The sequence below is a fragment of the Python bivittatus genome, unplaced genomic scaffold (assembly GCF_059951505.1).
Source record: "Python bivittatus isolate LINGU-HERP-01145 unplaced genomic scaffold, Pbiv_v1 ctg000700_np1212, whole genome shotgun sequence".
Lineage (NCBI taxonomy): Eukaryota > Metazoa > Chordata > Lepidosauria > Squamata > Pythonidae > Python > Python bivittatus.
The window spans coordinates 70,148,393-70,292,571 of NW_028277098.1; the positions used below are offsets into that span (position 1 = coordinate 70,148,393).

The 144,179-nt window shown below is 38.2% G+C and overlaps 1 protein-coding gene across 1 annotated transcript; it reads right to left on the reverse strand.

Moving 5' to 3' along the window:
* Nucleotides 1-260: 260 nt before the first annotated feature.
* Nucleotides 261-56,041, reverse strand: TSPAN2 (tetraspanin 2). The gene is made up of 8 exons (XM_007428923.4): nt 55,560-56,041; nt 37,153-37,255; nt 14,612-14,709; nt 13,638-13,712; nt 12,925-13,020; nt 9,772-9,843; nt 7,405-7,488; nt 261-6,533 (listed from the first exon to the last, which is right to left on the reverse strand). The coding sequence occupies exons 1-8, from the start codon at nt 55,626-55,628 to the stop codon at nt 6,468-6,470; spliced, it is 663 nt and encodes a 220-aa protein (XP_007428985.1). The 5' UTR covers nt 55,629-56,041; the 3' UTR covers nt 261-6,467.
* Nucleotides 56,042-144,179: the final 88,138 nt, after the last annotated feature.

The following is a 144,179-nucleotide window of genomic DNA, read 5'->3' on the forward strand; positions in this document are numbered from 1 at the left end:
ATAGTATAATGTATGTTGACAAACCACTCATTTGAAAAAGAGGCAGCCTGCTTGACTTCTTAAATAATTAGTGCTGCAATATTTGAGGGGAAATTGTGCCACAGTTTTCTTAAGAAAATGGGTAAGCAAAACTATGTAGTAATTTATGTTGAAAGAATAAACAAATGTAGGACACCTACACCTTAACTAGTCTAAAACAATGTTGCCCAAATACTGTGAGGAAAAACAATCAGTTTGCTATCGTTTTGAATTTACAGGAGAGCAATCAAAATGAAACTCAGAATAAAAAATGAAATGCATGTGGGGATCTTGCACAGCTCTGTGATATCTACTATAACATATGTGCTCTACCATAACATGTCTTAGCACAGTCTTCTTTCATCCCCAAAACATTATCTTTTATTGCAAAACACAATGAGTATATCTGAGAAAGGAAACTGGTACATGCAATACATCTTATAAAGTTAGCTAACAAAAAACCCCTGCCGTTACATTTATTTCAAATTATTTTTATTAGACTTTTGCATCAACTTCAGTAGAGAAACAATGATAAAAATGCATTAAGAAAACAGACCAAACTAAATATGTTTCAATAACATCAACTGCTAATAACATTTACACAATGACTACATGGGAAAGTTACTTAATTCCCCATGAAAACAGCTTGATCCATCGTGCTGCTAGATAGCAGAAACATTGGAAAGGAGTACTATATTTACATTTTTATCAACATTTGAAGAATTAATGAAGTCTTTTGCACAAACTCTAAAATACACATTTCAAGGGGTGAAAATACTAGTTATGTACAACTACTGCAATAGACAGTAATGTATTCTTAAATAAAAGAATGGATTCCACAAAGGGAATCTGCAAAGTAAGCATACAGCTATTTTTGGATGCTGTATCTTTCTGGTCTTGCTTGATCCATGCAGATTTCCTGGGAAGAACGAAGCCCAGTTCTCCAGCAGATACAATGCACTACTCCCGAAAGACAGTGAAGGGTCTGGAACTCAGTATAATCATCCCCATGGTTACTGAGAATTTGTATTAAGCAGGACAGAGCATCTATTAGATGCATAATGTGCCCATGGCTTTCCAAAGGACAAAACTAGGAGAAGCTGCTCTTCAAAATAAGGTTTAATAAGTGCTTTTTAAAGGCTCCTCAATTTATTTGCTCCTTCTCCTATAATAAGGCACTGCTTTACAAGTTTGCAGTGTCATAGTGCTGAGGTAGCCCATATATCTCTGTGTGTTTTAATAAGTGCTGTTTCTTCCTGAAGGCTTTTGGGAGAATCTCACCCTACAGCCTCCACATCTTTCTAAAACTGCTGCCTCTAGTATCTTCATAATGATAATTTGTTAGTATTAAGAAAGGCTGCATTCCTTAACACAGTTGAGAAATTAAGTGAGGATGTCAAATTTCAGTCAATGAGGCAATAGCACAATTCAAAGAGCGTATACCTCACAAACATCAAAATGTCACCCATGTATCCCTGCAGTGTATCATCAGGAACATCTCATACTAAGTATCACATAATTGCTGATTCAGTGAACATGAAAGAGAAGCTGTGGGCTGGTTCTCATGGATTTGGGGGCAAGCTTTGGGCCATTCTCAGCATGTCTGACTTGGTCCTCTCAGTGAATCAACTCAGAAAATGTGTATGCCAATAGTATACATATATAATTTACATACTATAGAAAAATGTAGTCCAAGAATTAATCCTGTCCAACATTCAAGGTACAATGTTCCTGAGATATAATTCAGTGCAAGGGACTCCCCACCAAAATGACACTGGAAATGCTGAGATCAGGAGGATAGAGCTGTGGTGTTCTTAAAGGCACTGGTAAGTTTTTGTACACATCATCAATATATTTAATTCCGACCTGCATTTCAAACACACATTCTTTTATTATTTTTAAGGAGCAGATGACCTTAGGACAGGTGTAACGATTACATTCATAAAAATAAATACAGTGGGATGCAAGGAAATAGGAACTCACTAAAAATGAATAATCTTCACGTCTGATTTTAATTTCAAAGCTCTACTTACAGAACTGGCATTCTGCCCTGTTCCCCAAAAGGCACTTAAAGATAAAGAAGCAGCCAAGCAATAGTAGATAACATTTTGGAAGCAAGACTTCCAATAGGTTTTTCCAATAGCAAGAAGGCAACAGCAAAAAGTTGCCAGCCCTCCAATACAAAATTTTTAAAAAGCAATGGCATAGATGTATAGATGTATGGCTCTGCTGCTCTGCTTTTCCAGGACCAGACAGTGTGTGCATCTTCCAATCCATCTTCATAGCTACCATATCCTCCCACCCACCCTTCATCCTGGTGTTAAAGCCACAATTTATTTATTAGTGTTGTTCAGCAAGGAGATCCGAGGTCTGCAAAGGACAGCCATTTCATAAAAATCGCAAATGGCGATCAGCAGACAGTTTGGAACCATTTCTGGCCTGGTACTTGTTTGATATTATCATTTTTGGGCTAGCACAGGGAGTTGGTGTCCTTTTCCAGCATAAAAATGCAACTACCAGAATGAAGTAAAATAGAGCTCTCCTTTCAACCTATTATTTACATAATACAGCTCACCTGTTTCTTCTACAACCCAGATAAGGAGAGAAAAACAATAAAAATGAGAAAGCAGGAGCACAAGTTAAGCAGGATTTGTCTTCTGCTCCTGATTGGGAAAACTTGGAACACAGAAGATTTTCCAGTCTTTCCCAAAGATTTTCCCAAACTTATCGATACTAGTCTCTGCCAGTTACATGGACTGACATGAAGCAGCTTCACGAAGTACTCTGAAAAGCTGGAATACAGAATAGGGAAGCAGCGCAACAGCATTGCCATATGCTTATGTGTGATCTAGCTGAATGAGCCCTGAGTCTGCATGAAACACAGGATGACAAATGCAAAAGACAGGGAACAAACCAGAGCTGAGGACAATAGGACAGGCTGATCTCTACAAAGACTCAGAAATTACTGATTTTTCTAATGTCTATTTCACATCCTGCTGTTTCCATTTTTAAATTGCTTCTGGTCTCATTTGAGAATGGCTAGCATTATAATGGAAGAGATAGTCTATTCTTAAGGAGATATTATTTAAAAAGAAAAACTAACAAATATGGGGAAATCATTAAAGCAGGTTCCGTTCTAAGTCCTTCCATCTTCTTTTTCCTCTGGAATAGAAATTCCAAGAAGACATCGTTTTCAAAACAGAAAATTAGCAGAAATTCCTCTTTAAGTCCAGAGTCGCAATATTATGATAGTTCATACCAATGACATTTTTTAAAATAAAGGTGACTACATCTTTATTTCTGTTTCTGTTAAACTGCAAATTCCTGGCAAGAACTACTTGCAGAGCTGATGAAACTGCTTCCCAAATAACATGGTAGACCACTTAGGTACTCGGATTTCTAGTGATGTCTTCTCCATGATGAGGCCCTCACCTGAACTTCAGGAGCTGCCAGCACCCAATGGGCCTCTAGCACAGGTAGGTGAATTGTGCATTTGATACATTTCCTTAGCTATATTCCCTATCACTTCAGCTATGTTCTAATGGGTCCAAATATTTTACCTGGGCCAAGTAGTAGAAACAGTCAACTGAAATTTGTTGGAGAGATGGGGTATACACATAATATATGTTTGAGAGAAAAAAGGGAATAACTCATGTAACTTGGGGCTTCTCTCTCTCTCCCTTTCTCTCTCTCATATACATATACATACACACACTTGAGTGCACACTGAACTTCAAATGAAGGCCCTGATAAGACAGGCTTCCCCTGAAATCATACGTTTTGAATATATTTTGATGAAAAATGTGCATGGAGCACATAATTAAGACAGTTTTTTAAATTAACATTTGAAAATTTCCTAACTTTTTTTAGATAGCCTATTTCTGTTTAAAAGAAAATAAAACTACTGAATAAAAAGAGACAGAAAGACTGAATAATTGCTTGAGTTCTAATTCCTAAAACTATAGCTTGTCAGAAAATGGGCCAGGTATTTAAAAGTTCCCACAATGCACTTCCCATTCAAGTAAGTGGTAAACCCCATTGATTGTAATATATTAAAACTGCACCACAGTGATTTTCCTCTGGCTAGCTAAATTAATTCTGCCAGGTTATTTTTCAATACACAACTTAGTAGAAATAAATATAAACAATACAAAGCACAGTTATAAGCTGTAAACTCTCCCCTGAGGTATTTTAAGAATATTGATCATTTCTACATTTATCCAGTTTTAGACAGCTAAGCCATGACTAGATAATAGCTTGATGTAGTTAAAATAACATGCAGTAATTTGATTTTCAGAGACAATAAACAAAAACAGACTGTAGTAAAGTACATCTGCCCACCTCTCAATGCTTTAACTGAAGTTCTGTAGCCAGAACACCAGGGCAGGGTCTTAATTTTGAACCCTCTGGTTTTGGCATGCGCTTTCTGGCAGGAACAAATTTCTAGCAGAACAAATAGCTTCTCTTTGAGCACTACGTGTCTGCATTGACTTCTAGTGGTCCGAGAACAAAGATAAAGCAAAAGGTAAACAGTCCGAAATTGACTTTCAAACTGCATTGAATTCTGAAGGTTAGTTTGGCTGACACCACATTCTCAGCTACAGGATGTAGGGCAACTTTAAACAAGTAGAGCTTCTCATCTTTCAGTCTAATCTTTCTGCTCCTTCCCAAACAAATATATTGCTGCACACAGTTCAAACATCTACAGTGAAGCTTAGTATGAATTCTGTGTATGAAATGGTTGCACAACTGTCACAATCACTGGTTATTGTTCTTGACATTAATGACAACTACCCTTCCTCCTTATCTTTAAATGTAATGCTGAACATTTGTTCATGGTCTTTAGGGGCTGTGTGCTCCTATACACATAATCCTATTCTGAAGCGCTCGTCTCATGCTTTTAAAGTTTGATTTGAACTTCAAAACGCAGCATAGCTGCCTTGCTTATTTGTGGATGGGCACATTATTTCAAGAACATTTTAAAAAAATATGCATATATGCATACACAGATTGAGTTAAGTTTTACCTAAAGTTAAGAAATTTTGACAAGTATTGATTTCAATGAAAGAATGAAGCACATGGTTAACTTTGACTGGAACATGAAAATAATAAATATTATTTCTATATTAGGTATGTACTCCTCCATTGTGTGAAGTCAGCATGCAATTGCTGGAATGTATAAAAGGTTGCAAACAGCAGAATATTATTATGATCTCTGCAGCAAATAATTAAGCTGCAGTCCTAAGTGCACCAATGAGAGAGTAAGTCCCAGTGAACAGGTATTGCTTTTGCATCAACATACTTCAAGGGATATGCTACAATGGCATGAGAGGATATGGTGTGCATTTGGGGATTGAGTGTTCATCATAGTAACTGTATAAAATAGTTTGGGCATCAGTTTTAGATTATGCTGAAGCAATTTTTGGGGCCCAGATTAAAAATAATTAGGACAATATTAGATTGATGCTAAAAGATAGCATTTGGAAAAAAAACCCAAGCAAGAAACAGTTTTTTGAGTGGAATTAAGTTCCTCATCAAGGATGACCTGTGCATGTTTTAACCCTATTTAAAAACATGACTACCACAGGATGCCTCAGCCCCGATAAAACTTTATATTGAACCTATAGCTTTAACTGATCTCTGCTGGTTTGATACTACCTCTTGGTCTTTGCTCTGCTTTTCTTTAAAAAGCCCAGAGAGCTCCCTATCAATCTCTATCATATAAACCATTCTGCATATAAATAAATATATAAATAGAACACAGACAGACAGATAGAATCTTCCAAGGGGACAGCTGGCTAGGAGCAAAACACATTTTTTTAAATATAGTTTTTTTAAAATGAGACATTCCAAAAGACTGAATGAAGATAGGACGAGATATTTACTTTTCAATATCATTTTCCTAGAGGAATTTGCTTCTCCAAAAATGATCAGTAAAGAGAACCCCATTTTGAAAAACCTTTAACCTGGATACGCACCCAAGTGTGTGTATGTGCGTGCATAATATATATATTGCAGAAATATGCATGCAGATATAGACACTCACAAAACATACATATGGTCAAGGGAACTGTATATACAACTACAGTATATGTGCATCTGCACCAAAACAAGCAGACATTCTTGAATACAGAGATACAGGACCTATTCTTCCATACCTGTGCAAAGTCATACTTCAAATAAATTTTAGTTTTAGATGTCACTGTTGGCCTTGAAAAAGGCATTGTTAGCCTATCCTACTTGCTCACCTCAGAATTGTTTTAAACTTTTAAATGCAACCACAGGAAACTCTTGAACTCACCAAACATCCCCTTTTTCTGTCAGTTGATTAACACTCTAATTAAAAATGGATTACAATTGTTAAGCTGAGTGGGCAAGCACTTCTTCAGAACTGTGTTGAAGCCTTTGTTTCAGTCCTGGGTTGAAAATAACGTGATGCAGGAGGAGTTCTAAAGCATGTCTCTTGTGTTTCGGATTGCACAGCAAAGGACCATGCTGAAGACCATGCCAAAGATCTGGAAGATGAGAGCATTATTTTAAAGAATGCACCATTTGCCGCTATGGGTAACCTTTCAGAGAATTTGAGTGGTTGTTCTCAGGACAGAACAGAAGATGTTCACTAGCCATCTTCTTCAAGATCACAGTAGGATGGTACAAGTTTTTTGTAAGTTTTTTCCCCTACTTTTCAGAAAAAAATGTGGAATACCCAGATACTGTATCTACCTGATTCTATTTTATTCCTGTTTATTCTTATTTTATTCCTGTTATTTATATTATGCCCCCAGCCAGGCCCATGCTGAATTATTCTGAGTGGTACATAAAACTCCATCTGGACTTTGCTTTGATTCCTGATCTAATGCCCCTATCCCAGAATCTTACTATGTAATGTAATGAAGCAGTATATGGAAGATTACAGTTTGAAGGAAATCCTCACATATCCAAGATTCTGCTCTTGGTTGCATGGGAGCAATTAACATGCATGGTTTTTTTTCTAAAACGAACAACCACTGCCATTTACAGAGAAGGAGCAGGATTGTGACTACAGTTGGCTCACTGAATATCTTGCATCACTTCTAGAGCAGTGTTTCTCAACCTTGGCAACTTTAAGATGTGTGGACTTCAGCTCCCAGAATTCCCCCAGCCAGCATGCCAGTTGAAGTCCACACATCTTAATGTTGCTGAGGCTGAGAAATACTGTCCTAGAGAAGACTTTGCTAAATAGCAATGTGTTGAGCCATCTGAGGTCCATGCAAGGGACGCTTAAAGTGATTCTTAGTTCTCTTTAGCCACCTGCTATAATCTCAATGGCTTGGAAAGATTTCACGTTTGTGTAAATACATTGATGATGATGACGACAATAGTCAATGCAATCAGAGAATTACTTACTGTGATTCCAGCAATTCCAATCCCAACAATGCCAAGTAAATGAAGATTGAAATTAACAAGAGTCTCTATTTCAGTCAGACAGTTCTGTTAAAGACATGAAAGACATTAAAGTCTTCAATCCTTTCCTAAATCTACTAAGTATGAATTCTCACAACCATCTCTACCTGGGGCAGATACGTTTTTATCCAGCACCTTGTTACCACCTTTTCCTCTTTGCAGCTCCTTTCTCTGGTTCTAAGCGATGCTGGAACATACTTCCTACCCCAGTTTCTTCTGTGTTATGCTAAGAATAATAACTTCAGCAGTGCCCCCGGAACAGCCAACACTGTCTCTGGCTGTATCCTCTGCTCCATTCTTCCTTTTGTTGCTTTTGCTGTAGCTGGAATGCAAACCCTGAGCTGCCAAATATATGAGGTGGGATTCATTTGAAAGATGCAGGCTTCCCAAAACACAACTGCAAAACACTTGAACTTGTGTAGTATCTTAAGTATTTGGCAGTTTTGTCCAATCAAGATCTCATGTCCCTCTCCTACTATAGAAACACTTGGCCCTCATGCCATATATAATTTCATTTAAATTATATACCCTCCATTTAAATCAATTCAGTTTGTGAAAATTATATTCAAAAGCTGATTTAATGCAAGGATTTTTTTCCCCAATGAAAAAGGATTGACAACATTATGTACAAAGATGGAAAAATACTGAAATACTGACAATGGAGGAGGGGATTGTGAAGATGATGGAATTTGGGGAAATGGCAAAATTGACCTGTTTGATCAGTGATAAGACAATGAGTTCTTTTATTAAAGACTGGAAACCTCAGACTTTTTGCTGAAAATGGAAAGAAGGGAATTATGTAATTTTAATGAGGGAGGAAAGAGACTAAGTTTGTTTGTAACTGCTGTAAAGAAGATCGGACATCGCTTCTTTATGTATCTTTTCTATTTGTATTTTCACACTTTTTGTATCTTTTTTTTTTTACTGTTTACTCTTTAATCTTACTGTTTATTATTTCACTTTTTTTTACTTTTGTGAAAATCTTTAATAATTTTTTTTTTTAATTGATTAACAACAAAGTGGCCTTTCTTAACTTTGCTGCTGTTCCCTCTTATCTATATAGCAAAACAGCCTTAGTTCATTGAGACGGTTATATACATTGGCATCTGCAGAATACGACGGTTTCATTGGGATGGTACAAGTGTCACAATGTCAGGATGCAAGCTGTGCCCCTTAGGTATTGGATGCAAGCTTCCTCATTTGCCTCCGCTGCAGATGCCTGTGACTTCATTCTCTTCCTTCCCTGCTACAGCTTCTGCCTCTCCAAGTCATACAAGTGAGATCTTCCAGGTCTATACGCAATTTGTGTATGAATAAAAATACTGGACTAGAGAATTGCACTGTATCACGTAGTGGTGAGGCATGCATGCATGAGCTATTTCTGCAAACAGGAAGATCAGTGAAAAGGAACTGAACTATATGGCACACATTATCCATGACATTCACGTAACTTATTTTCATTGAAAATAAAATTAGACTGTCAACTATGTGTTTGTCTGGTTTATCTTGTTTGAACTGGCTATGAAAGTTCAGGTACTGTATCCAAAATTGGTTAGGTCTGCTATCTAATTCTATTTGGCCCCAGCTCTAAGTGGCCTCTAAAGAGGAAGACAGCCAGAAGCTGTGGCTCAAGAACACAGATCAGACTAAGCCAACTCTCTCAAGAAGCCATTTAATAAGGGTGAGGAAACCAACATGGTCTGTATATACTGCAAGCTGCATGCATAATCTAGGCATCCTCACATATACATGGTTTGTATTAACCTATACGTCAGCCAACAATAGAATGTACGTAATTCATTTCTTTTTTTAAAAAATTAAACAGCAAACTATGGACATGATTGTACTGTGGACTTTAACCTTCTCTTCTGCTTTATGATCTTGATGAAGATCACTCACAGACACTGGTACTCACTATGGAAGCAAAGTTTCATTGGCATGAAAAGTAGATTAAAAAAAAAAATTCTGCTGAGATTTTTCATTCGTTGAAAACCAGGAAATTGTAATGACCAGTTCTGATATCCTGGGAGGTTGCACACAACTAGGAAGGGCAGAGGAAGCAAGCTGGCTGCAATAAATACTGCTTACTTTATTTTGCAGTCTTGTTCAGATATATGAACGTGTATATAATTTGCAAAGCAAACAAATTGCTTTAAAGTCATCCTACTGGCATCCTATTTTGGTGCCAAATGGCTCCTGTCCAGACCATCTCATCTGGGTCCAGACACGATATTCCCACCATGTCTCACCCCATTCCTAGGCTATTTTTGGCTTTGCTGTCAGAATGACATGACAGTTAGAGTCACTTACTTTGGGCGACTCAAGGTCTTTTGGACAGGTGGGCTTGACTTGAGCGTCACTGTCTTTTCCACAGCATTGAAGCTGGGAGGAGAGAGATAACACATTACAAATCTTCCAAAAATAATCATTTTCAAATCTACAGCATACCATACAAACCCAGAAAACCCAAAATATGTTTACTCCAATTATATCATTCAAAGTTTATACTTGATTACAAAGCATAACATGTATTAATAATTTCAATCCAATTTGTGGATGTGGAGGAACCATCTCCAATTCAAACTTACCAGATTTGAGTACTATGGATGTGAGGGCCACTTAGGTCTGGGGTTATTCTATCTTTAACCTTGGGTAGGGTAGCAATTCTCCGTTCAAGAGCTGTGTGCAATCTGGGGGCCTTCCTGGACTTTTAACTCTTGCCTGATGAGCAAGTGGCAGCTGTGGCCAGGAAAGCCTTTGCACAGCTTCATCTGGTGTGCCAGTTGTGCCTTTTCTAGATTAGGAGGCCCTTCCAACAGTCACATTTGCCCTAGTCACCTCACGGCTTGATTTCTGTGACATGTCGTATATGAGGCTAACTTTAAAGACCGCTTGGAAGCTTCATCAGATCCAGAATGCAGCAAATGAGCTCTATGTTTGTAGTGCTATTGTGATAGTTTATTGTAAGGGTGAAGAGAAATAAACAATGTGCCCAATTTCCTCTCTGCTTTCCTGTATAAAATAGCCTCTTTTCTGTATTCTTGGGTATCTCATGGCTTGGTAAGGCCTCAGATTTTTAAAAGTGAGCTTATGATCTTCCCCCTTCAATCCCCCTGCCTCCAGCTGTTTCTCATTTCTGATGTAGCCTGGCTCAAGAGGGATATCTCTTCCTTTTAGAAAAGCTTTGCTAACTCCAGGGCCAGCCACTTCTGGCAGGGAGGGTTTGAGGTATGAGCTACCACTGTCTTACATAAACTATTGATAACCAACAGACAAGAGGTATAAACAATCAAAGACTTTTAGAAGTACAAGGATGAGCTTCAACACAGGCTTGCCCAGGAAATATGCTGTGCACTAGCCAGCATAATCAGAGGAACATTCAGCATCGTCTGTGATAAGGACGGGGCTCCTGACAGCTGAAAGAACATGAGTTTCTGTTCTGTATTCACATTCCTCTATTGAATGTTGCTGTTTCTTGGTTTTTGCTTTATCTGTGAATATGTCCTGTAAATTAAACTTTGCAGTTAAAGTTATTCTTTCAGTCTATTTTGTCCAAAAAATCATCTCAGCTTCTATTGCATTTGCGGGTTTGTCCATTTTGAATCCATGAACCTGCTACCCACATTTTTTGTGGCAAAGCAACATGCTGTTTGGAATCTTACAGCATTGGAAACAAAGGAATTAGTGGTTCTTCCTGAATATTAGCTGCGGAGTGGCAGTACAGTATTATATGGTAGAATCAGGTTGGATTGGATTAAGTTCAGTTTCCAACAAAGTCTCTTAAGCTAAATGAACTCAAGGTCAGCCAAGCACACAAAAGAAACAACCACAGCCAGGATTATGGACTGTTCCACTCCAAATATGAATGGGCTGTCTTGGGCCTTCCCTCAGTCTTGCCCTATGCCATGGATTTACTTACCACAACTATTTAAAAAGGAACAATAAATGGTCACATGTGTGGTAAGAGTTTATTTTAAACTTGGCATTATGGTTGCTTCTGTGGTTAATAAAACTGAAAGCCTGCCAAAGGAATGAGGCAGAGGTCAACTGACAGGCTAAATGAGGCTTGCCACTGTAGTGTGAAGGAATCCACATATTTAAGAGTCAAATAAATACTTAGGTCATGTGAGTTCTACGCATGTCAATCCTGGCTTCAATGCAGACTTGAAAATGGTGGACTAAGACTGGAGAGGCCCACTTATTTTATATAACTGAAAACAAAATAAACATTTACTTACTTACTCACTTTACAATTTTATATGCTTCCCGCTCTCATTTTCTGGCTCAAGGAAACTTCCAAATTGCCATATATATATATATATATATATATATATATATAATATATATTATATAATATATATATAATAATATTATATATAAATATAATTTATAATTATATATATTAAATTATATAATTTATATATTTATAAATATAAATATATAATATATAATATTATATATAAATATAATAAATAAATAAATAAATGAAAGTCTGGGAGCCAATTCATTGCAGTGTTGTTTGTCTGCAGCCTATTTTTTTTTCTATTGCTTTATATGTGCAAAATGGAAGATAGACTTTTGCACATGGTGAAGTGAGGTTTTTAATACTTAGGTCTTTGACTTACCAGCACTCTGGTTAGAAACTTCAGAGAAAAGCCTTCCACTTTCCCTTTCAGTCAGTGTTTGGGAGACTGCACCCAGCACTTTAGTCAGAGGGGAAAGAGTGACTATTTGCATAATTTCTAAGGACTAGGGTTTCTTTTTCTTTTCTTTTACAAGAAATGGTTCTGAGCCACAGACCACACTTTGGGAAACATTGATCTAGGCCCTGCTAAGGAAAAAGTAGACATAGCTATTGATGACAGAAATAAACATGGAGGACTTGTAAAACATATCTCACCATAGATATGAGTAAAACAGACTATACAGGCAGTCTTGCAAATACCAAGAGAATTATAATAAATATTTTTTAAAGGAATGGTGGTGGAAATAGTTTATATTTGCTATCATGACTTTCTTTGAGAATGACTATAATAAATCAATATGGTCTCCATCCCAAGACACTCATTATCCCTTCCTGCCAATGATGCCCACAGTCCTTCCAAGATATTGCATGTGATTTAATAAGACTTCAGCTCTTTACTAGGGTCTTCCAGTAGGAATCTCATGAAATATTGCCATATTTCCAAATTTAGGGAGATTTAGAAGGATGTGTATACCAAGGCCTGGAAAGGTTGCTGACAATTATAGCAAATTAAGAAATCACAGAAAACTAACTTTAAAAGACTTTGAAATCAGGTGTCACATAGAATCTTGCCTGGATTCAGTAGGAAGAAAAATTCCAGAAAGGGAAAGACAAACATTACACAAATTGAATCCTAGGATTCATTACCAAATAGTGGTATTCTGAAACCATCTAAAAGCAACATTGGTGAGCAAAATATCTGAATTCATATTACTCACTGCATCATGAAATGTGATGAGTGTTTTGTTTTTGCTTTGATCATTGATGTAGTTTTCATAAGCTTCCTCATAGATAGCTTGGACTTCACTGACTGCCTGCAGAAATAACAACCACAACAACAGACATCCTAATTAGATATGAAGGGTAGTGGGGAAACCAGCAGAGGTTCAGTTACAGGAAACCAGCAGAGGTTCAGTTACAGGAAATTCAGGGCTTCTCTCCAGTCCTCTGGTTGTTCTACCACTTGAGAATATACAGAAGATGGATGGAGGTAAGAATGAAGCAACAAAGAGGGCTACAGTCAAACTTAGGGTAGAAAGCTTTAGCTATTTACAGACAGACATGTCAAAGATCGAACCCACAGCACTTTGGGGGCACAAGAAAGCAAGCTCTAGGCTTTGGCTGTGGTGCAGCATGACTGGTGAATGGGGCATGGCTGATAGGATGCAAAAGGAAATTGCCTGGGCAGGTTGGGCCATTTCATACAAAACATTGCTACACAAATGACAGAGTATGCTGTTGGGAAATATCAGATCTTAGCCTAGGAAGCAAAAAAAAGTTCTCCAAAAAAGGCAACAGAAAACCTTTTCTATATATTTGCCAAGACACATCCATGAAGTCACCAGGACTTAACTCTAAGGAGATTTTACCCTTTTAAACTATCTTTCAGTTAAAGATATTTAGGACAGCACACAACAAGCATTTCACTTACCGTCTTCTTGCCCAGAAAAGCAAAAACCCCTGCAGTGATTTCAGCGGCAAAAATCACCAACAAGCAAGTAAAAAACTACAACAGAATGGAGATAAGATTAGAGGTTAAACTTTTATGGAATCTTGAAAGCAACATGTAAATCCTTTCTCTGAGGTTGAGAAATAGTGGTTTTAATAACAGAAATACCTTATATAGGCCAAGGATAAAGGGGCAAAGGGGAGGTTCTAGTTCAACTCCTTAAATCAGGATAATTTCACACTTCAAGGAAAGGGTGGAACAAAGAAATTATCAAAGAGGTGCTTCTAACACTGCAATATATCCAGAGCCTTTGCGACAGAATTCTCTGTATACTTTGCTCAAGCAGTAAGTCCCACAACATTCAAAGAGGATGCATTCTGGTAAGTGAATATAGAATTGCAAATTAATGCTTCATGAAATCCTATACCCACTTAAATAGAAGTAGGCCCTGTCAAACTGAATGTCAGTTACTTCTGACTATGACTTCTGGGGCATTACGGGAAGATAATAAAGGGACTTCTAAGTTATTGCATTTATATGAAAGCTTTACATGCTCCACCTTCCTCTTTTCTCCAATGTACAGCAAATTGGTTTCAATATAGGTGTCCTGGCTTAATAAACTATAATTTATTCAGCTGGGGATGATGTCAGATCCACCCACTCTTTTTAAAAAATCTCTCTTCCTTTTATGCCAACTTTGATCTGCTTTCTGTTATGTCAAAAATAGTTTTGTTTTAATGCCAGTTGGCTAACCATGATCTTAAATTACAGTTTGATATTTGTATTTAAAAACAGATTTCCCTGTTTTGGACTTGGAATGAAACAAAATACAAATACTTTAGCAAAGGGAGAACCTGGGACCTTATACTAATGTTTGGCTTAATGAACAATGATTGACTAAATTTTGCATTTGAGAGGGGCCTGACGTCACCTTGTTGTACATGTCCATTACTTACTGCTCCAAGCAGGCACTGAGACTCCCGTGCTGCTCCGCAGCACCCAAAAAATCCTACTATCATCATCAGCACTCCTGCACCCACCAGCACATACAGTCCTGTAAGGAAAGACAGAATTACCACGTTATTTCCAAACTCCTATCTGTTATTTTTGTCACCAGGGAGACCCACAAGTCAGTTAATTACTAGAGTCCTGGTTTCTTGTAAAGGAATCATTCTAAGCTATCCAGTTACACTGACTACCAGGAAGCACCATGGGACTGGTTTCATCCTCACTGGGACTCTTCAGATGCAGGTTATTGTATGTGGTTCATATCCTCTATTGGGAACTGAACGCATGAACCTTTGCACTTTAGATGACTATATGCAGTGCACTGACTATATGCAGTCCTGGTGCTCAGTGGTAGCAAGAGGGGATATCTAGAAGCTCTCAGAAAGTATATACAATCTACCTACCTAGAGCAGAGAGGTACGTGGGGGCATTTTATAATGTAACATTTGTATCTAAAACTGTTATCATCTTCAGCCAACAGAGCTGGGAAAGGCTATTACAGGTAGCCTTCCTTTAGTGAGTGCCTCATTTAGCTACCATTCGCAGTTACAACGGTGATGAAAAAGTAACTTTATAACCAATTTATGATCTTCACAGGTCTGTAAAGCAAAGGAAAGCTGAAGTAAAATCATAAGCACAGTAGTGGTTTCACTTAGTGACTGCTTCATGTAACAACCAAGTTGCTGACTCCAACTGTAATCAAAATAAATAAGACTGCACTGTGAAAAAGTTCACAAAACTTTCTCTGCCCAATGCTAGCCTGAGCTGAATGTGGAGGTCTCTGAATGTAGGCTGGGACTACATGTGCTGTAGGGGTGCAAGCTTCCCAACACAACCTCCCAGGACACAGCTGAATTCTTGATGCCTGGTTGTAGGCCAATTTCCTTGCAATTCAATGAAGATTTGAAATATAGCTCTGTTCTGATTGGGTAGCAGGGCCTCTGTAACTTTACACTGACCCAAAGGCTTGAGAGAGAAAAGGTTGGAAAATGATTGTGTGGTGTGTCACATACTACCATGTGGCGAAAATAAACTGGGGAACTAAGTATTGCATTGGCAGCCAGCTCTGTATTGCTCCTTCCTGCACCTCAAAAAAATATGGCTGTGAACAAAGCCAAGGGATATTTTTCATGTTCCTGCTCTGCACATATAAAATACAGCTAAGAACAACCCACTTTGTAGTTTTTCTTTGTAGTTCTGCTGGCTTCCATCTTTACACATTTTCTTAATGCTCTCACTGAATGGAACGGCGCATCTCAAACATTTCTCCAGCATCTTTTACCAAAGACTGTGTTACCCAGATTATTTAGGTGTGTCTCTTCAAAAACAAAATAAAACAAAAATAAAATGCCAAACCACTCTTCAGAGACAGAAAAGATGACAAGTTGGAAAGAAAAAGATAAAAAGTGAAATATTCAGGATAACTCAGAAATTATATAAACTAAATAAAGGCGCAAAATCTGTCTTGCAATAAAAAGTCAGCAAGATTCTTCTGAATAGAGCATGTGATTCCCTTTAAATTGGTTCTGAATATTCAAAGTGAGTTAATGGGTGGCCCAAACACTTCTTCCTAATAAGCAACAGCTCTAGTACTAAATGTTTCCGAAGCATAAAAGCATCAGGGGCTCACCAGAATACAATTTATGGACTTGGAAATGCATGATTATTAATAATTAACTGGTTTGAAATGAACAACTTCATGCACAATTTTAGGAATCGAATGGTTCAGCAACCCGCTTTAGGAAATACAGTAACCATCTTCCAAAATTATACAACTTGGTCAAGAAACAGCTGCTGTCAAGCTAATGGCAAATCTTGTTTGCACTCATCAAACTTCTGAGAGCCCATTTCAACTTTCAATTTGCAATTATTCTGAATGTCACCGCACAAAGGTTCATATTTTCCTGCTGTTAATCACACTGAATGGAAATATGAAGACAGTTGACTTGAGAGTCCACAAGGTAGAAATGTGGGTGATTATCCAAAAAGACCTTTTGAGGCTGGGGGTAAAAGAGATACAAGGCTCAACTGCTCCACAAGAGGGCACAATATGTCCACTCTTTAAGAGGTTGTTTTCAAGCTTTTTATTTTGTAAAGGAGTTTGTTAAAAATATGTCATTCTTTCAAGGACTAAAGCTGCTGCCATAATACAGAGAATTTATTTTGATCCTTCAAAATAATTTTTTGTTCTATCCACATTATGCATAAGAATTATGCATGTTATTCACATTATGAATAAGAATTACTTTGAAAATGTCATGTAGAGACCTTTCTTAGCTAAATGCTTGCAACCTGAGTTTTGAAGCCAGTTCTAAAGCATGTGCTTGCTCTACTAGATATCTTTGGGTCTATGTACACCTTGCTATTTTCCAGAAAGTTCTGATCTTTGCAGGATAGACCACTTTTCTTTATATGGTTTTACCTCTTATCCTCTCTTTTCCTCCCAATTCCTCTGTGGAGTCAATGGCACAAGCTTCTTAATCACATATTCTCTCCCCCAGCTCCCCTTCTTTTTGTGTGCAATTGAAGACTATCAGGGACAAAACCCTGAGATGTGATAATTTGGCCAGATTTTTAAAAATATAACTTAGATATTATTTAAAATGTGATGAATCTTGGATAGCAGTTGTGGGTGCCATTTTTGAAGGTAACAGACATTTTCATGCAGGCATTGTACTGCCCTGGACCCTCGCTCTGATAAAGAATGCATTTTAAGTATTCTAAAATATACTCTGCCTTTTGCATGCTATAAACCAGGGAACCCAAACTATCAGCAATTTTATTTAACTCCAAGTACCTCTTTAAAGACAACTATGTAGCATGGCACTCCTTATATGGGAAGATTGGGTCAGTTTGAAAAATCTTGCTCCTCAGCCCTTCATTGTGGCCTCTGAGAATACATAAGTTCACCATCTGTGGTTTGAACACACTGTGAATGATGAAAACAAAATGTAGGGGTCCAAAAAGACTTTATCTTGTTTGAGTAATTTCTCTCATTCATATTTTCCAGATGATGTCACCATGGATGGAGGGAGGGATGCAATTCAGTACCAGGCTCTATTAGAACTTTGCAAGGCAGGGTCAAACCTCTTCAAGAGGGCTAATTTCTCCACTCTTTTTATTCTCTGGAGGCAGCCCTCCACACAGCATCAGACCCCTGGTCTTCCAGGAGAGAATGTGTTCAGCAAGGTCAGTGGGATTCCTGTTGCTTCCTGTTAGCAAGCCTTAACAGGAAGCTTTGCCTAAAGAGGACAGTTTGGCTCAGTGACTCACACAAGTGAAATGCTAACAGCTCTACCAGCGAAGGACAGCCTGGTAACTCTTTTGAGTGGACAGAGCAGGGAATCCTGCATTAAAACATCATCCAAGGGAAGAAAACAACCCCCAGTGTAGGGAAACTAAGGCAAGGCCAAGAGGTTTGCAGGGGCTGCCTTAAACAAGGAGAAAGACACAGGCCATTGAGCTATCAGGGGCTACAACTTCTGTTCACTGTTTCATAGGTTCAACAGGCCAGCAACAATTTTCTTAGCTACCTCTGTTCTGTGGCCATTGTTATTAAGGCAAAAATACACAATCTGGGCCAAGACATTGCAGCCTAACTATAATTTTTAATGAGACTGAAGTAAAAAATTATCTGACACATAAGAATCACATTATCTGTATTTAATAAGTTTAATTTTATTTAGATTTTTATTTTATCTAAATAGAATCAAATTTAATTTTTTTTTGTTTGCCCACCTCCCCATTTTTTTGCCCTGGTCCCACTTTGCTTGAATGTGGCTCCTCTCATGCTACTCAAGAGCTGAGAGTCCTTAAGTAGGTAGCTATGGTGAAGATGCACACCACCTGTGTGACAGACAAACATCCTTGGAAGAGCCTCTAGGGGCATATAAAACTGCTTTATGATCATCTCAGCTCTATCTCTTGTTCAGTCCTTGCAAAAAAAAAAAAGCGTCTTTCTTCTTACATGAGGTCAAAGCTTTTTCCCCTCTGATTTGCTCTTAGCAATAAGAGAGTTCCATCTGAGTATGGCAGGGACATCAGTTGCCTTGCAACAAGGCTAAACATCTAGCAAGAAAGAAAAAGAGTACTTTGTGTGATAATCAAGGATGAAGACAGTCTTTGTCTTAAGTGGTGAATGCAGAATTCCATCTCACTGCACTGCTTATGGGGTGGTTGGAGAGGACTCTGCAGCTGCGCAGAGAGTGGAGTAATGGCATTGTTAGAGATATGGACTACTATATTCCAGACAGGCAAGCTGTGCATTCTTTGTTTCTTCTCTGCTTCAGAGCCCTGTCTCTAAGGTGACATGCAAACTTTCAGCTAGTGTTTCCACACATAATTAACCTCAGAGGAAGTTTGCTTGTTTATGCAGCTGATATCTAATTTACTAGAAATCCCACAGCACCAATTATACCATGTCTAATGATGTAAGTCCTTCCTAGCAAAGCTAGTAACCACTACCATTATTAAGAGCCCAGACAACAGACAACTAGATAAGGAGCTCTGGTTAGTTTATATACAAGCTGATTTAAAGCAAAGCAAAAGAAAATATAAGATATACAATATCTATTGTAACATCTTTACGGATACTTGGAGAGAAACACCAAAATCAACACTTGTAGTGTTTATGTTCCATCAATAGGACATAAATTGGGATATGAAAGGAACCATTTGTCTCTGTAATTTGGAGACATTGGAGACACATTACTCAGAGGTGGGCATTATGAGTCATTGGCTTCCTGTGGCCCCCAACCCATCATCATTATCATCAATTACTATTATTAGTGTTTCAGTACCTGAAGTCTCCAGAGTTTTCAGCAGCATAAACCACTAAATAAAAGAGGTACATTTTCCGGCCAGTTTTTGACTTGAATGAAGAATGATGCTTTAAGCCTCAAAACTTCCCCTGAACCAACACACCAAAAGATCTCAAGTTCCACCTTAGTCTCTCTAATGACATCATTATGCCACTGTCCTTCTCACCATGGCCCTTGCTCTCAAAATGATGTATTAGACATATGGAAAAATCTTTCCAGATCTGAAATGTTTCAGGGAGCTCTAGAACATTCAATTTTTCTTGTTAGACCAGCTATTCTGGTTGTGAAACAAACGCTTTCCAGAAGTAAATCCTCTTGAACAGGAAGTAATTCATGGTGTTCCAGATATGTGGCACATAATTATAGGTGTGGATGTAGTTCCCAACTATGCAAAGTTGTCCACTACTATCCTAATAGCCAGTCTGTAAGGTCAAATTGGGTAGAAAGTAAATTGCTCCAAGTTACCCAGTAAAAGGCTGACTAATAATAGCATCCAGACTTGGAAATGAAAACTCACAACATAAAAAAATCTCTGTTTCACCTGCCCAAAACACATAATAAAACAGATCCAAATCCCACAGATGTTTGGGACTTGTTCACAATAGGTTTTTCTCTACTAGAAAATTCCACTAGAATGAGGTTGATTAACAGAATTGAAGCTAGAGGCATATTGCCTTGCTTATGCTGAGGTGCTGACGTCGGAACATCTCAAGCGTCAAGAACCACGGAAATATAATTTCCAGGTTTTTTCTCAAAACAGTGCCTGGGCTTCTCTTCAGTAAAACGGTCATGGCATGTGCAATAGAATATAATAAGACTATTAGACGAGGCATGGAACAATCAAATCAACAGAAAAAAATCGGGGGAATCTCCATTGTTTTATGTTTGCTTCAGTTGTGACTTTGCATGCTCATGTTTGATCATGGCAGTGTTATGAAGCTGAGGTTTGCTAGTAGCATAATACAAAGAAAGAACTGGAACTAGCATCTTAAAATATTGGTTTCAGCAATTATTTTCTCCTTAGTGAATACTTTTCCAAGTTTATTGTCAAGAATTCTAAATAGGTTTGTAGAGCATAAACATAGCTCCCACAGATGCAATTGAATACAAGAGGCAGATATTAAAAGGAAATTAAGATTTCCTCATTTTGAATGAGAATCTGGAGAGTTAACGGCTCAAGATAATTAGAAACAATATTTAGATAATTATATTTCTTTCCTCTCTCCCCTCACAATTCTGCCAGTGAATTAGAATATTTTCTACATTTATTTATTTATTTGATTGATTGATTGATTGATTGATTACAGCAGGATTTGAAAGCATTTTACAGGATCAGATCACAAATGTAGAAAAATACTGTACACATACTATATCAAATACTTCTCTATGTCTGCTAAAAATGTCTCCTATCATGATTAAGGATTTGGAATATAGGGCTCTAGTACTTGGTATATATACCATGTTGCACTGCATTGTAGTGCCACAAATTTTTATTTGGGGATAGTTGAAATGATTTGGTGGGGATGAAATTGCCTGATTTCTCTGCTTAGCCATTTCTAGGGCAGCCAGATTTGTTTTACAAAAAATTGGATGGCCCCTAGAGAACAGTTGAGAAATTTCTGTATCTCTGTGCTCCGATCTAGTGATGCTCTAGATTTCTGCAGCCCACAAAATCTGGTAGTCTTAGCCTTTCCATAAGAAAACTTTACTACCCTAAAAACTGCATTACAAAATGGCCTCATAGTAGTAGCTTTAAATGATTAATTAACTCTTACTGTAATTCTTTCATTATGGAAAAGAAAGAGAACAGACTGGGGCAAACATAATGGTGTTTCATGTCTTTGTACACCAGATATCAGAACATTCAATCCACCTTTTCAAGCAGGCACTCTGAGCCAAATGGCAATGTTACATACATTGTTTGAAATGACATCATTTCTTTAAAAATTGTTGAAGTATTACAAGGAAGTATGAGGTCCCCAATCAAGTGGGGGGCACCCCTGCCACAATCTGGGGGGAAAAAAGTCACCCTTTCCCACATGGTTCCCACATGCCAAATAGTTGGAGCAAAAAATGCTGCTATTGGTTATCAATAATTGGAGGGGCCAGCTAAATCCTTTGTATTGCCATATGAGTTATATACTGTAAGGTTTTTCTTCAGGATTGTGGAAGGAAAGAAAAGGGGGAAATTGCATCTTCTTGGGCACTGAGGTCCTGGTCTAGATCAGGGATTCTTGCACTCAGTTTTAATTTCAAAAAGCAAGCAATGACATTGAAGAACACACGTAATGAAGTGCTAAATCCAGGGTCAACTCATAAACAGTTATGGATTTAATGATGGGAATACTGTAACTATTAAAAATGATACAGTAGAGCAAAGGAGCAGGATTTAATATTGCGGGGTGCACAGAACATAATTATAACAATGAATATTATTATGTTTAACTTTTAAAAATATTCTGTGTAACATGCTCTATGACTATCATACACATCTTTTTAAGAGACTGGAGATACTAGAATTACTTTATTTCATCTTTGCATAACTGTACAAAGTATTAGGAAGAATCATACAATTGGAAGAGGGCATTTAGGTCACTGATTCCAACTTACTGCCCAGTGTAAGAATCCACATTAATGGATTACTGGACAAATAATTTTCTAGCCTTTGTTTGAATCAATCTATATTGGAAATAATTTTTGCCCACATACTCAGTTTGATACTTTAGTTTTTTGTGAAATGTAATGTTTTGCACCCCACTATAGCACATAGTTGGTGGGATATGAGCAACAGTATGTTTCCCTCCAAGACAATCCCTAGATTAGCAATCCTAGCTTGCAATGAGTAAAGAAAGCATGCTTGGGACAAAACTGGGCTTTGGCTAAGCTTGTAGCACATTGGCTAAAATGTGCCAAAACTGACTGGTACTGCCTTTACTGTTAGCCAGCAACACTGCATATAGTGTAGATATGACTAAGGCAGGTAATCTAGTCTACATTTACTTTATCTTACTAAAAGAATTATGTGAAAGCATTAATTAACAAAAGCTCTGATGGGTGGTAGAGTTCATCTGGTGGCTCTATGAATTCATTTAGTGATGATCATGGCATGTGAAAGACTGTGGTTTGAAATGAAAGAGAAGTAAATGATAGGGTACAAAATAATGGGTGAAATGAAAGAAAAATAAATATATCGTGTGACTGAAACTAAGAGAAAGTAAAAGGATGTAATAAATCTGAATGAAGATAGTGGGATCTTGTGTAGTGGAGTTGATGAATGGATTCAGGCAAAGTTTAATTATAGGTTTAATTACAAATGAAAGGGCTAAAATGTATTCTCTATTTTCATCTAGGTTATTATAGGTCTATATGACATTAGGAATCTGTAAACTTGTGATAATTGCATATTATATGAAGGATGATAACGGAAGAGTCAGATAAAGGTTTGGGGGAAAAATTGTGCAATATTCTGAATCAACGTGATCCAGGGGAAAATATTATTCTGAATCCTTTATGAAAAAATATTAGAAGATAATTAGTCTCCCAACAAAGTGAATGAAAGAAAATGTAGAAGCTATCTGGAACAGAGTAAAACAAATTATGATACAATGGGAAGGATGCTTGGTGAAATGATGAAGTGAAAGAGGCTGAGGATGAGAAAAAAGAGATATAAGACAATAATTGCTGCAAAAAGTGAGAATGAAAGAACAATATTGTATGTATATATAGAGAAAAAGGTAGTTGTAAAGAATAGCCCAAAATAGCAAGGAATAATTAAAGAGGCAAAGAACATACTGATCAATTTTGTTGGAAATAAAAAGATCTTTTGGAAGGGGCTGAGAGGGCTAAAAAAGAAGCCTTCAGTAGAGGTCCATTAGTTAAAAATGAAAATGATGAAAATTATTTGGGATGAAAACGAATGGAGAAATTCTTGAAATAAGTATTTCAGTATGGGAATGAAAGGGATACTGTAAAAGAGCTGAATTGAAACAAATGTTATAAATGATAATGTCCAAGAAAAAAAAAATAGAATCAAAGGGTCAAAAGGTACCTTGGAGGTCAGCTAGTCCATTCCCATGCTGAGGGCAGGAATCTTCATACCATTCTGGACAAATGGCTGTCCAATTTTTCTTGAAAACCTCCAGTGATGGAGCACCCGTGACTTCAGGAGGAACTACTTAATAGCTCTTATAGTCGAGAAATTCTTTCTTATTTTAAGTTTGGAGCTCCCTCTATAAAACTTCTGTCCATTGGTTCTGGTCTTACCCATGAGTGCTATGGAGAATAAATCCATACCCTCTGCCTTGCATTGGAATGCACTGAAAGACTGGACTTATGTCTCCCCTTGCCCTTCTCTTCAGGCTAAAGATACCAAGTTCTTTTAACTGGTCTTCATAGGATTTGGCCTCCAAATGATGAAAAGGAAGTCATAAGTGCTCCAAGAAGGTTGAAAAATTGTGAATCTGCAGCTGTAAATGGTATAGCTACAGAGCTATTAAAATATGGGTGTAGTTTGCTTATGCAGTAGGCTGCATGGCTTGTTTTAATGGGTACGTGAAGATTTCATCTGTGCCTCAAGACTGAAAGAATGCCTTTATTGTCCCCCTCTACAAAGAAAAAGGAATGCAAAAACTACAAGAGAATTAGTTTAAGTGTGCTGTGCAGAATTCTGACTAAAAGGAAAAAAATAAGTGACAACAAGCAAAATTTGGAAAGTTCAGTGTGCCTTTCTGCAAGCCAAAGATGTGCAGACCAGAGTTTTGCTCTTTAGCAGGTCATTGAGAAATATAAGAATGTGAGAAACAAAGTTTATAGTATGTTTGTTGACTTAAAGGATTTTTTAATAAAGTTAATAGGCTTGAAAAATGGCCTGTTCAGTGCAAATAAGGAACTGAAAGTTGATGGCTAAATATGAGAAGAACAGTATATGTGTGGAAGTAAAGAAAATAGATTGAATGCTTGGCAAATGGTTCAACACTGAGCAGAGAACACGATAAGGATGCATGATAATTCTTCGTTTAATGTATTAATGGATGTATAAGTCATGCTTGTAATGGATGTATAAGTCATGCTTGAAGTGTCGGTTGAGAATATGAACGTATATGTACTTGTATATACAGGTGATACCTTATTATTGGCTGAGAACCTGAATCTAACTTGCAACAAATGTTAGATGGAATCTAATTATGAATACTGTATGGATCCAAAAAGTAATGTATCAAAGACCAAAGACAAAGGTAGTGTTTGATAGGAAAAATGGAGTTGCAAGTTACACATAAATAGCAAAAATCTAGAGATAGTAAATGAATTTATGTACTTTAGCAGAATGTTGTCTAAAAATGGGGAAATAGAAACATTTCAAGATGTGCAAAGGCTTGTAAAAAGTAATGGATATTATGTGCTCTGCTGTGAAGAATTAATGCTTGTTGAAAGAAGAGAAAATGGCTGTGTATAATAATATGCTTCTGCCCACATTTTATATGGAAATGACAGTTGGGTATGTGAGGACGAATAAATATAAATTGGAAGTAGTGGGAGTCCACGTGCTGAAGCAAGAAGATATAGGATCAAGAATGAATGGGTGTTTAACGACTGCAGACTGATGATGTGGTGATGATGTGATGATGTGGTGCTTTGGTCATATAAAGACAATTAAAATGATGACTGATTTGCAAAATAAATATATGAAGTAAGGGTATTTAGATAGAGAAAAGGTTAAGCATAATGTTGTGATTGGATTGAGTTAATGAGACCCTGATTGAGAAAAAGATGAGAGGTTTAAAGAACAAAAGGCAATATATGAAATGGTAGAAGGGCATGGTAGAAGAAGGATGATTTGTGAGAATAGAAAGTTATGGATAGAGTGAATAGTGTTGGTGTAAACTAATTTTAGTTATGTTTACTTATCTTATGCTTTTAATTTCCTTAGCTTACTATCTTTTATTTCTTTTCAGTGCTCTGCATAACACTACTTATGCATAGTTCAATGCAATGAGATAATTTTGAGTCTACTGCATCCCAACATTATACAGATCTGCAAATCTAATTGACTGTTAGATTTGATACCTTCCTCCACTCTCTGTCCCCTGCCCCTATACCTGGGGTGGGCAATATCTGAGGGATTTGAAATTTATAGAGGACCATGAGAAGCAGTGATGATATCACAGGAAGGGGTGGGCTATTTTTTTATCCATTTTTCACATTTTCATGGGTTAAGAATGAAGATAGGTGTAAGAAAGAACAACTCTTTTTTTCTGCATGAATTCCTACAAATGTGCATGCTGTGGGTTCCATCTGTTAAATTATGCTGTTGATCGGGATCCAGGAAGTGTGCCTTCTCTATTATGGCAACTGAAATTTGGAACAGCATCCTCCCAGAAATCCATGTGGCTCCCACCCTGATGATATTTTGAAAGATAAATCATTTTTATTCCAACTCCCCCACCACACACCCACACACAAGCCTAGATCAAAAACATACTGCAAATTTTCAGTAGCAAAATGGCTGAATTTTGTGTGCAGTTTTCATGGTTTTTTGGGGAGGGGGCTTAATGATGGGAAAGGAAATGGTTTGTTTCTCAGAAGCCTCCTTTTATTCTCACTCTTAATTTGGCGAAACCAGCCTACAACTGGAGCTGCTCACAACTCACTGCCATGTTCTGGCTTTTATAGAATTTGTATGGTTTGATAAGTGAGGAAACTTATGCAAGGTTCAAAAGGAACAGAAGCCTTATGATCTGATACTCAACACAACACATGCTCAAGTTGTAACTAGCAGTGGTACAGAGGTACTTACAGAGCCTGGGCTAAATCTAAAATGAAACCTAGGTCCCCACCAAATATCCTGTCTCTTTTCAGAATACTCCTGCTAGAATACTAGACGTGTTCCTTATTATCTAAAGTAGAAAGTTACTAAATTAAACATATGCCTGCAGGAATTACCTTCCACTCCAAATCTCTGTTAAAGCTGATTAAATGTGCTATGTAAAAAAGTATGACAGGTGGGAGATCTGAAAGTAAATAATACTTATGGCCAGATTTCCACATTGTGCTAAGCTGTTGAATCCTGCCACATCACAAGCCAGTGGATTTACAAGCTGTACACAAAACAGAGTAAACCAAGCCTGCTTGTCCTCCATGCCATTCTCACTTGCTGCACTTTGCAATCTGTAGGGACATGAGGGGGGAATATCCTCTTTTATGAAAAAGCAGAAGGAGGGAGACAAACATGTTTTTTTTCTGAAGCAGAGACACATTAGCTGAAAAAGTTCTGCTTTCTGGTGGACACTTTTCCTTCTTTCAAAATGCTACCACTGTATGGTAGGTGACAGCTAAAAGTGCTGGGAGTGTCCCTAGAAGTAGATACTGGTTTTTCCTGCTTATGATAATACTGTATTATGATTTGGTTTGGTTGTTGCTTAATGCAATATATGAAACAAGCCTACCAAACCACAGTGCATGGCTTGGTGTTGTATGTACCCAAACTTAACTTCTCTTAGATTTCATCCTTTTGTACTCCAGTACTATATACCCTTTTCTTACTGTAATATTCTCCCTCCTTTGTAAATTCTTATCACAGAATTGATATAATTTGCATTCTGGCTAGCAGGAGAGTTGTTTCCTCTTTCCCCTGCTGATTTTATGTGTAACTTGTTGGCATCATATAAGAAGTAATTCTGTTTTTTTTCCCCTTAGTGTCAGATTTCATTTGGCTTTCACAGTTTGCAAAGTCAATACGCAGGGTTTAATCAAATGTAGTAACACAGAGAATATAATTTTAACCTGCCAAGAGAAGGAAAGCTGCAGCAGGACTAGACGAAACAAGATGAAATCTGCCCTTATTTTAGCTACACTTTTTATGTAGGCACCCACTTCCAAGGAGGAAATCTGCTAGCATGCTTTGAGGGCAGACATGACTTCACATCCTAAAAGCACAAGCTGTCTCATTAAAGGTTTTTCTAAAACAAACAGCAGCAGCAGAGCTTCAGAAAAGGAAGGGTAGCCACTCCCTACGTAAGATTTTAGCCAGAGCAAATCTGGCATCAAGAAATAATAAGAATAAAGGTGGCAGAGAATGGTGGGCATTCTTCCCAAATAAACCCAGCAGAGGAGGTAAGAGATGCTAACAAGACTAGGAGGAACTGCCATTTCTATTCAGGCATTCCCAAATGTTGTTTATAAACTAAAAGTTCAAAATTAAAGATGTATCTCTGATTTGTACATGTTTCTATCTGATGACAAAATCATTGCTTTTTGCCCTGTCATTTAGATACTGTAGATCCTTGTAAAGAAATAAAGACGACCACCACCAAAGGTCTTTAGCCCACATCAATACTGGTCCTGATCTTCTACCCAAATGGTTCCTAGAGTTGCCAAATTATGAATAACACTGTCTCTGTTTCTTGAACTGGCAGTCAGTATTCTACTCCAACTAAGGTTAACATATTTGGACTGCAAACCTTTGGAGTTTTCTGTGTCTCTTTGCTGCCATTTCATGGATGTCCAGATTTTTGCAGCCCAGATACATTAGCTCTTATTCCAACACCTATTTCAGGTAGAACAAAATGAGAAGCAAGACAAAGGTGGAGTCTGAACCCTAACTGGTTTCTAGAAAGCCAATTCATGCTGCCATAATAAAGGTTTGATTTGATTTGAAGTCAGGCTGCTGCTGCTGCTGCTAAAAAACAGCTTGAAATAGGAGCCATGTGCAAAATGGGGGAGCCAATTCTCCGCTGTGTCCTGTGATTCATACACTGGAATGGCAATATGTGCAAATTCAAATGTACAGCTTATTATTATAGTTCTATCAGTGGTTGCCCCCTGGATCAGAAAGGAGAAACAAATGTTCAGAAACAATAGCAGGAAAGAACTATTGCAAGCTTTCCTGAGGTTGGCTATTGTGGGCTCTAGGAAGTTGGACTAGTAAGACTAACATGGGATTAACAATGAGTGTTAGTGAGAGTAGCATGTTGAAAAATACAAACTTTCCTCCAGCCCCCTACACTCTCCAAAGGTCCTGGCCTCACCCCCATGCATGACACTATCCTATCTTTCAAAAAAGCATTAAGCATGGCCCCCTAGACACCAAAAAGTTGTTCTTCTCTGAAACAGACCCAGCAGTTCTTTTAAAAACTGTCTGATCTATCATGACTTTTCCTACAGTATGTCCAATCTATTATGAAGGATAGAATGTCCCTTAATAGCAATATTTGCAATGTGTTTTAAAACTCGATTTTTATCTAGAAGCAGGAAGATGCCTTGTACACAACTGTCAATCAACCTAGCACAGTACTACCCCCTCTGACCAGTGTCAGATCTTCAGTGTCTTAGGGATAAATCTTTTTAATCCTACCCTGTGAGATCTATTTAGCTGTTAAATCATAAGATCCTTTGATGTTTTTGAAAGACTAACAGCTCAGTAGAATCGTGGTGGATGGTTAATTTATTTATACCCTTCTTTCAGAAGTATTTTCAGGCTGTAAAATAATGTATAAGCATTGCGGCTCTGTAAGCCCACATGACAATCCTAAAGCATTGATTGTAGATAGCCGGTTCAGCATAAGTTGAAATTCTGTCATTTATGCTCGTTTGTAGTCTCTGAGATCTTGACTCACACTCGGTTGGCAGATGGATAGATTATGCAGAGATCAAATAGCGGGAGCTCCATATTGCCTGACAGCCTAGCCCATGGAATTTAACTGAAGTCAATAAGGAATTTTATTCCACCTGGCATGGCCCAGCCCCTATACTGCAGTGCACGTTTGAGCTATTAGCACAGCTGGCTGCCTGTTTCCAAGGGGACGGAGCCAGTGGATGGAAAAGATGAGCAGAGACCAGGCTTTGAGAATAAGGCCAGGAAAGAGATCCAGCCAAGAGGGCAGCAAAAGCCTATTTTGTGGGCAGAGATGGGACTCTGCACAGCAGGCATGTGCCAAGTCAATGGAAAGAACAGGACTATAATTGTAAATTATTGTAAAGTTAAAAATACTGCACTCCTAGCAAGACCTGTTCATAAATACACAAGAGACAGAAAGAAGAGAACTCCAGACATTTTCCAACAGTTCTAACCAGTCTTCTGGATATTAGCAAGACTGACCTGAGCAGCAGGAGAAACTAGTAACTTTTTGAATCCCGCATGCCTACATCTCATTTCACATTTTTTTCTGGTGGTGACATGTTTTTCTCTGTTCTTCAGCCATAGGGGTTGCCTTAGTAGCTGACCAAGAAAAACAGGTAAATCTGCTTATTTAAATAAAGGGCAGGAAATCAATAGCCCTCAATGCCAGCATTCCTCAATTACTGGAGCTTCTGGGAGCTAGAGTTCAGCAACCTCAAACTGGCCACAGCTTTCCCATTCCTGTACTAAACAAACAAAGCAGAGGTTCACAAGATTTTGCAAATGTAGAACTACATTCATGGCAAATATCAAAATACAATTCACAACCATTTGTAAAATTCAGCCTCAATCTAACCTGGACCACATTTCTTAATGAAATAGTGTTTTTGTTGATTTATTACTTTACTTATTTCTTGACAGCCCAGAGGACAAAGATGCAGGTCTCCTCTCTTTTTATTCCCACAACAATACTGTAGAGTGGGTTGAAAGAAAATGATTGTCCCAAAGTCACCCAATGAGCTCTGTGGTCATGTCTCTGTGGGAGATTCAAACTTGGGTCTTCCTGTTCAAGTCCAATCACTTAAACATTACACCTAGCTTGAAGCAAAGTAGCTGGGCAGGCAAAGCAGTTGGAGACAGCAGGAGGAAGCTTTCAAAACAGCCGTGTGAGCCCAGAAGAAGATACAGCTGCTTTAATGATTTGGAGAAAGATGTTTTCCATATTGTACATTGCAAAGCATTTATTTCAAAGGATTTGCACAGCCCTACTTTACTAAAATAGCTACTGGCTATGAGAAAGTTCAGATGGAAGATAAATTAGTCTGGATACTTAGTCTTCATTTGGTTGATAAAACCAGGTACCTGACAAATTCTGCAATTTATTGACCACTTCTGAAGTTTTTAACATATTGGTTTTTATGGATAATGAACTAGAACCAAAACCCTCAATACACTACAGCTTGTCTAATGGGACACTTTTCATGCAAAAAGGTGGGGACAAATGCAGATTATCCAGGGCTTAATTCCCCATTTCTGGAGTTTGCTTCAGGAAAGTCACACCATAGCAAAGAGGATCCCCCCCAAAAGCAAACTGCTGCATCCTTAGTAAAAAGACAAAGTCTATGAATCTTGAAAACATGTATCTGATCAAAAAAGATGCCCAAAGAAGGAAATGGAACATTGTCTTGGACTGATTTCATTGGAGGTGCTTGGCTATGCAAAGCCAGTGAATGTCTGTAAAGCTGCCAATGTAAACATCCAGGAAGAAAGATATTTAATGTAACTGAGCAGATTTACCTCTCCCTGTCACATGGATTGCCTGTTTTCCTTTCTTTCACCAAACTCTTGAGTAGCTGCCCAGCAGAAATGAAACCACAAAGAACTCTTACAACACATAAAGGCTGTGTCAGTTGTAATGAGCCAGAGAATGTGAAAGAGCTCTGCCATTAACAGTGGTAAAATAGTAATCTTGCCATGTTCCCCAGCTCCCTGCCATCAGATGATGAATAGGGCTGTTGAGCCCTGTAAAAAAAAGGAGCAACAGTAGCGATAGAACGTTGCACAGGTGGCCTCAAGGCATTGAATGCAGCCAGGTTGCCTAACCCTTGTGCAGCTGGATTATGGCAGCCATCTTTGCAGGCATCCTTATAGACATTTTCTGCTGATTCCTATGATGTGGCAGCTCTAGAAGAGGGAGACATTATCAGTGACAGCATGATATTCTTCATCCAATTGAGCCTAACTGGTTTGGATAATTGTATAAAGTCCTGCTGTTGCTATGTTGAGGAACTACAATATACAGTTGTGTGAAAAAGAAAGTACACCCTCTTTGAGTTCTATGGTTTTACGTATCAGGACATAATAAAAATCATCTGGTTGTTAGCAGTTCTCAAAAGTAGGTAAATACAACCTCAGATGAACAACAGCACATGACCTATTATACCATGTCATCATTTATTTTACAGAAAGAACGCCAAAATGGAGAAGCCATGTGTGAAAAACTAAGTACACCTTATGATTCAACAGCTTGTAGAACCACCTTTAGCAGCAATAACTTGAAGTAATCCTTTTCTGTATGACTTTATCAGTCTCTCACATCGTTGTGGAGGAATTTTGGTCCACTCTTCTTTACAACATTGCTTCAGTTCATTGAGGTTTGCAGGCATTTGTTTATGCACAGCTCTCTTGAGGTCCCGCCACAGCATTTCAATCAGGTTGAGGTCTGGACTTTGACTGGGCCACTGCAACACCTTGATTCTTTTCTTTTTCAGCCATTCTGTTGTAGATTTGCTGGTGTGCTTGGGTTCATTGTCCTGTTGCATGACCCAATGTCGGCCAAGCTTTAGTTGTCGGACAGATGGCCTCACATTTGATTCTAGAATACTTTGGTATACAGAGGAGTTCATGGTCAACTCAATGACTGCAAGGTGCCCAGGTCCTGTGGCTGCAACACAAGCCCAAATCATCACCCCTCCACCACCATGCTTGGTGGTTAGTATGAGAGGTTTGTGCTGATATGCTGTGTTTGGTTTTCGCCAAATGTGGCGCTGTGCATTATGGCCAAACATCTCCACTTTGGTCTCGTCTGTCCAAAGGACAGTGTTCCCGAAGTCTTGTGATTTGTTCAGATGCAACTTTGCAAATCTAAGCTGTGCTGCCATGTTCTTTTTAGAGAGAAGAGGCTTTCTCCTGGCAACCCTTCCAAACAAACCATACTTGTTCAGTCTTTTTCTAATTGTACTGTCATGAACTTTAACATTTAACATGCTAATTGAGGCCTGTAGAGTCTGAGATGTAACTCTTGGATTTTTTGCAATTTCTCTGAGCATTGCATGGTCTGACCTTGGGTGAATTTGCTGGGACATCCACTCCTGGGAAGATTGGCAACTGCCTTGAATGTTTTCCACTTGTGAATAATCTTCCTCACTGTAGAATGATGGACTTTAAATTGTTTGGAAATGGCCTTATAACACTTCCCAGATTGATGGACAGCAACAATTGCTTCTCTAAGATCATTACTGATGTCTTTACTGTTTAGCATTGTGTTAACACACACCTCAATGCTCAAGACCAGCAAACTCCTAAAACTTTGGCTGTTATAGAGGTAGTCACACTTGCTGATGATCAATTGATCAAGGGCATTTGATTAGCAGCACCTGGCTGCTACTTAGTCTCTTCATACCTATGGAAGCAGTAAGGGTGTACTTAGTTTTTCACACATGGCTTCTCTATTTTGGCTTTCTTTTTGCAAAATAAATGCTGACATGGTGTAATAGGTCATGTGTTGTTGTTCATCTGAGGTTGTATTTACCTACTTTTGAGAATTGCTAAGGACCAGATGATTTTTATTATGTCCTGATATGTAAAACCATAGAACTCAAAGAGGGTGTACTTTTTTTTTCACATGACTCTCTGTAGCATGATATTACTGCTGAATGTCAAGGGCCAATTTCTACAATTGCTGTTGATGGAGAAAAGGTCAGGAGCTGACTTTGACTTCTAATTATGCTTTCTTCCAAATTTTCAATGTTGATGCATTATTTAATACAATTTTCCTCCAGGGCATCATTAAATAGCAGTCTCGCTACATGGATCACTGTGACCAAAAAGAGACAATGCAGGGAATAAATTATTCTCTTGAACCTAGACACTCTAAAGCCATTTAAAAGAACCCATTTACTCAATGGGTACTGAGTACATTTACTTCACTTTATCTCAGTGAATTGAACGCTATCAAGTTATTGACTCCTTTACAAAAGTAGTCTGCCACCCTACAATTACAAATTATGCCTTTCATTCAAACTTTGCAGGCTAATCCATTTTCCTCTTAGTTAATATCAAAGCTATTAAAGGAGACACAAATCTGCTTGGAGATTCTCTACACCTCACCTTCCACTCTTAAAAAATCCTAGATCTCACTATCTAATTTGTAAGACACTATTTTTAATAGAATCTCATTTTATAGTTTTATCCTGTTTTAATTTTTTATTACGTTATTCTGTTTATTGTTTTAATATCTTCTTAGCTATCTCAAGTGTCTCTCGCTGAAAGTAAGGAGAAAAATATTTTAATAATTAAATACTATTGGGAAGAAGTGCAGTTACACTGTGATCCCCAAAGTATTCAGCTATAGTCCACAATAGCCCAGCTGTCTCTTCCTGATCCTGGATGACTTAACCCACTTAAGAACAAAGCATTTCTCAAGCTAATATCTTTATTTTTGTCAGGAGTGTCAAGATACTGAAACAATCTGCTGCACTGAGACTTCTTTCTGCTATAGTGTAACCTGGAGAATGAGCTTCTGGGCTCTGACATGCCTGTGAAGAAATCAGGCATTGTTTCTGATTTTGATCAATCATAGTTTAGTATTACATCTGAACATGAACTGTATCTATAATATCAGCTATAATTGGTTGGAACAAGCCCACTTCACAAATCTTGCTTCAGAAGGATGGAGCGATGAGGAACACCTGTACTGTAGCTATATAGTCAAACCAGGCCAATGTCTGTTACTCCCCTTTCTTTATTCTCAGGTTTTTCTAGTGAATTTCCCTTGAAACAAGGAGTAAGATAAGGCTTTCAGTCTATAGTTCCCTGAAAGTAGGATCCTGACAATAGAACAAATAGTCTGTACTGTCTGAGTAGATTTCACAGTTCCTAAAGAAGATATGGCCAGAAAAAAGTATGTTATTAGAAATTGTTAAAATTGTGGAATCTCAAATTTAAAGTACTTTATTTTGGAATTTCTTTGGGACTGCACTTAAGAAGACCTATCTATGCGTGTGTGGGGGGTCAGTTTGATAAAGCATAAATATCTCTAAAAATATTTAGACATATTCTGTAAATAAAGTGATATATTTATATACAGGGAACAGATTATCTTGTGCAGCATAACTGCTTACAGATAACCAAGTACAGGTACTTTCTAGAATCACAATTTTGCTAGTAAAGTAGGTCTCCAGGTGTACTGGGCTACAATTTACATTATTGCTGGCCAAGATGGTCATAGATGACACAGAACAGGACCAAGCTGGCGCATCTGTTTTTAATCTGAGGATCAAACAATCTGCATCCAAATCTAATGTACATGAGGAATTTTTTCTGAGGGAGTTTTTATTCAAAATATCTTTGTCAGCAGTGTAACTCTCTGTATTAATCAGGCAGGCTGCAAAATAAAGCAAGTAAGCAAACAGGAAAAAAAATGGGTGAAATACAGGAGGAAAAAAAAAGGCAATCCTCAGAGTGCCTGAATGCTAGCAACTATTAATATAGTCTGACTCAGAGTCCCACAGCAGTTGGAACTTTATACATTTTTTCCCTGCCAGAAGGTTTATAGTTGGATTTGGAAAGATAATGGAAGATTGAAAGAGATGTAGATTAACGGTGCAAGCCTTTATATGGCTATTTAAGTCCCACTGAGTTCAGTGAAGCTTGATCTCTAGTATACAGTATGTGTATGGGATTATAACTTCAGACTCAGATAACTTCAGGTGCTGTATGAAGGAAAATCTATACAATGCTTAATTGTACATGGACTTCAAGGACTCTGTAATAAAAATCCCCAAATTAAACAATGCATATCTTAGGCTGCCATGCTGATTTCAGAAAAAATAAATATGTGCACTAGGAAAGATATTCTAAAACAATTCGGTTCAGTATCTCCCTAGAAATCGAAGTATGTTGAGAAACTAGTCCTAAGGGCATACATTAGAGAGGTACCAATTACTGGATATTTTGGTTTGTATACTGTGTCACATTTGATGATCCTTTATCCCTGGAAGGCTGGGCTCTGAGCCAGTTACCTCACTCTGTAACAAACACGTAAGCTCTCTCAACAGTAGTTAGACCTAGGCAAGAGTGAGAAAGGCTCTGTCACAAATTAAGCTTTAGCATATTTCACCCCCTCACTTACATCAGCCTATCCAGAGCTCACTGGCCAACTCTGACCTGGTAGGAATGCTGGCTTATACATTTTCTTCAGTTCAAGATTGGATTAGACAAGTGCAATAACATTTTTGCAAGATTTCACATCAAATGAAAAATCCTTAAATGCCTAGATTCTAGTGCTCATTGACAGCCTTTAGATTATTATTTGCCATTATTTCAGGATGCATCATTTTGAAATCCTAGTTTCCCTTTATTCTGCATTGATCAGAGTTGATCTCCAGCAGACTGTCCAATTCTGGACACCACATTTTAAGAAGGAATTAGGCATGTTCAGAAAAAGAGTAACAAGGGTAATCAGGGGACTAGAAACTAAGTCCTATGGAAAAAGGCTGAAGGTTTTGAGAAAAATAGGGGAGATAGAAGTATGACAGTATTTTTTAAATCCTGACAAAAAAGTTCTCTCAAAGAAGGTCAAGACCTTTTCTCCATTACCCCAGAGGACAGGATATGGAATAATGGATGTAAATTACAGAAAAAACCTGCCTAAAAGAAGAGTAATTCAACAATGAAACCGATTACCCAGGAAGGTGATGACTTGAGCTCCTGACTGATGGATGTATTCAAGCAGAGCCTCCTGTCATAGAGGTTTTAATCTGGATTCCTGCACTGAGGAAGGGATTGAATTTAGCAGTTTAAAGGATACCTCCCACCTCTATGAGCTTCCATTGGTGGTGAGAATCTCTATACATTAATTTCATTACCTTAGGTAGAACCAATGACCATAACAATGTTTTGATTTGATGCAGGGACTTTATGTAAGGACGTATAAGTCCATAGTTTTGTTTGTCTGCTCAGTGTTCAAGAGGACGTCTCTTATTAACTTATAAAACATATTCTTTGAATGCATTTATAAAACAAGTGAAATACAAAAACTATAAACTTTTCAAAAGTGAAAATTAATTAATCCTAGAAGGGAGGACAGATGTTTCACATCATCACAGGGTCATCTAACTGGGGGTGGTGGTGGTAAGAGAAGTTATTTCCCCCAAGAATGATCCTTTGAGAATGTTATAGGCTTGTTTAAAAAAATAAGGCTGGTGTTGATATCTTTTGCCTTGTGAAAGGAAAAACATATGACTTGTCTATGGAAGAAATTTTCAGTGAAAAACATGTGTGAAGGACAGGAATTAATCTCTCCCCATGAAGTATATAGTGGCTTCATATCCAACTGCAGCCTACATGACTGAATTTATTAAAACAAAATAAATTACAAAAAGAATTAAGGAAAGACAAATTGCCGAATGATGAGATTTCTAGTAATAAAATTTGGGTTTTCTTGCCGCCAATGCAGCAATGACGTCCAGTGTTGGACGTCAAACATTGTTTGACGTCCAACCTTGGCAGCAAGAAAATGGACATCCAACATTGTTTCTGTTATGTTGTTCTTGATATTGTGCAGATGTGGATTTCTTAACTCTAGAGAGCCAATATACCCAGCCAAAGCTTCCAGCCTTCACACTTCATACATTTCCTACTGGCTGTTTCTGAGCATACAAAGATGAGAGAGTTGCCAGAGAATGTGGAAGTTTATGGGATGGTGCCAGTGATGGTTGTTGTTGTTATCGAAGAAAAATTATTTTTATACAGTAATACTTGACATGGAACTTACCCATATAAAAATATTCTGGGGAGTCCTCATCAGTTGCTAAATCTCTTATTATGTTTCCAAACCGCAGCCATAGCCCAAATGCGACAACAGCTGAACCTGCCAACTGTAAAAGCAAAACAAAACCCCAAAGGTTAAGTGCTAAAGAAAGATGGGTGATGAGCACAGAAAAAGCTGCAAACAGTTCCTTGTTCTTCCTGGAAACTCCCGCAGCCACTATTCCAGGGCCCCATCAGCCCCCTACAGAATACAGACGGTGAATGCCATTCACACACCAGGATCATGCTTTTGCCTACACCAGGGTTTTTTAACCTTTTTGGGCCAAAGACCCCTTTGAGAGTTTGATGAAACTTATGGACCCTTTCTCATAAAAATGTACTCACTGTATATACTCGCGGATAAGCCCATCTGCGGATAAGCCAACCCTCAAAATGTTCATATGTTTTAATTTTCACAATTGGCTTATCTGCAGGTAATCCACAGATTATCCATTTTTCATGGCATTTGGGTTAAAAATTTGAGGGTCAGTTTATCCGTGGATGGGGTTCTACCTGAATATATACGGGATATATGGGTACTTTTAAAATGTATTACCATATACACTTGTAGATAAACCAACCTGTGGATAAGCCAAACCACTTTCTGGGGTGCATTTTGGCACCTAAAATTCTTGGTTTATTTGCAAGTATATATGGTAAATGCATAAAATAAAGTTCATAGTTTAAGATTATATTACAAAGGAAACCAATTATGCTCAAACTATTAAAATATTTTTAAAAATGACAAATATGTAATACAATAGTGTGTCTGCTTCTTTATTAATCCATTTACTGAATACCAAGACAATACCCTTTCCAAGGGATAACAGTTTTAGGTAATGAGATTTATTGAAGTTAACAAACATTTTTGGAGTGTAGAGGCCATAAATTACTTTCATTCACCCATTATTGAATGAAAAACTAGATTTCAGTTACAGCTTAGTGAACATAAAGCTGTAATTTTTTCCCCAAGTTCAAAGACCCCCTGAAATCTTTCCACAGATCCCCAAGTTACGAACCCCTGGTCTATGCCCCAAATTATTGATCCATATAACTAAACTCATTGTTCCCTTTAGCTATATAATCTGTTCTCACAGAAATTCACACAAACTCAGGGGAAGACAATTATGCAGAAACTACTGTGTTCACTTCTCATTGGATAAAAACAGGTGACAACTACCCCTCTGTTGCCCCTATCCTCAAACAGATTTTCTGTATTTTTCTTTTAAAACAGTGAAGCATATATGCATTTAATAGGATAAAAGTATGTGCTGCAAAATGAAAAATGGCAACCAATCCACCTCAAACTGTTTAAGCATATTGTAAAAGTGAGAAGAACCTCGGCTAATGCTGCTGCTGCTGCTATTATTATGATTATTATGAAGAGGAGGAGGAAGATACGGAGTTCTGATTTGCAAATTTATACACATCTCAAGGCCATCTGCACCTGAAAAATATTCTGGCATTTGTTAAGTGACGCTAGAACCTGTGACAAGCAGTGTACAAAACTCTTGAATGATTTTCTCTCTCTATTATGTTCCAAAATTCTTTACCACATTTTCATTCTGCTTCATAAGCAGTCTTATCCAGTTTGGGGAGGCTGAGATTTAATCTAAGGCTTCTGGAGAGCATCACTTTCTTTGGGCAAAGTCTCGCTATCTAAATCTTGCTTCTTCCAAGAAAGGTGCTTCTTTCCTGGGCCAGAAACTGTTACAGTTACCTCGCCTTCTACAAAGTGAGAAGACCAGATGTCAAGCTCATTACTAGCAGGAAAAAGCCATAAACACATTTTTAAAGACAGGTAACATTCTTACATTAAAAACCCTGTCACGCTCAGTTTGGAATAACAACAATTGGTTTTACTAACTGGGGGAAGCTAAATTGTATCTTGGAAATGGTAGCATTGTAAAAATTGGATATTCAACTGGTCATTCTTCTGCTGTTAGGGGGAAAACGCTAATAAGTCTTAACAGTTTGTTCTTGTGTGGAAGATGATTATTTTGGTCTGTCCCACTCCCCCCGCCAGGCCTGGCCCACTTTGCCTGGATAAAGAAGAAACTCAACATCTTGCAATGATTTTAAGCAACTTCAGCTAGTTTAATAATTTTGTTTATTTACAGTCCAAGACCAAGTCACAGAATTTAAAAATACAGCACACCATTAATACATGCATAAGTAACAGCACATACATATAGAAAAGGAAGAAACCTATAAAGTTAATAATTCATTGAAGGCACCAAATGGTTTCTTTAAGCTAAGGCTATAAATACAAATTTTGCTCCAACACAGAGGTTGAGTCTGTTTCAAACATCCTTTTAAAGTGCCCACTGTACTTGCACTGGCGATCAGAGCTAATACCCCCGCTCTTGAGTCTGATACACTCCACTCATGAAGAGGAGATTGAAGTATTCTTAGTAAATGATCAATATCAGGTGTTTCAAAGTTTAATAAAGGTATTGCCTTTATGGGTTTTTCTTTCTCATGATCAACATGGCTAGCTTTGCTTTTTTTATTTTGCTAGGAAAGCCCAGGCAATCCTTTGATTATCCTAAAGACTTGAGACAGAGAACATGCCTCTTCCAATCAAATGGAAGGGGGGTGGGGGGCGAGAGAGAGAGAGAGAGAGAGAGAGAGGGGGGGGGAAAAGGCAATCCCATTTTCCCTCATGGCACAGGGTGACTGAACAAGAAACAATGGCTCGTGCTTTTGCAAGGCCAAACAACACACCGCTTTGTGCTGCTACTGGAGTCCCAGCTGCAGCTGAGTGACACCACCTTCACAAATCTGTACTTCTTATGTACAATTAACAGAAAGGTTTAAAGTGGATAATAAAAGATTTTATGGTTTTGAACAAAATAAGACTGAGTTTAAAATAGTATTATGTACTAATGATGAACATGTTATTGCTAAAATGTATAAACTTTTGCTGAAATATGAGACAGAAGAACAAGTGAAAGAACTATGATAACATGGGCTAAAAATGTTGGCTATAATATACAAATGGGGACCAATGGGAAAATATGTGGTTGAAAGGATTGAAATTTACATTATGTTCTAGCCCTAAAGAGAATTTTTATAAAATGATATCTTATTAGTATCTGTCACCAGAGAAATTGTCTAGAAAGTATAAAGGTGCTTTGAATCTTTGCTGGAAATGTGAACATGGAGGGATATTATATAATGTTTGGTGGGTGTGTAAAAAAGCCCCCGCAAATTGGATACAAATACATGCATTAATTCAGAAGATTTTAAAGGTTAAAGTACAACTGAAATCAGAGACTTTTTTGGGGGGACTAATGGACAAGCGATTAGAAAAAAGTCATGGAACTTTGTTTTTATATATGACACCTGCAGCGAGACTATTATATACTTAAAAGTGGAAAGGTTTGATGCTACCTACAATGGAGGATTGGTTGGTGAAGATGACGGAACTTGAGGAGATGGCTAAATTAATCTCATTCATCAGGAAAAAAACCCAATATATTTATGGTTGACTGGAAATCTCTTACAGACTTTTTGTATAAAATGGAAAAAATGCACTTATGATTTGTGGTTTTGATGATTAGAGAAAAATGGATAATAGAAAAAAGTGAGCTTTTTTTGAAATCATAGAGTAAGAGATAATTTTGTAATTGTACTTATACTTGCTGCAAGGGAAATTGGAAGCTTCTTTTTTCTATTTTTTCTGTTTTACTTTTTTTCTGTACTTTTGCTTTTTTTTCTCTCTTCTTTCCTTCCTTTCCTGTTTCTACTCTCTGTTACTTTGTGTTAGTTTTTACGTGCTTTGTAAAACTTTTAATAAAAAAATCTATAAAGAAAACCAAATCTATACTTCTTTACATTGCAGTAGAGTTAGTTGTGTCTCACCCCTTTGAGAGAGGATGGCACTACTCTCTGAGGTAGGGATGGGCCTATATCAAGCTTGGAATATGCCCTTTTATTTTTACTGGGTTGATAGAGGTACAGGATCACTGGCTCTATCTGGAGGCCAGGAACACATGATGTCATCCTCCAGAGCCCACCGGGAGATGGCCTCTACCAGATTTTTCCTTCTATGCATCAAAAGTAGTGTTTTCTGACTTGTGCCAGCAAAGCAGTGCAGTCTGGCTCGCCCACTGCACTTCGTTCCATTATAGGCAAATGCTACCACTCCAGTTGACTGTTATGTGCTGTGGCAGGAAATCCCTTGCCTCCCACTGCTGTCCCCCAAGGCCATTTTATTGTGGATTGCTGGATTGCCTGACCCCTCTTGGATGGACCCAACTGGTGAGCCTTTTTTTTCTTCCTTGTTTCATTTCACCTCAAGCTTTTTGTGCAAGCTGGTGACTGGTGGACAACTTGATACAACTTGTACAATCTGGTTCAAGCTGTAGAATGGTGAAAGGGTATACTTAAAAAAAAAAAAAGTTCAGAGTTGGATAATGAAAGACTGACTTCTCTTTTCTTACAAGATCACTGATGGAACAGTGAAAATGTGGTCCTTCCTCCTCCCTCCCCTTTTAGCCCAAATGACCAGAAGAAAGGTAAAACAGTGGTTTTCTATTTCTTTTTCACAGATCTACTAGTAGACATACCAGACAGGAAAGCATCAAGCATGAGGGGGAGTCAGTGGATAGGGGCTTATACAACAGGTGTATCAATGAAAACACATGTCCTTAAAGCCCCTCCACAGGGAAAAAAGTGATTAGGGCCTGCTTCCTTGGCACAGGTGGGGGATGGAGCAAAGAAGCAGGAGAATCCACTGATTGGGGGCCATGATAAGAGCAGTCTGGACAGAACACGTAGTCATCACTGTGGCTAAAGTGGAGAAAGGAGATGAAATCTGAAAAGCAATTTCTTAAGCTGGCTTCATTTCCGGCTGGTTTATGAATGGTTTGCACCTCTTTCGCATATGAAACCATTCCTGATTTTCCCTAAGGTTTCTTCATTTCAGCAGTCCAATTTATAGGTTTATACATTTTTATAGTTTTTGTTTTACAATATTTGATTAGGCATCACAAATCCTTGTTGATCCAGATCTACCAGTACTTCATGATCTTCTTTCTGCCCACTAAAGTATAGGGACCTCATTTTTTCCACACAAACCAGAGCACTTTAATTGCATCAAGTACATTGTTTGAATTGTAGTTATTCCTTGAGAAACAATATATAATTTTCCAAAATATCCAAAACAGAAATGTGTGCTACCCTCTATAAAGCTTACCCTCAAAAGGACACAATGCTAATGGAACAATATATGTTTGAATCTGAAATAGGCTTGTTGGCCTATTCAGGCAGAACTCTGTTTTGGAGAGCTAAGCTTTTCTAATGCCTTCAAAAGAGACTTCTACTTTTCCCCAGTGATGTGATTACTAATTCCCGGAGTGCAGTCAAAAAAATCCCAAATCCCTCAACTGCAACTTAATATGTTTATTTTGTTTGTAAGAACAGAACCCCTTGGTGGCTAGACACCCAAACATACCTGTTTTACAAGCAGCAAAGTTGCCTAAATGAATTATTATAACTTCTCACACAACACTATGGTTCTTTCACACTCTGCTGCACTGAGGAATTACTAAGCTCTAAAGGCAACTAGAGCTTCCCTACTGTGCAAGTCATTTTGTCTGGCACAGGGAGGTTTTGATAGTAAATCATATCTGAGGGAATCCTTGTCATGGAAAACTGCAAGCAAGTTGCTGAGAATATATCTGTAACAGAATCAACCTTTGCCAAGCACTACATTGAAAGTACTGACTTTCAGATTTCACAGGAAAATGAGTGGTTTATTCATTTAATGATTCCAATCACCACAATTCTCACAGGACCCTACCAAGGCAAATATGTGGTCCATTTAAGTGCAGCAGACTATTAAACCTCATCTCTTAAGGCAGTGTTTTTCAACCTTGGCAACTTTAAGATGTGTGGATTTCAACTCCCAGAATTCCCTAGCCAGCATGTCTTAAGATCTGAGATGTGAAGATTCTCCTTCTTTCAATACAGGCCTTTCCTTACAAACACCCTCAAGCAGATTTTTGCTTCAGTCTTCCCATTAATACAGTGAAATAGAGATCAAAATAGTTAGATTAGTAGAAAAGAGCTCATTTCCCTCACACAGTCCAATTATTCCTCTTTGTGATAGGCAACCTATATATTTTTGTTTCTTTTTAAACTAGCCAAATCTCTCACCCAAAGCCCTGTTTTCTATTAAAGGTTTAGGCACAATCTCTTCACTCTCATTCCACCACTCCCAGCATCCTGCACACCAACTGCAACTAACTTTATGTGTAATGCCTTTTCTTCAAGTTTCCCAGTGCAACATGCAAGGGTTCCCTCCCCCTCATATTTTATCCCCACAAAAAGCTGATGTAAAGTGAGATATTGGCTTATCCAAGGGAACCCAGGTGATGTACTGAAATTGGTATTTCCAATCTTAGCCAATTATTCTAACCATTGTGCCCCCTCTCTCCCCCTCTCTTTCTCATCCCCCCCTACACACACGCACAGAACAGCTGTGAAGCTAACTAAGTAGTACACTTAGAGAAGTCAAATTTGGCCCTGCAAAGGCCTTCTGTTACAAATATCCCTATTCATACATTTGGAACATTTTTAAAAATCATACAGCAATATTTTTTCTAGACCTTTATTACTTATTTTATAGAAACTATTTTGCTACATCCTATTTAGAACAATTTGTCCTGCCTGCCTCTCAGCTAATTTGCACAATTAACCTACTTAATCTAAGAACATGCTTGGAAGAGAAAGAATTTGCAAATAGCGAAGGATTCCCTTCACATCATCACAGATCCAACAAAAAACAAACATCCCCTACAGCAGTTTCATTAGTGTATTCTTAGAGAACCTGAGGAATCAGCAGGGGCTAAACTCCCTTTTCTGGTAGGCTTTTCTACAAACTCAGTCAGTGTACAAGTGCTCTGGGCATGCATTAAGGGAGGCTGGTTACATGTCCAGGCATGTCCAGAGCAATTACTCTAGCATGTGCAGACATGTAATTAACCTTCTTCACATGTGTGCAATCCTTATGAAGGCGTATCTCTGCTCAGTTGCAGACATGTAGTTAAACAGGAGTTGAAAACTTTTACTAGCTTTAATTTTTCTTCAGAAAGGCTCAAAAGAGGGAATGTTGCTATGTTCATTTTTTTCATTTAAGGCAGAGTGTGTGTGTGTGTGTATGTGTGTTTCTAATTACAGTTTGTAAAATATGTCTTTAACTTTCAGAAAAGGAAAAAAGCAGTCTGTAGTTTAAAACATCTTCCCCCCTGTATTTAAAGTAGTGTGTGTGCCTGTGTTTCCAGTTAAATTTTGCAAAAACATGTGTCTTTAACTTTCAGAAAAGAGTAGATTGAAATGTTCTTTTCCCCTTCTTTTAAGGCACTGATTTTAAAACAGTATAACTTTAAAATATAACTTTGTTAGGGCTTTATTTCAAAAGAGCACAAAACAGGGTTAATATTACCTGTGGATGACATATTCAAGGGGAGAGTTATGTTTATCATTAACTTTAGGGCAGCTTTAATGAGATTAATTAGGGTTCAAGACCTAGCCAAAAAAGAATCAAGGCTGTAGCTTAAATTTTTTTTCATGCATTTCAGACACTAATTTTAAAAACTCAACAAGAATAAAACTTTATTAGAGCCTTATTTATTATAAAAGTACATAAAGTAGGGCTTGCTTAAAAATATAAGCTTTCAATACAGTCAAGCCCTAAGGTTACTAGAGGAGTAATCCAGTGGAGAGTTAGCTTAATCATTAATTTTAGGGCTGGCAAACAGCCTTTTCTTGATGGGATTAGGCAACATGTCATATCCAGTAGGGCATATGACCTGGTGAAATCGTCATCACGTGGACTTTATTTTGATGATGTCACTGCTCAAACAAACAGATAAGCTCTGTACATTAAAAACTACTCAGGAATATAGTTTTAGAGAGGAAAAGTAAATTATATCTCAGCCCTATTAGTATCTCTTGATTGAGAGATGGGCGGCTATATAAATATGATAAATAAATAAATAATCTCTCTTGGTGTATTATTAATTTTATTATTTGCCATCAAGTTGTTGTGGACTCTTAGCAAACATACAGATAGATTTTCTCCATGATGATCTATCCCTAACCTGGTCTTCAGGTCTTCCAATTGTGCACTCATTGCCGCTGCAGCCTAGTCCATCCCCTTGCTGCTGGTCATCCTCTTCTCCTTCTTTCCACCTTTCCCAGCATTATGGAGTTCTCCAGAGAGCTAGGTCTTCACATAATGTGTCTGAAGTAGGATAATCTGAGCCTGGTCATTTGTGCGTCAAGTGAGAAATCTGGGTTGATTTGTTTAATGATCCATTGGTTTGTTTTCTTGGTGTCCATGGTGTTCTCAGGAGTCTTTTCGAACACCAAAGCTCAAAAGCATCAATATTCTTCCTATCCTGTCTCTTCAATTACCAACTTTCACTTCCATAGAGTGTTACAGGGAATACCATGGCTTGCACGATTCTGATCTTTTGGTGCAACCTCAGGCTAATTAAAAGCAAACATTTGAAAAAACAATCCTTGTGTGCCAGGCAGAGACAAAGGGGGCATGCCAAGTCATACACACTCAAAAGCAGCACTTTGGATCTGGAGGCAAAAAGATTCTTTGGAGCACATGGGGATATAAATGTAGAACCTGTCTGCAGCTCCTTAAATAAGATGCATCTTTTCCTGGAATCATATGGCTGCTGCAGTGTTATCCTGGGAAAGGAAATGGTCAATATAAGGAGTTACACATTGGTGCTATGTGTGGGCTCCCACACACTCCAGGGTAACTTTTTTGCTTTTGAATCCAAATACAACACAACAACAATATGAAGAGGGAGTATATTAAAAAGAAATAATAATGTTTAGTTAAAAACCACAGTTCAGGTTTGTCTCAGTGGAGAGAGAAAAGGCACTGTAGAAGAATGTACTTCATTAGATCATAAGCCAACAGGATGCAGGCATCCTACCATTCAGACATAACTCTAAGGCATACTGTAACTTTCTAACAGCAAAAATAGGAACAATAAATTTACACAATCATATACTTTGGAATATGCAAAACATTCCAAACCCTAGTCCTGATAATTTGGACCAGTATAGTCATGCCTAACACAATTGCATTGAAGGGCAGCTGAACCCAAGAGAGAATGATTTGTCTAACACTGCATCGTGGTTATTAAAAAGCAATTGTACAGATAGTCCTTGCTTAACAACCTTAATTGGGACTGGAATTTCCATAGTTAAGTGATATAGTTGTTAGGCGAAACATGTGACCACACCACTTAGCAATGGCAGTTTTGGTAGTCCTGGTTGTGATCATTAGGCCAGGACCATGCTGTTGTTAAGCAAGGACCTCATGCTTTTCCTGCCCTGCCACACTCGCCTCCACTTCAACTCCCCCACCCGCCTATCTCCTCCCACCTCTGCCCTTTTGGCCGCCCTGCGCTCTGTTGCCCCTACTGCCCTGTGCTCCGCTCTGTACCCCACCGCCCTGTGCTCTGCCGCCCCTAGTGGTGGTAGTCTAATTACCAACCCTGAGTAGAACTTCTTCCAATGACACCGCTCTATCACCAAATGCTCTCCTGCAGCCTTGCAGAAGGTCAGGAGGGAGAGTTATGGCACCAATCCTAAAATGCTGCCCACTTTTTTGAATACACCACATGAACCAGGCCATCACATGAAGATATCATATAATCTTTTTGTCTGGACATAACATGTGATGTTAGCACAGCAACTGTGTTTTGTTAACCCTGGTTTAGTAAGTTGTGTGACGCCCTCCCCCCCAGAATAAGGGGCTCAATGGTTATGGTTATGTTTATATGCGAAAGGTTCAACACTTCTGGTTTTAAAAAAAAGAATTTGCCATTGTCTCACAGATGGCCTACGGTGCTTACGTATAACACCCCACCCCAAAACAACTATCAGGGTACATGTAGCATGGAGAAAAAGTGCATAAGGGCAAAAACATTACTATCTATCTTACATCTATATCATTATGTAATTATAATGATAAATAATATGCATGTGTCTGATGCTCTAGGTCCGTCACAGTTTTAAATAAACTGGCAGATATTAAAATGCTGTATCATATACAATACTGACATCAAGATAACATATTCTAAGAATTGAATATTGATTCCTATAAAATAAGGAATAACAAACTGCCAAGAAACAGCTGCTGTCTTTGTGGTTTTGCTACTCCACCCAATCCTGTATAAACCCAATCTTCACTCTTTGCCCATGGATACAACTCTAATACTAAAAGCAGTTTAACCCAGCCTTTTCTGCAAAGAAAAGGCATATAAGCCCTGACAATGGGCTAGGAAAGTATTTGGATATCTTTTCCTTCAGGTCTTCAGGTATAAGAAAACAATAAAAAATATCTTCTCCCTTGGTGATGTGCTAGAAATCTTTGGGCATCAAAACAATAGCTCATTCGTTCATTCATTTCCCAGAGTCTTAAATGTTTTTGTTAGGAAGCTATGGGTGGCCCATTCTGATAACAGGCCAAGCAGAAAGTATGAATCTGCCCTTACAATTTTTTTCTCAAAAACAAAACAAACTTGACTTGTCTAAACCTTCTTACCCCCTAGGCTTCTGAATATCACATACTGTACATCAAACAGATGCAACTTCAGCTGAGTACCCACTTCTGAAAGCCTTGCAGTTCTTCATGCACTTAAATGGGTTAAAGTCATTATTTGAAGGAGATGAAGCTGTTTTTAAAGTGATGTAATTAAAAGTTCCTTTGCCACCAAATATGTAAAGCAGATTGCTTTCAAGAACATAAGAAGAGCCCTGTTGAATTAGGTCAAGGGGTCCATCCAGTCTAACCATCCGTGTCACATTGGCTATCTACCTGCCTTTAGCAGTAACATCCCTTTTCCATAGTCACTTTCCAGCAAATAGAATTTAAAGAATGCTGCCTAAGATCAAAGCTAATAATCTTCCAGGACAGGTATGAAGATTCCAAAGCATGAGGAGATCCTCATCTCTTTCACAAATAACTCATTAATAAGCCTAATAAATGATTTGATTTACAGTAGTTTGCGGAGAGGCTCATGCAGACTGGTAATGATCTTCTCAGCACGTGTTTTGAGGTAAACAGTAGAAGCATTTGTGAGACTTCTTTTTAGAGTCAAATTCTTGTTTACCACCTACCCAGCAAGTTCACTTTTCCTACAAGCATTAATCTTGGTGGAAGAGCTCTAAGACTTAGGGTGTCTCCAGATGATGCCTGGAAATCTTCCTTGGAACTAAAATAACTTTAACCAATGCTTAAAAGGCAGAGGTGGGACTTATTCTGAATCCTAGTGTGTGATTTGTATTACTCTGCTGTTTCATAACAATTCTTGCTGAGACTTTTCTTAGGAATCCTGTTTTGAGGCGTGGTCTTTTTTTCTTTTCTACAAGAAGCAAACCTGTTCTAATAGATCTGGCTATTCTGTGGGAGGTTTTGCAGAAGTTAATGTAGAGGACAAAGGGAATGGCCTTGAAGGACAGGAGGAAGAGCTGCTACAAAGGCAACAATCAGACAAGCACAGCTTGAGTTCATTCAAAAAAATTAATTTGAGTAAACATCTCAGACAAGCCCCTCCCTAGTTCACACAAAAATAAAGTGAGGAAGTGGGGAAGCACAATCAGACTTGCAAGATTCTGTTAGTACCTGTATATCTGTTCCAATAAAAGTAAATTTAGATCTCTACGGCATTAATTTCTTAGTCTGGTCTACCTCATATGGCTACCTCTGATGCTAAGGCATTCTGGTCTAATAAGGACTGGAATCAGTGCACCAGCTGAAGCTGAACAAAAGCCCACTGACCAAGGTCTCTATCTACTTCTCAGAAGGTTGTGAGTCTAGAAAGACCCCCAGACCATGGAGCGATTATTTTGGGGGGGGTATGATTTTATCAAGAATATCCATTGAGGCTGATGTTACAAAATAACCCTGATGTTTACAGACAAAACAGCATCTCCATCTTGTCAGGAATTAGACAGTACTTGTTTCTCCCCATTTAGTCTCATTTAGTCATTTAGCTTCCAGGTTCAAGCCTTTCACTGTATCATGGCACGGACTGACAATGTACAATTGGATATCAAAATTTGGATGTCCCCAAAATTACTTGTTAGCCATGCTAACAGTTTCATTTTCCAGAAGGCTGAAGAAGAGACAAGGGGATTTCTCCTAAATTTGATCCTAATAAATAGGAAAGAGCTGGTGGAACAGGTTAAAGTAGTGGGAACATGGAGAGGAAGTCAACATTCCATCTTTAGTTGAAGATACTACAGAAAAAAAAATGGAGCTTAACCATATAGGCACAGCTAATTTAAATTTAGAGAAGTACTAGGCAGGATGCCACTGACTGAAATCCGCAGATCAAAAGGAGCACAGAAGGTTTGGGAATTCCTTAAACAGATTACTATTTATACAATGAAAAAAATAAGAGGAACAGCTTAGGAAACATTGTGAATGCATAAGGAGTTTTCAATTAAACTAAGAATTTAAAGGAGCATGCATAGGAAATAAAGATAGGTGTAATCACAAAGATGTATGAGCAAGTAACAAAGATCCGCAGAAATAAAATCAGGAAGGCTAAATCACTAAAGGATCTTGTATGGAAAACTAAACAGAACAAAGAAGGCTTTTTTGGTTATGCCAGTGGAAAAAGGAAAGAAAGGGAAGAGGTGGGCCGGCTGCTACAAGAAGGTGACAAAAAGAGGGCAGAGCTCCTCAACTTTTATTTTGAACAGTCCAAAAGTTGCTCCTTTGAAGGTATGGACACATTGCAGATTTTTTTTTTTCTTCATAAGGGGGACTTCTGATTGTAAAGTCATCAGATAGTCCCTCATGCCCTGGTCACCTCACACTTGCCTACTGCAATGCACTCTACATGGGCCTGCCCCAGAAAACCACCCGGATGCTTCAACTGGTCCAGAATGCAGTGGTGCTGGCAGCGATCTTCACAAGCTGCACTGGTTGCCAGTTAGATTCCAGATATGATTCAAGGTGCTGGTCACTACCTGTAAAGCCCTACATGGCAAAGGGCCTGCTTACTTGAGGGACCGCCTGTCTCCCTAGTATGTGCCTGGCCGACTCAATTTGGCAAGGGTGGCATGCTCTGGGTTCCACTGTTTAAACAATGCCATCTCTCAGGACACAGGAAGTGTGCCTTTTCTGTAGCAGTCCTGCCCTCTGGAATGAGGTTCCCCCTGAGATTCAAACAGCCCCCATGGTATCAGGGGTTTCAAAGGGCCGTGAAGACGTGAATCTTTGCCCAGACCTTTGGCGAGCGTGATTGAAGCCCCGTTTCCTTCTTTTTCTTTACACCCATCTTGGTTTGTTATCTCTGCTATCTTTGTTCCTTTTTGTTTTGTGTGTGTGTGTGTGTGTTTAAATGTTTTAACAATTTGCAAACTGCCCAGGGAGTTGGGTGGCATATACATTTTAATAATAATCGTCATCGTCGTCATCATCTCCCAGAATTTGCAGTAATAATCATACTGGCTGGAGAATTGAGGGAATTAAAGTCCACACATCTGAAAGTTGTCCAGGCTGGGAAACAATGAATGACAGACTTTTTAACAGAAATAGGCACATTAACCCTTTTGGTGCATGCTTCTGATCTGTTTCTATACATGCAGCCAAATCAAGTAGCATATTATTTTAGCGTTTCTCCATTCTTAGAATTCCTTGCTGCTAGAAAACAAGCCCACTACAGAAAAATTCTACAGTAGCTCTTTCCTTCCTGTATTAGTATGCTACATGAAGTGAATTGGTTTGACTTGGTTTTGAGAATAAAAGGAAAACAAAAATGAAAAACAAACTGAAAAAAAACAAAAGGGATTATAGAGCAAATCATTCATCCCAACTTTAAGCACATAATTAAACCTTGACCATATGAAATAATTGATTACAGAGCCAGTTCATAAAAGGAAAAGGAAAACACATTGTCGATTCAAGGTTTTTCCAACATTGAAGAGTTACTTTGTTGAATTAATCCCTTTTTAATAACATAACATTTAATGACCCTTGGCCGCTGATCGATTAATCTGGGATTTTCCAACTTTTTATTTTGAAGTTCTTGCAAATAACTAATACCCATGTTAGCAGTACTTTCATTGTTTATTTGAAAAATACTGTATGCTTAGAATGATCCAAAACATGTTCTACCCATTTTGCAACCGTAAGCAATCAAAATTCCTCTTGCATTAATTCAGATGTTTTAAAAGCTCAACTGGCAATAAGCTGATATAAAGTATTAATGCCTCTGCTTGGCCACAGCTTCCAAGAAAACACAAAGGGGGGGAAAAAACTGTGATTTTCAAATTAGGAGCCGAGCCCCTGCCATGTTATCAGATTGGCCACAGAATAAGTTTCTGATTGTTTTCATAGTACAAAGTTCTTCTCCATGCTATTACAACAGTCTTACTGTAACACAATGTCAACCACAATTCAATGGTATGTTTTCCTCCTGTCCACACTGCTGTGATGTAATAAGATCAAGCTGAGCAGTCATTTTCCATGTGCTTGTTTAATGGGGTATCACATCCCACCTACCACTCACAGTTTGAACTTAAGAGTCTTCTTGCATTGAGCAAGGCTTTTCAAAGAATGAAGGAAATGACCAATTCCTTGCTTTACTCCCATATTTCCTCTCTGCAGACACTTATTTCAAAGGAGATGTTAAAAAGGAAAGCACTGGGTTTTCAGAGGGACAGCACTGTTTGTCTCTAAAAGCAGAAACAACATAGTGTCTTGGGTACCTTAATGATAAACAAACTGATGATGGTGTAAGGCAGTGTTGTCCAAACTTGGCCACTTTAAGATGAGTGGACTTCAACTCCCAGAATTCCCCAGCCAGCCATGCTGGCTGGGGAATTCTGGGAGTTGAAGTCCACTCATCTTAAAGTGGCCAAGTTTGGACAACACTGGTGTAAGGGTTTGTGATTGACATTCCACTTCATCAGATAAATGAAGCAGTTGGTGAACAGGAGAGAGGATGAATGCAAGAGCTATTGCCAAGCTTCTGAAGGGTCAAAGGAAAGAGTTTTTATTAAGAGGTAGGAAGAAATGGTACAGACTATTAGCAATTCTGCAATGAGCAAAGGATGTAATTCTGTATACGGCAGTAGCATGCAGAGCATTGGAAGACTTCACATTCTTATTTCAAAACATCAGCTTTCTGGGCCTTTTGGGTAGGACTGTAAGTTCAAAAAAATATGGAAAAGATTTGGTAAAGAACTGCAAGCCAGGAGTGCCATGCAGGATTCCCACTTGTGAGGTGCAGGATTTGGTCTATTTTTCCCTCTGCAGCAGAATAAACTCTGTATTACCTTAATTTGTACAACTAGCTGCACAAATTTAAGTCTTTGTTTAGCTTTCTACATTTGGGATGCTGTAAATGTGTGTGGGTGTGGGTGTGTATCTCTATCAAAATGAACTTTGGATAACTCCTGTTTAAGACGTAGATGCAATTGCAGCTGTCAGCTAATCTCTCCATCACAAGCCCATTTTCAAGAGGGGAAAGAAAATACAATGTATAGAGTGTATCAAAAGTCAGGCCCCATTATGTTTTATCAATTATTTTTTTCAGAGAAAACATTACTATTTTTAGGAATGTTCAAAGGCCACGCATCAAATGAGTAAGGAAGTATTTAGAAGAAAATGGCAGCCAATTTGAACATGTAATGTTCAACCATTATGTAATAAATGGTTTATGGGGCCTGACTTTTGGTATACCCTGTATATGCTCATGTAGTATTTCCTTTGAGATATTAGGAAGAAGGTTTGCATGAACATTCAGGGCGCCCTTCTTTGTTGAATCAAATCTAATTATCTACTTTTTGAAGGATAAGAAGGTAACGAAGGTAATGCAGGCTTGCATTAGTTTACCTGTGACAAAATTCAGATTTTTTTCTGGATATGGATGTTTGCTTTTAATCAGATACCTAGCTTTACAAGTACATGAATATTAAGGCTGCAGTCCTATGTAAATGAAAGTGTCCCTTTGAATTAAGCAGGGCGTATATTTGAGTAGACATGCACAACAATACTCCGTCAGCCTCCAATTTCCCTATTTACTGCACTGAACACTGACATGATGCAAAGAACCAAAATCAGTGCCCCCAAATCTAAGTATATAATAGAAGAGTCACGCTGGGCAAGTGCATATTTATGAAATCCATGTTTATGTAACCACGAATGTGAGCCCAGATTTATGAATTCAATAGTGCCTTATGAATAGTTTGTTTTTGTTTCTCTTTAAATTAGTGATTAGCTGCACTGTTTAAGCACAGAAAGCCACATAGCTGAGACCATGTTGATAGGAAAGAGTGCCAAGGATTAACAAATGCGCCCCATTGTGGTTGTTTATTTCCTTTGTTGTTTCTATGGTTTCAGTGAAGAGGGTTTTTTTTTTCTATTGATGGTTGATACTAGTGTGAGATAAGTTCAACGAATACACAAGTTATAGAGTACTAGCAATTAAAGTGATGTTCATTTTCTCTTCTATTGATGTTCCTTTCTTCAGAATTGGGGACAAAAAGAAGGATGTCTCTTTATTAATGGAAACAGTCTGATGAGATACATCAAAGCACTGGATTCTTTCAGCTCATTAGAACATTTCAGAAGCTTAATTCCAACACTTAACGAGATTAAAAGCAAATGTATGTTAATTATATAGCTTAAAATGAACTCAGCCTCTATGATTATTCCTCTACTCTGTGAATACAGCTGCTGAAATTAACAGCTACTTATAAGAAATATGATCGCAAAGCTGGAGGCAGAATATTAGTCCACAGAACACATGATTCTTGAAAAAGACTGTTGCTATCCCCCAAAGCAAATCAGTGATAACAGAACTTGATTGCAGATTATAAATTAAAGATGTTATCTAGGGACTGAATAAAGACTATCAGCTGACATCAGTCAAGGAAAGAACCTTGCATGCTTATTCCCTTCCTTCACATCAGAAACCTTTTTCAATTTCAAAAAAGAAAGCCACTCGACAAAAACAATCTGAAATTTCAGTTGAAAAAATGCTGAAATCTTAGCTAATATGGGTGGGTCAAAAAAGTCAAGATGGTGGCCACATGATCAAAGCCCTACCCCCCCCCTTTTTACTGCATTGCATTTGATGTATATCAACAAGAGGCATGACTTTGATTGTGCAGTTGTGGCTGCCATTTTGACTTTTCTGACCCCTTACATATATCCTTGTTTAACAGAGATGTCCTGGACAAGAAAGTATAGTAGTAAAAGGCAAAATATAATCTTTACAATAAATCATTGTGTACTAGGACAGCCTTCCATTCCTGCCCATCCCTGAAGTTTTAAACCATAACTCCCATCATTCCCATAGAGCACTGCCTTAGAATAAGGCTACCAGCCTGGGTTAGTATCATTTAAGGAAAAAGCAGATCACAGAAAGAACCACTAAGCTGATATATTGTGGTTTGGTTTCCTTGCAGTGTTTTAACCAACACTTAGATGCAACATTTAAAACTTGTAATGTGGTTTTTGACCAACTTCAAATAAGAGGAAGAGGAATCCTCTACTTCAGTACTTTGGGAGCACACGGTTATTGGGAGAAGGTCTTGGCAGGGTGATATACGCATCCTGGGGCTGCGAGGATGAAACTACTGTTAATGCACCCAGATTCCTGGCAGTCACCTCTTCCGAACTGGTAACCACTCCAGCGCCCAGCATCCTAGGCAGCCTCTTCCTGTCCTGGCTGAGGAGGGTTGGAGATGTCACCAAAGACATCGGGAGGACATCAGATGAAAGAAGGTGACTTTTGGCATCACACGGGACACTGTATGTGATCCCGGGTGTCGCTAGTCGCTGAGGAAGGCCACTGCACACCTCAGCTTCATCATACATGCACGCTCATTTCCTGGTAGCCCTATAGCTTGCATGCGCAACAGCTACCGCAGAGAGAGAGACCACCGAAGTGGGGCTCCAACACGACAACACGCCTGCCTCTCCCAACGGACACACGTCCACTCATTTATTCCGTCCTGAACCCCCAGGCGTCTCGGGGCGACCCAGAGAAGCGGCCGAGGGATGCTCCGAGGCTCCCACATCGCTCGCCTTTGTTTTTCTCGTTTCGGACTAGCCACCCAAAGGCGTCGCGCCGTGGGACTATCGCGCGGGAAAGGACGCTGGCGGCAGGGAGGAGCGGGAATTCGCGGGATGGGACGGCGCGCGGTACCGGCGCACGGACAGCGCCGAGCAGGTAAGCCCGATCAGCAAGCGCCCCTACGCGGAGGAAGAGCCCGGCAAGAGATCGTCGCCTCCAACCACCACCCACCCGGCATCCTGATCCCTCAGCCCTCGATCGCCTTCTGCTCCTCCGTCCCCGCACTGACCCAGAAGATGAAGTTGAAAAGGAAGAGCAGGAACTTGACGCAGCGCATCCCTCCTTGCACTCTCCCCATGGCAGCGGCGGGTCTTGCTCGCCTGCTCTCTTCCTCCTCCTGCAGCAGCAAGAGGAGCAGCACCACCGATTCTTCTCGCCGAGAAGCCGCGGGCAGCCGCCTTTACCGCTTGCCGCTTTCCAGCCGGGAGGGCGCAGGGGCGGAGCCTGCGGGGAGGAGCTGCGTTTGTTTGGGGCCCTTTCACCTTCCGCTCCCAACGGAGACTCCGCCGGGACTCGGCTTTTAGTGTAAGAAGGGCTCGAGGGTGCCGAAGGACGTGCCAGCCTTTTTCTTTTGTCCTAACTGAGACGGGACGAGACGAGACGAGACGAGACGAGATGCTCTTTGGCGGGATTCTTATCCACGCTGAGGCATAATTCTGCTCTTGGAAACCGCTTCCAAGATTACATTTTGGCACCAGTTTCCTTCCTTCACATCACACCTCCTTTGCTGTCTTCAGGATCCGCTTCAGTCCATTGATGCTTGTCCGGGACGTATTTCTGAATAAATATGGATACCCCCGTGTCTGATAACCAGGCTGGGAATAAAAGCTACCCTGTCCACATAGCAGCTGTGTTCCCACGCAGCTGGGCCACAAGAAAGCCAACCGAGCAAAACAAATGCACCAGGTTCGTCTAGGCTGACACTCGGCAGTCTATTCAGTTCAGGGAGTCGTGCAACTCCAGAAAACCGGATTATTTAAGCAGACTGTTCACCTGTCGTGGGAACATAGACAGTAGAAGAAAGTTTGCAGCTGCAAACACGATGCTGTTCTAAGGTGCTTTTCCCGTATTAAAAATAGAAGCTCACAAAACTTCCTGCAAACAGATTTTATTTTCCTAGGGAGAAAAATTGGCTTGCAGCATTATGCACAGCATAAGAACAAGTTTTCAAGTTTTCATTTTGCACTCTAATGCTGGATAGCACTAAAAAGAAGTCACTGCCTTTACTGAGTATATTTTTTGAAAGGGGAAATGGTCTCAGCATGCAGCTGAAAATGGATTTGTATGCCTACTTGCCAAGATAATGTATTGAAGTCTGGGGCCTGATATCTAAATTAAGGCAACCATTGGAACAATCTGTTGATTTATTTAGTTCTTATAGTTAACTTTTTTTTTTTTTTTGGTGCCTTTGAGTCAGTGTTGATTCCTGGCGACTGCCTAGACAAGTCCCTGCAGTTTTTACTCTTTTGGAAGTGATTTGCCATTGCCTCCTTCCTAGGACTGAGAGAGGGTGACTGGCCCAAGGTCACCCAGCTGGCTTCATGCCCAAGGCGGGACTAGATCCCACTGTCTCCCAGGTTCTAGCCTGGTGCCTTAACCACTACACCAAATTAGCTCTTACAGTAACATACTAACCACATATTCCCTAACTTAATAGAAGCTTGACCCTTGAAGGCCTGTTTTGATCACTATATCACAGAAGGAGCTAAATAGGACTGCTGAATCAGCCTATTCTCACCTCTGCTGCTTTTAAACCATGAATTTGGAAGGCAGGGAGCAATGGGTTGGATTTCCTCTCAAAAGGGAAACACAGAGCAGGAGAAAAGATTCTTATCCTTCCATCAACAAGGGAGAAGAAAAGGGAGAAGAAGAAAAAATCTCCATGGTGGCTGCACAGTTGGATATTTGGGTTTGCCAGATTCCTGGTGGAATGTGATACATCAGGTGTGACATTTCCCTCATTTCTGAGGACAAGCAATTCCCAGTTTAAGAATCATTAGCTGTACTAAAGTATTCTCATGCTCATATCCCTGTTCATCAGTCCTGCAACAAAATAAAGGCCTGTAGCATGGAGTTTGTTGGTCTAAATTTGTAGGGAGTCTATACATTTAGAACAGATTATTTTAATAGATACTTCAGATTGTTATCCTTCAAGGTTGTAGAAGGCATTGGAAATGGCCAATGAGAATATGAGATGAAATGAACAAATGCAGGAGGACTAGAATGCCTAAAAGGATCTATAGCAGCCAACCTGGGCATTTTCAAGAAGTGTGAACTTCAGTCCCTTGAATTCTTAGTAATGTCCATGTGGGCTAGGAAATTCTAGGAATTAAAATTATATACTGTATCTGGAGGGTGCTCAGGTTAGATAAATCTGATCTATGTCACAATGGAATTGAAAGGGACAGTGGAGATAATTAATCCTTTCCTCCCAGTTTACAACAGCAGGAATCAAGCTTTACACTGAAGTCATCTGATCTAGCTCAATATAGTTTAACTTGCAGCCCTATCTCAAAAAGCTGGGAATCAAGCAGGTGAACTAAAATTCCTAGCATGCGGAATTTTTTAATGTATAAGGTATAATGATTTGGGGTCCACACGTAGAAATGACAGAACATAATCTGCAGTGGTTTATATAGGACACCTTTTTGTGCTATAACAATCCTATGTGGGTTGCTTCTAAGAAAATATTTTTAGTAACCTAAATGTTACTAAATGTTTTCAAATTGTAACCTGTACTCCTAAAAGAGTGACTCAGTCCCACTCTGGTTACAGATGACATTCTCTTCTGTAAGAAGCACCTCCTGAGAAATCCCCGGGGAATCCTTGATGGCTGCTTGTGTTTACTTGTGGCTGGGGAACCTCCCCCAGTTCCCAGCCTGACTTGTCTGCACTCATGAAGGCAAGATGCTTGCCACGAGCTGTTTATTTCTATTGTGATTTGTTTTCCAGGCGTTGTCAAGGGAGCTGAGGATCTGGGACAAACCCCCCTTTGAAAAGTTACTCCCTAGGGTTCCCTGGCAGAAAAAGTAAAAAGACACAGGAAGGTTGTTGGGCATGCTCTGGGCTACAGAATTCAACCTCAGCAGCTATGGAATTCCATGGCAATGCCTTTCAGCAGGCATCAGGGAAATCCAACCCACTGGCCAAGGAAGGTGGAAATCAGGTACCACATAATAAGAGAATGCCTGAAAGCTAAACATCTGAGCATAATAAATAGAAAGGCAAATAGAGCCTTGAAATGATGCTTCTTTTTTCCCTTTAAGTTGGATTCCTGCATGGAGCAAGGGCTTGGATTTGATGCCCCCTTCATCACTCTGATTCTGTCTGTGTCAGCTAATGGGATGCAGTGGTTAGATTACATCTGAGGGAACCCAGATTCAAATCCTGGTTCAGGCATGTGCTAATCAGGCAGTCGTTCCATGGAGGAAAAGCATTACAGGAATGCTATAGATAGTAATTTGCCTTTTTTTTCCCCTAGCATATCACTTAAGTCAAGAAGACATTCAGTAGAATTAGATAAGTGTTCACATCCACTTGCATACGAATACAGAAATTTTAGGATCTTTTGAAGGCTGCAAAGAAGGGCAAGGAGTGCCATAAAATTCCTCGGAGAAGGAAATCTGCAAGTGTGTGATCATCACTGAAAACACCTTGCCACTTTTTCCTTCCAGCCTGATCAACTTTAGTGGTATTGGAAAATTACTATGGGTAACTTCCAATTTAGATTGCATCTAGCACATTCTCTGTCAACCCCTATGTCCAAATCCAATATACATGCCACTAAGTTCAGCTAGCAAAAATATAACTTGATGTTTGTTTATTAAACATCAGGAAACAAAAAAAAAACAGTTAATGGGCAAAGTGGGATTAAAAGGAGAGAAAAGCAAATAGAAACACAAACAGGCAAGAATTATATGTTTATAGCTGTATTTCAGAAGGCACACAAGTTTTCAGAGCTGCTGAAAACAATACTGTGGGTAATTAGCATGGACAGTCCCCAAGGTTATTCTAGCTTTAACCCATTTATATACATGGCAGTAGTAGAATAGAGATGAATGTAAGACACCAGGCGATCCTTCTTTTATTTTGCATCATTAAGGAAAGAATATATTGGATGGGATGATGTGTCCAACAAGTGGGATCCTAGAAAGCAAGACCTGTGCAATCTGTGTTAAACCATGGGTTTTGGGATTTTCCCCTCACGGGCTCATGATCTGCTGTTTGGAAAGCCTGACCCTGAAGATGAGGACCACTGAGTGATCTCATGGGAAATGCAAATCCAGGTTTCTTCCAGTCAAGCTGAATTCTTCAAGCACAGGAATAAAACATCTTCCCTAATGCAATCATATGCAAACTTGTGTAGTTGTATTTCCAGCTAAATGTGCATAGAATGTCATCTCAGCACTCCCTTTGGTTTCTAATTATTTAGTTACTGAAACTCCCGGTGTACATTTAGTCTCATAATATTGCTAAGATGCAATAAATGTATCTGCTTTGGCTTGAGAATCACACAGAATAAAAGATACATAAAAATCTGGGTTCAAGACTTGCAAAAATATGGTGATTTTCTATTACAATTTGTTTTATGTAGAGATGGAAAAAAATCATACATACATAAGAAACTGCAAATCTAAGCTTGGAATTTACTAATTTACTTACATGCATATTAAATTATTTGTGTAATTTACAAGTACGCATCTCTCTGTGTTGCATAGACTATGGCAGATTTGCTCTCTCTGCAGTGTGAAAAAGATGCTCCATTTTCCTTTTCTAGTTCTCATTCTATCCTCTGAAAAAGCATGACTGAAATGCTTTAGATGTTGGGTGGGAAAGAGGCAGAGCTGAAGCACATACTTTGGAACACACTTCCAAAATATTAAGTAGGTTTCAAAGGTTTTTTTTTAAATTAATGAGACATTAAAATAATGACATTAAAATAATGACTTAGCTGACCTTAAGATTGCAACATTTGTGCTAGAGTTTGAATCAGCACCTTTTTGGGGCTGGTTCTCCCTGGCATTTTGCAACATGCAGTTTCTTCTGCTAAAGAGATGTGGGTATTATGTTCATTTGGGGAACAACCCATCAATCAAGGGAGAGCCACTGAAAGATTTTCTTCCATACCGTATAATTTAGAGAGAGCACAAAAGAGATTACAATTAGAGGAATCTTTTTACTTTTAAAGGCAGAATATTTGAATAGAGTTTACTAACAGGTAAAATGAAATGTCCATTTCCAAGAAGGCAAATTAAGGTCGTTAAGGATATGACTAAGTGGGAGGCAAGAAATGATTCTGAGTTATGAGGCTAACCCTTAGGGCTTTTCCACAATTGCATTTATTGGTCTGACTACATATTTTTTTTCTGCCCAAACCTTATGAAGGTGCCTTCATCTCATCCCCAGCCCATGAATGAGACAGGCTTAGTTGTGTTAGTATTAAAATAGTGCTTTCCCTCTTCTCAGACACTGTTCAAGGACAGCCTCACTGTGTGTAAATGTGTTAGACTCTGGCAGATGTCTGCAGAGAGAGAGATCAGGACTGGCAATGGGACAGCACATTTCAGCCCCGCAGAATTTTTTGTCAACTCAAGAATGGGTGGAGAGCACTTCAACTCAGTAGTGGGGAAAGCTTTCATTTCCACTTGCCTGGCACGTGGAAATTAAGCAGGTAAGGCTATTTTGGGGGCACAGATGGGAAACCTCCACCTTTAAAATATCTGTCAGGAATTCTTAAAGGAACAAGGGCCATTAAAAGAAAGACATTTCTGAGGCAATTGATGCGGCTCAGAGTAAGCACACAATATTGCTTCTAAAAAATCTAGCAATGAATAAATAGCAGACTTGGTTGACAATACATTCATATTTTATTTAGCATGCTGTCCAGAATGTACTTTGGCTACATCCTCTTGGACAAAATCAAAGAAAGGGACATCTGCAGGGGTGTGTCAAAAGAGCCAAGATGGTGGGCATGACCAGATAATTGAATCCTTGCCCCATTTTTACATGTATTGCACGTACAGCACACATAAAAAGTGGCAGGGCTTCAATTGCACAATCATGGTTGCCATCTTGATGTTTTTGATTCTCATTACGTAGATGTCCCTGATATAACAATTTAAGAATATAATATTATTATATTTTTATTATGGATTATCCATAGTAAAAAGACAATTTTAAAAGCATAATAAAAAGACAATTTTAAAAGCACACCACTTTCCTCATTTACAGTCTAAGTCTAAACTAAAAAAAATTATGACCATAATTTTTTTCTTCTCCAATCTACATTTAGTAATTCCTTGCTTAACAAAGAGGTATGGAGGACATGAACAACTGTGCATCATTTAGTGGTATTTAATTGGACCCTAATAAATACTGCTTAACAATGGATTTTGGTGGATAACTTCTATAACCTTTCCCACATGATGAAAACATTAAAATCCACCTACTGAACTCCATTCAAATTAAGAAAATAATCCAAGATTCTGAAGCAACCCCCCCCCACAAAAGTTGACAATGAATTAAGATTATTTTTATTCAATTATGCTAAAACTTTTAAACCATTTGCTATATAGTTATGTTATTACTTTGTTTGAGTCTTTACACAAATGCTTATCCAACATAAAGGAAAAAAAAGGAAATTCAATTTAAGAGCAGGACATTTCATAATTATGAAGCAAAATCTCCCTTTGTACTTATAGCACCCCAAAAGCTTATTCAGAGGGTCAGTTCTGGAAGTGATGGAAGATACTCCATTTCTTTCTATTAATACAAGTCCTGAGTCTTAGCATAATAAGGTGAAGGTAGGTTTCTTGTTGCATAAAAAGACAGTGTTTGAGTCATTTCAGCAGAAAGTTGAAAAAAACCAAGCTGAATATGAACATTTCTTGTCAATCAATGTGGTGGGACTCTTCAGCCCTTTTAATTTGCACAATCTATCAATTACCTTTTGAGAGAGATCTCTGTAGCTTTCCTGAGGACTAGAAGTAAATAGCTTAGTGCGGGAAGACCTGAGTAAAACTTTGCGGTCTGTGCACGTGGGATGCCAGCTGCTTTGGCCAGACCGTTCTCTTCATGCCTGAGATGGAAACAGAATTGTTCCTCCCTTAAAAGCAGGTGATACACCTACTGAAGTATAGCACTTCAGTATTGGTACTGTATACCTATTGAATGGTACCTTTCCTGTTCCCTGTTATCCGATTATATCTTTTCAGTCTGCTAAATCTGTTTTAATCCGATCAAAATTTTAAATATTTGTGCTTATTTTAATATTGTGCACTGCTTTGTTGTTATTGTGCACTGCTTTGATAATTCATATACCTGAAATAATATGCAGACATTGCAAGTTTAGATTCAGTTGAACAGGTCTGACAATTCAATTGTAGTTGTTTTATTTCATTTTTGTCTTACGGTTCCTTCAGCAAATGCTGAAGGGAATGTATGTGTTTCCCTCCCCCGTAGCTGATACCCATTAACAATTAACGTGTTCATTAAGAGAACACAATTGCTGCATTCTCATAGCATGCTATGTCCACGTCCATAAACCATGCTATGACTTAAGAGAAGAGCCTGATGCACATAAAGGGCTAAATCAATTGCCCAGCATGCACTATCCAGCCCTATTTTAGCCTGGTTGAGCGCATAGCATGAGTCTGAGCACGTGTGCTTTTTTCCTTACAGGAGTCCTATGAGATGGTAAGGTGGAGTTGGAGAGAGTTATTCCTAGGTTTACCTAGTGAGTCTAATATCGTGGCTGACTAGATGTTGGTTCTGGATCTGGATCTGGTTCTTGCCAATCCTAGTCCAGTATTTCAGTCACCACTGTCTGCATGCAATTAGCTCAGGATCCTTCTCTTACAGCGGATGGGATGCAAGACTGTTGTGAGAAAAAGTATATGAAGATGCTAGTCTCTTAATGTGGTGTTTTCCAGCTCTGTGGTGGTCTTGCCGCTCTGAATCTTTCTACATGTGACACATTGTAATGTAGACAATGTAGACACATCTGTTAAGGACAAGTATATAAAGCAGACATTTTCAAATTGTGTTCTGGGAATTCCTAGAGTTCTTCATGAAAAGGACCAAGATAGCAAAAATATTTTCCTGAAATAAGGTTTCTCCTATTACCTTGTTTCCTTGGTAATGCACAAGGGAAGAAAAATTGGGGTGTTTTTGAAGAAATTCTGTTAGGTTTTGGGAAACTGTAAGCACTCCCTATCAGCATCCACTTTTTTGATTCCTTCCAGAAATTCTTTGTGAAATAGGATTTTTGGCAGATACACTAATGTAGAAAGGGCTTCCTGAAATCTACTGGTTTAGTAGAATTAAAGCTACTGAATATCGGCTGCAAACATCCAGATGACCATTAGATGGCAGAAGGAGATGCAGAACACTTTTAATTTCTTGCTAGTATCAAATGTACTATCCATCAATCCTAGAGCTTGCAGAAATATATGCTGGTATGAACTTTGCTGCTTTGACTGTTGGTCTAGTGCTGTCCTTTCTATTTTAATGTGGGACAAATTAAGAAAAGCAACTAATGGATTGCCCTGGCTATGTTTCCCTCATACCAAGCATTGCCTGCTGGCAGGAAAAGAATAACCAATCACTTCCCTAATGGGTAAGTGCTTGGAATGACATGTCTCATCCTCACTAAATTGTCCTAATAACAGGGGGCTGTAGTCCGTACCTGTGACCAATCAGGCTGTTTTTGAACACAGGTAAACTCTTGTCCCAAAATAGCCTGGCTGACAGGTTGCAGAGTTGGAAGACAAACGAAGAATGAAATAGGGATGAGCTATCCCTAAAGAACAAGTTGGGCATCAGCTTTGCTGCAAAGGAAGGGCAGCAAGAGTGCTGTCTGTGTAGCTGGCAGCCCATAAAGAATTGTGGAGCTGGAATGGAATAGGAAAATGGTGCTGTCTCCAGTGCCAAAATAATAAAACTAGTAAAAGCTATGGGCTTATTTGCAGAAGCTACAGAAAAAATGTAATCTGCTCAGCGATGAAAGAACCAGATCCCAGCTCCACTTCCCACTTTAAACTGTCCTTTGTGCAGCACAGGATTTTAATGTTCTTTTAAATTTATGTCTAGTGCTCTTTTAAAAGAGCACTAAACCTGAGTATATAGGGAACCTGTGTAAGAAGCCAAAATGGTCAAGGAGAGCAAAGTCCAGCAACTGGCAAAAATTGCCTTGTGAGAAGAGGAAAAACTGGAATAAAGTGAGATGGGCTGGGATGAGGCAAAGACCATGTCCTGTGGACAGTGCATAAAAGAAGGGTTTCCAAGACATATTTGCGCCATAATTATGCAGATGTACGGATGAGTTCTCAGACAGCTTTTCATCTTTGTAGAGTTGTAAAGGATGTAAACATAGATGATAAGCAAGGAGTTATTCTTGGGCAAGTAAGATACAAAATGAAGGAGTCATGAGCAATCTTCTTTGGCTCATTCTATATATGACTCTGCATGTGAGGGCCCTCTGATTAAATCCTCCCAGAGGATAGGGAATTGAGGAGAACACTGTCTCAGTGGGTGATCTCTCACTGGAAAGATCAGATCTAAGCACCAGAACCTGCAATTTGGGCACCTGACCCTGAAGACATGCCATAGCCCCCAAACCTATGACAATGGTGTCATTGCTGAGTGGTAGAGCAATGCACTGAATGGCATGAAAGCACAAGCAAGAAGCCTAGGCTCCTCAAGAGTAAAGGGATTGCTCCAGAGTGGATCACTCTCTCTTAAGAGGTAAAAAGCACCAGCTGTGGTGCCTCTGCATAAAAGACTTGGGCAGAAGGCAAGTGACAGAAATCATGTTAGGTGTACTAACTACTGTTCCTTCTGCTTATGTAGGTGCCTTATGTTTGGTTTGCTTTTTCACTCTTCTTTACGTTTGTTCCCATTTCCATTCTGGTGTCTGCTGTTTTAAATCCTGAGTTGGACTTGGACCACCGCTGCTGCTTTCTCTACATTCTAAGTGCCCTTTGCAGCCTTGGTTTTAGCTTTTCCTTGCATCCCTTAAAATCTTTATAGGCCTGGGCATATCTTGTAATTGTATATTCTGAGGACAGAGCTACAGATACATGTTTGCATTTACTGACTGTATATATCCATCATCCATTAAATAACAAAGACATGAAGTTTTATGTATGTATGTATATGTATATGTATATATTTGCATGTCTTTCTTATTTAATGGATTATGTGATTATGGATATATACAGACACACACTTATTTCATTTCTGAGTCATCTGAGCTTTGGGATGAGGTGGCTAAAACATTTTCACAGGCCTTTGGGAGTTTCCTAAGACCTGGGCATCATGCCCATTGTGTCCAATGAATAATGCAGTCTTGTCCCTTGGACAGGACAAAGACCACCTTATTCTTTCAGTTTGTCTTGGCTTAAATTAATGAATATATTGTGATCTAAATGCATGGAAAATTAAAGCTTTGGCTTTTCTTCCTAAACATAAATAAGAATTTGATATACTTCTAGGCCTGTTTTCAGTCATATATGGCTGTGCCTCTGACCAAATGTGCTTTGTGCTTTTTTTTTTTTTAAATATCTCACTAAATCTATAGCTATAAGTTGCCACAATCATTGTTACTAAGCCAAGAGGATTGTGCTTTTAGTTTCCATTCTTGAAAGACAGGCCAACCAGATTATTTCTAAGAAATACCTGTTTTTGAAGCCTGCCTATCCACGTATGCCATACCTTACTATGCTTCCTAAAAGCATATAGGCTTAGGAATTTGGGGAAGGGTGCCTGCCTGCCTGCCTGCCTTATTTATTTATTTAGTAGATTCCAAAGAACAGATGTTGTCTGAGCATACAAAGGACTATATAGAAATTGGTGGTGGGGGGGGGGGATGTCAAAATTCTATGATTTAATTTTCTAAAACTATGAAGAGTTCAGTGCAGCTTTAATTAAGGAAAATTCAAAGCCACCACTTAAATAAGCAATTGAAGGTTCTGTCCTATTATAGATGAGCCTCTCTACAAATGGTATCTATATAAGATATCACCCACATTTAGATTCGATTTATAGCAAATGTTGCTCATTTGAGCAGCATGGAAGAATTAAACTATGTTTCACCCAGCGGAGAGACTGACTTGTTTTCCTAGAAGAATATATAAATGAATATACATAGCTATATGAAATTTTCCATGAGCACCCTCCTTGCACTTGACCTGAATGAGACTAGATGCTGGGGTAGCTGCCATCAAATAAACAGAGCTTTCAGGGTAATATGAGAAACTCGCAGCCAATGAATAATGACCGAAATGATGCCAGGAGCTTATAGACAAGCTTGCTTGTCAGAGATATGCCCTAGGAATGGCTACAAAAGACATCAGGGCAGTCCAACTCAAACACTGGATATGGGGAAGACAGGAGCCAAATTGTGAAAGACAAAACCTGGAGGGAAAAAAAGATTCCCTTCTTGGTCTAGACTATTTACTGTTAGCACGTTCTTAGATAAATCCCTCTGCCTGCTATTTATAGACAATATTTCATTGAAGTCTGATCTCTTGGTTTAATTTTAAGCATTACTGGGTGATCATTCCAGAACAACATTCTTTGTTACAGAAGTCCAAATCACAGTTTTGATTGTAATAGATAATGTTCCTTTTTTCTTTTAGTGGGTAAAGCCTTTGTTTTGGATAACTGCTATTAGGAATCTGGGCTCATCCCCTCATCATACTAACCAAGACATACATGTGCCCCAGTAATGCTTTTATATGCCGTGTTCTTGTGTTGTTGCCTTTATCTCATCCTAAGCCTGCGCAGAGGCAGGTTAAAGTCATCTTTAGCTGCTCAGTTTTAATGTAGTGTTTCCATCTTCTCTTGACACAGTTTTTGCCAGCAACCCAGCCTGGGGTGTTTCACCTACTCTGTGGTTGATGATGTATCAAGGCAGCAGCCCACAATAATTCCTGGCAAATACTCTTTATATTAGGAGATTAAGCACTCTTTGGAAAGGGCAATTTTTAAAATACAGGTTTATCATTCTTTTGAAAGAAAATAATACTCCTGTTCTTGCACAGAAGGGAGACACTCTCCATCACCAGGCTGAAAATGTTCAACATGCAAAAAACAAGACAAAAATCCCACCCTCAAAGAGGCTTCTCATGCTGTAAGGCAGGGTTCCTCAACCTTGGCAACTTTAAGACGGGTGGACTTCAACTCCCAGAATACCCCAGCCAGCCTTGCTGGCTAGGGAATTCTGGGAGTTGAAGTTCACCCGTCTTAAAGTTGCCAAGATTGAGGAACCCTGCTCTAAGGTGTTGGTTTCTTCTCATAATCCCTCCAACCCTTTGCTGAAATTTAAGATTGCAAAGGAAATAGCTAATAGAAAAACATAAATCCTGCAGTACTGTTTTCTCAGGGACTTTTGTTTTGTTTAAGCATAATAAAGAAATAAATATAGATCAAAGGGTGATTCATTGAAGGATATTGAGATGCTTGAAATATACCATTTTCAGCTTAGAGTCCCCTGTCATTAAGAAAATACAGTGTTATCTCGTTAACAAAATGATTATCATTCTGAAGGTAATTGAGCAAATACTGCAGTTACTGGCTAGCACCTGAGTTGTGATAAGCAATTCCTCCTACAGGTACCATATTTAGGAATTTTAAGATGGGAGGGAACCTGCAGAAGTATTAGGTGAGCTGCAGTCTTAAGATAATAGTGTTTTGTAGAATCACAGTCTGTATGGACAGGGAAAGAAAGAATACTTTGCAACTGCAGTTATCTATAGCAGTTCCAGTTAAAAGAATTGTTTACTGAAGTAGTCACATCTCTACAAATTGCTCTGTGCGTGGTCATATCACCACTTTAACAAAAAGCATGTGACCTTTTCAGCATTAATTCTTCTTCCTTGTTCACTTCTGTGCAGTGTTGCTGGGAAATGGACAATAAGAGATATTCATATCTGACAAAAGTTTCAAAGATCTCTGTGTGTGGGGAGGGGGTGAATTTAATGTTCAGGAAAATAAGGGGTTTAGGCTGGTGGACAGCATGAGCCACAATCAATTTTAAATTAATATACCTGCATTAAAACTGATTTACGGTCTGTGTCCAAAAGGTCTCTGCTTCCAGAATGCTTAATACTGGAGATCAGGACTTTTTTACAGATGATCACCTATGGCAGGACATTTTAACTGCAATAATCCTGGATACTGTCTAAGTACGAGCACTTCATAACCATTGCTGAAAATTCTGGAGCCTGAAATCCACACATCTGAAGGGTCCCCAGATTGAAGAAGGCTGACTGTACCTATTGGTGGGGCAGTGCTAAGAGTTGCTTTAAAATTATTTAGTAGCATTGGCTAAGTGGCTCAGTATCTTTACATTAAAAATACTTCGAACTGTTCAAAGTTAGTCTCATCATTAAACAACTAATTTAATTATTTTTTTTACAGAGGAAATGCATAGCATTTTCCTGCCCTTAATCTTCATGTATTCATATTTCTAAAGTGCAAATCATTGGTTTTGTTTGCTTCTGTTTCATAATATTCTTCATCTTCTTTGTACTGTAACTAAATAGTGCAAGAACCCACTCTCCATCCCTAAGGATTTCTCTGAAATAATCTTCTCTTTTTAAAGAGTTTGTAAATGAAATTCTCTTTTATCTAACAAATGAGGAATAGTAGAAAAAACACAGGACTCATTTTATTTTACTTGTGTTATGAAATAGCATGAGGAGAAAGTGATTGACCCAAGGTAGACCTGAGAACTTCCTAGCAAGATGGAGATTTGAATGTGGCTCATCTGAAATTTAGCTCAATAGTTCTCTGCACTAGTAATATGTAAGTCTTCACATTTTCAAGGCCTAAAAATTTGATTAAAAAAAAAAGATACTCTATAAGAATTTGGTCAGGACAAATGCACTTTTAGTAATGTTTTTTTAGTAACGTTTTTAAATTGATGTTTTATGTATTTATATATATTTATGGTTTTAATGTTTTGTGTGAGCTGCCCAGAGTTCCCCCATTGGGGGGAGATGGGCAGGGGAGAAATTTAATAAATAAATAAATAAATAAATAAATAAAATTGTTAATAATAACAATACATTAGATGAGACACACTTGCTAAGGAATACATTTCTTACTGCTTTGGAATTAAGCCTTCCCTGCTAGATACCAAAGTATAAAGACAAATGTTTGAATGTAGGAACAATTTCAGGTGATTTTGGACTATGCTTGGTCATGTAAAAAAGAGGTCACTGGGGGTCCATTCTGTAATCCCTGGAGTTGTCACAAGATTAAACCTGTTTTGTGGAAGAAAACAAAATTTTATGGGATTACTTGTCAACGAGATCAATGTTGGTTAATTTAAAAACAGAACAGTGCAATTTTTAAGTTTATCTGGTATTTCTTAGAATATAAGGATTGGAGAATATCTTGGAGTTCATCCAGTTCAACTTCCTTCCCATTATGGGAATCTTCTACTATAGCATCCCCAACTAGTGGCCATCAAGCCTCCATTTAAAACAAAAGGAAGTCCCCTTCTTTCCAAGGTAGTCTTTTCCAGTATTGAACAGTTCTTACTGCTAGGACTTTTTCCTGATGTCCAACTGAAATCATAATTTAAATCTATTGTTTCTTGTCCAGTCTTTTGGAACAATTCTGAACAGTTCTGCCCCAGCTTTTATATGACAGCCCTTGAGCTATCTCCCTGCAGTCTTCTACAGGCCAAACCATACCCAATACTTCCAGCTGTTTCTCATAGGTTTTTCCTTCCAGGTTCCTTATCATTTTGGTTGCTCCAATAAGTCAAGAACTTTCCTAAAATGTGGTGCCAGGAACTGGACAAAAGATTCTAAGAGTCATCTGACTGCATGAAAATAGAGAGGAGTGTACAGTGTACTTCTGTTGACACAGACTAGAACTGCATTTACTTTTTTGCAGCTGCCTCATTGTTGGGTCGTAAACAGTTTGTGATCCATGAAGAGACCCAAACCCATTTTGAAAGAACTGTTCAGTAAGGACCCCCTCATCCAGTATGCAAGTCTTTGTTCTCCCCTCCTCAGAAGTAGGGCCCTGGTTGTGAGTGTAAAGTCTATAATAAACACATTTTTGGATTCTCTTTACTTGAGAAATCCCACTGTAGCTATTTTTGCAGATATGTTTGCTGTTTTCAGTGCTAGGAAACATCAAAATCACTCACAAAGCTTCCCAGTTCAGTTTGATTTTTTTTTAAGGATTATACTTCACCTCATACAGTTCCAGACAGGGTTGAAAATGCCTCCCTTCAGATCATGTTGGGAGGTACAGCCAATGTAAAACTCTATGAGAATAACAGCAACATAAATAAAACTGCAATGGTATTCCTTCTAATAATAATTTAACCCCCCCCCTTCCTAGTTCTCCAAAAATGATTTATAGCATCAGCCAGCCAGCATCTGTTCAAATTGTTATATCAGCACAGTGATACTTGGATGCTTCTAGAAGGCATTATGAGTCACCACTGGGTTTCTGTTTTAGATGGACTAAGGAAAACCTGAATCTTTGGCTTTATTCACCCAAGCATAAAACTGCTAATTGGCCTTTTACTTGTTCTGTCAAGATGGACATGTTTGTTATGTAGCAAAGACAAAAGGCTAATTAGATAACAGTAACTATTTTAGATAATTTCTCCAAAAATGTGAGTATGATGCACTGAATATTTATTTACAAGATATATACCATCAGGTTGAAACTGTCCTGGAGCTGTCATATCAACAAGGATGAGAAAATTAACAGTGGGTTATCCATGTCTTTCAGGTGATGGCACAAAGGTCCAAGAGTGATCTCACAACAAAAGAAATCCTTCTCACTGGAAGGGATCAGAGAGAGATAAGCCTTCCTTGGCTTCATTCACATTGGGGCTGACCTTGACTGACCCATTGTGGAGTCCTTCTTTCCTTCCTAAAAAGTCTTTAAAGGATATAATACCCTCCTAGTGGTCTTTGCAGTGGCTGGGAAGACATAAAAATTGTCTGTTTCCTGTCTGATGAGAATCAGGCACTGCCAGCATGATTGCCACTGCAGGTGACAATTTTCCAGCTGTATCATCCAAACACAGCCAATGTGTGTAGAATTTCTTTCGGAAAAGAGGGTGTGAGCCTTAGCAGAGAATGAAGTACTAGGGCTATATTTGTGGGAATTTGAGACAAAATATAGCTTGAATGAATAGTGAGATAATGAGTATTTAGCCCCATTTCTGTATTGGTTTGTAAATTTAGCTGAAAAAAGACTGCTAAATTCATATGTATTTTGTGGAGCACTTTTCTTAAGATAGAGTAATATATAATCATATGGTTGAGGCTGCAGTGTTAAGCATACTTAGTAAAACATAACAACTATTCTATATGAAGCAGTTCAAATATCTAGGTATAAGATTGAAAGTAATACAGGCTGCACATGAGATCTAGTAATGTACAGCAGCAAAACAAAGGGGAAAAAACAATAATAATTAAAATTGGAATTTCAGGAATAGTGGCAGCCAGAATATATGTCAGTAACGTAAATGCATTTCACAAGTGGCATCCTAGATCCCAGTTTAGGAATAGTATCCATAAAACAGTTGTTACTTGCCTGTTACTGATCTGCATAAGTGCTGCAGGGCTAAATCAGGCTAGAAAACCAAGATGGACAATAGAAAGAAACATTAATTTAAACTGCTAAAAAATAAGAATCCATTTCCTTCAAAACAAAGGATTTGGGGTGACAAGAAGGTCTGTATACTGGAACCTGAATGTTTCTGCCAGAAAGAAAATGTGAAAGAAGCAAATGATTGTGACAGGTGATTAACGAGAATATATATGAAAACTTGAAAATGGGTCCTTGTTAAGGGATCCAAATCCAGGTCAGTTGAAGATCTCTACTTCTGGCTTATAATCTTTTCTTCTGTGGCTGTTTCTCTGGGCACGTGTGTTAAGAAAGTATTTTGTGTTAATGTTCTTATCCTGAGTGAGTGTAAACAGCCTTGGCGAAAGCAGCACATTATCTTCACACAACATCAGCAGGGTGTATTAGAGATAATTTGATGCTGATTTATTATGACCCTTTACATTTTTTTTCAAAAGCATGTTATGAACATTAATATTCTGTCTTAAAGGATATTTACAGTAATGCATAAAGAAGTCATTGAACAGCCAGTGGTGAGAAAAATTAATCCAGACATTTCAACATAAAAGAAGTACGTTTTCTCACAAGCCTGAACGTCTTTCTAACTTCGCAGTGCAGCTTAACTGAGATTTGAATTTTTCTGTGGCAATCCACACTTTATGTGCAGTGATCTGGATATATAAGGAAGAGTTGAAAGAGATAATATTACATTCTTACACCTTTCTGTCTGTTCTTCACTGTATTTGCAGTATTTGTTTATGTGCAAATTAAGCTAGAAATATTTCTGTGTGTCTATGGGTGTTCTTTTTGCCACCTAATTATACATCAGAGACTCAGTAGGTGTTTGTTACAATCCCATGCTAAATTTATCTGAAAGTAATCTTCATTTATGTTGAACTTTTTGTCTAGTGTTTCTAAAAATGCAATCTCAGGGTATAGATGTTTACTTAGTAGTAAGCCCATTATATTCAGTGAGCATATTTGGTAATCATGTGCTTATTGTATCAGTCATATAAAAATGAAGGTATAATTTACTAAAGCTAGATGTTAACTTTGAGAAGCAGATGCTTCTTAAAGTACAGTAAAACTGAGTGGATAAGCATGTCAGTGGGATAACCACAATCTACACCTCTAAACCTTCTATTTGTCATGATTTCCTAAGGGCAAAAATATAGGGAGGATTAGTTAACTGCAAGATGCTAAAAGCACAGAAGAAAAAGTCACATTTGCTCTGTTATAGCCCCCCTACCCACATTTCAACAATAGGTTTGATCAGGTTCTGCATATAACTGATACAATATTTTTTCTTTGTGAAGTCTGATATCATGCTAGGGTTAGTAATGGGTAAGTAATGCTGAAAGACAGTAATTTGTCCAACGGCATGTACTGACACGGTTCTGTCAAGCTTTGTGCCAGACCTTGGCAGTATGTCTTGCCTCAATAGCAGTGTTTCTCAGCCTTGGCATGCTGGCTGGGGAATTCTGGGAGTTGAAGTCCACACAAGTTGCCAAGGTTGAGAATCATGGCTCTACAAATATTCTTGTTCAAGAATCAGTTTATTCAAGAGAAGATTTTCAGATGTAATTTGACTTTACAGATTAGACTTTAGTGCAGACTAGAATGAAGCCCTATATGCACAATTTTGCCCTCTGAGTTTAACTCTGAGCTTTTGCCTTTTGTCTTCTGCCTTTCTGAATTAGTACAGTAGATACTTGCCATTCCCTTGATGGTTGTGAAGGACCTGACCCGTGTTGATAAAAGAGCTGTCTCTAGCCTAGGAACTGCTGGTTCCTGCTGTCCCTGGAACCGCAGCTTCATTTCATACAATACACATATTTTTAGAATTGTTTTAATTTGTTGGTGATTTTTTGACCATCTGATGTCTGGGAATTTCTGAAAGTACACATTAGCAATGAAATAAACATCTGTGTTGTTATCCTTATGGGAGATTTCCACGCATTCTAAAATAGCTTTCTATACAAAGCAGCCCTAGATGTGCCATCTATTTGCACTCCTAAATTATGAAATAACTTCTGAAACTCCTTAAGGGATGTGTAAGGAGCTGAAAAGCATGATGACTGATTGCTTTTTCCTAATCAGGTTGCTTCTGATTCGCCATTGTTCTGCCTAAGATTATATGGGATAGATATCATAGTTTTTAATTTGTAAATCATTCACTTGCTGAAGGACCCTCCAGCTTGGCAAAACCTTCAAAACTTTCTTAACACTCACTATAAGGCAGTGTTTCTCAACCTGGGCAACTTTAAGATGAGTGGACTTCAATTCCCAGAAATCCTCAGCCAGAATGGCTGGCTAGGGAATTCTGGGAGTTGAAGTCCACCCATTTTAAAGTTGCCCAGGTTGAGAAACACTGCTATAAGGTCATGGATGCAGCCTGTTCCTGGGTCACAGAAAAGAACGGCTAACCCTTGGGAGAAGCTGAAAACATTTTTCTGCCTTTTTAAAATTACTTTAAAAAAACCCACTGTGTTATAATGGAAAGACTATAGAAACAGGAAACAAAACAAAGGCAGGGCGGAAAGAGTTGTACTTTGGTGCATAGCCCTCCCTTTGTTTCAAAACAAGCTTTGGCCACAGAACCAGCCTCCTATTTCCCATGGGTGTGTATGGAAGCTTTCACTCCCTTGGTGACATGTGATTCTGTAAAACAGGACTCTTCCACTTAGTCCTAATAAGGCCAGCCCTTGCATCTTGTTTTATGTGCTGGTGGTGCCTCCTAGTGTTAAAACCTGTCAGTGCCACAGGCCAAAATAAATTTAATATCTGGCAATTTGTGGTTCTTTGGCATAATCATATTCTCAAAACTTTGTAAAGCAAGCCAACAAAAACAGAGGAAGAACTATTATTATATAAAAGTTCAATGAGTAGAGACACAATGTCTGCCATGGATTAAAACGATCACACTTATTTTAGGACTTGTGGTAGGAGCAATTTAGGAGTACAGTGTAGTAATTCAGGAGCACACAGTAGGGTGCTTGGGGGTGCCAGCATAGCCTTCATCATTTCTCTTGCTGCCTGCCTGGCTCTCTGCCCACCAAGATTCTTCCAATTAAAAAAATCAAATAAGATGCTGTGGTATGCCAAAGCTCTAGTATCCCACATAATTGTTTGCAACAATGCTGCTTTGCCCTGTGCCAGAGCTGCCTTGATTCCTCTATAGACTCCTGCTATAGAGGAACTACTTTGAGGCATAGAAACTACCAACTGAGGGAAATGTGAGCAACAAGAACAGACATTTTATCATGTGTGGTGGCTGTGTAAAAAAGTTAGAAAATTGTGGATTCAAATACATTGATTCAGACAATTTTAAAGATGAATATACAACTGAGACCAGAGGTCTTTCTTTTGGGATTGATGGACAGTTGAAAAAAAGTCATAGAACTTGTTTTTGTACACGATAACTGCAGCAAGATTATTGTATGCACAAAGATGGAAAGATTTGGCACTACCTACAATGGCAGAATGGTTGGTGAAGATGATGAAACTTGCTGAGATGGCCAAACTGACTTCTTTGATCAGAGAAAAGGCAGTATCTACGTTTATTGCTGACTGGAAACCGCTTATGGACTTTTTGTGTAAAAGAGAAAAAAATGAACTTATGATTTATGGTTTTGATGATTAGATAGAATAGATTATAGAAAGAATAGAGCCATATTGTAACCATGGAATAAGAGGTAAATTTATAATTGTACTTATAACTGCTGCAAAGACGATTGGAAGCTACTTGTTTGTATTTTTTCTTTCTTTTCTATTTTCCTTTTACTTTTTCCCCCCTTTCTTACACTTACACTTCACACCAATTGAACTGTGAAGGTGGGCACTTTGGTTTGCCTGGCCCCTTCACTCTGATGAAAATGTTTTCTGTGTGCATACAATCCTGATTGTGCATAGACATAAAGGAGATTGTGCATAGATGCATAGCACTCCTGTGAGGGTTCACATAGGTTTATTGCCTCTTCCTCCCATAATTACCTTGGAAAAAAATCTACAAGATAAATTTTCAATCAGAGAACCCGAAGTGCAACTATAGATGCCAGCCAAGCCTGCATAGATGTAATGATCCTTAAGTATGAGCCTCAAGGGTCTAGTACTGCTGATTTAGAAAAAGAGGCTGAGGATGAGTAGTGTATGATCAGATAGTCAAGAGGCCGGTTCAATCTAAAGCTAAGCTTATAATGATAAAGAAAACAGATCAAGGGGGAGTTTCAGCCTCCCATTCTGGTCAAGGTGTTAGATTTTATGAATGGGATCATGAGACGAATCTCCAGAAATCTAAAGGTACTGCAAATGCAGGACTATTAACAGTTATTGCTTTAGGCTGTGTGTGTGTGTGCGCACGCGCGCACATGTGCATGCATCTTGTAACACTCTGGATATGGCCATGGCTGGGAGCTGTAGTCGTAATTCATCCACCCTTGAAAGCAGCACAATTAATGCTAGTGGGCACAAAATGTAGCAGGGCTAACACATTGTGAGGGTTTTGTAGCGTGGAAAAGTGGAAACTTTGCAAGGAAGTAATACAGCTACTGGATTCCCTTCATCATTATTTGCAAGAAATGAAAGTTCTTCTAGACAGTTTTTAGTGGAAGAAGGATCTCTATCTGAAGACTTTGGACAGCTCCTTTTCCAAGAATATGGTACAGATGGATGGAAGACAGGACTTTCCAAGACGCTTTCAGGTTTTGGACATCCTCAGTGCAAGTCTGCTTAAGGTCAGATCACCTGATGAGCGTGAAGGAACTGTAAATGGGCTGCTGTTTCTTCTCCATAGCAGTTTGTATGCTGAAATTATTCTAGGAGAGATGCAGATCACCTGAGAGAAAGTTTCACATTCCATGTTCCTGTGATTAAAAACAATGGCACTGTTGTTATCGGCTGTTTTTAGTTAGGGTTTCTTTTTTGTGAAATGCTGTTTGACCTCACTTTCTGCTGGCAGGGATTAAGGACTGTCACAGTGTTCCTGTGTACAGAAACAGTGGATATGTTTACGTCATTTTCTGCTGATCTAGCAAGGATTGCTTCAAGAAATCTGAAAATGGTGAGAACGAGTATAAGCAGAATTAGCTGTTTTTGCAGTCAAGGGACATGAGTGCAATATGGTCATCTATGAGGTACTTCCTGATTCAGCTGTGGTGGCTGCATGATCTTAAACCCACTAAGCTGGATCCTCATGCTAGTATGGAGCTGAAATAAAGCAGTGGACTGCCTGCCTGTGACTTATTCTGCTGCACTGTCTTTTGTTTCCATTTTTTATCTGTAGAGGGAGCCATCAGGCAAGGGAAAACTTTTGGTGAGCATGTGAATTTACTTAATATAGCACAAGAATTTTCAAGTAACCTTACCTAATCTGGTACCTTCTAGAGGTGTTGAGCTACAGCTCTCAACTAGCATGGCCAATGAAGAGCAGTCTTCTCCAATACCATGTCCTTCTCATGTATTCAATTTTAGCTCCATGCAAGTATGATGGGGAGTTGAAATACTGTACAGCACCAGGATAGCCAATGGTGAGATGTGATTGGAATTGTATCACAGCAACATCTGGATAGTCATAGGTTTCTCAGCCCAGTCTGACTGAACACTGAGCCACCCCCTTCTCTTCCCCAGTGGAGCACTCTGCAACAGGTCCCCATTCCTGGCAATACTTCAGGTCCGCATAAGTACCCTTTGTCCAACACAGTCTCTCAGAGTTCTTGGTAATATAAGGATTTTTAAGGCTATAATCTCACTTCATCTGGCTCTAAGGTGAGAAGCAATTCCAAGTAGCTTGCCTCTTTGTGTTGTAAGTCAACAAGAGTGGTGTGTATCAACAGAAGCCATGGAAATAAACTGTGCCTTTAAAATTACTCTACTCACTCTACCACCCAAAGGCTTCGAAGCTGAAAGCCTGGAACATTTTCTGAAGCCAGAGTGGGAAGAAGGGAAGCAAAGATGCCTATTCTTATTGCTGTCAGAACAATTTTTCAAAATACACCTTTCTTTCATCCAGCTTCCATATGGTGGGAGCAGCAAAAGGAGGCCACAGACAATGCTTCCTTTTCCCTTGAAGTGCTGATTAGGAACAGTTCCTAGAAGGAACCTAAGCAGCTACAGGCAGATATGCTGCTGCTGGGTAGCAAGGAGCAGGTACCCACCCATCCAGTGGAATCTCACATTCCTTGGATTGCTATCCGTGTGTCTTTCTGATTGCCAGACTCGAGCCCTTGGACACTAAAGCCAGCAACTGTCTGCTTAACCAGCTGAAGAATAGGTAGCACCACAATGGCCCTGCAACCTCTGCCTTCTCAATTACTAACCATGATGGGGAGCGGATGACCCCACAGTATCCATACAAATAGGCTGCCCTGCAGAACATGGTGGATCAAGAAGTAATGAGCTACACAGCCCAGCATAAACCAATACAAGGAACCTCCTTATAAGTGGGACACCATCAGGCAAGGAGAAAGAGACCACTGTATCTTTGGGGACAACTTGCCACGGCATTTTGGGAAGTAGATTCCATAGGCAGGATTGCCCAAGGTATCTTGCTGTCTGAAGCAGAGCAGCCAGTGGTATCCCTCACATCCTAAGTCAGTACCCCCAGATTGGCAAGTTATTTTGTCATTTGCAGCAGAAAAATCCACAGATACTTCCCTTCCCCCCAAACTAGAAAATAAATGAAATTTTAATAATTTGCTGTCTACTCAAAAACAAAAAAGAACCAAATCAGCTACTTTGTTCTGCCTAAACTTTAGCACTTTTTACAATGGTATCCCAGGAGATCTGCAGTGGAAATGCCATCTCAGTTGTCAATTTCCATTATACTGCTGCCTCTGTGAGAAGCGAAGGGGATATATTTACAAATAGGAGTAGAGAGTGTTTTGTGTCTTCATTCTGGGATACCTTTGGATGTGCTTGGAAATGCATCCCTGAGTATGAATCTATTTCCTTTCTGCCTTTCATCTGAAAATCTGTTAGAAGGAAGCATTGGCTCCAAACAGTTATGGAAAAATATACCATAGAATGGAAGATGAGGGCTTTGCTGAAACATCTTTTATGCAACTGAAAAAAGAAAACCTACAACCTACCATTAGTAGAGAAGGTCAGTTAAAGAGAAGCAGGACATACGAAGTAATGTTGATGATTCTCATGCTATACATCCATTGCATTTCCAGGGTTATGACTTTTTATCTTATATTGCTTCAAAGTGAGATTTTAGATTTGCCAGTTCCTTTAAAAATATTTTTTGTGGGTAACACGATGTTGCATTTAATTGGGTCTCTTCATTGCACAGACTCTCCTGGGTTCCTGTTTTGATAGGTAGTGTTACTTACTAATTTTGATCTTCCAAAATTATTCCCTTCTCTAAAGGAAAAGAAAACAAAATAAAATCTAGTTTCCCATCTCAAATGAGCAATTTTCTTGGAATTGCAGGGTAATCTCAAATTCCAGGCAATCATGTGGAAGCCTTTGGCTCCTGATTTAACTCTCTGCTCAAATCACCTCATTGGCCCTCTTCCTCTGTTTTTTTTGGGTAGTGGCTCAATTATTGGTTGGATCTGTCAGTCTGCTGTCCTTATACTGACTGTACTTTGCACACACAAACACATACAAATTCGTCAGGAATATTGGCTGCTGAACCGGTGGTGGTGCTGTCTCCCAGCCTGATTCTGAAACTTACATTCAGGCCACTCAATCCCCTTGGGTCCTTAGAATCCTCTCCTCTCCTCCTGGAATGGCCTCAACTCAGCTTTGTAATTCCTGGCTCATGAATTGAACAACCATCCGAGCTGAACACAGTTAACCCAATCCATTGTACTATGATCTGATTCCAGACTAAGGTAAGGAGGACTGAAAGTTCAAACACAATGAAAGCAGCAACATGCCCAGAAGTTAGAAATGACAGTTTGAGAAAGTAGTCACCCTCACTGGCTTATGTATTATACTAAGTCATTATTTCTTTTTGCCATGATGTGTTAGTCAAACCACAAATGGGCAGGCTCACCCATCATTTAAAGACACAACATAAACAAACCAGACTTTGGCTTATGTGATGTATGAGCCCTACCTCTGTCTGTGAAATCAAGCATTTATATTTTTAAGGTGATGATAGCCAGATTGATGGACTTAGTATGTGGAAAATAGCTGAGAGAGAGAGAAACCTGAAAAGAAATACTTAAAGCAGAAAAGAAAAGTTAGTGGGAGAGTGGGCTTTTCTGAACAGTCAGAACTCCTACCTCTGTCTTAACTTTTGCACGGTAACTTAACATTTACAGATTGTAGTATACTTCTAAGCCATACATAATAGAGGGGGAATTGTAAAAGGAAATAAAGCAAATATTTGTAGAGTTGTATTTTGTGTTCTTGAATATTATTTTGAATGGAAAAACAGCAAGGGGAAGAACTGATGATGTGGTGCTTAATCTTCTGTCTGCCAGCTGTTTTCCTGATCTAAATGATCTTAGCTGCTTTCCAGATAAACACATCTGGATTTGTGTATGGTAAAAAAATTTATAATAGCAATTTGAATTTTAAAAACTAAGAAAGAATTAAAGCCCATTCTCTTTCCCTCTTCATTCTTCTGCACCCAGTTGGCTGATGTTGCTGCTAGTTGAAAAATAAATCTTGGATTTTTTTAAAAAAAATATTCATCTTTCTGTCTGCCCGTCTCTTTCTCTCTCTCTCTCTCTCCTTCCTGATTTTTCAGTCAGAAAACAGTGGGAATGGTTATGTAGCATCTTAAAGAGACACTAGGAAGGAGAAAAGTAAGAAATCACTTTGTTTTCACAATTTCCAAGCAAATATACTGGGGAGAATTAGAAACTCCTTTGACATTGATGCTTAAGAGGACGCTCCCAATATGCAATATTCTGCACTGGAGAAAGGTTTTAATTCCTTGGCAGTTATTATCACATACAGACTGCTTTTGCTCTTCAAACATGTAAGCAGAGATATTGCCAGTGTAATATTTATATTCTGGATAAGGAAAAGAAACTAAAATCAAAATTGTATGTGACATAAATGTATGTCCACTCACCTTCAAGTTGCCAAGGTTGAGAAACGCTACCTTAGATCTTTGATAATCAGTTTTCAAGATTTTTTTTTTTTTTTTAAAAAAAACACTTTTGGGGTCTCTGAGTTGGTCTGAGTCAGCAAAGGGATGCTGAAGAAGGGCAGAGAGAGACAGAGAGAGAGGTATTAATTTGAATATTGACACTGCCTACCATTTACTTTGACCACCACCCATTCCTAGTAAGTGGGGCCAGGCAAAGGGAGGGAACTTTTTGACAATGTGGCATTGGCTGAAAATCCTGAAATTGGCCCAACGCCTTATTTCGCTGAAGTTTTTGTATTTTGAGAAGGGCGTTTCCAGACAATGCTGACAGTATATGTAGATAGCAGATACACACTAAATACACACAGAGGATTAAGCACCACATCATCAGTTCTTCCCCTTGCTGCTTTTCTATTCAAAATAATATTCGAGAACACAAAACACAACTCTACAAATATTTGCTCTATTTCCTTTTACAATTCCCCCTCCATTATGGATGGCTTAGAAGTATACTACAATGTGACCAAAGACAAAACATGGAAGATTTCCTCCTTTATGCTTATTGTCTGCCTGCTATATAAAGTTCCATGGGAAAGACTCCTTACCAGGCTGATGAGTAGCATTATTTTTCTGCCTGATTTTGGGTTGCCTGATTGGGGAAATCTGTATCTTGATATGACCATGATGTTTTCAAAAGCTGCTGAAAACACCCATAAATGGGACGTTGGATTAATCTTTCACTGTACTGTATTGAGTAATTATTTCATAGGACAGCATATGATTCTGTTCGTTTTGAGATTTTCTGTTGTTCACTACAATGTTTATAGTTTTGTGCTCTCCTTGTTTTTAAGTAAATAAATGTTTTAACTGCCCAACTGAACTGTTTTCATATTGCTTTAACTTCTTGTATTCATTCAGACAGCTTGATCTAGAATGGTTTCTTAAAAATATAGATGGATAAATCTGACAGTTTGGGTATTTCTCAATTTTTAGATTTCTCATGCTGTATTCATGTGCAACTTCTAAAAAAGCCACATGAAAAATGATACGCTTTTTGGTGTACATGTTTCCTAAATGCCCATTTTTATATTTGTTGATATTCTATTTCTTTGATCATTTTTATTTTTTTCATTAATACATTCATTTTTGCATATATATTTTCCAAATACATGTTTTTGTATGGTTTTTTTTTAATGTCCTCAGTTTGTATGATAACATTCTGAGAAATGTGAATAGATATAATAATAATAGAATAGAATAAGATGTTCTGATTTGTTTGCTGATTCAGGAATTGTAGATTTTGTAAATTCTTACCAAAATGCAAACAGGTTATCCTTAATTATATAATTCAATTTATATAGCCACCCATTTCAAATATATGTCTCTGGGTGGCTCACAGCAATTAAAAACAATATAAAAAACAAAAGCAATACAAAAAACCTAGATATAAAAACAATAGAAAAAACCATACAACAGTTCCTGTTGAGATAACATAGAACGAGACAAGTATTGTCTTAAAGACTGTGTAACAATCAAAGTTTCAAAAAGCATCACACAAGAGCAGAAATTGCTGAATTTGGGATCCAAAGCCAGTCTGATTATTTCTTCCCTCCCACAGATGGACAGCTTTCTTGTGACAGGAGGGGACATAGTTTTTGATTTATTTATTTTTTTTAAAATCTGTAAGAGTGTCAAGTTGCATGGAAGATGATACTGCAGGAGTTGGTGCAGGCAAATCCTTTGGCTCATTTTAGGAATTCAGAGAAGTTAAGTAGTAAAATGGGAGATTCCAGAAGGAAAAATGGCCAAATTGCGGGAATGCTTTTAGGGTTTCTAAGTGGTAAAATTTTACCCTCCCGCAGATAAAATTATGCCCTTCAGAACTGGGGGTTCTGCCTATACTAGGCGTGCTGTGGGACATCAGCAGGAGTGTTCTCATGGCTGGCTATGGGCTGTGGGTTATCTACCCGTGCTTTAAAGGAAGAAAAATAAATGGAAGAAAGATATTTCAAGCCCTCAGTATTGTGACAACACTTTTGGAATCTCCAGCTGGATGTGCAGTTAGAGCAGATCTTTGAATCTTAGACTACTAATTTTCTCTCTATCACTTCCACTTAACAAATAGTATCCACTGAGCTCCTTCTGTTGTGCATGGAGAGAATGGCTTATTACTACACAATTTTTCTGTTAAAACTTACTCTTGCATCAGCCTCAGGTTGGGACTTTTGCTAAGTGCTCCTGTCATTGCATCTGCTATTATGGACCATTTGCTTAGTTTTATCTCCAGAAATCAATCTTTACTAGTGCCCAGGACTGAACAAAGTACTCTTACCACTGCCTATGTGTTCAGAGGGGGCTGTTGCACAGACAGCAACAGTGATGAAGAGGAAACGGGATGAGAAATTCCGATTCAGTACAGAATTACTACCCAGATGCTTATCCAATTCAGAATGTTCTGTTGTATCTGGCAGAAGCTCTCTATGATTCAAGAAAGGTTCTTCCCAGTATAAGATATGGTCAACAGGAGATGCTAGAGAATGAACCTCAGACAATTTTCTTTAAATGCATCCTGTCATAGGATCATTGACTTACCATTTGTTTAAAGTTGACCCTGCTTGAATCAGATGTGTAGACCAAGTGGAGAATGGTGATTGTGGGATTGTGTCAGACATTGTAGGGCTGACAGACACTTGGATTTGGGTGAGCTTCATAGCCCTTCTTTCTGCTAGGACACCACACTAAGCCATAATATAGCTTATTGGTTCACAACTTAGTGTGTTGTATAAACCCAATTTGGCTTGTAAACCATGTTTTATAATTTGATGCAATGTGTGAAACCAAGCTTTTGCAGCTTTATTCCACAAAGCATAGCTAAGCAAACAGAGGCTTGGTAGGTTTCATGGCAGGAAGGGGAGAGGGGATGTAGAAAGCCAAGCAGTGGGCAAAAGGTAGATGTAAATACGCTTCATGCTATTTGGGTTCTGAGTTCCTCTCTTCCCAAATCAGTCAACACTCTCAGGGAAGCACCAGATGCCTCGCATGGAGAAGATTAGACAATGCTGGGCTGGTCAGAAAAATGGACTGACTCAATATAGAGCAGTTTCATTTGTTCCAGTGAGTCAGTGCTGAATCTGATTGTCTAGATATTTTCAGTAACTGATGTGTCCAGGAGATATGGAACACTATAAACCCGATGTTATAAAACACCAAATGAGAGAGTGGCTTGGAGCCAGTTTGGAAGGACAGACCATCCCCAATTTATATTTTTCTGATATATCATTACAAATATAAATGCTGTCTTATGCCATGTCTGCCTAGCATATTGTGTCTTTGTGTTTTCAAGATAATAGAATTATACATACAAAATTATCAGACTGAATCAATCCACTGCAGGATGAAGGTCTTTTCACTGAAGGTTATGTACCATAATGTACCATGTTGGTCCAATACAGATTGATAGATAGATGTTTTTCAACTTCCTAGTCTAGAGTTGAGAGTGAATAACTTCCAGAATCATGCAACTGGCTTCAGTGCCTAAAGGAAGGCTAGAACCTGGCTCTTCCCGCTTCTAGTCCAGCACCTTAACCATTATACTACATTGTAATGGTTTCTCTGTTTCTCTCTTTCTTAATGAACACTTTTAGCACCTTCTTTTTTAAAGAGGTGGGAAAGATTAGAGGAATATTGAAACAAAACGTATTTTACAATAAACTTAATTTTTTCCCCTTACATTTAATACATCAGTTGCATATCTTAATGGGAGATTAAAACTTGCATAAAATGGCCTATTTTATCAATTCCATGAGTGAAATATTTTTTTAAAAGTTTAGAGTTTAGGCATACAATTCAATTTATGTTGATATTTGGTCTTGGATGTAGCAAATATTTGTGAAAAAATTTACAAATATATTATGAAGATAAAGGTGGTAGGATTGTCAGTGTCTTTTCACTTGAAAGGTTACATCCTCTGTGTACTTTCATCTAGAAGTCTTTTAGCATTTTTTTTTTTTTTACGGTTTTATGTGACTCTATCAGAATACTATCTGTGATGAGTGACTTTAGACAATATTTTTCTTAAAGGCCTCCTGAAAAGTCAGCAATAGGACCTGGAACTTCCATACCTTTTTTCAGAATACTCCATTTCATCAATTTCCTCTCAGCTCTCAGTTTTGGTCAATATCAGTCATGTCCTCGTTGACCATTGTTAGAAAAATATATTCTTTATGGTTGTTGAAAAATTGCTGTTGAAGGCACCAGTTTGGAAAAGGCCCATAGAACAGGGCTACATGCAAAACAGATTATTTTGTGGACTGCACATAGCTTTCCAGACCCTTTTTGGTGCCCTACAAACCCACTAATACAGCTTCAGCTTGGAAAAGCCTTGCCATAGAACAACTTCCAACTAAGCCATCCACAAACTAGAAGGACCCAAAAATAGCCCAAAGAGGATTGATTCTTTAGTCATGAGGTACTAGAGGCATTTGCCTTGTCTCACATTGGGCATAACTTTTGTTGGCAGGAGAATGAGGTATGTCTAGTCCTGAAGATTAATCATCTCAATATACAATGTGTTCTAGATTCTCCCTGATAGCTGATAGGCCAAGGGAAACAATAGATCATAAAACAGAAGAAAGCTTCGTGAAATGTTAAGTTTGGCTTCAGTTATTTATTTGGGATTAATACAGTCCTAGAGATGTTTTGTTTCCAAGAAAGCTTTGGAGCCAGAGGGCACCAGAAGGACCTGGCAAATGCCCAGAAAAAACAGGTATCAAAGCTAGTGTTTAGGGTTTATCCTGAGCCAGGATAAACCTGGCTTTAAACTTTAAACTTTATCCTGAGCCAGTTGTGTGCAGCTTAAGGGAACAGGGAAGTTTTCTTTTTATTTTCTCAAAGGTGTTATGACAAGCTCAGGACCCCTAAATGATTTAGTTCATCTAACTCCTCTGCTAAAATTCTAGGCACACAGAAAGTTATGAGACAAGATGGACATGGTTATGGATGGCTCTGCTGACATTGGTGTTATCCTTATCCCATGCCAAGCTAAGCACTTTATCTTTGATGAATAACTAAAAGATAGAGCAGTGTTAATGCTGGTAGTAAAGAGAATGTATATATTTTGTTCTCTTTATTTCTCTTTAGATCACATTCAATAATTGGTTGTACAACATCATATTTAACTACTATACATACATGCAGATTGTGATTGGACCATTGCTGATGGGAATTAGATCCTACTTTGGATATTGATTTGGTCTGGATCCCAGATCAACTTAAGCTCAGAAATAAGATAGTAATTGTGGATATTCTGGAAGAGTCCAGGGTTTGTCTGGTCAGTGGTTTGTTCAGAATAAAAACTAAGCTAGATGAACCCAGAAGCTACAAGATGAAACTGATGGTTAACTCTTATTTGTCCCCAGAATCCAGTGTTTTCAGGAATAGTGCCTTAAATATAGAGATTTCAAATAGATGGATAATAAGTCATCTCACAAGTTAATTGTGCACTGTGTGATGAAGGGCCATGCAGTTAACCTTTCTTGATGCATATGAGCATACTGTAAGGCAACAGGGAGGTTACCATTTTTTGCTGATTCTTCTTTGCTGCTGGGAGACCATGCAGCCTTGAACCGAGAACACATGACATTGCCACCCATAGTTTGCCTTGCCTCTTTTTTTTTTTCACTTGGCTTGGAAGTATTTATCATAATGTGAAGTCTATATTCATATAAAAGAAGGTAAATAAAGGCCCACAAGCTGCATGTGGTCCCCATTATTAAGATCATTAGCGTCTGATCATCATCATCATCATCATCATCATCATCATCATCATCATCATCATCCCCCTGCTTTGTGGAACTGCCACATGATGTACCTTAGGGTAGTTCATGGTAGAATATATACCCAATGATCCTTACTTTTTTTTCTTTTTAGTGGGCATTTAGTGGGGACCAGTCATTCAGATCATCAATTTATCAAAGCTTTATCTCCTTCCAGTTTCTTCTTCTGTGATGACTACCCCTGCACATTCTAGAATGATTTCACAGCCTGAACAGTTCTTTGTGGCAAACCAATATGTTATTTAGGCCATAGAAAGGGAACATCTGAACAATAAGAGTGACATATTTGTCATCCTCTGGATTGTTACAAGCTGACTCACAGTTGTTGTCTCCTAAGATAAAAAAGACATCATATTTCTTGAAGAGACAGAAACAATGAAATGCCTTTTCTGTACACTCTAAAGGTTGTTGTTTTAACATACTGGTGGCATCTACATCTTCAGTGATGCTTGATTGGGTAAGGATCCCTCTTGCAATCCCATCCTTCCCTCTCTGGAGGCAGGGGTTGGCTATAATTTCCATACACTAAGTAGGAAGTCTATAAGTGGAAAATTGGACCCTTGTGACTCATTTATACTTTACTATAAATCAACAGCAGAACGGCATTTGCCTTCATCCCAAGAGTAATTCCTGCAGCCAGTTAAACTTCATTTCATCCTGTCAGCACCATGGTCCCAGAAGAACTCGACTTGCTGCCTGCTCCCTAGAGCAGCACGTGGTGGGGCTGCTGTCCATCTCTCATTGAACCAGGGGAGGTTGGGAAGCCATTCCAAAGAGCAGAGAGACTGGTTCCAAAGTGTATGCCTCAATGTCAAGGAAGTTTACTAGACAGGTTTTAAAGTATGCATTTCTGTGGTCCTCCAAAAATATGCTGAGGCTGGAATGTGTAATGGGAGACCTCAGCAGGGAAAGGGGACTGCATACTTGCCTGGGTTTCTTTTTATTTATGTAACAGAATAGGGTGATTGGTGATGTGGTGAGAAAAAAATGATATGCTGGAAGATTGCTTTCCTAGGCAATACCCATAACTTGCCACCCAGCTACACTGGCTTCTTTGCAACAGGCTGAGTCTTTAAGGTTAGACATGAGATTTCAGTGGGCATGATTTTTTTTTAACAAAAATGAGCCTCCGGGATTCATTTGCAACATCATAGCTGGGTGAACACAGGATTGGTCCTTGGTGAATTGATAAAATTGGGCTGGATCTTGGGTCTCTGCTGTTCTTTAGTCCACTTCATCTTGTAATAGCTCAGCTGGATTAACCACAGGCACACAGTTCCACAAACAAGCCAAATTATCATTTCAGGTGCAAGATATTTAGGTTATAATCTAGGCATAGTGCTCCAGAGAAATGTTTGCTGCTTGGAACAGCAAACTCTGTACTAGGCTAGACCAGCTCAGCCCTATACCCACCATTTCATAGCTTTGTTATCTAATTGGTTTCTGAGAGAGAACATAGCAATAGCCACCACTGATCAGATCAAAGGCCCATCTTGTTTCCTGCAGTGGATCGTCAGCTGCTTATTGGAAGTCCATTAAGGCAATACATTTCCTGCTAGTGCTCCTATCAATGGTAATTATTGGCCTGCAGACACAAGATAACGAGGTTTTTATTTAGCTATGACAACTCAGCTTTTCACAGCCCAATAGGACAACAATGGGAAGCAGGGGTGTGTCAGCTACTTGATGAGAGAGACCCTTGCCTGACCATATATGCTCAAATGACCACGAAACCCTTAAGCTTTTCCTTCCCATTTTCTTCTCCCCTGATATCACCTTTTACTTGGCCTTTCTTGTCTATCATTTTTGGTTATCTTCTGATCACCTCTTCGTTTTTCTGAGGAATAAATGTGTGTATACATTCATTGCGGGGGGTGGGGGGCAGGGAATCTGTGTACAGTGATTATGACTACAAAATGCTACCAAGGGCTGGCCCTGGCTGAAAGAGAGGTGGCAGGAGGGAGTTGGGGCAGTGGGAGCAAAGTTGGGCCAAGGGACTTGTTGTTGACTGGAGCCCTGCAGCTGCTCAGCTGTTTTGCCCTGGCCTGGGCTCCTGTTCTCTGGAGATGGCTCACTGGACCTTCCTTGTGTGCAAACTAGGATTGCTGGTAGGCTTGTTTATGTGGTGTGATCTGTTGGACTGTGTTTGAGGCGAGTGACCATGGCAGTATAGCAGCCCTTAGGCAAGGGCAATCAAGGAAAGTTGTTGGGGTTGTAATAGAGGATGAGTGGGCGGGGGGCTGAGTATGATTGATGGATACCATAGACTGAGAGGTGGAGTGGAGCAGGCGGGTGGGGAGGGGGAAGAGGACAGGTGATGGGCAGAGGATGGGCAGAGGAAGATATGGTGAGAATCTGAGAACAGGATGCACACAGGGACAGTGAGGCTGGTGTGATTATGCTAAAGTTCATTTGTAAAACCCTTAGGATTGCTTGGTGTGTCAAGGATTTCCAAAATAAGCAAAGAATATCCATAGCACAATTCTGTGTATGTGTACTCACAGAATTTAGTAGGTCTTACTATCATGTAATCATATATAACATTGTATCTTTAGTAGTTTTCTTGTTTATTTAACCACAAGAGCAATCGTGGGCATACATAGTAGCTAATGCAGTTATACAAATGGTTCTTAAAAGGATTTGGGGACACTGGTTGCTTTTAGAAATTGTTGAGGGTCTGGAAAACTTATGTTATGTTATTTATTTTATGTAATTCAGAACAGGGTTGGATTTCAGAGTTTGTCCAAGGCAGGAGATTAAATGCAAAAGGGATTTAGAAGAGCTGAAAAACAAGAGGAAGGAGAGAAGCCAACAACTGGGAGGTAGGATTACGTAGATTCAGAGCAGAAGTATAAACAGAACCCAAGCAAAACCTTAGGATGCCAATTATGAAGAAGGAAGTGTGCTAAGCCTACACATAATTTAAATGAAACTCTCCAAGTTATTGTCCCTGCAGATGTGTTGGAATTACAATTCTCAGAACATCCAGGTAGGCTGATCTAAATGCTAGCATAGCTCATTAAGCTGAACTAGTAATTTTAGTTGTTGGGGATAAAGCTGAGTTTAAATTTGATACAATTAGATAGGATTGCCTTGATAATGATATTTTCTAGTTAGTATTCATTAGCAACTTCTTCCTTTCTAAGCAGCTCTCTTAATAGGAGGGGGCCGAAACATTCTTTTGAGGTAACTTTTCAGATAAAGTGTTCCTCGTTTGGCAGCTCCCATTGCTAGTGCAGATAAGGCAGCTTCTTTTACACAATGGAAACAAAAACCCAGGTCTGATAATATATCTCTGACTAGCCTGACCCTTCATTCATATCCATTCTTGCTTCTGCAATGTTCTGTGTATTTCCCCTGTATTTTCAGTTGCAAGATAATATTGTTCCCACTGGTGGACTTTCAGTGACATTAGAACATGAGTTTAAAGGCGTATGGCAAAAGTTAAGATGTTGGTGCATCCCTAGAAGATAAAGTTTGTAGGAGAAAGAGACAACTGAAATGAACAGTTACATGATCAACTATGAAACTGGCTGCTTCAGAATTCCAGTATCCATCAAGGCAGATAACTCAGGAGCTGGAACTTACCTGAGCTCCCTTCCTCTGCTTGCTACTGTCCATAGGGACAGTTTGCTTTTTAGAACCTTGGGTTTTTTTCACCTTTTTGTTGTTTTATGAATTTTTTGCTGCAAAAAGTGGGAATTCCTGTTGGAGGATCTATATCAGCGACCTTTTATAATACCACAGCGATGCTGGGGACATTACTGTACATACAAACAGATGTAAGCTTTGGTAGCATAAAGAGCCCATCTCATCAGCAGTATGAAATTTGCAGAGTGCTTAGGGAGGAAAAAAAAAAAAAAACACTGGGAAGAAGTGAGATCAGAGGGAAATGAAATATTAAGGATGTTTGTGTATGTGTGAATGAAAGCCAGCTTTTAAAGTCTGGTTTCATGAGTTTACAGTAAGTACCTTATTTTCTTAATTGGAAAAAAACTTGTTCTGGTAAGTCAAGCACTGTCATCTTGAATCACAAAACAACTGTTCCACTGTGGGGACTCTGACTCAACACCACTGACCGTTTCCATTAGCAGGACACATCCCTTGAACAAAGGCTGCAGGAGCACTGCCAGGAAAGCTTTAGACAGGAAGACCTAGCATAGCTTTCTTCAACCTGATGCCCTCAGGTATGTTGAGACTAGTGTTCCTGGAATTTCCAGTCAACCTTTTGGGAATTGTAGTCCCAAGACTTCAGGAGGCCATTGAACTGGGGAAGGCTTACCTAGAAACTGTAGGCAAGATCCAAAACATTTCTTTCCCTCCAAATAACTCTCACTAAAATTTTACAGGAATGAAAGCTAATGTTCTGAAAGAAAAAGAGCCTGCATTTTGCATGAAATATTCACATGTAAAGGAGCAGTGAAGGAATGTAAAAGCACAGTTGCCACTGCATGAAGCTTTCGTGAAACAGCAAAGCAGCTAAGGTTGTAAGTAGGTCTAGCAGCAAATTAAAAAGCTTGCCGTGTATCTGCTCTTAAGATGACGGCATGCTACTGACTTCAAGAGATGATACAAGGCTCCCTTATAGGATGTCTGAAGACCCCATGGCAGATTGATCAGCCAGAAGTATTAGAAATGCAAAGTATCATTTTTCAGGTTTGAATTCATATGAAGCTAGAGCAGCTGCCTTCACAAACAAGAAGGAAAAAAACTTGTTCCTTTGCAGAAATACCAAAATTCTGATGTGTGGAAAAACTTTCCAAATATGTATGTATGTATGTATGTATGTATGTATGTACAGAGGAAGGAAACTCAAACTGCTCAGTGGGTACTGACAATTGTTGGGGCTAAAGAGATGGAATGGAGTGCAAAAACTCTTAGAAAGTGTTTTGCGCAAAATCAGATGCAAGAAAGATGTAGGGGAATAAGCTTTCTCTGCAATTCTGTAGGCAGAAAGTACTTCTGGGACTCTTTGCAACATGTAAGCTTATTATTCTTATTGTTTGGCATGTTTTAAAAAAATAATCAGCAGAGGGGGAGCTTTTATTTCTATGTCAGTTTATAAAATTCCTGGCTGATTGTCTGAGTTTAGGTTCTACATATAAACATTCATTGAACAAAGGTCATATAAGAGAGAAGAGAGAAGTTGATCGATTTAACTGCAAGATTCAAAGGGAAGACTTTTGGAAGAAAGATGCCTCCGAAAGGGACAGAAGTGTCCAAAATTGCATTTCAAAATGGAAATGCTGTCGTTTACATATTAGTAAAGATACTTAAAGATCTGCTAGCAGGATAGGGGGGAGAGAATGGAAAAAGAAGGTGTTTTTCTTGGATTCTGTTATGCCAGTATGCCAACGCATACTGCATTTGTATTCCTGATTAAGAAGTGAGGATTACAAATGATGAGTCCAACTCCGTGATCTTTTAAGCACCAATGCCTCATTTAGTATATTTATATGAAAATTTCCTTGGATTTAAGCAACATATTTCCATGACTTCTCTTTAGTATTAAGTCTTCTAATTTGTTTTTAGAACCCTAAATGCTTCCTTCATAAAAGCTGCCTTGTTTTGTGGTTTTTATGGTGACATATGGGTTAGATGGTTTTTGTCTGTTTGTTTAGCATAGTCTGAATTCTTGCATGACTGTCAGCATTGGCACCATTTACCATAAAAGCCAATTTTACGTCAAGAATCATTCAGTATAGCTGTTTCTGTCCATGTTTCAAACACCCCATCTTTGGAGCCTTTGTGCTCAGTCTCACGACATTTCAAATTTTGTACCCCTCCTCTTCCTAACTGTCTTATTATCTTTTTCATGGACTAAAAGTATATGGAATAATCCAAGTGATTCTATGGGTATGTGTACATATAATGTTAACTTAGCTACTGTGTTCATAGTATGTAGAATTTAATTTTAATTAAATCAGAGCACACAACCAATTTGTCAGCATAAACCGTGGAAGAAAAAATGTAAATTAAGCCCTTGCCAGTGGCCATGAAAATTATTTCCTAAGCTCTAGTACTGGTTTCTTTCACTGTAAGATCCTAGAGGCAGAGTATAAATAATCTTACAATACAAATATCAAGTAATGCTTCCTCCAGAGAAAGATAGGAACATTAATTTCATCTGCTTATTCAATTTCCAGAATTAGAAAATGCTTCACTGAAAAGATGTCCAGAAGATACTTACATGATGTCCCACTAGAGGGCACTTGAGCTGTATTCAACTAGAATAGTGGAATTTGCAGAATAGTCAGAAAATATTTGTTATTAACATTTGACATTCAGTAATATTTGCAGACAAATAACCAGTGAAATCAATGCACAATATCTGACAGCTGGAGCAGTTGGTGGCTGATATACAATGACACGACTGGCTTGTGAGAAATAACATGTTTTCTTGCATTTGATTGTGGTAGTGCAGTGATACTTTTTATTTAAATGCTTTTGATGCATAAAGGTATATAATACTGAATAGTATTTTGCATACACAACAAACAATTCCTATCTGATGTCTGAAAAATCAGTATAGGGCAAAACCTACTCATATTTTATGGCTAAATTTACACACTCACATACACCATCACTACCAGTCCAGCTACCATAAGGATCACTGGGACAAACCACATGTTGAGATGGTCCAGAGGCAGTGCTGTTTACTGTCTTTCATTCCCAGTACTGAATTCTGACCTTGCTTTGCATCTCCAGTCTCCTTAAGAAATGCTGTTTAAAATATTCCCTTGTATTCATTTGTTCTAACGAGTTGCTAACCATTTACATGCTCTAAAAGCTCAATATCCAGCTATCAAGGACCCTTATCCCAATTTAGAAATGTTCCACAATTTCTCTCAAATTAGCAGCTGATAGTCATTTGGATTGTTAAGCAAGGCTAGGATGAGGTGAGACAATTGTAGATTTTAGGAGGGTAGTAGTAGAGTTGGATAAACATACTGTGAATGCTTCCAGAGGAAGTGAATTTTTCCTTTGTGAATTCAAAAGCCAGAAACTTAAAATAGCTTACAAATATTAACATGTTTGTACCGTAAGCAATAGATAATAAAATAAGATAATAACATAAAATCAGTAGAACTTTATTTGCTGCCGCTCTTGGGAGAGCTGCATTACCCGTGTTGCTCATTTCTGTTGCCTCACATTACCTGCAGTCTTTGCAGATTATTATCGTTTAATATTACCATTCAAAACAGGGGTGTGAAACTCATGGCTCAGGGGCTCCATGCAGCCCCCTGAGTCATTTTCTGCAGCTCACAAGCATACATAATTAGTCAGCATTGCAGGAGTGTTATCTAGCCAGTTCAACCTCTCTTGTATGACTTGGTTGTTAAATTTCTCTTGGGAAAAACAGAATCGGAGGAGGCTTAATCTCTCTCTCTCTCCACCCTCTCTCTTCCACACAAACTCCCCCCTCCCCAATTATTTCCCAGTGTGTTAGCAGTCCCTAATTGGTAAGACAGCTGCTTTTTAAATCCCTTTCTTAGTCTTAAAAGCATAAAGAAAATCTGTCATTTTTTGCTGCTCCCACAGCACTGCTGCCCAGTAACTGAAGTGGCCTGTCGTTCTGCAGCATAAGAAGCCCTCCAGCCAAGTGAAAGAGAATCCCAAGCAACTCCAAGCCCTCAGACATCCCTCAGCTACTGCAGTGCCATCCATTTGTGATGACTCTACTACCACATCAAATGTAGTACAGAAGCATCTGGACTCAGAAAGGAGGTCTTTCTGCCTTGGAATGCAGTTTATTCCTTCCTTTAATATTTGTTTTGATATCATTCCAGAAGAACTAGTTATTTTTCAGGAAGCGTAGGTAAAGAATACTTCTGTGGATATTGGGTGACTCTGTAGAGCAGTGTTTCTCAGCCTTGGCACCTTGAAGATGTTGGACTTCAACTCCCAAAATTCAAGTCCAACATCTTCAAGGTGCCAAGGTTGAGAAACACTGCTGTAGAGGAATGGGGTACTTTTCTCTGTTACAGGCTAATAAGAATAAGGAAATCCGTCAGAAATAAAGGATACCTTTTCCTAATAATGTTCCTTAAAATTACTTGATAAAAAGCCAAGATGGGAGTGGAAAATGATGCAGCTTATCTTCGCTCATACATGCAGTCAAAACATGTGCATAGTTTGGTACCTTAAATGTACTGTTTCAAAATGTGATAGTCAAGAGGTGAAATTTAAAGGAAGATGGGGTGGGGTAATTCCCTATCTGGTTCTGATCTGGATTTCATATAGAGGATTGATGACTAGCAGGGTGGGTTAGGGTTTTTTTATTTAACACATTTATGATTAATGTAATACCATAGTGTGTTTCACTTTCTTTATTTTTGACTCACCAGAGACTTTTTCATCAATGCATAAGAGGCCTAAAAGGTTGTGATCCTCATGCTGCTCTTATGCTAATTTGAAGCTGAAACCCCTGATCCAAGGGCATGTTGATTTGTTCACATATGTATTTAGTTTTCTTGGCCACTTCAGTTGTAGCTGACTCTAAGTAGCCAAAAAAGATTGAAACAATACACAGTAATATTAATAACAAACAGTTTAATGTGCTGCAAAATCAATCTCCCATGTAAACCATCACCTCCTTCATTCCTCAAAGTCTTCCTGGATGAGGCAGGTCTTGATGGTTTTCCTAAATTCCAAAAGAGTTGGGTCAACCAGAATAGCAGGGGGAATGCGGTTCCATAGGAGAGGGAAGGGTAGCAACAGAGAAAGCCTCTTTCCTCCCTCCATAATAAAATTATGTAAATTAGACAGAATGATACACAACAGAAGCCTTGTCTGGAAAAACTTTGGATTTGGATTCAGGCACAACATTTCTATCTAAAATTTCCTTGGTTTATGCCAGTCTTCCTTAACCTTTGCCCTCCAGATGTGTTGGTATTAACAGTTCCAGAATTGCAAGCCTGTTCAGCTGGATGAAATGCTGCCAGTTCTAGTCTGCAATACAGAAGCCATCAGATCGGGGAAGGTTAGTGGATACACTTCTGCAAATACATGGCATCCTTTAAAACATGTTAATGATCATGGGTCCTATTCAGAGGACCACTCAATCTTTCCACAATACCCAGAACAATTAAAATATCCACTCTATATATCATCAATAAAACAACCACTGTAAGAAGATTTCAGTAAGTTAATGTACTAAATTGCAATCCATTCTAATCATTATAATTTTACATTCACTTAAATTGATGGAGCTGTCATTGCAAGTTCATCGAAGAGTGGGGCATCTTTAGGGTAGGCACTTGGACTTCCTTCTTGGATCTGATGGAATCTTGGAGTGGGTTTCAGCAATGAAGTAGCTGCTTGGCTTTCCTTGTGCCATGCTTCTTTCTGGAACATGTGGTTATGGGGTAGTTGAAGCCAGATGTAATCATGGAGTGCAATTCCAAATTCATTTTAAATAAATGATTCTAATACAATTGGTAAAACAAATTTAATAGGCAAATGCACCCGACCTGGAGGCAGCCAACCCAGGATCGGCTTTCCAACCCCACTCTCCTTCCTGCAACGGCAGTTGTAAATCTGTGCTTTGCAGCTCTTTCTAATTCACTCTCTCCTTTGCCTGCCAGTTGGAAGATGAGGCTTTCACGTAACCATTTTAGACTTCTTGGACTCCTGCTTTAGAAAGAAAGGCCTTATTTTGTTTGAGCTGCCCAGCTACTGCCACATTTTCCAGGAGACAAACCCAAGAAAAACAGCTTTCTTAAACTGTTCAGAACATTATCCATCTCTAACCCAATATAATCTACTCTGACTGATAACAATTGCCCATCCTGGGCAGAGATCTTCTGCATCACTTGCTCGGTGATTTTTTTCCTCAGTTGGAGTGGCAGAAGTTGAAACTTCAGCCTCCTGCATTCAAAGCATGTGCTCTACCACTGCACTGTGGGACGAAGGAAGTTCTTTAAATTATTCTGTCATATTCAATGCAATGTGGGTGAAGAATACAGGAATAAATGTCTGTTTTGCCATGACCCTTATGGGAAAGCCAGGCATCTTCCCCCTGTCTCTATAAAATGAAAAGGCAAGTCTGGGAAGTTCTTTTTAGAATTAATAAAGCAGCCTTGTTGACTGGCAAATTCTCTGCCTCCTCCTGATTTTCTACAGTTCACCTTATGTTCCCAGGTTGGTTCTGTAATAAGCATGAGTTGCCAGCAATTTTGGCATTGAGTGAAGTGAGTTTCAGGTTGAGGAATGATGTTTCAGCTGAATTTTTTACCCTTTGGAGTACCTTGTACTTAGAGATCAAACTCTGAACAGGTTCACTTGTGGTTCTTTCTCGGCCTACAAGAATTATAAACGGCTCACACCTGGCTCTTTCATAGGCCTTGCTCTTGAAAGTGTCAGACTTCTGCTTTATCAGGACATAGTATTCCTGCCAATCAAGATAATATAATTTGGAATTCAGCATAGCTGTCCAAATTTATTTATTTATTTATTTATTTAGCATATGGCATACAATGCCAGGGAGTCTACAATGTTTTTTATACATGGTAGATGTTCTGGCGCCAGCGATTGCTAGTTCTTTTATTGTACTGGTGTACCACAAGAGGGCGAGCTAGCTTTGTACAGCTGGCCAGCAGCATTCCTAGAGAGGTTGGCTCATCCGGGACTTTTCTTTCTCCACCAATCTTTCCACTGATCATGTCCAGGCAGATCCAGTGCCAGTTCTTGTTCCCCTTGCTGCCGGTGTTTCCCCTAGCCAAAATGGGGATGCCTATTTATCTACTCGTAGATGATATACTTTCGAACTGCTAGGTGGGCAGGAGCTAGGGATGAAATGACGGGAGCTCACTTCTGTCACGCAGAGCTGGGCCAGCAAACTCCAGCGTCATTAAGCCACTGTGCCACTGTATTCCCTAGCTGTCCAAAGTTTTGCTTGGATAAAAAAAAAAAACCTTATAAAGCAATTGGTATAGGACACAGAGCATCACGCTACTTTGTGGTCAGGTTTTAGTCACATCTAATCAACATTACACTACACTAAGAAATTCTATTAATCAGACCAGCTTATCTCAAAAGCTGAATAATACTGAATAGTGCAAAATATGCCTTAGCAGCAGAGCAGGAGAGTAGATATACACTAAATAAAGAGCAGAGAAGTGATGGGAGCGGCAAGTTGGAGTCTTCTGCAAGTAGAGGGGGCTCGGTTTCATCTTCTTTGAAGAGTAGAGTTGGAAATGGCCATTTAGGCTATCAGGTTCAGTCCCCTGCTCATTGCAGGGATTCAGTGTAAAGCATCACTGACAGAGATTGCTGTCAAAAGAACATCAGCAGTTCCCTGCTGGATCAGACCCCTGGTCCACCGAGTCCAGCAGCATGTCCTCACAGTGCCCAACCAACTGCACAAAGAAGCCCACTGGTCTCCCAGCAGATGGCCTTCAGCAGCAGGTACCAAGAGCTAATAGCCATTGATCCCCATCCAGTTTCTACCTGAACCCAATATTCAGTAAAGGAGCATTGTTGATATTACTCTATCTAGCTTTTGTCATCTGCAAGTTATATAAAAACTTGACATAAAAAGGTGAAGTTTGATGAATTTTGAAAGATGTGAAATAGGAGTAACTTTTACTAATTCCAGGATCCTAGGGTCTTTGCAAATCAAGTAGCCTCTGAAGAAGAAAGCATGGAATATTTATTTTCATGATGTGTAAATCTGGAAACAACAGGGAAAAGCCCTCCAGGCCACAGAGGTCGATGAACTCATGAAATTGCATGAGTTCTCTGGCAGTGAAATTTATTATCATGCTAAAAGAATGTAAATGTACAAATGGATCTGAGCTATCACCCCCCCCCCAAGCCACAGCTGGATTGCACAGCAGGGACAACTCAGGCAAAGCAATGAGCTGGCACTGATTGGAGAGAGGGAATTACAAGTGGAAGCACGTTATGGGCAGACTTTCAGAGCAGCTGAGGTGAAAGTGCAAGTTGGAGGCCATAGGCAGACTAAAAAACTGCTTCAGGAGAGAAGCTGGGATAATAAGCAGATATTCCCACATTCTTTCTAAGACCCTATAAACCAATTAAGCAAAGTGGGAAGGAGCGGGAAGAGAGATAGTTGGATATTTTTAAGTTGCCATATTTTTCCTGACATACTGGGGCTCAGCTGTAGGAACACTATTTATCTGCCAATACTCCTAACATGATCAAAGTAACTAACAATGAAACAACTATATAAAACAAACACTTGACTTGAAAATTAAATACTTTTCTCTTAATGCTTTTCTCTCACATTTTGCTGCCCCCATCTCTGTCTCTTCTTTCTGAGTAGGAATGTAATATGATGTTGCCCAGTGTGATTAGCAGGTCAATTAAGGATATGAAGAAGGAGAGTCAGGGTAGATGAAGGAAGTGGGCAGAAAGTCAGGGAATTAATGCACAGAATTAGAAGGGCACATGAAATTACATTGCAGCCTTGGATCACAAGTACTTGGCTATGTCCCATACTTCCAGTTCATACTGTATCTAAAATCTTTTTCTATGTTTTGGTGGTGAGAGGCTTAAAGAGAAACTTACACCTGGTATTACTAAGTGAACCTGTTAGGGTTTGGGTATTTTTTCTCAACATGACATAACTACTGAGATCCTTGGTGCAAATAACTCTTCAATCTATAATTTTGGGATTGGATGTTGGTAACTGCAGAGTTGATCAACCTTGGTGTTGGTAAGGGCTAAAGTAGAACTGATACTAATTTCATAGATGCAGAAGGACATTTTGTTATGTTGACATGGATGATCCTAAACTGAATTAGGAGAGGAGAGAAAGTTTAAACCTGCCTTCTGCTATGGTGCCATAAAAATCATGCTCTTTTGGTGTTAAAGAAGGCTTTCATCCTGATACAAATATTAACTATGGTCTTATGCACAAATTTTCCCTTAAAAAACCCTATACAATCAGATGGTTGCTAGACTTCTGGGTGAGGAAATGGCAAACTAGATGTCTCTGAAAGAGTGGAGATGATGCCATGGTGACAACCGATGGACTGGTAGTAAGCTTGGTCCAATGGAACCTCTCTGGATGAGAGGATGAGAGAACTCCCACTTGTACTCCAGATGGCCGCTCCTTGTGAGGAGACTGCAGAAAGCAGTTGTCCTGTAGGTCTAACTGCTGGGAGATGAGGGAAACCATCAAGCTCTCAACCATGGCAGAGCCTTTAAGGACACTGGGTTCATCTAGCCTCATTTTTTTTAATATAATTTTTATTAAGAAGTTTAATTACAATAGTACAAACTAATACAAACTAAACTTAGGGAAAGAGAAGAGAATAGGAAGGAAGAATAAAAAGTGCAGAAAAAAATAAAAAGAAGAAAAAGAATTAAAAGTGCAGGAAAAAAGAAAAAGAAAGAAAGAAGAAAAAGAAAAGAAATATATAAAGAAGTGACTTCCAACCTTCATCACAAGTATAAACAAATTTAATAACTGTTCACCCCCTATAAGGTTACAAACAGATATCGCTTTATTCCATATCCCATCTCTTATCTATAAGCAAATCCATAAAACATCAACTTTTCAATCCTGGTGTCAGCAAAAAGTCCATAAAGGGTTGCCAGAACATTGCAAAAAGAAAATAAAAGAAAAAAAAAACCCTCTTATTTTAACCTTGATCAAATAAACCAATTTTATATTCCTTCCTTTTACTTCTAAGAGTCTTAATCTTTAATTCAATCAAAGATTGTCATAGGATTTGATTTCTCTTCAATTATTTATCCCATTGCACAGATTTATTTGAGGCTTTAACAAGCCTCTTTGCAAATTCAATAAGAAAACATTTTCCAGGTCATTCTCTTGGTTTAACATTTGTATTTCCCTTTTAATTTTTAAAACCAGCCAGTTTCTTTTGTATATCCAGTAAAGCATCCTTTTCCAAATCATTCTCTTGGCCTCTCATTTGTAGTTCCAGTTTCAGTACTTTCTCTGTCTTGCCAAATAAAATTTGTTCCACATCTGTCATTCTTTCTTTAACGTCTTTTAGACATAGTCTATCCATAGAAGCAGGCATCATTACTGAGAGTGTTGATGTTGTAGTTCCTAATTTCTGGCTCCATTCTTCAAAGATCTCTTTAATATTTCTGATGTTATAACGTTTTGTGTCATTTTGTAAATCCCAGTATTAACTAACGTCAAGAACAGGCTTGTATTTTTTTTTCTGCTTAGAATCTTTAGTCCCCTCTAGTGTCCAGTTTCTAAAATCATCACTTATCTTTGTTATGACCCAGGATAGCCAAAATAAATCTGTTTCCCATGAGAAGCTATTAATTTTTTATAATTAATTTCAAAATCTTACAATAAAAGTCAATATTCCAAATTCATCTGGACCCTTAATCCATTTATAATTTTCTTAGATCAAAATCGTATTTAGCTTCTTGCTGTTTATTTCAAATTCTTTAAGTTCTTAAGCTTATAATTAATTTTTCTTTTGTTCAGAATTGAAGATAAATTCACTGGATGAAGACTTTTTAAACTCGTCATTCCGAAGGTCTCGAATAGCTTTAAGATGATTAATAGGCAATTTCCAAAAGTGATTAGAAAGTGAGGTTTGCAAACTTAGTGTCCTTTAAAAGGTTCTTCTGTGATTGCAAGCAAGATGGCTGAGCCCATCAGCTCTGGCACTCAGACCCATGGAAAACCACTGTCCTGCAGTCTCCTCGTGAGGAGCAGTCATCTGGAGCACGTGTGAGTGATATCCTGTCCTCTCCTTATCTGGGAAGTTTCCAAGGAATTGGTCTATTCACCAGTTCCTTAGTTTTTGCCACGGTTGTTGGCTCTGCTTTTGCAGAACCCTCTTCAGCTCACCATACCTCCCCGCAGAAGTCTCCTAACCTTAATTTCTAATCACTTTTAGATTTACAATTATTTAAAAGTTAAAAGAGGTCTTCCAGAACAAGTTTGAAAAGCTACCTGGTAAGTAAAACTTCATCCCAAAACAGAAGAAAAATTAAGAAACAATTTAAAGAATTTAAAGAATATATAATAAATAGCATAAAACTAAACAAAAATTTAAGAAAGTTTTAAATGAATTAAGGGACCAGATGAATTTGGAATATTAACAATTTTGCTAAGACCTTTGAAAAATTGAGTAAACAAAGCAATATTTTTACGGGAACTTGAATTATTTAGGAAAAAGATCATTGTTAAAAGTTGTAAATACAGGTAATCCTCAACTTACAACCACAATTAGGACTGGAATTTCCACCGCTAAGTGATGCGGTCATAAAGCATGATGTCATGTGACTGCATCGCTTAGCAACAGCAATCCTGGCACTCCTTGTTGCCTTTGTTAAGTGAATTTCACCAGTCATTAGCTGAGGATCCACCCCAATCTGAGCTTGGTCCCTCCCAGCCCTGAGATTCAGTAAGGTAAGGGACTGCCTCCAACTCATCCCACCCATCTGTCTCCCCCCCTATCTTCTAAGGAAGAAGTAAATGATGTGAAAGAGAACAACATGGAAGAATTTATAGACAAACAGGATGAACAAATCCCAGCTGATGTAGAAATATTGGAAAATAAAGGGTTTGTGGATTATAAAGAGAGATAATCATCAGAGTGGAATTACAAATGATAAACCAAGAAATGAAAAAATGACCTGAGCAAGGACTTACTGTTGGATTTACAAAACGGGATTTCTAAAGTCTTGCAGAAATTTTTGAGAAAGGAAAGTTTGAATGGAGATTCAATCCTATGACAGCAACTTGATGAATTAAAGATTAAGACTGCAAGAAGCAAAAGAAAGGAATATAAAGTTGACTTGCTTGATCAAGGTTAAAATAAGAATTACTTCTATAAAACTCTGGAAACCCCTTATGGACTTTTTGCTGACACTTGGGCAGAAATGACAATGATTTTGGATTTGTGAATGGATAAGGGGGGATTATGGGAAAAAGTGTATTATGTGTATAATCTTATAGAGGGTGGGGAAATATTAATTTGCCTGTATTTGTTGCAAGCAAGATCGGGAGCCACTTATTTAAATATTCTTCCTCTTCCCTCCCTCCCTCCCTCCCTTCCATCCTCTTTTGCACGTTGTATTTCTTTTCTTTTTAGTCTTTTCTTTTTTCTGATTTCAGTATGTATTATCTTTCAATACTGTAAAACTCTTTAATTAAAAATATTTTTAAAAAATTCAGATTATTGTTTTAATATCGAAATCATTGTAGCTTCAACAGGAACCAGGAGAAAGTCTGAATTAATAATTGTAGATCTAGAAGTGACATAGTTGGTGACTGAATAATGGCTTTGATTTTTTGATTTTTTGCTGCTTCCTGAGCCATGACTGAATCTCTAAGATTCTACTAAGTAGGATTTCCATTCGTTCCAGAAAAATTCCCAGGGGGTGTGGTATTTCTGATATTTTTCACATATTGCTCCAGGAGAAGCCTGTTAAGTCATGTAGTTTTGTCTGTTCCAGAAATCTGACTAATGCAATGCCATTTGTTAGAGTGTTATTAAAACAATAAATAATGGATCCTCTGGACAGTCAAAAAGAAAACAAAAAGTGTATTCTGTCAGGTGAAATAATCAAATGAGAAGAAAGATTATGGGATAAAGGAATAATAGAATCATATCCTGGGGCCTCACGGATTTCTAAATGACAAACCCACATGGTTAATAAATATTTCCAGAAAAATAAGAATATTCACACCTTTGCAAGATGTTTTCTTAATCATCTGCTTTTTTGTGTTTTATATATGCAATTTTGTATCATATGTGTATTTTATATTACAATCTATTACAATAATATAACCATATTTATATTTTTCCACAACAGGTCAAAGAGCCAGAAATCCCAGGTCCTGTGATGAGATAGGAACTCTGTCAGTCAAAAAAGGCTGTGCTACTATTTCATCTTTTCACCCCTAACAGAAGTGGTGCAGAGAGAACATGAGGATGAGAAATGGGCAACAGCAGCATCTGACCCACCTGTGGAAAGTCTACGAGCGAGGCAGGCGGCTGCAGAATCAAAGCCACATCTGGAAGCACTTTTTGTTCTGAACTACGGAGCAGATTTGTACAAAGAGCAAGATAGAAGCTCTTGCATAGTGGGAAATTCTGCTGGATTATTGTGTCACAGATGGCCCCATTTGGCTGAGAGCCTACTGTGGAACTTAAGTCACATAATTGTTGATCTAACTAGAAATAATTATGAAAACTTGAAAGTGGAAGAGAAAGGAGAGAGTAGGAGGTTTAGTTCTGAGGCCTCTTGATGGTAAATCAGGGAGAATCTGTCTTCGTATGACATAAAACAGCCTATCTGAATCAGGATGGATGGGAAAGAAGTGAACATATAGTTCCTAGCAGAGGAAAAACAAAACAAAAGCAAAACCTGGGGAATATTACAAATTTACTAAACAGATTAACAAATGCTGTCTTTTGTAGGATTGCATCAAAACAGAGTTCAGCTTGTCTGATCCAGGTTTCTTGCAGTTTTCTTAGTGAAATCTTTGATGCCTGCTAACGCAACGGATTCTTTTTAAACTCTTTATAGGACGTTGATTTTCTAGCCCTGTTTTTGGCAGAAAGGTAGATAAGCAGAGCCAGAAGTAGTGAAGTAATTCTCTGGCAAGATGAGACTTTTCTTGCAACAACATTTTGGTTAAGTTGCAGGATTCATTCAGATGCTCCTTATGCACCAGTGGTCGTTAGTATGCTGTTAATCATTAAGGAAAAAACCAAAGGAAAGGCGGGTATACTGCATGATTGTGCGGGTTCAATAATGTCCTTGCCAGGTGGGTGGAATGCCAGGTGCAAGTAGTGAATGAGCTGTAGTAATCCACAGTCAGTTCTGACATCATAGGCCTAAAATGCTAAAGTGAATCTCTGACATCTCAACCCCTTTAGATAATTCCTTCCAGTTGTGACAGATGAATGGGAAAGGGTCCTGGAGGGCTCTATTCATATGTGGTGGGGGCAAAGAAGAAGAAAGGAGAACAGAAAAAGTCTGGGAGAATGGATAAACAATTCTGGATGTCCCTTACCGAACAACCCAAATGTCTAGGTTGAGGACCTTTGTTAGACTGCCTTTTGGCTTATTGTTATCAGCAGCTGAAATGATTAGCTTAATCCCTAGCTTTCTATTCTATAGAAGTGAGTGAAGTGAGTCATTCTGAACTGTCTGATTTTGTTCTTCAAGTGTCTGATTTTTTTGAATTGGTTTCTTTTATAGTAATTTTATTAAAGATTACAATTACAACATTAAAAACTAATACAAACTAAAAAAAAAAGAATAAACAGAAAGAGAAGGTGCAGAAAAGAAAGAAAAAAAGAGAAAGAAATAGCAATAGAAAAGAAAGAAAAAAATAAGAATATAGTAAAGAAAAAGAAAAGAAATATATAAAGAAGTGACTTCTCACCTTCATCACAACTACTATAAACAATTTTAGTAACTTATTACCTTCTCTTAAAATATAACAAATGATCTCTTCTTCCCATATCCCATCTCTTATCCATAACCAAATCCACAAAGCGTTGTCATTTCAATCCTGATGTCAGCAAAAGTCCATTAAGGTTTACCAGAGATAACAACATATCTATTTTAACCTTGATCAAATAAACCAACTTTATATTCCTTTCTTTTACTTTTAACAATCTTGATCTTCAGTCCCTTCAAATAATGTCCTAAAACTTGATTTCTTCTCATTTTTTCTTTGTCCCTTCCTACATAATTCTTCAAAGCTTTTACAAGCCTCTTTTGTAGATCCAATATAGGAAAATTATCCAGGTCACTCTCTTGATTTGTTATTTGTATATCCTTTTTAATTATTAAGACATCAGCCAGTTTCTTTTGCAGGCCCAGTGTAACATCTTTTTCCATGTCATTCTTATAGAAATCCACTTTCACCTCAGTCTCGCTCTTCTCTGGTAGAACTTGCTCCTCTTCCATAACATGTTTTAGGCATAGTCTATCTATAGAGGCAGACACTTTTAAAATTAACTTCTGGGTCCATTGTTCAAAAATTTCTCTCAAAATGTCCAATGTTAAAATATTTTGCTTCATTCTGTAACTGTAAATCAAGTTTAAGTGTCCTTCTCCTTTAATTGTAATCTTTAGTTCCCAGTTTTGTTGAACTTAGTAATGCCTATTTTAGCAAACTATACAATGCAAACCCCTGCTTTTGGAGTGCTAGCTGTTTTGGAGGCATTATGGAAACGGTGGTACTGGACAGGAATATGAGACACAAATAGAAATGACTGATGGGAAAGATCTGATAGGAGAGGGGATGAGTAGGAATTGTAAATCTTGACTGAAATCTCTGCTTTGCATGCTGCCACCTGAGGCTTGCTGGCTTGCTTGCTTTATTTATTCAAATTTAGACATTGCCCATCTCACAAGGAAGTGATTCTGGGCGGTTTACAATAAAAACAACAAATAAATATTAGTTAAAATACAATAAAAACAGTATAAAAATACAATAAAACCAAATACATACATAAATAATAATAGTTTTTATTTTTAATGAAATAATAAATATTTATTTAATAAATATTTTAATAAAAATAATACTGTTTTATTTTAAATATTTTTTGCTGCTTTTTTCTCTCCCTTTCTGTTCCCAGTCTTCTGTTGCTTGCCTGACCAATGGAGAAGGGACTGGAGAGGTCATGAAACCTTGCCTGGCCTCTCCGTGTGAGGGCTGATGGGATATCAGGAACTTTCCATCTCCAGTGAGCAGAAATTCACCAAGGCTAATCAAGTCCAGATGACCCCTATATAGCAGCACATACATGGTAGTCCTTGTTTCACTGTGTCGATCCAGTTAGTGTGATTGTGCACTGCCAGAATCACTGGTGAGGAAAGCTGACTGGGTCAGTGGGTGAGTGAGTCAGGCACGTCATGAGAAGAGGGCCACGGTATGGTTGTATGGACTAATTACAGGTTTGACCAAGGTCAGTTTTGAGTTGTGCCTTGAAAATGGCATATTTTTAAATTAGTAAATACCTTTAGTGGCAAACCTATAATCTATGTCTTTCCCAGGATCTGCTGTCATATGAAATGATAGCTTCTGATTAGTAGTATACTTCTTTATAGACCCAGACCTCTGTTTCACAGTACTTACTGTATGTGTCATCCATGGCAAAAGAGAATTAAGTTTAAGTGCCTTCCAAGCTGCTTCATTCAAACCATTCCCTTGTTCAAGAGGAATTCCCTTGAAACGCATTTATGTATTTTCCACCTATTTGGCTGGTGCATTTTCCCATTTTGCTCTTAAAGATTTGGTATCAATAACACATAACACTGATTCTACATTCAGTCTGCAATAAACGTCTTGGAATGTAAACTGTGGGTCTGTGTAAATATCAGGCCTAATATTCTTCTCTTATTCCTTTTTTCCCCTTTTGGTAATAACTTACTGGAAGAAGAGTTCTAGAGAATTCAAAAACCTGCAAACTCTTTTATGTCTGTGCTCTGGGTTAGGCTGGTTCTAATAAAGGTTACATCCAGCTGTGGATTTCAGTTTTGGATCAGTATGTCTAGGGTTGCTTTTTGTTTACCTTTAGCAGCACATATCTAATTTGCAGGGTCTCTGCATTGGAGAACATCCAAGAATTATTTTAGGCTACACTAGGAACTTGATGCAGTTTTAACCACAGCTCTAAATGGAGTTTAAGTTATGGGCATGATGGTGGAATAAACTTTGTTTTGTGTCTTTTGCCTATTGCTTCTTTTGTGTTTGTTATACAAAAAAGAACATCTAAGCCTATTTTCAGTTAGTAACACAGAAGATGGGGCTGTATTTTCAAATTGTTCCTTGTGAAGCAATGAAACTTGCAGAAGGTACTTATCAATAGAGAAGAATGGAACAGTTTTATGTTTCATATTTTGATGATGATGTTGGTGATGTTAGTACCACAATGACATACAATTTTTGGTATTTCACAATAGGATTGAAATAATATGCAGTTTTATAGACCATGCTATTACAAAAGAAACTATCCGCTCTTCCTCATCTTCTAGGACTGCTCAGTGCCTCTTGCATAACCTGTGGTGTACAGTAAATGAACACCAGGATATCAATGCATATATGTTTGGCCATTCTCCAGAGCTGAATTATAGTGCTATCCAGGTCAGCAGAAAATTATATTGGCACAGGGTTACCAGACATCTGAACAGGCAAAAGAGGACATAGACAAAGTCAGGCTTTGAGTAGTAGATGGTGGGGCCCTCAAGAGTACTCTTGTCATGTGGGATATACTAAGTCTTCTGTGTCACTTATAACAAGAGTGCTCTTGAGGGTCTCACCATTACTTGCTTCATCCTTGCCCCTTCCAAATGATTAAATTTACCAGATTAGACTGAATCCATGATTAAGGGAGGTGATCAAAACCTTCTTGAGTGTTGGATTTGTCCACTTAAAAGTCTTATAACTGTTGCCTACTTAAAGGAACAAAACCTTCCCCGGACCCAAAAGATCTCTGTAATTATAGGCCAGTATCAAATATTCAATTTCTGGGCATGGAGATTGAGAAAGTGGTAGCTCACAGTTCCAGATGCATCTGGATGAAGCTGATTACCTGGAGCCATTCCAGAATTTTGTTCATGGCACTGAGACTACTTTGTTCACCTTGATGGTTGAGCTATGCTGGAAGCCAGATAGGAGGAATAAGACCCTGCTATTTTTCCTGGCCCTCTCAACAGATTGAGATGACGTTGGTCATTGTATCCTTCTGGCCATCTGGCAGGATTGGGCCTTGCAGGCATTCTTTACAATGGTTTCACTCCTTTCTGTGGGATATGCCACAGGACTACTGTGGGTGGTGCTGAAGGACTACTGTTAATACTATCACGTCCCTTATGTTGTTTGACAACTATGGGCTGATCATTTGGAGTTCTGGAATGGGATGCCATCAGTATACTGATGATACCCAGCTCTACTGCTCCATACTATAGAAGCAATCAGAGCCCTTGAATGTTTTCTAATCTTAACAATGAGTGGATGAGGAGAACATACTGAAATTAAATCCAGACAAGATAGAGGTGCTATAAGTAAGGAGAAAGCTGGACTTGGGGATTGACAGGAAATCTATTTTGGATGGCATTTGGTAGCTTGGGAATGGTCCTTTACCATGCCCCCCTTCAGCTGTCACTGGATTTGCAGGTGGCAGCTGTGGCAAGGTGTGCATTTACACCATTATTACTATTTTGCCAGTTGAGATCCTTCCTGAGTTACTTAGACTTGGTGCTGGTTATCTATGCCTTGATTAAAACCTGTCTTGCCTGTTACAATGTGCTTTATGTGGGGCTAACTTTGAAAAGTGTCTGAAAATTGCAGATGTGAAAAATGTAGTGGTCATCTTGTTAACTGGTACAAAGTAGAGGGAAAATATGCTTGTACTGAAAAATCTGTACTTGCTATCAGTTGCTTACTAGGCACAATTTAAGGTGTTGGTGTTGACCTTCAAAGCCCTGAACAGCTAAAGGCCTCATTTGCTTAGGGGCTGCCTCTCCTACTATGAACCTATCTAGCTATTTGGAAGCATAGAAAAAGCCCTTTCAAAGATGCTCCTGCTGCCAGAACATCAGCTATCTGGCCTATGGGAAAGGGCCTTCTCCCCTGTGGTTCCTCAGCCCTCCTTAGAGGCACATTTGGCTCCCATTCTCCCAGTACTAGGAAAATGGCAAAAATGCTTATTTTTACCAAACGTTTGTTAATTATTTTATTGTCTTATTTGCTTATTTTGTTAATTGTAATTTTTGATTTTGATTTTGTTATGTTTTATATTCTATCAAAAGCATAATTAAAAATATATGCACTTTTCTTAATTAAAAAGTCAAAATTAAAATGATCCACATTCCAAAAACATCGAATCTATTCTAAAATTGAAGAAGAGGCTTTTCCCCAGAAGGATCCACTGATGATCTCATTCTGTTAAATAGTTTTTAAAAAAATGATAGCCATTTGAGATTTTCCAGTACTAATCAGTGGTAGACACCAAGTTTCATGTCTCTGATTTAAACTTTGGGTTAATGGTCTGACTCAAGTCTAGTAGTCACTGATTCAGCCTGAATCAAAATGGGCTATTTACTGAATCAATTAAATGCTCTGAACTGAATTTTGTGGTCACTGCAGGCCCAAGATGTAACTAATGATGAAAAAAAAAGCCCTTTAAAACCTCATCAACAAGCCAAAAGATGTGCATGGAATCAGCTTAGTTGCACTGGAGACACTACATGTTATGTGATGCTCAACAATTTTTTGTTAAGTTTAGCAGGAAGGTTTGATTTTATTCAAAGGTGTAGTATGACTCACTCACAATTCCCACATTGATTGAAGGTTTGCATTTACCATGAACCCTTCTTAGAGGATGTACTCCTGTACATAAGCAGAAGTGCTGAAAGAATATCTAATAATTATATTGCAAAAAGGGCCCATTTAAAGGCATAACATGCTTATAATATAGCTGGCTTGGATGTAGAGTAGCTTAGCTCAACTATTAATGAATGCTAGCAGACACATTCATTATATCTGAAGCAAACATTAGATTTATTAAGAAGACCTCATTTCTACCCAAACTGCATGTTGAACAGAAGGAAACACAGAGAAAGAGAGAAACAGGAAGCTCAGCTTGCATCTTAAACACAGAGATTCATTTAACAATAGGCCAAGTGAGAAACAAACCCAGGGCCAGTATGTGAAGACTTTTCCCTTCATTTTTCTTTCTCTTGCCATTTGCCCTAGTGGCCAAAAAGGCTCATAGGCACAAAGAGATGACGCTATTGCCAACATTCCCAGATATGTTCAGACTAGGTGGCACAGTTAAATCACCCTTAGGTCTGCACTGACCCATGGCAAACTCATAGGCAAGACCACTGTGTCAGCAAAGGCCTCTCCAAAGCACATGGTATTCATTGGTGACAGGAAACTCTGCAATTGCACAAGCTTTGACAAACAGGGAATTGACACTGAGCAATTCTAAATCTTCATCAGTTCAGATTGAATGTACTCTAAGCACAGTATATGAGTATTTCACACTCCAAGATTTAAACTTCTGCTGTTCACTATTTGAGCCCCATCCAAACATGACATCAGGCGATCTAAGGTGCTCTTCCCAACCTCCCTGCTGTCCCAGAGAGCAAATAGCTCCCTGAAGTGTACTGATCTTTCACAATCTTAAAGAAATATATCTAAAAATCATATGAAATAAATGTTCCAGTTCTGAAGAGGGAACACATACTGTAAAACTGAAATAAAGTTAGGAAGGGAGACAGAAATGATATCTGTGGAACGGTTGGCACAATTCATCCACTCTTTGTGTTATGTTAGAGTTGAACAACATTTTGGTGGCTGAGGGGCTTATTTCACAGTTTTGGAAGCTCTGAGGATCCCAGAGGGTGGCATAATGATGCAGGTTGAGCAGTGCCAGTTCACACATATATTTATTTTGTTTTCTTTATTTTAATCTTACATTATGGTTTTGGTTTGTTTCCAGTCTCAAAAGAACAGGAATGTGTGGCAGTGACTTTTGTTGACTGTGATAGATGTGCCCTCTGAGAACCACAAAAATTAGTCCTCTGTTGCCTGTTCCTGCTTTAAGAACTACATTAATTCATCTTCTTGTGTTACTGTATGAGTACCAATATATTCTGCAAAAATATAAAAATATAACAATGTTTTTTTTTTTAAATAATGAGGGCAGGGAGGGCAGAACCCTGAGCTCAAATCTGACAATCAAAATACGTACACTGTGTAAATGCAAGCTCCCATGAAAACTAGGCATCTCTAATTAATGATGGGAAAATGTGATTTCCCCCTCACACTAGAAATATTATAAATTATCATGATCCCTACAACAGAATAAAAAAGAAAAGGAAAAAAACCCCCTACTTTTGTTTATAAAAGCCTGGCTTTTGCTAAAAGTACCCAAACTACCAAAATTATTTGTAATGTCTTTCGTTTAAATGGTGAGCGGAGGAAACCTGTTTGGAACGGGATCAAACCAAGGCAGTTTTCAGTTATGCTGCCCTTCACTCGAAATTATAAACATGAGATTATTGTTGCTGACTTCCTGCATGTGTCCCGCATGTGTCTCTGATCTTTATGTCAAGAAATTGCAAATAAATATCATTTAAAGTAACAATTCTGAAAGTATAGCTCAGAAGGAATAATCAGCTGACTCAGATAATAATATACAGTATTCCAGTCATCCCAGACATGGTACCCCCAGATATACTGGATTATAATTATATATCCCAAACCAGCATGGCAAAGATTGGGGAAGGCTAATATATATTATACAGGTACAGAAAAATAAAACTCTCACTTGGAATTAATAAGGGGACAATTCTTCATGAAATCACAAATGCATATTTCCATAATTTTACTGGTCTCTTCATCCTTACTCGGTAATCACTTCTGCCAGTTTTTCCAGAGTTGAGCATTAATATATATGATAGGGATGCTGAGATACAGAATATGTTGAAGTAAATATCATAAAGACAACTAGAAATACTATTATATGCAGAAGCAGCAGTGCTGACCCCTCATGGCCAACATGGCTGCTTATGCTTCTTACTCATTTTTTTTCAACATTTTAATCTCAAAATTCTCTCACAGAACTATCTGTTTGGCCCGTATATATTTGCCTCAAAAGCCACCTCTGACTACGCTTGGTTGCCAGTCTGTATATCCCTTGTGCATCTGTGCTGTGGTACATTTACGGAGTAGCTAGTTATTATTCAGATTGGTCTGTGTGTAAAGACAAAGGGACAAAGCCTGCAGAGCATGGAAATGGAATTGAAGGAATCTTCATAATCACATGTTTCCTATTTTAACTGTAAATGAATAAATAAAAACCTTCAGCCCACATTTCTAGGTTTTAAAATAAGGGGGAAAACGTAACCTCTACCAATGCAGAAATGAATTTTAGATATGAAGAAATGAGAAGAGACAAGAAAAGATGGCACTAACAGCAGAAACTTTGAATCAGTCCTTTTTCATTGACCCCCATTTTAGCTTAGGATCTCTTTTTCACATACAGTACATTATATTGTTATTTTTCTGATCCCTTTTGGGCTCAACTGTTTTCTGGAAAGCAAAAAGATGGGATTGTTGTTTTTAGATTTCATTCCTTTTTTGCCTGCACTGTTTTCACCATGGGTTAGAGATGTTTCCATTCTGTTTTTTTATCACAGACTTCCTTCCTTCCTTCCTTCCTATAGCTTTTTTTTTTTAAAGATTTTTTACTTCATTAGGATTTTTTCCTTAGGATTATTTTTGCATAACACTCTTTGTCATCATTAATCTTTTCTCCTGGAAAGGAAAAATATTTCTTTTTATTTTTTTATGCTTCCTTAATGTGTTTACTTAATGCATTACTTAAACGCGTTACTTAAAACCCACAAATGCACATATCTTTTATGCACTAAAAACTTGCCCTACATATTTATTTATATTATGTTATACAATAACATAATATCATACATTATGATATATGTTATTAACTTCTAAGTTGGTTCATTTAATTTCTCTCATAAAAGCCTGAAGAAGTCACCTCTCTTTTTACCTTTGATCACGCATTTTACTACCAGGAATCTCCACTGAAGGACTCTTTAGAAATTCATGACTGCTTGAAGTCTCTTTGATTACAGTGTGTTTATTGTAAGTAGATACCTAGATGGAAATCAGAGTGAGCTAGCTATGGGCTAAATTTTTGTTTGCGGAGATATTTTTGAGCAAATTTAGATCTCTTCGATTTCTCTCTGCTTCCCCTTCTTTTATTTCCTTCTATTTTTTCTCCTGTGGAATGTTCAGATAATTTCTAAATATTTCCATCAATTATTGCTTGGATTAACTCTCTGTTCCTGAATTCTACATTTTGGATCCAGAACCTCCAGCTGAGTGCTTCTTCTACACAGGACAGGTAACTAGTGCCCCTTCCTTAATCTTCAGGTCAGGCTGCTAACTACAGTTAGAATTGCAGTAAGATTTAACAAGGGAGCTGGTAGAAGACAAGGTGCAAAAAACCGAGTTTTAAACATTATGTGATGCAAGCCTTGTATGTGAAAGCCAGCTGCTCTTATGTTTCAATGCAAATTGTCCACATCTGAAGCTTAATACATTGTTTTATCTTTTCTCTAACATTAATTTATATATGGTGTGCCTTTGTTTTCCTCTATATAACTGGGATTGTGCCATTATCTCATTAACCTGGCTTCCTATTTTATTTGATTTAATTTCAATAAAGCTTTCAAGGGTTTCACACCTGTAAACGGGGCACTATGGTGAAGGAAAACTTTAGTTTCACTAGCTGTGCATTTTCTTCTGACTGCAACATACACAATATACAGTGCATCTCCTGTCTATTTATTTTTATTCCTCTCCTGAGCCATGAGGTTAAACATTTTGCATTGTCCATTCCCCCCGCCCCATTTCTCTAGTTCTTGTGAATTATATTTTTTAGCATTAACCCCCCCCCCCATTTAAAAATGCCCAGATGTTTTGGAATCCCTTGGAGGAAACTACTGAAGGGGTTAAACTGAGGCAGGAACCCTGTTTCTCCATCTCAAAGTGCTAAAGTTGAACTTCAAGTTTCTAATCAAAAGTTGAAACCAGATGAGAGAGAAATGCCAAGATTAATATGAAAAGTATGTTACAGAAAGATCAAATGAAAGGAAAAGCTGAAAATGTTTTCAATTGAGCAGAGTGTTCCTTCAACAGCATATTTACGTAAAAGCAAGCTGGCATGAGTGCCTTTGACACACAGGTGACAATCAGTTCACCTCTGAGGAGTGGGACAGCACTTACATAGACATTGGACTATGGTATCTGTATTTTTAACTCCCCCCCCCCCCGCCAGTCTTCCTAGGATTTCCCTTGATATGGTGTGGCAGAAGCATAAGTTCTTAGATGTTTTTCAGTCCTCTGCAGCGGGAAAGACTGTATATTTATATTATAATATTTGTGACCCACTTTTTATCATTAACAATGATTCCAAAAGCAAAATTCAAAAACCAGTAAAAGACAATGAAAATCTAACAAGCTAAAAAACAACAGTGAAAAGAACAGCAAGTGATAACAGTAGCACCAATCTGAACAAAAGTCTGAATAAACAAATAAGTCTTCAGCTGACACCAGAACCCTCTAAGAATTAGCATGAGCAGTCAGTGAACTGGAAGAGATTTCCATAAATGGAGAGCCATTACAGAGAAGGCTATGTGGACTCATTGCACCATAGCTATACAATGGGTAAAATCATAAATAGTACCTCCTTAGCTAATGTCCATGCATGCGTTGGCTGCTAGTGAGAGATGCACCCTATTTTAGGTCTGAAGTCATTCTTAGTTTTAATCACTAGAATCAGTGTCTTGAATTAAACATCTTTAGGAACTGGCATTAGGTGATCCACTTAGCTGCCTCACTTAACAACTCGGCAGCTGGGTTCTACATTTATCAAAGATTGTTCCATATGGAGTTGAGATTTAAAATCTCCATGTACTGGAGACTATGTGTGACCAAAGTACTATCATTCTGTATTAGGATAATTAATACATTAATGTATTTCTACCTCTGAGCTCAGAGCCCAACTTGGTAGGGATGGACAATATTATGCTCAATCTACAAATGATGAAGGAAGGTTCTAGAATTGCTGGGCATGAATGGCTATGTGAACATGAGAGTAAGTGGGTTTTTTAATTCAGAAAATAAACACTGCTACTTATAAACCTGTATTTTTCTGGATAAAATAACAAGAAGTAACACTGGAAGTGCTTAGCGACTTTACTACCTTCAGGCTATCAATGATTGTGAAGGAAAAAAACAGTTGAAATTACGTGACAAACATCTGAACATTTTTGGAACCCATATGGCATACAAAAACAATACACAAAATTATTGCATTTTAAAATCCTATTGTTTGGAAACCTCAGAGCTACTATATTTTGTATTTATAAATTCAAAACAGCATTAAAAACATGCGTCTTCCCTCAGGCCTTGGGTTAGAGTGGTTAGTGTCCTTTCTGTTTGTTTTAGCCTCTGCTGATGGGGAAGAGAAGTTGGTTGCTGTTCCCTCTGGATGACACTGTCTTTTGGGTTTTAGTGTTGGTTTTATTATTTTGTATATGGTAAGCTTCCCAGAGTGGTTGAAGTTGGGTGGCCTAGAAATTAGATAGATAAATAGATGGATGCATGGATGATAATTAGGCCAAATAAATCAATGCAATCCAAGCTACTACTATCACATAATAAAGTGGCAAGGAGGTAAAATCAACTATTATAATAATATGAAACATAAAAGCAATTGGCTTGAATACGTGGCCAGAAAGATACGCTTGCTGAAAATGAAATGTGAGACAGGACCCTACATCAGATTCACTACACCATTGAAATGGTTCAAGTAGCCAGCTCTCTACAACGCTCTACTGATATTTGTTTGATCTGTGAGTGACAAATGAGAAATAACGACAAAGTAGCTTCAGTCTTTGGGGCACATTTAAGATGAATGCTGGAACTGATGCATAGCTGAGCCTTGCACACTGGAAAATATCTAATCCCATATTGGTGAACATAATTTCCATGCACTAGCAATTGGGACAGAATTTCTCTTATCCCAATCTATGCAGTTACAAGAAAATTAGATGAATCCTGGGCCAAGATAGAATGCTTGGGCAGAATGAAAGAGCCACCAATTGTCATTTTTTATAAGGCAGTGTGATATTTATGTGTGGGGATGGTGTGGTAAAACAATGACAGTCAACATGGAAGGCAACATTCCTACTCCAAATTTTGCCAGAACAAGCCCACGAGCCCATGAAATGTACAGATAAATATCCATAGAGAGAAATAGAAAAGACTGCTTTTAACCAAATGCTATATTCTTGTTCAGAGCTTTGGAATCCTCTTTTTTCCTTCTTTGGGGAATATGTGAATAAGAAAATGAAGCCACCAGAAAGTCAGCCACGGTCAGAGTATTACAGAGAAATAAGTTAGGCTTGTCTGGATGCCAGAATGAATTTTGGCTGGTCTTCCACTAGGAGTTTCCAGAATTCTACTAATACCCTTTGCAAAAAGGCCTGCTGCTGTGCCATGAGAAGGCAAGATTTCAAAAAAGGAAAGGCAGCAGAGATCAGACTTGTTCCTAAGCGTCAAAGACCATGTGGTGTCTCTAAGTATAACTGATGAAGAAATAACTAATAAAATAGTTGGGCTACCTAAAAGATTCAAACAACAAAGCTATGACTAATCACGTAATAATGCTGTGCTCATCTGCAATACCTTTTGATCAGGTATTTTACAAGTGTTAATGAATTTTGCCCTACCCAGGATGTATTCAATATGAATAATCATATCTGTGGATAGATGAGGTGAGCATTACCCAAGCCAAGTCAAATTTTTTAACAGGAATCAGATTTTTCATCCCTTTAGTAGTCTCACCTACCTTTCACATCCTTTGCTTTATGATTAAGCTGAGGTAGGAAGGAACAATAATTCAGGTTACTAGAACACTTTAAATATTGAATGTAATTTATAAGAAGCCTATAAGTAATTCAGAAATGAAACATCTGCTTCATATGCAAAAGCTCCCAGGCTTCTCTCTAGATTCTTGTCTGAGAACTGGGAGAGCTCCTGCCAGCAGTCTGTGAAGGCAATACTGAACTAGATGGCAAGTCACTGGCTTGGTATATGGCAGACTGCTTTGTTCCTATGCCAGGATAATTTATTATGCCCATATTGCAGATCAGAGCTGAAGCAAAAAGATCCAATTAAGGCCACCTATTAAGTTCTTGGAGTATGTAAGATTTAAATAGGGGATTTCCTGGAGCACAGTTCACCTTAGTTATTAAATTACAGCATTCTTCAGAATCAAGAATAGCACAGAGAAGAAAGCATCAACACTGTCTGACCCACTGATTAGTATTAATCCTATTTCTGGTCAGCTTTTGGGGTTTAGATCTGTTTCTCATGTTATAATATCCCTTAAGATTTTCCTAATCATTAATCCATCATTAACTGTAAAGCGTTTCCAAGCAGATGATTTTGTGACCATTATATTCATTAAATATATACATTTGATACCCTCAAGGTTGTCCTGAGATTACACCGATCCCTGTGAGTATCTCCTACAGTCTTTAGGCTAGGCTGAGGACCAGCAGGCACTGGGTGGTGGTGCTCTGCACAAAAGCAGCTGTAATATCTATTTGCCTGAAACTCCTCCACTTTAGCACAGCAATATTTGGATGATGCACATATTAGGTGTGTATTTCTTTGTTACTGCAGCTTCTTCTGTATCATTAAGGAAGGACCAGTGAAGAAGCTTCCAGGTTTAATTCCCAAGGTTTTTTGCTTTGTTTTTAAGATCTAATAAAAGCAGTGGGAACTATTTCTGCATAAAATCCAAATATTGATCACAGTAAACGATTAGTAAGGTGGATGGCATTAAGGAGTTTCTATGTATCTATTGGACAAAAACAATAGCTTCTCAAGCAGTAGCTGCCTACTGTTTAGCAAGCACTCTGTAGCATTCTCCTAAATTGGCAGGAATTCCACTTTCTACCATTTCCTAAAATTCTGATCAAATGCAGATTTGTTTTTCTCATCACCTGAGCAACAGATTCTCCCCATGCAGTTCTGTGCCCGTGAACAGAAGCTGCCGTATGAAGAATGCTCTCCTATATTCACCTCCATTATCAAAGGCACATGTCCAAATTCAGTGAAATTCTCCCGCTTTTCCATCTGGCACAACTTTTATCATTAGCAACATTTTTTGGATTCACAAAAAAGAAGTTTCCACTTTGGGAACTCCTTAGCCACTGAGGTTTCCTGCTGATTTATTTCAAGTTGTTTCATTGAGCCAGTTACTCATATTGTGTAATTCAGATGATTAATACCTGTCAGCCCAGACATTTGAGTCATAGCTTACCTTATTGCTCATGTAATAACAGGCTGATGCTCTTAGATGCTTGATTTGAACTCGATGCCAACAACCTAATGGCTATGCTAGCCACATAAAGGAAGACCTGTGCCTTGTAATAAAGTTCAGGGCTGTGTGTTAGCAGTTATAGTTGTCTTCAGCTATGCTGTCACGGAGTTCAAACATTTGTGGTCTCCTTCCTTTTCTGTCTCCAGCTCTCCCTGGGTCTCTAATCAAAGTTTGACACATTACTTGAATTTGTGTGGATTAAGCTGCGGGGGGGGGGGGTCTTTCATATAGGATATAGCTCTATTGCCCAGTGGGCAAAGAGCTTCTAAGAAGATTGATTGGCAGTTCAACCAATTTCACATGATGTTTCAATAATTGTTTAACTGAAAATGCATATATTTATCCCAGAACAAATGGGCCATATTTACAAAACTTGTTCAAATGAGTGGCAAATCTTTATTTCATGATTCCTCTTATTTATACAATGTGGGACCTGCATCTGTGCAGCCTCTTTAAGACCATATGGGGGAGATAAAAACTGATCCCGACCTCTGACTTGATAAAGATTTCAGTGGACAGATGCAATGCAAACACTAGTAGATTTGCATGAGGAACATATTTAAAACACACAGTCTTTGCTGACGAGAAAAAAGAAAACAATAACTTTGGGGCAGAGAGGAGAAGAGGACAATGCCCTTTGAAAGTATGTCCTGGCAACCCAGCTTTGGAACTTCAATATCAAGGACACAGTGTGGCATTAGGGTTTTATAGGGGGCTTCTTATTTGGGGGTTAATTTCAATGACTGCAACATTTCCTAAGCGTGTCCTGCTATGCTCAGTCCTGCTCACTGGGCTGAATGAAAATCTGGGCTGCTTCCACAAAACCTTTCCTTGATCCATTCATGGCAAGAAAATGCAACAAGTAGGGAAACTGAATGCAGGGACCAGAAAATATGGAGGAGATATGCATTCAGATCATGCAATTTGTATTCTGTAGCAAGTAACTGATGCCTGTTGGTCTGTGGATCAACTGAAGGCACTGATGTGATCATTGTCATTGTCATTGCTATTTATCTACCACCTCAGTCCTCATGGTCTTAAGTATTAAAATACCAGTAAGAATAAAAAAATACATCTTAAAACTTCCATAACAAAATATAATATCAAACAATCAGAAAAATATGCACATACTGTATACCTATATGTATAGGCCTTACGTTTTCCAGTCAATAACCAAAGGCCTTCCAAAAGCCTTTGAGGGTCCAAATGGTTTGGAAAGACATAATCTAACAGGCACTCTGATGACCTGCACATTCAAAATTTTGCCAAGCTTCATTTATTTGATTTCAATTTCTTTTCCTGCCCACAGGCAGATCAAAGTTTGAAGCTGTGCTCTTGGGTCTACTGCTAAGACCTGTGAGGCTAGGTAGTGGGGCTGTGCAAAGCTTTGAAAGGGGGCATTGGTTTATAAATTATTTATTTATAATTTAAATTTGTAGAGCCACCTACTCATTTATCTATTTATTGAATTTATTTACCCTGACCCTGACCCTGACCCTGACCCTGACCCTGACCCTGACCCTGACCCTGACCCTGACCCTGACCCTGACCCTGACCGTCTGTCTGTCTGTCTGTCTGTCTGTCTGTCTATCTATCTATCTATCTATCTATCTATCTATCTATCTATCTATCTCTAATTTATATAGCCACCTATCTCTATATAAGACTCTGGATGGCTCACAAACAATTAAAAAACAGTATAAAAACCACAAACCAATACAATAAGTAAAAACAATTAAAAGACAATATAAAACCACATGAAGTCACTTTGTGTGAAATGGGCGGCCATATAAATTTGATAAATAAATAAATTATAAAACAAAATTTATAGCTGAGGTAATCAGCTCTATACATAACAGTTAATATAGCCACTGCATCGGCTCTACCATACTTCCAGGTCCCCACACCCATAGGCAAAACTATGCTTTTAAGGCCTGTTTTCAATGACTCACATACAAAGCTACATGAAAAGCATGCTTTAGATCCCTCTGCCTCTTTGCACTGCTTGAAGCCTCTCAGTCAGTAGTTCTAGTAGCCAGAAAGTATAGAAGAAGTTTTCCAGGCAGCTATTGGCCATGGTACTTCATGCCACAGAAGGAAGATTATTCTTAGTGAGACAAGGAAGCCAAATGATTCTTCTTCTTGTTGCCTCTTCCAGCTACTAGAACTGCTGGTGAGGCCATAAGATACGAACACTTACTTCTGGGTAGTGAGGAACATCCCTAAGACAAAGTGAGCTGCCCTGCACAGGCCTACTGTTGAGATCTGGGAGTGGGCCTTTGATATCTGGGCCCCACATCCCCAGAATATCTACATGCAGAAATGTACATGGCTCCGTTATGGTTGGACTTCATCTTAAATTTTAAAGATTTGTTGTAGTCTGCAAATGGTTAATTTTAGGGTCTTGTATTTTATCATACTATTATTTTCTCTCTTATAATATGTGTTGTTTTTATGACTAATGTATTCATTTGTTGCATTTATATTGCACCTTCCCTTCATGAGCTCAAGGCAGCACAAAATTTCCTCTTCCAATTTTTTCTCACAGCAACTCTGAAAGGTTGAGTTGTGAGAATTGACTAGCTCAAAGTCACCCAGTGAACTTCTGTGGCTGAGGATAAACCTATGTGCAAAATGTTTTCTTTTAGTGACTCTGCTTAGAACTAGTGTCTCAATCTCACTTCCCCTTACCTATTAGAAGAGTAAATGATTTAAAAATGTCCTCTGCATATGTAATTCCCTGACATACAAATCTGTGGATGAGCTTCCTTTCCTGAATTGTCTGTTTTATATGGAGGTTATTTCACATTTCTGGCTGGGATAGTATTATGTAAATGATGGTGCCCACAGATTAAACATTCCTACCATATTCAGTCATCATGATCAGCATTAGACATACTGTATTATGGTGTCCATTATATGACAAGGTCTGGATGAAAGATAGATCTTTTTTAAAAATTGCAAGGTGAAAAAATGCCATGAGGTGTTGTTGTTGTTGTTGTTATTATTATTATTGGGGTCACAATGCTATGTTTGTACATTTTGGTCAAATTATTTGTTAGCTTTTTTTCATTCATATTCTTCTATTCAGTGGCAGCCACTGCACACTGATCCTTACAGGAATAAAGTTTTCACCTTCACACTGCTATTCCTTCAAAGTTCACTGCTGATAAAGTTGAAGACATTGTTTGCAATGTAGATTAACACAATTCATCACTTTGAAATACCAGGACACTTAGATTACTTCACTTCACTGTAAAAATAAATACCAGAAATTTCAGGTTGACCTTTGACTCAGAAATGAAGTGGATTTAAACACAAGAGAATAAACAACAAGGAGGCCACAGCAATTTCAGCAGCCATGATTCTTCCTGACACCTCCTTCTATTTAAGCATTTGCACTTGATTGGAAACTCTGTGGTTTATGGAGGGACCTTTGTTCTTTTTTTCATAGCAAAAAGGAATAAAAGTCCTTTTAACATCATACTAAATTACATTTAGCAGTATTAAGCAGCAACTAAGGTTCTGATGGCCATGACGGGTAGTGATCTCCATAATATTGAAAATTTTTTCTTCTTTTCTTTTTCTTTTGACCAAAGCTCTTCATGAAAGATGTATTTAGGAAATGCATTTATTTATTTATTCAGGGAAATTTTAAGAGATTTTCTCTTTAATTGCATATAAGAAATTTGTTATATCATGATGCAGAATTGATGCAATTTTTGTAAGAGATAGCAAATACCTTAAAATAACAAGATACAGATGCTTGCTTTTAAAATCAAATTAGTTAAACCTGCCTAAATTTTGGGAGATACTCAAACTGATGATTTGATCATCAAAATGGATTTTCATAACATAACATTATTCTAGTATAAAACAGAAGATATGTGTGTACTGTACAAGTGGCAATCAAGCCAAGCTGAACTGTGATTTGTACTTGTTTTGTAAAGAAATAAAACTGATGCTAATTAAGATTAATTGTAAATAGGCACACCTGCTATATCAGGTTTACTATAAATCCAGTTATTTCTATGGAGGAGGTCATCTTGAAGCACTACCACACCAGTGTTGGATGGCCCATAATTTTTACATAAACTTAAACCAATGCCTTTCTCAATGGAAAATGAAGATGACAGCCATCTTCAGAAAAACAGCTCCTTTGATTTGAATACTGTAAATGTTCCCAAAGAATCATCACTTTTAAAATTGTTATTTGGTAAAAATATTTTGGGAGCATAATGCCCAGTTTCATCTGCCTGACCCACCAGAGCAGGGAGGCAGGGTGTGTCAGAGGTCCCCCCTATTAAGGAAACCATCTAATGGGACTGAGAAGAAGGGCCTTCTCCAAGGTGGCTCCCTCCCTGCAGAGATAAGACTGGCCCCCACCTTGATGCTCTTCCGCAAGGCCCTGAAGACATGGTTTTGCCAGTTGGCCTAGGGATCCCAGGTCAACCTGGAGCCTATCAAATGGCTAGTGGAAATGTACTGTTGTTGTCAGGGGGGTAGGGGGTGGAGTGGGTTTTGTATTTGGGATTTTTATTCTTGTAAGCTGCCTGGAGTCACCGTGAGTGAGTTGGGCGGCTATATAAATTGCTTAAATAAAAATAAATAAATAAAATAGTTAAAAATAGGATTTATCTATGGATGGATAAGGAGGGGGAAAAAAAAAACAGGGAACAACAGGAAAAAATACAGGAAAAAAACTCACACTTTTCCCCATGAAAAAGATTTGGATTTGAATCCTGGTCATACTTAAAAATAGGATATTTTCCCCCGTCCAAATGGTATAAAAGTCAGTTTTTCCTCACAAGCTTTTCCTCCTGAAATGGATACCAGATGGAAAGATTATGCTACAATACAAGATCCCCCTTCTTCGCACCAGAGCTCTAAAAACTCAGAACCAGAATATTTTGTTTATATTCAGTTTAATGTATTAGTTTCAGAATTTTTGGTTTTAAAAAATGTCCAACTCCAGATATCTGAGCAATGAAAATAATGTGTGCCAATGCTAGACCCCCACCTTCTAGGGCTGTTTTTAATTATTTATTTCCACATATATAGTTAAAACCTTTTGTGTCTGTCATGGTAGTTGTTCCTGTCTGCCTCAGTTAATATGAGCTTTACATTTAAAAACATGACTAAAAGAAAGGGTGACATGTTTTTAAACATGTGAGGTGGCCACATGTACAGCAAAGTGGATACCTATGCAATACTTACCGTATTTCAGTAAAAAAACAAAGATCTGGCTTTTAAAACATAAACAGAAGACAATGAAAAACACTATGTACACTCCAGCATATCAACAGAAATCAATGCATATCAATGCTCACTGCAATGAGAACAGCATGAAGTGAAAAAAAGATTCAGTGAGAATAATATTTGGTGTATTTCTATATGGCTTTAGTATTTGGGTTCTGAGAAAGTTTCATACGTTAAAAAAAAGAAAGCAGTAAATGTATGGTATCTTCCAGAAAAAACCAACAACAGTTTGCAGCTTATTTCTTACTTTAAACCACTGCTATGTGAACAGTTGAGGACAAAAATTGATAGGTTGCTTAAGAGGTGCAGAAAAACAAGAAAAAAAAACACCTTCCAATCCACATTGTTCTCAAAACCTCTCCTGAGTCAAGAGGAGAAAAAAGTGAAAATGTGAGCAGTGAGCTGGGTGGCTATTTATTTGCCAATTTAAATGATTGATATGGCCACCCATCTCACAGTAGGGACTCTGGGCAGTGTACAAGGTTAAAACAACAATTTAGCAATCCAAACCACAACATCCAAGCTCAAAACAGCATTTAGCAAATGAGAAGAGGGACTTCTGCTAAAGAGGCGCATATGAGCCTGAGGTTTACCTAGGTCAATTCTCCTATAGCTAAAATACAGTTTAGCATTATTTCTGAATCATCCCATGAAGAATATTCCTCAGGTGAAGTTAGGCAAGGAAGCCATGAATACATTTTTTTGGCATGACTATAAACTAGAAGTGCATACCAACCAGTTTAGGGTTTTGATTCAGACCCTGGAAAGAGACTGATTTATTTTGGTCTGATCTACAGATTGTCTGATTCAATCTGTTGTCTGAATCTGGAATAAGATTTATTAAGTCATTCGTTTGTGGCATTGACTAGCATTATTTGGGTTCAACGAGGGCTCTACTGGCTTGCTTTTCACCACAGAAACCTTCTCATCTCATCTCTTTGTCCATTGCTACCCTCTTCTAGCTGTTTCCCAGCTTAACTACACTTTGGGAGTTTACTTTTTAATTTTCTTCCATAGGATAAGCCATTTTAATGCTTGCTTCTTCTCTAATCAGCAGTCAGGAGCCCCTCCAAATTATCACATGTCCCTTTAAAAAACCTATTCATTTATTCACAGGTGGCTGATATCCTTGGTGAGACACACAGAAAGACTCACATCTCATAACCCTGCTTATCTAAATCTCAATATACATTCTGGATGGAAGAAATATTTGCTAGTTCACCAAAATCTGACCAACCCTGTCTATTACTTCTCTCTGCATCTGAGAACACCTTGAGCACCTGAATGAAAGGTGTGATATCAAACAACCAACTAACTACAGTGGTACCTTGGGTCACGAACACTTCTGTTCACGAACAATTCAGTTCGCGACCAGCACCGTTCACAAAATTTTGCTTCCGTTCGCGAACTCCGCATCAGGTGACGAACAGGATCCACAGCCATTTTCCCTGCCATGACACGTGGTCATGGCTTCCTGTAGGCGAGATCACGGTCACAGACAGACACTGGCTGTGAAGCTTTTTGGTGTGCTTTTTAGCATGGCTCCAAAGAAAGTGCAGAGCAAGCATGGTGGTAAAAAGAAAGTGCAGAGCAAGCATGGTAAGAAAAAGGTTTTGAAGAAAATAACCATTGAACTGAAGAAGGAAATTGTAGAAAAGCATGAGCGTGGTATTTGTGTGACTGATCTGGCCTCGGAGTACAAGATGGCGAAGTCGACAATCTCAACTATTTTGAAGAATAAAGATGCCATCAAAGGAGCTGATGTGGCAAAAGGAATAACGACATTAACCAAGCAGAGGACACAAGTGCTGGAAGAGGTGGAAAAACTTTTGTTAGTGTGGTTGAATGAGAAACAGCTGGCAGGTGATAGCGTTAGTGAAGCTATGATCTGTGAAAAAGCCAGGAAATTGCACAGTGATTTACTGCAAAAAAAACCCTCTACAAGCGCAGCAAGTGAAGAATTTAAAGCCAGCAGAGGCTGGTTTGATAAATTCTGCAAGAGAAGTGGCATCCACAGTGTGACAAGACATGGTGAGGCTTCCAATTTTGACAAGGCCGCTGCAGAAGCCTACAAGAAAGAATTTGCGGAATTCATGAAGGCGGAAGGATACGTCGCTCAACAACTGTTCAGCTGCGATGAAACAGGGCTCTTCTGGAGGGTTATGCAGCGCAGGAAAAAACAAGTGACATTAGACAGATTTTTCGCCAAAACTCAGCCTGCAGCTAAGAGGCAAAGAAGAGAGGAAACCCCTGAAGGAGATCTCCCTGATGTCCTTTTGGGGGGGGACTCTCCCTCCAAACAATAACCGCCTCCCCACCCGCTTTCCTGTCCTCCATGCCAGAAGTCGCCTCAAGCAAGGTTAGTGTTCTCTCTCTTCATACTGTACTGTACTGTACTTTGTTTCATATTTTTGTGGTTTAAAAAAAAATACATATGGTTCAGAATGGATTAACCTTATTTACATTGAACCTTATGGGAAAATTTGATTTGGATCGCGACCAAAATCGGTTGGCGACCAAATTCGTAGGGGTCAGAATGGATTAACCGTATTTACATTGAACCTTATGGGAAAATTTGATTCGGGTCGCGACCAATTCGGGTCGCGACCAGAGTCACGGAACGAATTAAGTTCGTGACCCGAGGTACCACTGTAACTAGTTATGCCTTTTCTAAGAGCATTGCTGGAGTGCTCAAAAGCTTCAGAGATACAGATCAGGAATGGAAGTTCATAAAGTTTGGGACTTAGGCAAAAACTGGATTGAGTTATGACAATCTAGAAGACAATCAAATAACCTGTTTAGTATTTCATCCTGACTTTTCCTTCTAGCTTCTCAATAATCAAGACTTACAAAATAGTGCTGCATATTATATATGGGGGAACTTATGGATCCTGCTGGTATACCTGCTGCTCAGCAAGATCCTTCCCTGAGCTGTTTGACCTGGCCCTTTGTTATGGTTATATCACTTCCTGGTCTAGACAAGACTGCCTGCCTTTCATGACTTCCATGGGGCGAATGGCCCATCCCAAGCACCTTAAGGATCCAGATGTATTCTGGAAGGGGCTTGTGGCCTTCAACACTGCCATCTTATCTTTCTGGACCTCCTTAAGTGTGTCATGTAGTGGTTCCATTCCTTCTTGAATGGGCAGTTGGAAGATTGGCTAGAAAGCTGCTTCCTTTTGGGGTGCTGCAGTGTTCAGTGCTCTCTCTCCTGCTTTTTAACATCTATATGAAGCTTCTGGAGAATTTATCCATCAGTTCACGGTGCAGTATCATCAGTATGCTGATGATATCAAATTGTACATTGCTACCCTGGCCCAGATGGGAGATAATATCAGTGTCTTGTCCAAGTGGGACAGAACAGTTTGAGATTAATCCTAGTAAGGTTGTATGCTGTCCAGAGTCACTTGTCATGAATTGGTGGCTATATAAATGTGATACATACATACATACATACATACATACATACATACATACATAGTTGTGATTTGTTCATCACAGTGTTTTGACTGCTCCAGTGTTATCTCTTTATGGGGTGGCACTGCCCTCAAAACAGCATGTTTGTGGCTTGGGGGGTCCTTCTAGATTTGTGGCAATTGCTTCATGGGTGAGTGGAAGCTGTGGCCTGAAGCTCTTTTGCCCAACTTTGGGTGCAGTGCCAAGAAGACCTCATAATAGTAATTCATGCCCTTGTCAAAACAAGTTTAGACTCATGTGCTCTACACAGGACTGCCTCTGAAAACTACTTGGAAGCTTAAGACTATTTGGAAGCTTAAGTTTGTCCTCAGTGCAGCAGCCTGGTTATTGTCAGCACAAGGACATTATATCTGTACTCTAGGTTCTGTACTAGCTACTTATTAACTTGTGGGTGCAATTCAAAGTAGTAGTTGTTACCTATAAGGGCTTACATAGCTTGGCATGCAAGGACCCTGTCTGCCAACTAGAATTAATCCACTGTACCAAGAAAGGCCATTTCTACAAAGCCCATAGTGTGGAAGCTTGTAGATGATATTTTTCAGTGGGAGGGCCCATGTTATGCAATAGCCACCCAGTAGAAATCAGATTGGCCCTTATGGTTTTAGTGTTCCAGAACCTCTTGAAAACTGAGCTAATCTGGAGACCTTTCAGTGAATGAAAGAATGCCCGTTATTGTTTGATCTGTTTAGGTTGGGATTTATGGTTTTAACTGCAACTTTCATTTATCATGGATGTCTTGAATTTAATGCCTTTGTTTTATTTACTTTAAATTGCATAACTGCTGAAAGCCTCAGTGACTGAAGCAGGTGTAAATTCAACTGAGTAATAGATAGGTAGATACATAAATAAATAAATAATGGAGCCAGTAGGCACTTGAATATTCATTTGGACTTTAAGAGCAATATAGAAACTATATGCAGACTGGATTAGGAAACTGAGGACACAGCATCTTTTTTTTTTTTTTTGGTGTGCTGGCAGAAGACAGTCTTGCAGAAACAATGCCAAACGTGAATATGCATAAATAATGCAACTTGTTAAGACAGGTAACAGAGAAATGTGTAATAGGGATTCCTCCAGTAACAGAACAGGAAAAAATAATTGCATTTATTTTGTTCTGAAATATATGCATGAACAGGAATTCAATATCTCGGTGACAGGTTTTTAAAAAGCAGGAGTAGTTTTAACACCATGCTAAGTAAACCTGTTAATTGGCTTCTCTTCTTCTAGTGTGCTCCAGGTATGATGGTATTATTTAAAAGCCAAAAGTGTGACAAATCTTCACTTAGCTTTTACCCTAGAAATCAGTTGTAAGAACATGGCCCTGCACAACAAATAGAAATGCAGAAATGAAGATTATACAGCAGTGAATTTGCCAAAGACAAGAAGCCAATAGCAGGATATGGTCTGCGTTGGAGAAAGATATTAGGTGTATTATAGATGGGAGCTTGATTTCTTGACTTTAGCCATTTTTATAGGTCTTTGTCAAGTAAATTCATGCATTTCTTCAAACTGCTTCATGTGGTTCCATGTGCAGAAGAACTTACTGTATCTTTAGATCAAGAATTGGATCTCACACCATGGGCATCTGGTAAAAGTGACATTGCTGTCACAAGTGCCATGGTGTAAATTATGTATTGTAATTTGCATTAATTGCTTCACAAAACACATACTTAATATTATTTTTGTGCTGACATTTTGATGGGTATGACGTTGGTTGTCCTTATTCTCTCCCATGTTTCACACAATGACCTGGCCAGGTCTTCTACACTGGCAAAACCTTCCACGGTTCTGTGAGATCTTCTGTGAAACTGCCAAAATCTGATGACATTTTACCATTTACTCATGACAGTTTGTGAGATGACAACAGGAGCTTGCATACCATCTCTTTTGAACGTCACAACTCATGTACCAAAAGGACAGGGCTTGTGTTGCAATGTCATGATGCTGCATCATTCTTCCCCCTTTCTCCTTCTGCAGATGCCACTCAATGTCAGCAATATTTTGGGGCATTGGAATACTGCTTGGACTCTAGCATCACCCTGCAATTGCAAGTGCTCAGTCACTGGTTTAGTTTATTTTCCTTCATTGAATTACAGGAAGATATGACCTTTTTTTCTGATTTATGTGAACAAGGATCCTGAAAAAAGCAACAAAACCACGCCTAGTGGTTGTTAACTCTGCAACATAGTACTGCATTGGCCTTGATTACTGCATTTTAAAACAATAAAAATTTCCTAGCGGGCTTCGGGAAGCACTCACAATGACAATTAATAGTTCATCATATCCAGTTTTTGCTTTTATTTACCTTTCGCACAAGGATTCTGCAGAATTAAAGCAAAGGTTTTAATTTAAATCTATGCTATGCGTTTCCTGCTTCTGTGGTGGGAGACTACTTTGCCTTTTTAATTTCTTCCCTAGAGGCTTCCTTGCTTAAAGAACTTGGAACTGCAATGATACCAATCTTAAGACATTGGTCAGACAATCAAATATCGCTCTTGTGTCAGTGTTAGCATAACTCAGATTTATTAATCGTGGATAACATTATATAGTGTGAAATGACTGTGTGATGGATCTACCAAAGTAGTTTGGCTCTTTTGCTCACAGAGGAAACAGATAACTAATAAGCACTCGAGGGAAAGTCAAATACTTGAGATCATCGATAATCTGATCTTGATGCTGAAGGATTTTTTTTCCAGATATGCAGCTTGGATGCAGGAGACTTTCAGGCTCCTGAGAAAACTAGGCCAATCTGAAAAGATAGTGGCTGAGATTCAGTGAACTTTGAAGGGGGAAAAAAAAAAAGATAAAGGGCATTTTGTAATACAACTACTGTGTGGTTTTTATGGTCTAAATAGAGAAAGGGCAACCTGGCAATGTTGGATTTTACTCTTGTGCCTGTTGCTGAACTGATGTGGCAACCACAGAGTGCTTCTTATGCTTAATTTTTTTACGTTGCTACCATGGACAATGAGCATCGACATTTACAAAATGATGATATAGTACTCTGAATACACAGGAAAGAGATTTGTGTGTCAAAAAAATGTACAGCTCATCTCTATTCATTTAGCCCCCCTAGAGACTGTGAATAGGCAAGGCACATTATTTCCCCTCCACCAAGTGACTATACCACTTCCTGCGTTACTTAATGTTTTTGTACAGTTTTGTGCAATTGCTGTCTTGGCTAAAACTGCACAGGATGGCATGCAACCATATTGTGAAATGTTTCTCTTAGCCTATCTAATGCTTAGGCTAGCACTAATTCACAGACATGATATACGAACGATATTGATAATTATTAGATATAGAAAACATTTTAACCATTTGCAAACATAGTGACATTTTGAGCCGCTAAAATAATAGGATAATCCAACAGTATAGGCAATTAGAGTGGGCTAGTATCAAATTTGAAATTGTAGTAGTATGTTATAGAATGATTGCTTTGATCATATTGAGTAAATAGGTTTCAAGAAGCCTCTGCTTGAATGTATCTAATAAATGGAAGCTCACTATCTCTCTAGATAATTTATTCCATAGTCAAACTGCTCTTAATAATGCAAACATAAAAAAGAATACTAACATTCAAGTGGAATTTGCTTTCCTGTAGCTTCAATCCATTATTCTGTGTCCTGCTTTCCGATATAATAGAGAACAGGCGTTGGTCTTCTTTCTTACTTTGTATTACTTCCTTTCAGGTGCTATCATATCCTCTTAGTCTTCTCTTCTTGAGGCTAAATATTCCCAGATCTCTTTTTGTATGACTTAATTTTTAGTCCGTGATCCTCCTAATTGCCTTCTCTGAACTTGTTCCAGTTTGACTGAATTTTTCTTAAAGTTTGATGCCTAGAATTTGTAGTGGTATTTGACCAACAAAAATAAAATAAAACTATTACCCCTCCATGATCGGGAAAGTATTCTGCTGATGCAGCCTAAAACTTCATTTGTCTTTTTTGTAACCACATCACATTGCTGACACATAATCAATTACCATCTATACTTTTTTTACAAGTATTGTTGCCAAATTAAGTATCCCCATTATATACCTGTGCATTTCAGTTTGTTTACTAATTATAACTTTTGATTTGTCTTTATCCTATTTTATCCTATTATTTTTAGCTCATTTCTCTGTGTATAAAGATTGTTTTGAATGTTATTTCTTGTCTTGGGTACCAAATATTCCACCCAATTTTCTATCTTCTGCAGATTTCATAAGTTTTCCTTCTACCTACAAATCTAAATCATTAATAAAAATGAAGTGTACTAGGCCCAAGGCTGAACTTTTGTTAAGATGTTTTGTGTGTGTGTATGTATTCTATATATTCACTTAATTGTCAAACCATACAGTTCATATTTAACTATTGTGCTAAAGAGAATATAATGAGTTACTTTATAAATTGCTCTGCTGAATTTGAGATATATTATGGTTATACTATACCCACAATCTACTATGATAATTATTTGATTAAAAATTGGAGATAGTCTGGAAATACTTGACAAATTCATACTGACTACAGATAATCGCTGCATTATGCTCAGTGTGTTCACAGATCAATTGTTTTAACAATTGTATTATTGGTCTTCCTCCACTTGTTTGGCATTGTACGAGTTCTTTAGAATTTCTCACAGATAATACAATTTTAGCCAGACCGTAAGGAAATGGCTCTGGAGATTTAAATTCATTCAAAGTAAATAAATAAGTTTTGACCATGCTTCTATGATTCTCAAGCTTTGCTGCTGCTCCTTCAACCAGCTCTTCATTTTACCTAGTAGAATGCATATTTTTGAGTAGTCTTTGTCAGCATTTTGCTGTTTTCATTGAGCAGCAGAAATCTTTTTATTTTGAATATATTGGAAACAGCCCTTTTTTATTCTTAGCATTCTTCTCCAATTTCTCATTCTGAGTGTTAGCTTTTGGTATAAATCCAGTTGTTTCTCTATAGTCTTCACTAGTCACATGTCCCTCTTTCCATCTTCTATTTGTGCCCTTTTTTGTATTCAGTTCTTCAGAAAGGTTTTTATGTGCTTTCAGCTCCACTAGATTGACCAGACCATGAAATCAACTCCACACGTTGTTTAGAACTACTTTACAACTACTTTTATTGAGACTGGCTATAGTAATAGAATCTTACAAGTTCGATTGTGCTGTACCTCCTTCCCTTTCTTATAGTTCAGTCAATTAGGGAGGTGTCTGAGTTGCTTCCAAATGTTATCTGGATGTTCTGGACTTTAAAAAAAACTTTAGCCCCTGTAGCCTTGGCAACAGAATCTACATATCTCTGTCAAGGTCATCTTCCTTACTCTCTACAGTTGCTACAGACATTTGTCCTGCTAATAAATATTTTTTCTATTTAAATTGTTTACAGTGGCACTTTCAGTATATTCTTTTGTAGGAACTTCTACTCTTCTTTGGCTCTTCTTTCCTTTAGTTGTTCCTTTCTATGTATTATTGCTTTCAGTTTATTAAAAAAACTTTTTTTTTGAAGCTCAAAACACGAATTTGTTTACATTTCCCTTTGGGTTAGGAAACTCTAGCACTGCTTGGTTACTTTTCCCAATTCCTGTTATTTCCACCTCATCAACTAAGTCTTCTGTATTGATTATTGTTGATTAGGACGGGTGATCCTTTTTGTCTTTCTCTACTCTCTGAAGGAGAAAATTACCAGCAAAACAATCAGTGGACTTGTCTTCCAACTAATTATGGGTAATTAAAGCCCCTATTGCTACTATTTTATGACTCTTCAAAAGACCTGCAATTTGTGTTTGAAAAACTTAATTCACCTCTTGTCCATTGTTGGGTGGGCAATAATAGACATTAATAACAGTATTGCTTTCATTTGCTCATTATTTTAATTTAGATGCTTTCTACAGCATTACTATGCTCATTCAGCTGGATTCCAGACCAGCAGAACAACTCCTACAAACTTTCTATTTCATCTTTTCCTTCCGGAAAAAAAAATCATTTGATTGCTACATTCCATTCACAAGAGTCATCCCATCAGGTCTCAATTAAATATTAAATATCTTTATCTCTCTGTACTAAGAACTCAACTCATTTTATTTCCCATTCCAAATAAATGTAGAATACATTATTTATTTAAGAACACTCTTTTATTGTATTTTAATTAGTATTTATTCTTGTTTTTCTTGTAAACTGCCCAGGGTGGCTCTTTGAGTGAAATGGGCAGTGACTAAATTTGAAATATGAATAAATAGATAAATAAAATGTACCTTAGTGTATAGGCAACAAAAGCCATGAACTTTATGAGCCAATGTTCTTTCTGATTTTTCACTGAGTGATTTAACAGAGACTATTACTTTTCTTTTATTTCCTTCTAAAGACACACATCTTTAACTGAAATCCTTACTTCAAGGTTTTCATTTTCAACCTCCACCAGAATCAGTTTAAAGCCCTCCTTTTTGAGCCTGTCATGTTTCAGTTGATCACATTTTTAGCAGCCCTTATGAGTTGCAATCTACTTTGGGGCAGCTGCCCTTATTCAGGTAATTCAGACCATGATTGCAGGAGTTAAGTCTCTCCTGTCAGTACTATGTCCAAAGCAGTTATCTACCTCTACAGTATTTTACTTTTTTTTTCCCAATCGTCTTTCATGGGCTAGAAGGATGGAATAGAACAGCACTTCATCTCAAGGTTCTTGAGCTTCCCTCCTAGATCTTTGGAATCCATGGTTGTACCTGCTCTTGACAGTATCATGGACTCGATAAGTCTTCAAAATCGTTCTGTCACTTCCTAATCTATGTTTTTGGTAGTCAATACATTTCACAGGCCAACTGCTCCGATCAGCACATGTTCATTTCTGCTTCTTATAGCAGCAAGTAACTACTATAAACTAACTACCATAACTTGCTCTTTCTTTGTCAGAGTATAGGTGTATCCCCTTTGCTGTCCAAGGAAGCACCATCCTGTCTCTTGTTCTGCAGTGTCTCTTTTTCTTGTCCAGAGCAAGCTCGCGCTTGCTGCAATTATACCTGCAAATTGTTTTTATGCAGGAGTACAAAGATACCACAAGCATTGCAGTCATGTCCATTCATCTTCACTTTTGTTTCTTGAGATACCACCAACACAAAGGCTTTCATTACCTCTTATTTCCTTTTCTGCTTTTCTGAAAACTGGTTATCCACTTAGTCAAAATATTTGTTAAGGATTCCTCCTTAATCTCTCTCATTGAATTCTCCTGTCAAATTCCAGTTATCTCTCCCTATGAACTCATTCAGTAATTTCACTCCCTGAAAACTGGTTGTTTCATTTCTTGCATGCTGTCACAAACTGGCCACTCATGAGACACCACTTTATCAGAAGGAGAAATGAGCAGATGGATACGTTACCAAACAAAGCACAGCTGTCTACTAGTTTCAGTTTCTAAGAATGCCAAGGGCCCATGGTAGTGTCTATTTTTTTTAAAATTAAAAGACTCCAAACAGGACATTTTCCTAGACACCCCTCTGCCTTGGTAGTGCAAAGTAGCTGGTTAGTAGAGTTTACCCCTTTTCCTTCTTTCCTTTTCTATAGAGTGGGACAGAGAATGAGGAAATGGTGGTGGTTGTGGCAAGAACTACAGCAGCTGGAGGTGAAACTTTACTCTTGTCCTCATCGTTTCAGATTGGTTTCTGAGGTTGTTGTGTTTGTAATTGCCCTTGGTAGTTGGTTGGGGAGGGTCAAAACTGGAAAAATATACATAATTAAGCTTACCTGAAATAATAAATATTCCAACATTTTATTTAGCTCCTGATTAATTGTTTGCACTGCTCCATAAAAGCCATCAAAATATTACATCTTAACCAACTGGATTGTCTAAATTTGATGGAATTTTGGCATTTGTACTTTTATTTATATATCTGTTCCAAAGTTATTTGTATTTTTTAGATGGCCTAAGACAGGATTTATATACAAAAATAGAAGTGAGTTAATCTGCTCTTGATTCAGTCTGACAATATTGTTTTGGTGAATTGGTATAATCTGGCATTCAAATAGACTTGATTGCTCCATTGCTATCTCTAAAAAAACCAGAAGAATCCCTCTGGAGTTTGTCATATTTGGTCCTTTGCTTTGAATGAACTGGGTTAAACTTTCATCTCCATCAGCTCAAAGAATGACAGTCTGATGCCACAAAGTCAATAAATGTGCCAGCTCAGAAGAAAGCTTTTCCATGGACTCTGCTGCTTCTGCACGTAATGATGGTTTGACAACACCAGTCAATAACATTTTATTTAAAGTTGATGTTCTCTTTCTTTTTTTTCTGACTGTAAAATGGATATTTCTTTTAATAGCCTTTCTGTGGACTGAATCTCTGCTCCCAGTCACTTCTTTATTAGTTAGGTGATTTCTGAGAAAAGTTATTCCACATATCCTTCTTAGAACTTTTATTTAATGGAACATTCACATCTAAGTAGCTTTGGGGCTAAAATATCTCCTGGCTAGCTTTTGCTGTAGAAATACATTGTCAAATAAACAATATAAACATCTAGCTGGAAACTAGTGTTCTTTACACATTCAGAGACTGTTTGGAATACAGTTTTATATGCAGCAAGATGTCACGATGTTAATTATCACTCATGGTTGTGGACAAGAGCAAGTGAGTAGAATTTTTGAGAAATGCTGGCCATGCTTTGTCCAAATGAATATGCATATGTGGGCCTATAAAGACAGGTGCCAGAACTTTTCACAGAAATGTGGTGCATGCACCCCAAATTTATCCACTAGTGGCTGGTGTGGGTCTTCCGGGCTGTGTGGCCGTGTTCTTGAAATTTTGTTTCCTAACGTTTCGCCAGCAATGGTCAACGAACTCAGCTCAACCACCAGGACCTGTGAACAGTTCACACAATGAACTTGCTAATCACCCTCAGCAGCCACTCGTTAACAACTCAATAGAAGAAAAAACCCTGCCTAATCCCCAGGAAGATACACACATATTCTGACACTAAAACAAGCAGCCACTCAGTAACCCAACCCCCCAACCCCCCAATCCCCCTTCCCCCCTTCAGATCTCTATAAAGACCCACAAAAGTGTCACATCATCCTGGGCACAGAGAGAACTGCTCCCGTCTGTGCTCCTGCACTCTGAAGATGCTGGTCACAGATGCTGGTGAAACGTTAGGAAACAAAACTTCCAGAACACGGCCACACAGCCTGGAAGACCCACACCAGCCATCGTATGCCGGCCGTGAAAGCCTTCGACAATACATTATCCACTAGTGTTTTACTGAATTGGGAACAGCAACGTCTACTATATTAACAGGAACAGATGAGCTAAAATTTTGACTCATGCACAAATTATACAAAATAGTTTAATTAACAGGTGCTGAAATTGCAAGCTAGGGGAAAATGATTAACACAGACAAGCATATATGTTTAATAAGTTTAAATAAGTTTAATAGTTCTAACTACGTATAAGTTAATCTTATAAATATAAACACAAGCAAGAAGGAATCATATACAGTATTTTAGAGAAACTGAAAAAAAATGTTTCATTAGTATGACCCCTCTCTAGCACATGGACATACATTATTACCTTTACAGATAGAAAATTTATTCCAATTCCACTATTTGTGTGTCACAGCTTATGTTGGTCAGATTTCTTCTTCATGATTCAAACCCTATCCAAAGGTTTAGACATTTTAAAAGTACTGTCTAATTATGTATGAGATGTTCCGCAGTGCTGGTGTTTATAGCTGGGCTGTATTTGTTGTTCTAAATGTAACCAATCCAAATTCTTTCTAACACCTCATGGTATTGCACCTAGTGCTCCAGTAACAATTAGTACCACTGTCAAGTTCTTCCAAATTTTTGCAATCTCTATTTGCAAATCTCAGTTTTCTAATATTTTCCAATTCCTTGTCTTAACATTATTTTCTCTTGGAATAACTATATCTATAAACCAAAATGATTCTTCTCAATTCCAGTAATGCATAAAAATTTTCCTCTATAATTTCCAATGACTTTACCTGTGACTTCATGTTTCCAGTAGTTCTTACTATGAATCCATACTTACCTTTTTTTTAACTTGCTTTTTTCCCTTAACTTCCTGCCGAAAACAAGGAGGGTTCACTTCCATAGTGGTCACAGAAAGTTAAGAATATATACTACATACAAACATTTGCATCAGTTACAGTAACTATGAGCGCACCATTGGAATTGGTGAAGGACCAGGTTAGGGAGAGATCATCATGGAGAAAATCTATCTATGTGGTCACTAAGAGTCAACAACAACTTGATGGCATGTAGTTGTAAACATTATTAAATATGTGTATGTGTATACACATACAGCCAAAGCCCTCCCAAACATACAACCAAAAGTATGGATCCAGTATGTAGATGACACCTAATAAATAAATTAGGTGTCATTTAATGTCCTCATAATAAAAAAGGAACAACTAGAGAAGACACATGAAACAACCAATAACATCTTCAAAGGAATAAAATTCACAATGGAAGAAGAAAACAACAACATACTATCCTTCCTGGATGTCCTCATCAGCAGAGGAAACGATGGCAAATTAGAAATGCAAGTCTATTGAAAAACAACCCACACTAATTAAGTGCTCCATTACCAAAGTAACAACCCAACCTCCCACAAGAGGAGCTGCATAAGAACATTATTCAAATGAGCACAAATTCATTGTAGCAACCCAGAACAGCAAGGAAACAGACCACCTATACAACATCTTCCAACAAAATGGAACACATGCAACTTTATCAAAAAGTGCCTACCACTCAGCCCACAATAGCACAATCAACATAAGCTATGAAGACAATAACACTACCATACACCAAGAAAATCTCAGAAACGATCAACAGACTATTACAACCACACGGCATCACCGTAGCACATAAACCAACTAAAGCCCTCCTAAACATCTTAAGTAAACCAAAAGACCCAGTAGCCCAAGAAGAAAAAACAGGAGCCATGTAAAACATACAGTGTAAGGATTGTAACAGCCTATGTAGGACAGACAGGCAGAAGACTAGCAGAGCACATGTATGAACACCAGCTAGCGGTCAGAAGACACAATGAAAACTCCTTAATGTCACAATACATGGGTAGACTCAACCAATTTCAACTGGGAAACTGTGACCATCCCAGACCAAGCCAAATCCCAAAATGCTAGGGAATTCCTGGAAGCTTGACATTTAGACATATTAGCCATCAATAGATATATAGAGATTAACCACATGTATACATCATTCAAAAGAGACAATAAAAAACCTAAGAAGGAAACAAGACCAGACACATCCCCTCCAGCAGCCAACACCCAGATAAGGAGGGATTAATACCAGACAAACAATCAAGCAGAAAACAACACAGGTATTCCTGTATATCACAGCAGACAGAATTCATGGTAACATGTTTACGACAGAGATATTGGGAGAATGGTGAAAGACCAGGTAAAATTTTGGCTAATCGTTTAAAATAAAAGATAGGGCTATGATTCCAATGATTAGAGGTGAAAGAGATGAAATATATAAATCTTCAAAGGATATACATAAATTGTCAATTTTTAAAATTTTATTCAGAATTATATAGCAAACCAGAGAATATATTGAACTAGGATGTAGAGGCCTTCTTAGATAATATAAATCTACCACATCTAGATGACACACAAGAACAGCTTTTATTTGCTCCACTATCTGGGGTAGGGATTAAACAAATAATTTTAAAAATGGCAAGTGGTAAAACACCAGGATTGGATGGATTTCCTATAGAATGGTATAAAACATTTGTAGATCTTTTGGTGCCAAAACTCTATCAATTGTATAATAAGGTACTTGATAAGGGAATATTATCAGAGGCATTTAATCGGGCCTATATTGCAATTATACCAAAACCAGGTAAAGATCATACTCAATGTGCTAATTATCATCCAATTTCTCTGATTAATGTTGATACAAAGATCTTAACAACAGTCCTAGCAAATAGATTACAGCAAGTGATACTATTCGTTTTTAAGAATGATCAAGCAGAGTTTATAAAAACTAGGCAAGCAGCCAACAACATTAGGTTAGGTTGTAGACTTAATAGATTTGAATAAATATAAAAGACCAATTTGTAATTTTATCCTTAGACGCAGACAAATCTTTTGACAAAACATATAGACAGTACATGTTTGCTGTATTAAATAGGTTTGGATTTCCCTTGAAATTTATAAAATGGATTAAGATATTATATGAGTTGCCCACATCTGAAGTAAAGGTTAATGGTATTCTTTCCGCTCCTTCCCATTAGTTAGAGGAATGTCCACTTTTTTAGAAGGATGTCCACTTTTCCCCTCGCTTTTCAATATCTGCATGGAACCCTTGGCTTCTGCTATTAGACAACATTGGGAGATTTACGGAATACTAAATAATTCAGTTGAACACAAATTGGTTTTATTTGCAAATGATATTCTTCTGTTTATTACTAAACTTCACACTACTGTTTGAGTGTTGATGCAAATGATAGATGCCTTTAGTAAAAAAGCAGGATATTCTATTAATTGGTCCAAATTGGAATTGATGCCAGTAGGTGAAAATTTGGTTACCCATCCATTTAAGAAATATCAATTTTGTATTTGTACCAAATCTATTAAATATTTAGGTATGTGCATACCAAAAGATATAACTCAGTAACATCTAATATAAATATTAAAAATTGGGAAAAAGATGGTGATATGGAAAAGTTGGATGGAAGCAGGGATATTGACTTTGGACCAATTGATAGATGATGAAGATGAATTTTAAACATATGCTGTGTTAAGAAATAAATGTCATCTATTGGATGTAATCCAATGGCAATATCTACAGCTACAATATTTGTTAACAACATTGTTTAGCCCAGCAGCATTTTCAGCTTCCGAGACACCTGAGTTACTAGAACAACTTGTTAAATCCTTTAGAAGTAAAAAACCTACTATTAACTTTTATTTGTTATCAATTTGTTATCAATTTAATTTGTTATCAATAAATCAATTTGATATGCAGATGTTAAGGGGTGAGTGGAATAAAGAATTAGAGGTTTCTATATTGCCTAGACAATGGGAGAGTGTCTTAACCTCTATAGCAAGAATGACAATGCACCTTAAACCACGACCAATACAACAAAAAGTAATATTTAGAATTTACTGGGCTCCGCTATGTTTGTATAGAAAAGGATTGTCAAAAATAGCATTTTTTTGGAGATGTAATAAGGACAATGCCTCTTTAAAGCATATGTTTTTATAGTGTCCTATACTTACTAAGTTTCGGGAGAAAGTAGTGGACTATATAAATATGACTGTGCAACAAAAGCTAAAATTTTCAGAGGAAAATATTCTTTTGAACTGTATACCTACATGGAATTTGACATGCGGACAACATAAATGGATTCTCCGTGCCCTTAGTATGGCCAAAAGACTGATATTGCAGCATTGGAAAGATAAATGTATGGCCCCATTTATTCAATGGATTGAAGACCTGATTGCGCTTGCCACTTACGAGCGGATTGCCTATAGACGTAGACTTTGTATGGACAAGTATAACGAAATATGGGACTCATTTATACATAATACAGTAGGTTAAAAAAATGAAATTATAGTCACAAATGTATTGGAAATATATATGCATCTGAATAATATTTGCATTTGATAAATATATATAGATTGGTAACTATTTACTGTTATAATGGTATACCATGTTAAGTTTTTAATCTTTTTTGTTGTATTTTTGTCACCTTTTTAACACTTTGCACTTTTTAAAAGTTTTTCTTCTTCTGATTGATAGTATATTATTATTTTTGTGTTTTGTTTTTGTTTTTGTTTTGTTATTAATTAAAAAGCAATAAAATTTTTCTAAAAAACAATACTAGAGAAGGTAAAAAGTGGAGAAGAAGGAGGCTTTAGGCTCCAGTGCATTGAGGTATGGAATTTTTTCATAGTGCATGGAAAGAGAAACAACAGGAGACAAGGAGCACCTATATAGGACAGGACTTGGGATGGGCAGTCTCAGAACCAGAAGGCGTCATCTCATCCTCTTTAATAGAGGGTTCAGAGAAGTGGGTTCTTTCTATCTGGAAGGAGGCTTCCCTGCCCAACAAGTTACATGCAACTTGGTATTCAAACATTAATCATAGCTTTTGGGAGTCTTTGGCACTGAGGGGCATTGGGCATGATCCATGATGGTGGCAAACAGATGGTGAAAACATGAAGTGCAGGAATAGGGGACTCTGGTAGGAGGCTGCAGCAAGAGAACCTTCACAGCCCAGTCTAGCTTATGGGCGTGAAAACCCATCTGCCTCTATTCAAGAATAGCTTGTAAGCTTACGACTAACATGTAAAGGTGTGCCAACAATAAATATCTCTGGTGAATCCCCAACCAGCTGGTAGCCAACAGAAAGACTGATAATGCATGTCATTTGGAACCAGATTCTATGCCATGTCAGTGAAACTTTATTTCCCTGTAACTTATACAATTGAATCAATATTTTCCTACTTTCTGAATTGAGTTGTCAAACATCTGATTTGTTATCCTTTGGGCTTAGTTCTTAATACTTTTACTACTACCAAGTAAACAGATTTCTCTGTAACTGATAAGCCATGAATATGCAATAATTGTGTCTTGTGAATCTATGGGCAGATTTTGTCTCACATTTCCTTATAATCTTAGGTTCTGAGCTGTATACAATATCTCAGTTCTCACCTAAAGAAGTTGACCAAATCTTATGCCATAGAAGAGGAAATAAATTAACTGTGCAAAGTAATAATTGCAGCTGTGCATATTCACTGGCACTTTCAAAAGCTTGACCTTCTGAAATAGAAAGTAACAAGCGGATTATTTCTTTATTCAGTTTCACAGCTCTCCTATTCTAAGCTATATTAATATACTTCAGTGTCCGGCTCAGATCTCTCTAGCTGGAATTTGGTATGTGCTTTGCATGAAAAATATTCAAATTCTATCTCTACTATCTCTGAAAAGACTTGGGAAGATTCATGACATCTGTAGTAGCATCAAAAAGTGGATGAAACATTATAATGCAAGCCCTGCCCTTTTATACAGTGTTCCTATGGGAAGATTTGAGTTTACTTATGACTGAAGAGCATAACTATAACAGCAGACTCAAGACTCAAAATTTATTTGATAAGAATGCAGAACATACCATGTGAAACTCTTAAGATTATATACCAATTTGAATACATATTGAGTATATAGTCAGTTTTATATTGTCTTACTTAAAATCACTTTTTTTTTTTTTACTACCCAGAGGTTCATTAGTTCAGTATAGAGATTTTGAGTAATGTGAAGTAATTAAATGGATTTTAAGTGAAATATGGTTAATTTCAGAACCAACCCATTACACTGCAATTCTAATAACAATAACAACAATAACAATAGCATCATAGGAGAATTATACTTAAAAACAATGTCAGTATCACTACATTGTTTTGTCCTCTGTACAAAGAACATTGATGTCTTTTCTTCATGTAATCTAAGAATACAATCAGCACTGACAAATAATAATCAGTGAATTGTCCATACAATTATATGGCTTGCTATGTAGAGGATTTAATTGCAAAACAAATACATGAAGGAAGAATGAACAACCTGAGAAGAATAGGAAGACAGAGGAAGACTTGGGTACCTGCAAGACCACCTGCTGCAACCTAAATTGACCCAACCTACTAGTTCATTTAGGGAGAAGCTCCTGGTGGCCCCATACTTTCAAGAGATGAAGGGAGCTTGAAAACATAATCTAGTTAAAAACTACCCTTGTTTTATTAGAGATAAATTTATTCCAGTAAATACCTTTGTAACTGTTGATTAGTTGTATTAATAAAAGCATCACAAGAAACTGTGTCTTGAATGTCTATTACAGTTAAATTAGAAATATAGTTCAACAGGTTGTCTTTGGCTTAGTTTCTGGGTTCTTCCAGTAGATTATATTCAACATCTTTCCATCACTTTGTACAGTCCAAACATGAGTGATCTTTTCTTCTATAAAGCACAAGAAATGTTAAGTAGCAAACATAACAGAGTACTAAGATATTGACTTGAAGGAACTCTATGAGATAAAACTTACAAAATATTTATATTTCTACTCCATATAAAAAAATAGGATGTAATTTTTCCCAACACAGGTAAATAGTCTTATCAGCTACCATAGCATCTACAAAGATATTCCAGCTGAGGTGTTCTAATGCTAAGAGGTTTGATTTTTCATAAATATCTTCCTCTGGAGGAAGAAACAGCTTCAGCACACTGTGATTGAATTGCTAATTGCATAGTAAACACATCTAATCAAATTGTATTGGAATGTATGAAGGCAGCAGCAGCCTATTTTGCAATTTTTTTGGTTAAATTTCAGTTTCTGACATGCCAAAATGGACCAGGAAAGCTACAAACTGGACCCATATCCAATCAAGAGAATTTAAGGATGTATTTCCCAAGAACTGTCAATACATCTCTAGAGAATGGGAGACTAAAATGTCTTCTGTGATTAGTCCCCTCATTAAGAAATTAGGATAAATAATCATCTGTCATCTTATTGTAGGGATACATTACCTTAATGGAATGATCAGCACTTCCCTGGAGTCTCTTTCCAGGCCATCCGAATAATGTATTAAACAGTGAAATTATGTGGGGTAGACTAGGTACATAAAGCAGTGTGATATCTAGGCTTGTAGTTAGCAGTCCTGAAGTTAACAACAGGATAAGTAGGGGTTGTTGA

Excerpts from the sequence above, each read along its gene's own strand:
- TSPAN2 (XM_007428923.4), bottom strand. The coding sequence starts at position 55,628 with ATGGGGAGAGTGCAAGGAGGGATGCGCTGCGTCAAGTTCCTGCTCTTC. Across the intron at positions 37,256-55,559 it reads TTTTCAACTTCATCTTCTGG|TTGGCAGGTTCAGCTGTTGT; the intron begins GTCAGTGCGGGG and ends TTGCTTTTACAG. Across the intron at positions 9,844-12,924 it reads TCATCACATTTCATGATGCA|CTTCAATGCTGTGGAAAAGA; the intron begins GTGAGTAATATG and ends CTCTCCTCCCAG.